A 121,590-nucleotide genomic window follows, 5' to 3' on the forward strand; every position below is an offset into this window, starting at 1 on the left:
GTCAGTATTTAAAATGGTTCTTAACTCCTCTTGTGATAAATATTTCAGTGATTTCAGAGGGGATGTGAAAAGTGGAATTGTACAAATGAAAAGGATATTTTTGTTTTCATGTTTAGTATTTATTTTGGTAAAATGAGTATTTTGTTTTGTTTTTGTTAAATTAAGGGGAAAAAAGACAACTACTGTTTAACAAAGTTAAAGTAAAAATGTCTTATTTCCCTAAAAGGGCTATTTCTATTATTAAGCAGACACAACTTAACAAAATAAAGGAGTTCCTGTGCCTCAACACAATACCTCTCATTATTTGCTGTGTACTGGCAAAGTGAATAATTGTTATTTTCATGCACCCCATTATTGGTTGGTTGTGAGGAGTGTTGATTTGTATAAGCTTGGCTTGACCATACTAAATGGGCATATAGCCCTGCTCCCCATGACCGCCGTGCATGTGACCAGACCTTGGTCTTATTAAAAAAAAAAAAAAAAGTGGACCTACAGCATTTCTAGTTGAGGACCACTGATTTAAAGTTTCATCACGTTTCATCACATTTATTCACCCCATAATATGCCTCTATATGTCTTCACATATATATATATATATATATATATATATATATATATATATATATACATATATATATATATATATATATATATGGTTGACAGAACAGTCGCACAAGACTGCAGGTCCCGACGTACCAACCTGTGCACAGCCTGGATTGATTACAAGAAAGCCTATGACTCGATGCCACATACATGGATCACTGAATGCTTGGAGTTGTATAAGGTGAACAGGACCCTAAGAGCCTTCGTTGCGAACTCGATGAGGATGTGGAAAACCACACTTGAAGCCAATGGCAAGCCACTTACCCAAGTGTCCATCAAATGTGGCATATACCAAGGTGATGCACTCTCCCCACTGCTGTTCTGCATAGGACTGAACCCCCTAAGACAAGTAATCACCAAGACAGGCTATGGATACCGCCTCAGAAATGGAGCTACAATCAGTCACCTCCTCTACATGGATGACATAAAGCTGTATGCTAAGAGCGAAAGGGACATGGACTCCCTGATCCACACAACCAGGATCTACAGCAGCGACATCGGGATGTCATTCGGGCTTGAGAAATGTAGTCGGATGGTGACTAAGAGAGGAAAGGTAGTCCGCACTGAAGGGGTCTCACTCCCTGAAGGAACAATAGCAGACATTGAGGACAGCTACAAGTACCTCGGTACACCACAAGCCAATGGCAACCTCGAACTGGCAACAAGGAAAGCGGCTACGGCCAAATACCTCCAGCGAGTGAGGCAAGTCCTAAGAAGCCAGCTCAATGGCAAGAATAAGACCCGGGCAATAAACAGCTATGCCCTGCCAGTGATCAGATACCCTGCAGGAATAATAAGGTGGCCAAAGGAAGAGATTCAGACCACGGACGTTAAGACCCGAAAGCTCCTAACCATGCACGGAGGGTTCCATCCCAAATCCAGCACCCTGAGACTGTACGCAAGCCGAAAGGAAGGAGGCCGGGGACTCGTGAGTGTGAGAGCCACTGTCCAGGATGAAACATCCAAGCTCCATGAATACATCAAGGAGAAGGCTCCAACGGATGACGTACTCAGAGAATGCCTCAGACAATGGGGAACAGAAGATGAGGCGCTGGAAGAGGGACCATCATGGGAGGACAAGCCCCTACACGGGATGTACCACCGGACCATAACTGAAGTGGCCGATCTCAAGAAGTCCTATCAGTGGCTAGAGAGGGCTGGCCTGAAGGACAGCACAGAGGCACTCATCCTGGCTGCTCAGGAGCAGGCCCTGAGCACCAGAGCCATTGAGGCCCAGATATACCACACCAGACAAGACCCAAGGTGTAGGTTGTGCAAAGAGGCACCTGAGACGATCCAACACATAACTGCAGGGTGTAAGATGCTGGCACGGAAAGCCTACATGGAACGCCATAACCAGGTGGCTGGCATAGTCTACCGAAACATCTGTGCGGAGTATGGACTGGAAACCCCAAGGTCAAAATGGGAAACACCTCCGAAGGTGGTGGAGAATGACAGAGCGAAGATCCTGTGGGACTTCCAGATCCAGACTGACAAGATGGTAATGGCGAACCAACCAGATATCGTGATCATAGATAAAGGGCAGAGGAAAGCCGTTGTAGTGGATGTAGCGGTCCCAAGTGATGGAAACATCAGAAAGAAGGAACACGAGAAACACGAGAAATACCAAGGGCTCAGAGAGGAGCTGGAGAGAGACTGGAAGGTAAAGGTGACAGTCGTGCCTGTGGTGGTCGGAGCACTTGGGGCAGTGACCCCCAAACTAGATGAGTGGTTGCAACAGATCCCGGGAACAACATCAGACATCTCAGTCCAGAAATGTGCAGTGCTGGGAACAGCAAGGATACTGCGCAGAACCCTCAAGCTTCCTGGCCTCTGGTAGAGGACCCGAGCTGAATGAGGGACGGACACCACCCGAGGGGGGGTGAGACGAGGAATTTTATTTTAATATATATATATATATATATATATATATATATATATATATATATATATATATATATATATATATATATATATATATATGTCTTCAAATAGTGTCATCTATAGCAGTGGTTCATAATCAGTGTGCCATGCATTTATAGAATCTTCTTCTTTTCCTTTTGGCTTGTCCCTTTTCAGGGGTTGCCACAGCGAGTCAATAATTTCCATCTTTCCCTGTTCTCTGCATCCTCTACTCTGACTCCAACTACCTGCATGTCTCCCCCCCCCCCCCCCCATAGAATACTACAAATAATATAGGTTTGTTCATCTATCTTTGCCACCAACTTATAGTGACAGGCAGATGAAGTCAATATACTTCCAGTGCATGGCAGAAAATACATAATTAACCATTGTATCCACTTTTTGAGACATTTTCGTTTGGTTGGTGTGCAGTGAGATTTTTTTTCTAATGTAAATGATGTGCTTTGGCTCAATAAAGAATGGGAAACACAGCTTTCAATGACTTAAAACACACCTCTCGGTTTCTGTCTCATCTGTGTTTTGCTTTTTCATGTTTTTTTTTGTGATGTCACACAGTGACGTACAATGAGGTTGCTGACTGGTGAAGCACTGACTCCTCGGGCAGGCGGATATTAAAATTTAAATCCAAAATAGAAGATTTTGACCTTAACTGAACAATTTGTTTTCAAAGATTTGAATTGTTTCAATCAATTCCACACTGCACACCAATCTGGATAGCATGAAAAACAAAAGAAGGTTTAATATAAGGTGACTGTACTTCCTCAGAAGAGCATCAAACAACTGCAGCTCATCCAGAATGCTGCAGCTTACCAGAACAAAGCAATCAAAATATATTACTTCAATCCTAAAGACTTTACACTGGCTCCCAGTCAGCTGTAGAAGAGATTTTACAATTATGCTTCTGGACTATAAATCATTGAATGGCTTAGGTCCTGAATACATTAAAGAAATGCTCATGGGCAATAAAGATAGGAGGGTTCTGAGGTCAGTAGACTCGGGTCAAATGGTGGAGCCAAGTGTTCAAAGCAGACATGGTGCAGCAGCATTCAACTGTTATGCTGCACGCAAATGGAATAAACTGTCAACAGAAATAAAGTTAGCCCCCCAAGCGTAAATGCTTTTAAATCCAGGTGAAAAAGGATGCTTTCCCCACCCCATACCAATGACTAACATTTTTAAAGCAATTCTATAATCATTTTTTTCTCATGCTGTACATTCCTTCACTTATTTTAGTAAAGTGCTTTTTATTTTGCTACTTTACTTTTAAATGTCTTACTTCTTTTTTTGTTTTAATGTATCACATTTTCTTTACCTTTAAATGTTGTATTTTGTCTTTCAAAATTGTTTTGCAACTATGTGAAGCACATGAAATGCACTTTATCAATAAACCTGCCTTGCCTTGCCTTTTTAGATTTTTAAGAAATCACCGCACCAGAGGAAAAACAACCAATCAGAAACAGAATGAAGTGGGAGCTATTTAGTAAAGTGAGGCCACATTCAAATCTTGCTAGCAGTTTTAACACTGCAAACTCCTCCTTTTTAAATACTTATTACAAACAAAGGTGTCATTTTTCACAAGCAATATGTGTTGAAGATAAAATTCTGTGCCCAGTTTATAGCAATGATGTAATTACAAATCTCAAGGCGTGTTGTGTTTGGTACCTGTTGACTGTAAGAACCACAACACTGTTCGCAGAACCAATAAAGCAAAATTCTAAAAGGCTCCGCATCATGCACTGGATTTTATCTGACTCAGGGGTTTCCATGTTATATTTGGTGAAATTCAAATATTCATTTCAAACGCATGAATGACACAGCACCAATAAAAAGAATCGAAAGAAGTCTTTCTGGTGAAAATGACACCTCATCAGAAGAACAACACACGGTGATGGACTTTTGCTGTCAGCAAAAATAATGACACCTTGCAAAATAGATGGAGGATTACCTTCATTTGCATAAATAGGTAACTGTAAGAGACAACAACTGATTCTATGAAGTGGTATTGGCACCATGACAGCGGGATCCTTGCTGAAAGAAAAACAAACAATTGCTGACCATTGCAGTGACCATTTGAGGGAATAGGGGGACATTTAAAAGTTGACCCAAAGTGTGAAACGTGAGATCTCATGACCTCAACAATGTCAGATGTTGAATGGTGATATGTCATCAGATTTCACACTGCGACCTTGCCCTTGGAAGGACAAGATCCTCATGAAATAGAGATTTAGGAAGAGACGTTAGTAATCATTGACATAGCTCAGTCAATCATCAACTATTTCAGCCTCCTCTATTTTCAGCGGATTTGCACATTATGTTTGATTTCTCAGTGAAGCAAAACCTACCTGCCATTATAACAAATGAGATTTTTCATTAGAACAAAAAGGAGCTACTGCTTGAAATGAATATAAACTCATTTGTAGTAAAGATTAAAGGAATCCAGTGCGCTCTTTTTATCCTTCAACAAAAACCCACTGACAGGAGGTTTTTGTATGATTATGGATGGATTTCACCATTGGACAATTGAAATCACGAACAAAAAAAATCAATTATCCAAAACACGTCAATCAAAACCCCCAATACCCATTGCACGACTGACGTACAAAACTGCATCAGCTGTCATCAGTGGGCATTTGTGTTGTCCAATCAAAACACTTATAATGAGTCAACGCAGTTCGAAACTGTGCCGGTGTATCATGGACAGGCAAAGGGAGCACAAACTAAGAGGAATGCTTTTATGTAAAAATAAACTTCAATGCTGTATATTGGTATAAAATCGACTTATAACATGCTATGCTAGTGAACTAAATTATGTTAAAAATGTAATTTCTCAATCGTTTTAACAATTTAGTATGTTTTGGTGGCTTCATAGCACAATTACTTAAATAAGAAAGCAACAAACTCAAGACTAGGTGACCTATTTCCATGCCCAAAGCAAGTCTAGCACAAAGTCCGGTCTTAACTGAGTTCATGGGTGGAGTTTTCTTTCTTTTGGTATTTTCATAGAGGGGCACAGTTAGAAATGGGTGTTTGCGCCGTAATGGGAATGAACAGAGTCGACTTGATCCCCGGTCAATCAAAGCGGCTCTCCTCATTCACTTGCAGACGTGCGGTCTGCATAGCAGAGGCATAAGGAATTCGTTGGAGTCTGTGCAGCAGATCGGGACCAACAAAGTAGGTCATTTGTGGATGATACAAAGTTGACCACTACAGGGCAGGCATCTGCCGCCTTCCACTTCGGATCCATTTATCTGAGTGTGACAAATTTGCACAGATATTTATGCAGCTTTTTATTCTATTTCTGTTGTCCGTTGTTGTCTGAGTAGTCCCTTTTCTAATTTGCACACTAATTTGTCTGAAGTGCTTTGTTCGACCAAATAGACCTCTGATTGCTCAATTTATATTTCACAGTTTGTGAGGGTGTTTATGCTTGTTTTGACATACATCTGATGTAAAATAAGCTTTTCTTATACTGCTCTTTGTGTTTGGATTATAATGCTAGTCATGACTGTAATTGGTGAAAATTGTCTCATCAGAATTTCGGATGAGGTAACAACTTCTCTGTATGTTATGGTATGTTACACATAATCTGGTAACGGTAGCCAACATTGGTGAGAATCTGATGATCACTTTCTTTCGTTCACTACCAACACATTCACTTCAGTACCCTGGTTTCTTTCTCTCATTTGTACTCACTTTCACCTGTTTGTGTTCGGCCACACGCCTCAGGTGTCATTTGTTGTTGTTCTGTGTCATTGGTTTGTGTGAGGCTGCTCACTTGAGGTGTCATTTTGTGTTTTCCTCTGTGACCTTTGGGCTCACATCAATGTTTGGTGTGTCTTGGTTTGCCCTGTTCTGTACCAGGTTATCATCACCACTCGTGAGTGATTGTTTGTATTTCCTGCTCTGCTCATGCTTTAATCAAACTTCACCGACCTGTGTTTCTGCACTTTTTCAATATTTGGCACAAACATCAAATAGACAGGGCTAATTTTTTCAAACCGAACAAAGACTTTCTCCTCACATTGGTGTCTAGTTTCCTATTTTCCTTTGAGATAAGCAAAAAAATTGGAAATACAATTCCTGCATTTCATGGGGTTAGGTCGTTTCACTGTCAGCATTTGGTATGCTGTCTGTTTTCTTTGATTGTTGAACCATGCGTTTCTCAACACTGCTGCTGTCTGCACTGTATCGATCCATACTTTCTTTGATAAACAACTCAATTAGCATGCACTTCGGCTTGTCACACACTTTGCACCAATTGCATCCAGCTGGACCTTTTTGATGTGATTTTTGATTTTTATTTTTGGTAAGCAATTTTTGGTAGTTTGAACGCATAAACTCTGATTTGTGTCAGATCTGATAAATAAGATCTTCCCATGTGGGGCTGTATCTACCAAGGAATTTGCACACAGAAGTTGCAGGTGTAGGGCACCCCTTCATCAATGATTTGTGAAGAAGATGCCCCGGAACTTATCATCAATTGGGGGAGAGGTAGCATTATGGTAGTTCTGTGGATGCGCCGTCCAGCAGCTAGGCATTTCAGTTGACCGGTGACTCAAAGTTTTAGCCATTGGTTTAGTTGGATTTATCCTCATCAGATTTGCGGTATGTTGTGCCTTCTTGCTGGTAGTTAAATCCTGGAATTACAGTTGGGGTATGGGCTTCATTTAGTTCCTTGGCTAATAACCTGTTGGAAGAGAGGCACTGCGCAGCAGTATTATTGCATCAGACTATTTCCAGGATCAACAAACTAACAATCTGATAATACTGTATATTGCTATAATGATGGAGGAATCACAACCGACCAATCTTGTCTGCCATTATGGAAGGAATACATTTATTACACAGTCACAAAGCAAAAAAAACAACAACAAAAAAAACACTGTTTATGTTACAAACCAACGAACCAGCAACACACTGTATGTGAGACTTGAGCACATGTTATATTTACATGAACTTGCCGCAGAACTACTGTACATAACAGAGTAAGTATTAGTCTAAACACAAGATATAGCCAGGTTAGCAAGCAGCTAAAGCCAGGGCGACGAAGCCAGCCGTTAGCTTGTACGATGACTTGACCTAGTGGCCGGGTGGCAGGTAGCTTCCAGTGAGCACAGTGTGAGTGACTTCACTTCGGTGGAGGGCGGCCGCTCGCTCTGGAGCGTCATTGAAAGTTTTTGCGGTGGGTGTTGCCTTTTACGTGTCAAGCTAGCCGCCTTGCAGTTTACATTTATGAGTTAAGCGGCGGTAATGCCTACTTAGCGTTAACGCTGATCTTTTGGAAGGAGGTGGGAGCGTGACTTTTGCGACTTTGACAACGCTGCCTTACTCGATTGCAAGTGCTGCCCCGTTGCTCCCCCGATGACTTCCTCGTTCTCAGCCTGGTTTTGGAGCGAGAGATTTTGGCTTCCCGAAAATGTTTCGTGGGCGGATCTGGAGCATCCACCACCTGGCGTGGAGTACCCTCGAATGGGAGACATACTGTACGCCTTTCCGCTGTCTGTCGGGATTTTTGTGCTGAGGATCTTGTTCGAAAGGTAAAACTCGAGGCGTGTTTGGCTGCTTTTCTGTCACTCTTTGGTTCTTCTATCGAGGGCTTCATATGTTGCTCATTAAACAACACTCAACCTCTCTCGCGAACCCACGGAGCGCAACACACGTTTGTACACGCAGAGCTATATTACAAGTCTATAATTAGATTCACCAGTGAGATGATCCAGTTCAGGTCAACGTTGTTAACAGAAAATGGAATCAAGCAACGTTTCAATCACGTGGTTCACTTGGGGTTCTCAAATGAGAATGTTTTACACGAGTAAAATGTTATGATTCAGATTTCCACAGCCTGTTGAACGTTAACAAGGGGCGTTTTCTTTTTGACTGCACGTCTTTCTTGGGCAAAATTGAGTTAAATGTCTTGTTTGCTTCAGAGGGAAGCAACCAGCAAATTTTCAGGCCTAAACCATGACTGTACTTCTCCAAATTCGTCGTTTTTGACTTGTTGGGGAAACCTATTTCAGATGACTGGGGTGGGTTTTAAAATGGAGGACGAACACTGGCCAGTCGAAGCAGATTATCTTGTGACATCCATTAGCACTTTGGTCTGGGGAGACCCTCCCGTCTCTGTCTCATATGCTCACATGACAGGTCATCAGGAACTATTTGGACTAGGTGCCAGATTCCCTGGGATTCCTTGTTTCCCATGTCTCCCCGAAAGCCTCTGTTATGTTCTGCCTCTAACACAAAACTTTGTAGGCTAACGTGCGAAACTGAACAGTTTGTATCAATGACTCGGCTCAAAGTTAATCTATTCCCATATTAAGTAGTGAACTCCTCTCTGACTCCTGCCCTGTATGAATGTCTTGCTTAACTACATAATTTCTGTGTCCCTTCCCCCACTCTGTCATTTTTTTTGCCTGTCTGTGTGTGTATAGGCTAGTGGCCAAGCCCTGTGCCCACATACTTCAGATTCAGGCGGGAGTGCATCGCCAAGCCCAGCCCAATGCTGTCCTGGAGAGGGTGTATCTGTCCAAAATGGTACATATTTTGTCCACTCTTTACCCCGTTGACCGTCAAATTATGTCACTGTTACCCCATGACAGATCTAATGATCTTATCTTGTGGCACTCCAAGCTTGCATACTGGAATTTGGGAGTTTTACAAGATGTAGCGATGTCCAAAAGCAGGTACGGTAATTTCTATTTTCGTTGTCCTCACTAGTGTCCAGATGCAAAGCAACTGGAGGGACTTTCCAAACAACTGGATTGGGATGTACGGAAAATACAGAGATGGTTTCGCATCCGTCGCAACCAAGACAAGCCCAGCATGCAGACAAAGTTCTGTGAGAGCATGTAGGTTTTGAAAAATGTCTGTTTAATCTGTACTGGACAACATTTGAACCATTCGTGTAAAAAAAAAAAGATCTTCCCCTTTATTTTGCTGACATCAGGTGGCGGTTCACATTTTACTTGGGGATTTTTATTTATGCCATTCATCATTTATGGGGGGTAAGTGGAGCTGAAATTTTTGTCAAGCACTCTGTATGTTTTTCAATTAAACCGTGATTAATGTGTTTCTCTCAGTCGCCCTGGATGTGGAATACCAGACGATGCTGGGACAACTATCCCTTTCAGGTTCATATACAGTATTCCACATTCACAATCTGATATTATGAGGTCATTCAGGGTTTCCCCAACACCATACTCGTAGTGTTAAAGGTATTTTTGTTTCACCCTCTACCAGCACCAGAGTCATCAACAATTCAGTCACTATGTGGCTGAGCTGGCCTTCTACTGGTCTCTGATGTTTTCCCAGTTCACAGACATAAAACGTAAGGTGAGTAAGTACAGGTACTAAAAACGTTTTGTCTGTCACAATTTCAGCCGTGTTACATCATAAGTCCGTGTCACCTTTGTGTTGGTATTCGTTATTGTTGGAGTGTATTTGAATTAGCTGATGACTGATATTCTGGTAAAACAGGTTAGGCAATGAGATGCTCCAACTACCACAAAGTACCTTCACATTTTCCTTTCATTGGTCCTTAAGCAGAGGTGGTTAGTAACGAGCTACATTTAATCAGCTATGTTTACTCAGTTACTTGTGGGATAAATTATACTTGTCACAGAAGGCAATTTACTTTTTTTACTTTTACTTGAGCATCTTTCCTAAGAAGTAACACTATTTTTAGTCTGTTACATTGAGCAGCATTCATCTTGCTCCTTGTATTTTTATGTGCACTACATGTATTTATAATATACAGGTGTGCGTGTGCGTGTGTGTGTATATATATATATATATATTGGTTTGTCAGAGACTTGTCATGTGAATCAGTTTCACCAATCCAACTTAACCACGAGTGATGTTTTTTGACTCCATTTCACCAATCAAAGGGAGCCAGGCAATCACATGACAGCACGGCAGTCTCCGCAGGGCCCTACACAGAAAACAATTTGATGTTAAACATGGCGGAAATATATATTTACTTTACACATAGGCTCCGGCTTACCTGCAACACAAGTATAATTGGTAGAGATAATAGATGGACAGACAATGAAAAAGAACAGCCGTGCAATGCACTGAAATCTGTGTATACCTACAAATTTGTCATTCAAGCGTATTAAAATCTTTGCTTGTAACTTGAGAAATGCACAAGAGGGTGTCTAGCGGCATGCACACATACACAAGGAGCAAGGAGAAAAAGTTTAAGTTGGCAGAACTCACTTTGTTTTTGAGAGACGAAACGGCCTGTCTGCATTGCTGATACATGTGGATAAATCCCCACTTGTCCAAGTTCAGGATCATTACATTTCATTTCATGATATGGAAAAAGTATGTTTGCCTGCTGAATCTATTGTGCTGTTTCTCGTGTGTAAACAAAGAAAGTTAATTTACTGTAGCTGAATTTGCCTAGTTTTGTTATTTTATTAAAACAGTGATTGTTTCAAAGTGATATCATTGTGCAATTTTTTAATTTGCATATTCCTAATTCATCATTTTGTCCATTTGACATTCACGCCCTATTTAAAAAAATAAATCAGAAGTTACTCCCCTATTCCCCACTGCTTGAGTAGGTTTTTTTCACTGAATACATACTCAAGTAGTTTTTGGGATGACTACTTTTTACATTTACTTGAACATTTATTCTGGAGTACCCGGTACCTGTACTTTTACCTGAGTACATTTTTGGCTTTTCTCTACCCACCTCTGCTGCTAAACCATGCCTGATATCACACTTGTTTTATTTTAAGTGTGCATATTTAGATATAATGATTGTAATTTTAACATAATGCAAAATGATTCACCTCTTTTCTGTTCATTTAATCAATGTCAGGATTTCTTTATCATGCTTGTGCACCATCTGGCCACCATTTTCCTCATCACGTTCTCCTACGCCAACAACATGTTAAGAGCTGGCACTCTGGTCATGTGTGTGCATGATGCATCAGACATCTTCCTTGAGGTAAAGGAATGATTTTTTTGGCACCTCATTGCACTTTTGATGTTTATTTTTGTCCAAATTTTGGGTCTGTTTCCAGATTTACTACAACATTATTGGTATTCCCATTCTGACCAAAAAAAATAAAAAAATCAACATCATAACAAAGTAAAAAAATCCAAAACGATAAGAATGGGGAGAAATACCTGTAGAATACAATTGGATGTGTGGATAGTTAATTGTGGGGAATTAAAGTAGTGGTTGTTGATTGTGGTGAACACATTTTAACTTTGTTGAAGCAGCACTAGCACACTAGAATCCAGGTCTGGTCGAATCATCAAGGTTTCTCCTTGTTTCGTTAACATAAGGATACCCCCCCCCCCCCCCCATTTTCACTCATGAATCAAGATTAAATCAAGATACAGTACACTGAAAAAAATCCTTTGGATTCACTTAATTTGAACATGTACTGTACGTAGCCACATTATTTTAGTTTAAGTTAATCCTATTTTAATCCTATCCTATTTTTTTCACCTAGAACTGATGATTTTATTTTACTGCTCGGCCTCCTTTTAAATATACCTGGTGTTGAGTTAACAAGACATGGGTCATTTACCTTCACAGTTAGCCTACCCTCAGGCAGCTGTGGCTACATATGTAGTTTATGGACACCGTGAAGGTGTGAGTGCATGAATAATGTATCCACTGTGAGCGCTCTGAGTGTCCAGAAAGGGACCATATAAATCTGATTTTATTATTATTATTATTATTGTTCACAGGCAGCCAAGCTTGCTAACTATGCCAAATACCAGCGGCTGTGTGATGGCCTGTTTGTGGTGTTCAGCATCAGCTTCTTCATTGCTCGGCTTGTCATATTTCCTTTCTGGTGAGACAAACCGTTTATTTTTGTGAGTTTTGACGACCCCCCCCCCCCACACACACACACATGCACACACTCGATAAATGATATTTGTACGCATTTGTTGCAGGATTATTCACAGCGTTCTGATTGAGAGCTGGGAGATAGTAGGCCCATACCAGGCCTGGTGGCTGTTGAACGGGTTACTTTTGGTGCTGCAGACTCTTCATATTATCTGGTTCTACCTCATTGCGCGCATTGCAATTAAAGCCATATTTAAGGGAAAGGTAAGTTGGGCTCATGGTTCCAACCAAATATTTTAAATACTGTAATATGATGTCAATTAAATGAGGTTAATACAATACATCTTTATTTATATAGGTTTGTACACTGTAAGAATCCAAACAACGCATGTATGTACGGTTTGATTACATAAAGCAGGGGTGTTAGACTAAATTTTGTTGCAGGCCACTTTGGATTTACATCTTCCCTCAGAGGGCCGTTACGACAGTGAAACCGAGTAAATGTTTAATCATCTTATCGTAGTATTTCTTGTATACAAGAAATGATGGATTACTAGTTCTAAAATCACCCAAGTGAACCGTTTGTTGTTTGTTCGATTATTATTCAAGTGAGTATAAACACAGTAATAAAATTATTGCCAAATCTGAAGAATATTTATTAGACATGACATTTCCGTACAGATTTTAGCGGGGATCATGGAAGTTGAACACAATTTGCTTTCGCAGGCCACATAAAATAACATAGCAAGCCGGAACCTTGACCCTGAGCCATGGCACATGGGTCATACATATTGTGACTTCATTAAATAGAGTGACAGTATGTCTTATATTTGAATAATGAAGTAGCCTGCTCTTAGATGTCAATAAGTAACTTTTCTTTTATGGGAGCATATAATCCTTTCGCAGCCGAATAGGGTCATATGTCCATAAATTACCGATGTACTAGATTGCTGTTTTGTAAGTTTTCGTGCAGTCATTGACCATTCTCACAGGTTTATTGAATGAATAATGGAAATGCTCAGCAGAGAAAGTATCTTTGAGCTTTTTGGGTCCCTTAAATAGTTTTCCATCACCACCAGAGAACTCTGATTCAATTTGAGATTAATGTGCCTCAACATTAGGAGTGATTTGCGATGTCATTTGTGGGTAAACATTTTTATTGAGTTCAAGTGAAATGTGTTGCATGTTCTTTATATTTTAATGAACATTGTCCAGTACTTTGCTCATATAGCCACATAAGCAAGCAAATACTGACCTCCGCTGACCCTTTCCTTTGTTTTTGTTTTTGTTGTTTTCTAGGTGGCAAAAGACGACCGCAGTGACATTGAGAGCAGCTCAGACGAGGAGATTCATTCCAGCAGTGGTAAACACCCCAATCAGACAGGTGGCCCCACCAGGAACCTCAATGGAGAAAAGCATGACCACTAAGGACAGAGTGTGGAAATTTAGTTGTGTGGATTTGTTCAATTCCATTGTGCCTTTGCAACTCACCAGGTCACTTTGACCATCATGGAATATCACCAAAGAAAGGACTGTGTGCGGGATACAGCTGATCCTATTTACATTTTGTGATGTTTACACCTGCTTCATGCTTGTAAGAGTGACCAGAAAAATTGTTTGAGCAAACAAGATGGGTTTGCCTTTTTGATGTGTGTGTGTGTGTGTGTGTGTGTGTGTGTGTGTGTGTGTGTGTGTGTGTGTGTGTGTGTGTGTGTGTGTGTGTGTGCGTGCGCGTGTGTGTTAATGTCAGAAATTGCAAAACAGATCAATACAACTGTCAATACCATTTCATATAATGAATAACATTTTATTACAGATTGTACCATTTTTTTACAGCTAGAAAAATATCCCACGCTGAAATCACTTCAAAGTTTTTCCAAAAAAAAAAAATTCCAAATACAAAATATATTTTCTTTATAAACATTCTTGTAGCAAACCAAACAAGTAGTAGATATTCTGTTGTAATTATTGTGAATGTTCAGATGAACTTGATTTTCCAATTTCACCGAAACATTAAATACACCTTGTGGTCCACAAGCCATCTTTTTGTTTGGTATCATACACATTGCCCTTTGAGGTTTGAATGGCTTTAAAATATTATCACAAGACTGCCAGAGCCATCCATCAAATCTGTCGTTAGTAAGGCCAAAAGGGTGACAAAGTATGTTGTTCTGCACTGAGATTATTTAAATCATTCTTCTACTCCCTCCATTTCCATCCATTCATCAATTTTGTAATTGGCTAATCCTCACAATGGTCACAAGAGAGCTCGAGCCTATCCCAGCTGTCTCTGGGCAGTAGACGGGGGACACGGACACCCTTAACTGCTTGGCAGCCAATGGCAGGGCACAAATAGACAAAACAGCCATTTGCGTTAACAATCACAGCTAGGGATAAATTGGAGTGCCCAATCAACCTGCAATGCATGTTTTTGGAATGTGGGAGGAAAGCAGAGTATCCAGAGACAATCCACGCAAGCACGGGGAAAACATGCAAACTCCACACAGATAGGCCCTGCACCTCTGCACTGTGAGGCTGACTTTCTAACCAGTGCCACCCCCTCTATTTCCAATTGTGTAAATACAGTACAGTATATTCGCATTTCAAAGTCTGTATTTTTTTTTAAACTTTTACTAAACACAACACTTGAATCGCCTCCACTTTTACCTTGAGGTTATTATTATTTGTTTTAAACATCTATGTGTTCTTTTACAAAAGTACTGTTGTGATTATTTCAGCCATGTCTGTATTTCAACTTCCTCGGTTTAGATTTAAGATCATGTTCTGTGCTTGGCAGAGCAGCGGAGCCTCCTGCTGGCCCAAATTATTTTACAGCTTCAGCCGTTTCAGAAGGCGTCAAATAACAAGGCCTCAATCGAATGAGCACAACACACTTCTATAGACCTTTTCAGAAGGTTTCCAAACAATATTGGTTTGCACCAGGGTACTTCCGGATGGCAGAAATTTGTTGCAGTCCATCTTACAACTAAATGAGGAGCTTTCTATGAATCAAACAAAATCAGGGAGGCCTCAATGGGAGTAGATTGTCATTGTTGATGTTTGTTCTGTTTGTGTTTAGTCCAGTGCATGTGCATGACGATGCTGTTGTTTAAATGCAAAGCAAATTTGGGGGTTTGTGTCTGACAAAATGTCTCCCTGTCTGTCCGTCCACAGTATCTATCTACTTATCATTTGAAGCATTTTTACATATATCATGCTTTATTTTTGTCAAAACAAAACTTCAGCGATAGAACCGTTTTAAAAGAATACCTGTTGGTGGGCTTTCTTGTTACTGAATGAAGACCTCTGCCTTGTGCTGGTACCTTAAATGTCATGAGCCTCACACATCAACATTACATTGCTTGGAAGCTTTGTAGTTGACTGCATCGGAAGATATGCAAAGAACAGTTCCTCTTTCTCTACAGCCAAAGATGTACAGTACTCAAATGTAAAGAGAATATTCTATTAAGTCTTGTCTGTCAATGTGGAAGCAATGACTCAAAAATGAGATAATGCTGTGATTTTCTTATTGTAGGTTTGTATGACATCTGACTGTTAACACCAAACCTCCCTCTGCTTTCTCAGCCCACCCTCCTCGTTTTACTCATTTGAATCATTGCTGATGATTACGTTGTTGTGCCTGCTAGCAAGCTGACTGTCAATATTGAATTAATTGCAGTCAGAAGGTAAATTAAAAGTAAAGAAGCACATCAGTCAGTAAGAAAAATCTAATTATTTTCATGCAATACTGTGTGTGCGTGTATATACCTGTAGATTAACGTTTCCCCCTTTAAATCACGGACACAACATTCTTTTTGTGTCATCGTCTTGTGCTCTTGCAAAAAACATACAACTATGAAAAATCATCACTCTAACCACAACCCACAAGTAACAAAATGATTTAAATCCTTTGATGTCATTAGTTATCAATGATTGTCATTTTGAATGTCACAAACTTAACATTAACTTGTGGTGCCCATGGCATTATCCTTAGATAATAATTATAAAATGCCCCATTAAAATACCGGTATGTTGTTTTCAACTAACAGTGATTTACCTTTTGTGTAGTTTTCATGATGGGGGGCAGATTTGCGCATGCGCAGAAGCGGTGTTTGGTTTCGCCGTCCCCTGTGAACCTGACAGCTCGTTGGCTTAGCTTAGCTTAGCTGCCGCTGCTCACCGGCAATGATACAGCAAACAAGAACTCGTTAGCACACAGGAGTTGGACATGAGTCCGCTTTTTGACAACCAAAATACAGTCGTCATTTAGACATCATTGTCAGTTGTTGGTGGAGTGTCAAAATCGCCAAGTTTTTTTTTTCCGGGGAGGAAGAGGAGGACGTCCGCGAGAGAAATGGACTCGGTCACCGATTTCATGCGACATAGGTTGGATAGCTCGAAAGCGTCGTGGACCACCTGACTGCAGCCCAACTATTTACAGCTAAATCTTCGTGCTTTCTTTTGGCTCTGTCTGTGTGATGTAAAACGCTTTAAGGTCCAATAACTGTGTATAGTGAAGGTAATCGTTCCTGCTTGACCTAACGGGGTTTTAAGGCTAACCAGTGGCTAATAGAATTCAAATCAATTATATCAGTTATTCGAATCCGTGCTTTGTGAGGAGGCTTATTTTGTGTAGTAGCTTCTGAGTTTGGACATCGTGACTTTTACCAATGGGGTTTGAGCATCACAATCGAGCAAGCACGATAGCCGTGCGTTAGCTACCAGTTTAGAGTCAAAAGTCCACCGGCCGATTTTTCAGGATCCCCAAAACTTGAACCCTCCCGGTGGCAGGGATGCACCATCAGGACTTTTGCGGAGACCCACCCAGTGCTGGAAGCCGAAAAACTGTGTTACATTACCGCAGGGGCAGTGGTGGCGGGGCACCTGCTTCCTCCGCTGGTTCTGGAGTTAATGCACTTGAAGACAGTCCGGCCCCTGCTGGAGCCTCCTCTCTGGGACCCCATCAACAGCCCGGATCCCAAGTTCCTGGATCTCAGGTCAAGAAGAAGAGTGGCTTCCAAATAACAAGTGTCACATCTGCTCAGATCAACGTAAGTGGCAGTAACAGTTTGGCTGATGACACTGAGAGCTATGACGACTTGGACGAGTCCCACACCGAGGACCTCTCCTCCTCTGAGATGCTGGATGCGTCAGTGTCCCGAGCCACAGACACTGGCGTACCGGAGAGAAGTTCATCGCATGAGACATTAAACAGTCTTCATGGGGTTGACACGCCTGGCCTTGTGTCACCCAATGAGCTTCCGTATCCACATTCCAGCCAGGGAACCCAGAAGCATACCACAATGGTAAATGGGACAGTACACCATCATTATTATCCGCAGCAGCACAGCGTATCCCATCATCATTACTCTGACAATTTGGGAGGAGGTGAATCGTCATCATCAGCCCTTCCCCAAACATCGTTGGCTACCTCCAGCCAGCCACTTTCTAAAACGGGGGCTAACCAATCCCAGAGACCACCATTGTTGGACAGCCCCAAACCCATAGCAGGAACAGCACAACCATCAGCCCCTATTGTTGCTCGGACAGCTGGTGAAGCACCTCTACAGGGCACTGTACATTTTCAGACTGTCTCTTCTGTCATTCCAGTTCCCCCATCTGGCCAGCCAGCTTTTGATAACGCTGGCGTGAGTGGACCAACAGCTACCATTGGTGGAGGTACAGGCCAGTCTGTAACCGCCTCAAGCACTCAAACACAGACTACTACCAGCTCTCGTTTCAGAGTGGTCAAACTGGACACCAACTCTGAGCCCTTCCGTAAAGGAAGATGGACATGTACCGAATATTACGAGAAGGAGATTCCACCTGCAGCAATCTCCGAGGCACCTAAAGCTGCAGAGTCTTCTGCGGAGACTGAGCCCGCTAATGCGGGAGTAAGTCCAATTCTTCCAGCTGTCCAGCCACCTCACACTCTGCAGCCTTATCAGCTGCAGAGCCAGGAGTACACCAGTCTTCATGCAATGCAGAGCCCACTGCAAGCTTCGGCACAAACCCTTACCTATGTGTCACCCCAGGAAGTAGTTGGTGGAGCTCACTCTAAGATGCTAGGGGCTCCTGGTACTCTCCCCACAACTGCACCACAAGTTGGTATAAAGCAGCCCCCCTCCCTCATGTCTCAACAGTTAGCCTATGCTGTGGACCAGCACCAAGCTCAAGCCACGGGAGGTTGTGCTGCACCTCAGCTCGGTGGTCTGCAGCCAGACTTTATCCAACCCACCGCTCCGTTCCAAACCCAGGTCCAGCCTCCACTAGCGCACGTGAGTGCATCCATTTCACCAGGGTCAGCAGTCACAGCAAAGCCACTGGGCAGCCTGGCACAGCAGTCAACCCATCAAGGTCATGTGGCTCCATCTGCTATCGAAACCTCCACCATGGACCAGTCGCCATCTCATCCACTACAACTAGCCTCCACTGCTACAGGTCCACCAGCGCAGGAGGCCACTTACATGCCTTTGACTGCACTTCAAGCTGACCTACAACCCCTTCTCACCCCAGGGACAGCGCTCTACCCAGCACCTCTGGCAGGAGGGAGCTCCCTAAAAGCATCCCAACTGAAAGATGCACAAAAGCTTCTGTTTCAGCACCAGGGCCTGCTAGGACTGCCCACGCTGGGTGTCGCTGGTGGTGGAGTGATGGCTGCGGACGCCGGCGTCACTGCCAGAAGCCTGGCCCACATAGGGATGTCTGTGGAGGCCAGCGCCCTTGCAGCTGCTGCTGCTGCTGCTGCTGGTTTGCGGACTCAGCATGCTGAAGGAGAGGAGGACAGGTGAGATGATCCCACCTTGTTCATATTCTGTCTCACATGAATCAAAGAGGTCAAACAACATTTCAATTGAAATTCGGACCCGCAGCAAACAAGATAAACACAACACATTGGTTACCAATTTCAGAGCAAACGAACAACAGCCATTGAGTGTGCAAATGAGTTCAGTTCAAGTAACTAAAAAAACTGCAATGTAATACAATAATCGAAAAGAGCAGTGATAATCCCCCAAATATACTGTTCTTCTGGTACAGAATTTAAATACTGAGTTATAATGGTCGTTCGCACGAATCGTCATTGCGACTTCGGGATTGTCCCAAGTGTAGCTCGCTACTTGATTGATGCTCTGAGACTTTTTGCAGACATTAAACATCCAGTGCCTCGAGAGCGAATGGCTCAATGTCTCCCCATACCTGTACTCACTGTCATATGACTGAAATCCTGAGCAAACAGCAAAGTGGCTACATCATCGACATGTCTCCATGGTTATGTTTTCTATTGTTCTACCACTTGAAATATTCCTTCCTTCGTCAACCTTCTCATCTATCCTTCCCCGGTGTCAAACACCTCCATTGGCTACAGATGTTGGTTTCCTCTCGAGGATGAGCAGTTTGGATGTCACTTGTACAGTTGTGTTTTTTGCTGTTTATGGGTTATTATGTCATGGTCAGAGACTTGTGTTCGCGCGCAGACAAACGGCTAGTCTGTTTTCCACGCGGCCTGTACATAGACTGCTTCTTTGGAGCGGACTGATGTCTTGTGCTTTGCTACCGAAAATCATTGTCATTTTTCTCCCCCTCCATATTTGTGTGAGCAAGAGACGAGAAACAGATAGGCGGTAACGCTTTGATACTATTGCTATGTTCTACTTGCTTCTATTGATAAGCATTTTTTTCCGTTAGGATCCAGGTGCCTTGAGTGAAATATCCCTGTGATTCCTGCTTATTAGTTGAAGACCTGATGTGAACATTTCGGATTGCTTTGAGCAGCAGGCATGTTGCGTTCAGTTGTTCCCCCTATTTACTTCACAATGTACTTGTTGGGGCTTCACAGACAACTCTGTTTAAAACCGGCAAGCAAGGGTGTGCCTTGTACTTGGAAGTTTCTATGACAGAGTTGTTTGATTGTGCTTTGCTTTCAAAAGCTGTCACCAGGAATTTGACCCTGCGGGTGCTGATATTCTTCACCTTTTGAAAAACTGCAGCATCGTGTGAATGAACAGCTTGCTAGGCACGTGCATACCCTCGTGCAACACTTTCATTCCAAAAACAACTGAGCATTTCTGCACGAGAGGTGTTTCACAGAAGGTCACAGATGTATCAAGTGTCAAAGTCTGCCTGGGCGTTTTTATTAGCAGCCATCAGCCATAAAAGTTGCATGTGCCATAGAAGATTCAGGCAGGCACCTCAACATTCGCCCTAGCTCCATTTCAAACAAGTTTCTTTCTATCACGACGTTATCATTTTTTACAACCTTCTTGATAGAGTTGCACTCAGCCCATTCATTTGGGCGACACAGTTAACAGTGAGTCATTGCACAAGCCGCTGTGTTCAAACACTGTCATCAATACTGAAAGTTTACACTGGCTGAAAAAATGAGCTCAAAAGGATTCTCTGCAGTACTACAAACCAAAAACATTTGAGAAGTGTATGTCTTACAGCTCATGCTGAACATCTTTCTTTGGTTGATTGACTCTTTGGTTTTGGTGAGAGTTTGGTGGTGCTTCTTGGCAGGAATCACTTGGATGTGAGGTGCTCAAGTCATGTTGGTCCGGTAATGAGGAGGGACACAATCACCCCTGTGTTCAGCTTTCTGACAGGCTGCGTTGGGAATCATTTACTCATTTGCTGCGCTGTAATCATCGTATTGGGATTTATATATATGGAACTATATAATTGACGCAACAGTCATAGTTTTGGAACACTATTCGAGCACCATGAATTCTGTTATTACTGTGCCATTATTGCAGCGTACTGGATCAGTGTCAGCTGTTGTCTTCCATAGCAAATATTGAACAAATAAACCAATTCCAATAAGATATTGTTTTAAGACGGGTATGTTGTACAAAATTAATCGCGATACGTTGTGTTTGCATATTTTGGTGCCGCAAATCACAAAGTTAAACTAATAGGCGCAGTGCATCATGGGATACATTGCTTTTCTTATGACCATGAGTTGTTCAGTTCTTTCAAGATGCATTGTGAGACCCATGAAGGGTACTCTAGATAACTGATACCCACGACGCATTCGAACAAAACTAAAAATGGTGAACTTAGTGGAAAGGGAGCGATTCCCTTCACAGCCATCATGTTCCAGGATTCACCATAGGAGGGCAGTGTCCACCCTTGAATGCTTCCAATGTGAACTTCAAGGGCTTTCTATAATCCGAACGTGTTTTCAGAGTCACTGACCTAAATGTTCTTTTCTCACCAGCGGGGGGCGGGAAGACCTTGCTTGCACGCAATGTGTGAACGAATGAAATGAGACTCGGCCAGTTTTGATTTACTGTCAGAGTAGTGCTGATTCATTTTAAAATTCTGCTTGTGCTTAAGAGAAATGCCTCCTTAAATGTGGCTTTTAGTAAATTAAATCCACCAAGAAAATCCTGCATCCTACCTTTTTGTTGGAATTGTGGTGGTACTGTATCGGGTTTGAACAGATTAGGCGGAAGCCTCCCAAGAAAATCTTGCAAACAAGATGACGTTGGTGTTTGCCTGATTCTCCTTCCTGCTGCTCCTCCCTTCTGCATGTCTGTCTGGTCCTTCATGTTGCCAGACAGGAAGTAATCAACTTCTGGTGTTTTTAGATGCTGTAGAATTTTGAAGGGAAAAGCATTATTTAATGACACAGACAGTCATTCACTCTTAACCACTTTTCTGCATACTCTTTGTTGTTTCAAGCCAGTTATAGATGAAAGAGGAGAGGATCAAAGTGTCATAAATTCTTGGCATGACACACAACACTCCTTTGTTGGTCTCTCTACAGATGAGACATCTGCGCTTGTTTAAAGCCGAAATCCTTATGTTTTGTCACCAAATGAGCAAAAATATTTTACTTTATCTTTCTGTCTCTTCTCGTTGAGCATATGGCAACGGGCTGGTTATGTAAGGCATTGCGTGCCCTCACTGGCGGCCTGAGGACGATTGGCTTACACCCCAGAGACTCCCATGAGAGATGTTTGAGTTGTGGAGTATTGCTTATCTCTGTTTAGTCTGTGTCTTGGCAAGGGATGTGGCTCTTGATCCTCGATTGCAAACAGAAGTTTCTTCTTTCTTGCCGCATTTGGCCTTCATCTTTGGCCTTAAATGTGGTCTCTGTTGCTGGTTGGAACAACAGTTTCAATCAAAGTTGTGTTTTTTCTTCTGCGTGCATCTTTGCTACTTCAAAAGCATCCGACTTCGGCTCATCATCATACAAACTGGATTCATCATATACATTTTGTACACTGACCAGTCACAACATTATGACCACGTGCCCGATATGATCATATCCAGTGTAAGAGCCGTGCACATAGTAACAAGTTTTGTTGAATAATTTAACAATATGTTTACTACTGTGGTTGCAACTTGCAATGGTACAAAACTGTAATGCATTATACTGACTTGTTACAAATATTTTTGACTCTTTAATGTAACTGAGGCAATTTAAATAACATTAAATATTATTGCAAAGACAACATTTTAAATGTAATGATATCACTCCAAGTGGTCATCACCTTGTGGCTTGTCACCGTACGTCATCCTGAAGTCACAGTATCACCGCCTCACAATATTGGTTCAGCCAAAGCCTCAGTGCCATCAGTGATTGGCTGAAAGTGGATCCATCTCCACATCAATAAGATCTTCCTGAAACCGGTTCACAGCCTTTTGTTCTGACAACAGTGTATTCACCCTCTTTAAAATACAAAACAAAAGGAGAACAAACTTGTACAGTTAGCCCCCACTGATTTGCAGGGATATGGACTGAGTCCTGCTGTAAAGAGCAACAAAATGTGAATTTCAGGTTCACTGCCATTTCACTCTTTTTCTGAACCACGCTCACCTAATCGCCACATGTTGAGGCAAGCAGGGTAAACTCTTGCCGTTGTCCTGTTCACAAATATTTTCAAACATTCGGCATGTCCTTGTCTTTGTTCAGTAAACTGTACCTTGCCCTGTGTGAGTGTCTGCTCGCATGGAGATGCACGTGAGGCCAGTGGAGCCCCATATCGTGCATGTGCAATGGCCAGTGTGCGTGCAGTGATGCGTAGTGACAGCGCAGCCAGCGCTGTGCCTGCTATAACTTCAATATTCCCTTAAGTGTGCACATAGTCCTTCCCGTTTTGGAAGACGCAGGGGGAAACGGGGCGATTGTTAAAATGTTTCGGGGTGAGAATCTGGAAAGCCCACACTCAATGTGCTTTCCACCAAAAACTGCTCAGAGCATTGAGGGGACGTGGTGTCGCTTCTTGAGAGGATTTTGTAGGTATCCGGCAAGCGTTGGGCGTGGCCTGGTGATGATGATGCGCGTGCTAACTGGGTATGTGGTCAAAAGGGCTCATCCCATTGGATGGATTGCTCTAATCTCTACTGACAGTTTACATAACAACAGAAGGGGAGGTGATGTGAGTCCTACAGGAGTAACGTCACAGTCCACCCTTTTAGAGCTACTCATCATGCTACCACCCTTGGATTCAGGCACACGGGCGCCGTAGGGGGCACCGCTGCGCTTTCGTCCACACGCACTCCCGCTCCCTTCCCCGACTTCCTCAGCTCCATTCCGGGTCTACGTTGTTGGTCAGACTTTCCCAATGTGAAGCACTGAGGGGGTTACGGGGTCGGGTTTGGAGGACGGAGGAGGCGCAGTGGTGGTGGTGCTCGTTTTGGGTTAGGGTGGCGGGTGGGGGCCCACCGCATGGACATAGTGTTTGTTTTTACTCTGAGCATCAATGAGAGAAAAGGGGCTTGCCGGGGTCGGAGGAGCGCAGGGTCGCGACGCCATGGCCATGAAGCTTCTTTTCTGGGAACTGGAGAAGCATCTGAAGAGGTAACGGTGGAGTTCTTTTGTTGTGCGGTGGTGGTGTTCAACTGGAATTATGCCGGGTGGGCTTTCAAATTCAACTCCTTGCCAGAATGTGTCAACACAAACTCCTGAGTACCCTGTCCTGTCTGCTGTTCACTCTTTTGCATTTGCAAGCTTGGATCACCATCTTAGTTCACTTACCGGCACAGTTGAACATTGTGTTCTAGCTTCCATGTTTGCACCGCTGTTGCTCTGCCCACTAGTGTCTCAACAAAGCATTAAGATACAATATACAGTACCCGCCATCCCCCAATCTATTCATGGTTTGCTATTTATGATTGTCATGTTTTTTTTTCCCCTGTGGAAATTATCACCAATGATTTGCACATTTTTTGTTGTTTTTTTTTCACACTTTCAGTTTAATGCCCTAAAGATACCACAAGATGGCACCAACAATCTGGTGAATAGAGAAGTAGTAATTGGTGACAAGTGTGTTTCAGTGATACAGTTCAGCTTCAGTTATTTAGTGGCTTGGGGAGGAGCGAATTATGGCCTGGGTTGTTGGCAGAAGTTACAGAGTCTATAGGGGTGTTCACACGGCAAGATTTGGTCCGGTGCTACGCCGGGGCTGCCCCAGTAGAGCGTTCACACGTGCAAATTAGCTCCGGCGTAGCCCCGGAAAACAGCTTACACCGGACCAAATTTGATCCACCTCAGGGAGGTGGTTTAAAAATTTGCTCCGGAGCAAATGCTTGTTTGCGAAGCAGCACCGGTGTAAATTTGCACGTGTGAACGCAACTGGGTTAAATTAGCTCCAGAGCGAATGCTTGTGAAGAGTTTACGTACGGCGAGAATGCGTTGCTTTCGCGCTCTGTCGGACTTCCGTCATGTGTTTGTTTAATAACGACACAAGACTTGGCTGGTAACATCTTTTCTTTTGTAGGAGACTGGACTGTCTCGGAGTTGTTTGTGTAGTTTGTTCCTTTGTTGTGTGTTCACAACCCCCCGCCCTCCATATAATTTATTTTGTGATTTCCTCTCTTGATTTTCTGTTTGGCGCATTACATATTTGCTTTTCTGAGTGTCATTGAAGTCATCGTTGATTTACGTTTTCGGGGGCGGTCACTCTCGAGCAGGAGACGGCACGGAGACCGAGAAGGAGAAGGACGTGCCTGTCCAGTAGTCGCTTGAGTTGTGTATACGTTTTAAAAAGAACCAACACGACAGCTCATTTGTTTTCTGTCGTTTTGCTCTGCTGCAGAAACTGCCGTGTGAACGCAAGTGGGGCTGCACCGACGCTGTGCCGGTGCAGACACGCTCAGCGGCTTTGTACGTGTGAACGCTCCACACAATTTGCTGCGGTGCAAAATATATCGCAACAAAATACATCGGTGCAGCGCCGCAGCAAATGTGTGCCGTGTGAACACTCCTTATGAGTGGAGAGTTGGTTTGATGCAAAATTTGTTTTTTTATTAAATAAAATTATCGTTGACACTTATTTTTCAGGGAAATTAAGATGGTTTTCAAATAATATTGAAGTGTTTTGGAACCATAGTTTGTGATATAGTTACCATTTTAATTATTACTATTGACAATTATTAAAAACTTCAATAAAAATACTGGCAGTGTCAATTGTGGGTTTTTTGTTGTTGTTATTCATGGCAGAATACGGGTCAATTGTATATGGTAATAAGCACATTTTTGCCCTCAACTTTCTATGTCGCTACAAAGATCAAATTGTCCTTCTCTCGAACCTGTGCGAGATTTTAAAAAATGCAATTTCAATGAAAAAAATGGTTTTGGAGAGTTTGATGGGAGTGTGTGTGAGAAGTGGCACATGTTCAAATCTTAAGGCAAAAAGCTTTGTCTTTGTTCTTCTGTCAGCCAATCCAAGGTACGGTTGAGCAGCAGCAGTGCCAGGTCACATATTAGCCTGGCCAGATTCAAATTTATCGATTGGTCAGATGTGCAGATGAAATCCATTTCTTGTAATGCAACATGGGTTGACATTGGTCCTTGTTTTTGTTTTGTTTTGTGATCTGATCAGCTCCTTGGGAAGTTGATTGTGCAAATCAGTCACAGCCTGTTTGGCATCAAGTCCCTTATTTCTGCTGTTTTACTGTTTCCTCTGTCATGTTAAGATTCTGTTGCTGTTAATTAGCTTACAAATTGTTTTGGTGGTCAGCATTCTTAATAAAGTGGTTTTGAATGGCAGAAAATTAGTCCATGACTCAGCAATTTGCATCAGGTCTTTACACTTGAGTATTTCATTAAATTCAGTTTGCATGTGGTATTATGTGCCAATTAAGTTCTGCTTTAACTTTTTATGCTAAATACCGCCTGAAAAATGCAAAGTAAAGTCCATTAGCCCAAGAATCAGCATCATGACCAACATTAAAATTCAGTGATAAAAGTGGACTTGAAAACTGTACTTGAAAAGTAGAAAGAGCACTGTATTAAAATGATTTTTTTTTTAAAAATGATGAAAAATGAGTCCAGACAAGCTGCATACAAAGTTTCTTTCTCATATAATTTATCTTTCTCCGTATGTTAAATATTGTACATTTTAGTTATATCCATCCATCCATTTTCCGAACTGCTTAATCCTCACTAGGGTCGCGGGGGGTGCCTGAGCCTATCCCAGCTGTCTTCGGGCAGTAGGCGGGGGACACCCTGAATCGGTTGCCAGCCAATCGCAGGGCACACAGAGACAAACAACCATCCATGCTCACATTCATACCTAGGGACAATTTTAGAGAGTTCAATCAGCCTGCCATGCATGTTTTTGGAATGTGGGAGGAAACCGGAGTACCCGGAGAAAACCCACGCAGGCCCGGGGAGAACATGCAAACTCCACACAGGGAGGCCGGAGCTGGAATTGAACCCGGTACCTCTGCACTGTGAAGTCGACGTGCTAACCACTGGACTACCGGGCCACCCCATTTTAGTTATATTAATTCAATTATTCTTTCGTGTACCCCTAAATCGGAGGTCGGCAACACGCGGCTATCGACCCGCACGCGGCTCTCTAGCGCCCCCCCCCCCCCAGTGGCTCCCTAGAGCTTTTTCAAAAATGTTTGAAAATGGAAAAAGATGGGGGGGGGAATATATTTTTTTGTTTTAATATGGTTTCTGTCAGAGGACAAACATGACACAAACATTATTAACGTTTTCCGATGCTGTAAAAATGTGTCGAATAAATATTAAATGTCAACATTTCGTCAACAAATATTTGCGTCATAGCCTGCGACATGCGTTTCTATTAGCAGGGTGGGATGTCAGTCAGGGGGCTGTTGTTTAGAAAAAACAAAAAAAACCAGCTGCCTTTCATGTACAATTCACTGAGGGTACTTGCTAAGAATGGGAATCTGGGCGGCCAAGAAAAGCATTTTTAAACGGTACACGTGAGCTACGATAGTTAGCACGCTGCGAAAGTGCGTCCCGTGCCTCGTTCATCTTAGCAGCCGTTATGGCTGTTGCTCATTACGCAATGTGTGTGTAAGTGTGCATATGCGCACATGTGCGGTAATGGGTCGATCGCGGGAGGTTGGTTGTTCGTAAAGTAGATCTTCCATCAAAAAGGTTTGGACACCCCTCCTCTACAGGATGAACTGCAGGGGGAAAAAAAAACCTTTTAATCATGAATGCTCGTTGTGTATTTGTAGCCAACTTAGTCATGTTGATAGCAGGCTCATATAGCTCATATAGATACATACAGCATGCGTTGCCTTCATTATCAGGCTTTTTATTTTTTGTAGCTACAGACATATTTGTTTTTTGTTTATTTTGGTCCTCTTTCAACATTTTGGGTTGCCGACCCCTGCCCTAAAGAGAGCCTGCATACCTCACTTTGAGTCTGTTGTTCTGTTAGGTCACTGCTTTCTGCTCACTGCTGCCAACTATTAATCACACAAGGTCCAAAACTCAAGGTGATAGAGCCCAAATTCTCAAATGGAATTCCATTTGAGCGAAGAGCTTCCACCTCTGCGGACATTTTTTAAACAGCTTTTGTTTAGGTAGGCATTCTGGTCAGACTTATTTTGGTTAACTGTAAAACATTTGTGACTGTATTTTAACTATGCAGATCATGTGCTATACAGTTTAAATAAAATGAACTTACATTGGTAATTTGACTTTAGAGTGGCCCCGTTTTTTAAAAAAAATGAAGCCATTCTTAGTCGATTTAAAAATATATAAATAAATCAATTGTTTAGTGTTGAGTTGTGAGCCAGAGTTTAGATATGCCACCTCAGTCTTTGAATGACTTTCAACTGTTTATTGAACAGGACAATCAAACGAACACAAATACAACAAGAAACGTTCACAACCAACTGTGTAATGTCCAACCAGACTAGACCAGGCTCCCTATGTCATTCATGAGACTACGCTGCTTAAAAATTAGACATCAACACACAAATCTAATCTGGAGTTTTGGGTTTAATTACAATTTATGAAACCAGTTAATTTCTTTACAATCTATTCCTTTGTTCATAGTTACAACGCAGCGCTATTTTCTCTTTATCAACATGTGGAACAAAATATTGTGGTGGTTTTTATTTGGGGGGGTAAGAACCGATTGATGGATTTTCACATTATTTCAATGGGGAAAATTGATTTGCTTTATTCGATTGTTATGAGCATAAATGAACAGCAGGTGGCGGCATTTTCCTTAAATGACTCTTGTTTCCTCCCATCACCTGCGTTCATGTTTTTGCATTTAAAAAAAAAGCAGAATGCCTCACACTGGTATATTGTAGACTGTTATAGGTGTGCTCGGTATATTTATCAGATGGACTACATCAAATGAAGCATTTAGGATCCTTCTTTCCTCCAAACCCGGATTTTGTTATGCAAATGAGCCTAGCTTCCAGCCAATCAGGTGGCTGCTTGGCTGTTTCTCCCCTCATGCATCTTGCAGCGAGGCAGCTCCCTCCCCTTGCTGCACCTCAGTCTTTGTGCTCAGTCTAGGCGGCCGCGGAGGTACAGAATGTGCTCCGGTTCAACATTTGCACCGCCGGACGTCCTATGAGTCGGGCCGAGCCGCGGTGACGCGTTGATGGACGGGCTAGCATGAATTCACAGTGTTACACGGTGGCGATGGACCTTGGCGTTTGCCAACTGCGCAATTTCTCCATCTCGTTTCTGTCCTCTGTATTGGGCAAGGAGAGCGCGTCGGTCAGGCTTGACAGGAGGTAACTAATAATAATAATCATCATCATTATAATTTGCGTGGAAATGACCACTAAACGCTTGCTTTTGCTACGCCGGTTTTGTGCGGTTTGCTCTTTTGTCCCGTGACCTGCCGCAACAATCATCGCCTCTTGCGTCATAAGATACTGGCGCCTCTCAGACCATCCATTTGACGATGTGCTTTCAATTGTGTTTCAGCTCTTCGGGTGCAAGTGTCGTGGCCATTGACAACAAGATTGAGCAAGCGATGGTAAGTTGCCCTCATCCGCGCCATTATCTCGCTCGTGTGTGCTGCCACTGGCGTTACGTAATGCCGAGTAGGTTCGGCCATTTGATTCCTAGTCGTGTTTTGACCTTGGGGATAGTTCAGTCGAAAATTGGGGCCGATTCCTTAAAATCGTTATTTGGCCTACCTCGTCACCTTAATTAGGGACATTTTGCACTGAGCAAGGGAATCTGTGCGTCAAACCTGTAAGAACACTTGAGTAAATGCATCGTCATTGATGAAGGCTCCCACAAAAAGAGGGAAGAATCAGATTCTGGCCATGCACTGTCACGATTTGGACGGATGATGTGAGCCAAGGCTAGGTTCACACACTATTTCCCATCCTCATCCTCTCCTCTTCAGTTGCATGTTGCTAGGCAGGCAGCAGCCCCCCCCCCCCCTTCGGTATAAATAACTTGGCTAGGATTGGCTCCTCCCACTCGGCGCAGGGACATTTTGTTCCGTGGCTCCACAATGAGGAGGGGATACTCTCAGATTATAACACGTTAATCCCCCTTTGGCCATCATCGTCATGATTGACTCGGTGATGCTTGGTGGTCTGGCATCATCGGCCCATACACTTGTGTCATGCATGCGAGCAATGTGGTGAGATGTGGGCGGGGGTAAATTCTGTGAATTTTCAGAAGTTGGAAATTGTCCAAGGGAATCCATAGAAATAAAAGACATTTTCAAAATTGAAGGTCGGGTTTTAGTAGAGAACATAAATATATTTTAGCATAATCCTGACTCAAAAAATCATATTTCATGCAAGTATACTTGAATATGAAGAGCCAACATCCTGAAAAAATAATTTTATTACTATATTTTCCACACTAAAAGGCGCACTATCTTATGAGGCGCACCTTCAATGAATGGCCTATTTTATAATTTTTTCATACATCGGACGCAGAGCATTATAAGACGCAATCTATAATGCATCCACTAGATGGAGCTACGCTCAAGGAAATGCCAACAGAACAACCACATGTCATCAAAATGTATTTAATAATGCAGTCAATAACATTAGGGCGGCCCGGTAGTCCAGTGGTTAGCACGTCGGCTTCACAGTGCAGAGGTACCGGGTTCGATTCCAGCTCCGGCCTCCCTGTGTGGAGTTTGCATGTTCTCCCCGGGCCTGCATGGGTTTTCTCCGGGTGCTCCGGTTTCCTCCCACATTCCCAAAAAAAAACAAACATGCATGGCAGGTTGATTGGACGCTCTAAATTGTCCCTAGGTGTGAGTGTGGGCGTGGATGGTTGTTTGTCTCTGTGTGCCCTGCGATTGGCTGGCAACTGATTCAGGGTGTCCCCCGCCTACTGCCCGAAGACGGCTGGGATAGGCTCCAGCACCCCCCGCGACCCTAGTGAGGATCAAGCGGTTCGGAAAATGGATGGAAAATGGATCAATAACATTGACTCGTTAACGTTGAACTCTCTTGCCGCGGCTCTATTTCCGTGTTCAACTGCGTAACCAATCAACTTAAATTTGAACTCTGCGTTGTAAGCATGTCTCTAGCAAGGAATATTACTGTAATGACCATACCCAAGGCCCATTGGATTTTAAGGCGCGCTGTGAGCTTTTAAGAAAATGGAAGGCTTTTAGGTGCGCCTTTTAGTCCATAGCTATAAATTACAGCGCGTGGTAAAATCTGTATTGCACAAGCTTTTAAGGTCAAAGAAATCTCTCAAAATCTGATATGCTCCACAAAAACTAAGGACATTTTTTAAAATCACCATCAATAATATGTTCAGGGACACACAAAGTCATCTCTGATTTAAAATTTGCTGTTGACCATTGTTATTTATAGTCAAGGTCAAGTTAGGAGCCAACTTTCAATTGTATATATTCCTGGTGTAGTTCCAGAATTGACCATTAATTTTGATCCTTTGGTGTTTTGGTCATGATTTTGTCGTTCATCTCTCTGTAGCTGCTCATCTGATGCTTTGTCATGACACAATGCTGGACGAAGTTGTTTTAACGAGTACCCCTGCCTCCCTCCTTCAGGACCTGGTGAAGAGTCACCTGATGTACGCTGTGCGCGAGGAAGTGGAGGTGCTCAAAGAGCAAATCAAGGAGCTGATGGAGCGCAACACTCAACTGGAGCAAGAGAACAACCTGCTGAAGACCCTAGCCAGCCCGGAGCAGATGGCTCAGTTTCAGGCCCAGGTCCAGACGGGAAGCTCCCCAACTGGCACGGCCCTGCTGCCTCAGGTGCCGGGCTCGGTCGGAAGCGCGCAATCCCTCCCCTCTGCGCCGAACTCGGGCTCGTCGGCGTGAAGAGGAAGGATCTCCAACCTGTGGCACCCCCGCCCCCAACTATGCCACCATCTCGAGGAATCCCCTTCAATTTTTTGTTGCACATTTAATTTATTCTGCCTTGTTTTGCAACTTTTACCTGATTAGACAATCACAGTTGTCATGGTGATGGATGGGGGAGGGGGGAATGCACCAAGTTTGAATTGAAGCCTGCAAGCATTCAGTGTCGAACATGTGCCAATGTCAGCCCTCCACCGCTAACCAGCACATTCCTTTTTTTTTTCTCCACATGCACATGTCGCTGCTAACGTTGGATGAACTTTAATGGAGGACTTGCAACAAAACCTCTGCCCCCAGGTTTGAGAAGCAGTCATTTCCAGTCCTCTTGCTTCAGGTTAGGGGCAAGTCTAAGAGAAAAGATGAACTGCATTGAATTTGGCACCTCACTTTTCACTTGGAGGGCTCGTGTTCTTCTCCTGCGTCTCCACATTGCCCTTCCCACCCTCAAGGCACCCTCCCCTGTTAGAAGAGAAGTTCAATATTTATGCAGGGAATCAATGATGTTTTTATAGGGCAACCTGGAGAATGGTTCGGATTTATTTTCTGTTCGCTCTTGTTGATGTAATTTAATGTCCTAGTAATGTAAACAAGATAAATAATGGAGCGGAAAAGGATACTCTTTGTAGGTTTGTACGGATGAAAACATTTCCAATTCTGCAAAGTGCCTGGTTTCTAACCATAGATACATATATAATCTTCTGTTATTTTATTCCTGTAAATATATTTGTGTGTGTGTGTGTGTACGTGTATATCTATATACATATAGATATATAGATATATATCTATCTATGGTTTACCAGGTTGTGAAGTACCTGTGATGTCAGCACTCAGGATGGGAACCGACGAGGTTTATTTACCTCCAAGCTGAACACTGTCTCTCCTACTGTGACTGTGTCGTCACACTCAAAACGATACAGACTGTTTTTGTTTGACAATGCTTGTCACATTGTTTTGTTGAGGCGATCGAGGATATTTTTCTTTTATTTCTTTTTTTTAATTTAAGTCATTTTGTTCAGCCAAGCATCTGTGTTGCTGCACGCACACACATACACACACTTGGCAGATGGAGGAATGGCTGGTATGTCAATGTTTTCTGCATGTTCCACAGCCCATCACAAATGTGACGTTACAATTTGCACTAGACAGTTGCACCTCAAATAAAACTGAAAACAAAGAAAAATTGACTCTTGTTCTTTACTCGATATACAGTATTATCACTCATCAGAGGCAACTTAATTCTCTCTGGGTGTAGTGGGAACGAGCAGTAAAACAGGCTAAAAAAACTAAAACGGAGGTGATGATTATTGGCGCTGCTCGGCATCGGCACGTATTCAAGGACACTACTCTCAGCCGCGATAAATGTGCGATTACCCAAAGTAATTAACGCTTTTTTTCAAATGCTCATTATGAATATAAATAGAATTGCATTTTTTTTCACCTTCGCAATATCGCTACGATACATCCCATTTTATTTGCTGGTGACACAGAAACCATAATTCATGTGCTTATTAGGTCCCGACTTGATTATTGCAACAAATTGCTTTTTGGTCTTCCCATGTCCGGTGTTAAAAGTTTGCAGCTAGTACAAAATGCTCCAGCTAGACTCCTGACGAGAAGTCAAAAGTGTTGTGAGCGACTGGCTGAGACATCAGTCCAAAGATTTTTACACTGAGGGAATATGGAAGCTTGTGCACAGTGCTGAGAGACTACTGCTAAAAAAAAAGTACGCTTCTATCTGTATTAGAAGTCCTTATACAGAAAAATTCACCTTAAACAGTATATTGAATGACCCTCATACTTTATGTGCTACCTGGCGATTTTTATTGGAATATATATTTAAACCGATTATTATTAGTATTTTGTGTGTCAGTCCAACATGTCCTTGCCACAAATGTCGTAATGTGGGTAAATAAAATACAGTCGGTTTCAAGCAAGCAATAGTTTATTCTAGACTTGTCTCTAGTAGTCGTCGCACACACGTCTTCCTAGGCTTCCGAAGCTAACGACATTTCCCCCGGCATCCAAACTGTTAGGGCTTTCGAAGTAAAAGCATAACAGCTATTACCACAACAAACGCCTCAGTGATAGAACCCATTTAATGTACTGTACTGGTCTTTATTGTACGTTGGACATTGTACGTTCGTTCAGTACTGTAGTCACAATGCAGGTGCTTTGATTGACTCTAGAGGAGCAAGCCTCCCCGCCCCCACAGATAATTTGTGCTGGCCACGACCCGCTCACCCAAAGTCACGTGTACGTGCACGCTTATTTCCTGAGTGGGCGCGCGCCTCAGTACAAGATGACGACATGTTTGGATAGGTGCGCTGATTAGAGGAGCTCATTTAAATTCAAATTCATTCTTTGATTTTATTTATTTAATATGAGGCCAACCCTCTGCATTTAATAATAATGTAATTTGAATATTAAATTTATCAGTAGCACACTACAGAGGGCAGTTAATTTGCTCCATATAATTCGATATGCAGGACTGTATTTGCATAGCGCTGCTGCCCAGAGTCAAGAGTCTTGAATGGAGCCCTTTGCGACAATAGCCAATCGTGGCCACCAGAGCGCATTCCCTCGATTATAATATTCATTCATTCATTCATTCATTCATTCATTCATCTTCCGAACCGCTTTGTCCCCACTAGGGTCGCGGGGGGTGCTGGACCCTATCCCAGCCTTCTTCGGGCAGTAGGCGGGGGACACCCTGAACCGGTCGCCAGACAATCGCAGGACACACAGAAACGAACAACCATTCGCGCTCACACTCACACCTAGGGACAATTAGGAGTGTTCAATCAGCCTGCCATGCATGTTTTTGGAATCTGGGAGGAAACCGGAGTACCCAGAGAAAACCCACGCAGGCACGGGGAGAACATGCAAACTCTACACAGGAAGGCCGGAGCCGGAATTGAACCCGGTACCTCTGCACTGTGAAGTCGACGTGCTCACTACTCGACTGCCGGGCCGGCCGATTATAATAGAATAAAAGTGAAATACTAAAAATATTTTGAAATACAGAATGCGTCTTACATCTGGTTTTGGATTAGTAGGACAAGTATTATATCGTTAATGACGGCTCCAGTTGCTTCGTTCATTTGTATTGTCTGATTTGTGTCGTGTTTGTCCCTTGGGGTCCCAAAGATGTCTTCACCCACAAGAAGGCCGTTTCCTTGACGTTTGGTTGTATGTCTTCAAGGAGTCAAGACCATCACTGAATTGTCATTTTGAATTTGTTTTTGTTTTTGCCGTAGGGTGTAAGGAGGTTGGTTTTTGTTTTCACTTATATTCCAATTTTCACAATTGTCCGCGACTTCAGTTTATCTGTTATTCTGACAGAATAAGTCTTGTGAATTTTGCTATCCCAACGCCTTTTCAAACAAAAACAAAACAAAACAAACCCTCCCTCCCCCACAGTTTTGTCTTGCTCCACCCCCACCCCTCACTTTCCTGACAAGGAATACAATTTTTTGTCCATCACACCTTTAATTTTTCTATGTGTAAACTCCTGTATTGTTGGAGATTATTCCAAATTCCAAGATGTGTTAAGTATCCTGTATGAGTGCTGAATTAAGGCTACCCTGGGACAGACTGTGACCCCCTTCTTCCTAGGTTGGTCCACGGATCATGCTGAGGGGCTCATGACCTCCTCTCCAGATGGTACTTTCGCAAATCCCATTTCATTGACAAAGAGTGTTTTCTTGAAGTGTGTTACAGCCGTGAGCTGCAGGACGTACTAAAGCGTAGGGATCACATCCAGATTATCCGCTGCTAATGCCTGAGACAGAAATAACATGGAGTGGAATCATTTATTGTATATCAGCGTTTTCCAACAAAGGTTTTAAAGCACATATTTTCCAATTGAAACAAATCTCATAGCACATCACCAAACAAAAACGTCACAAAAAGTTGATGAACAAGTTAATGCCATCTAGTGGAAAAAAAGTCCGTTATTTTTTTTGTGTCAATATGTCACTACTTTAGAGAGATGAACAAAGATACACTAGTTGCAGTACTTAAGACATTTTTCATACCACTATAAAGTGACATTGAATCATTTCCACAACTGATATCTAATGACACACTTGTTGAGAATCGCTCATTTACATAATGTGTGCATATATGACCTACTGTTCACAGACACAAACATGTACCCCACAAATCTGCTTATCATCGCCTGGCCCCGACTTCCTGCTGTGCTGTTGACGATGCTGAGCAAGCAGGTGGCCTCCTGGTTCAAGCCTGGATGGACCCCAGTGTTGCCTCATACAACGGATTATCCTACCCACGGTCAGCACATCACCACCATGCTCCATATTTGCACACATCGGGATGGCTCAACATGGGCCAGCAAGAGCAATGCTGCAAAATATCCACACACTAATACTTGAATTGGAAGGTTCCGGATCCCAGTTAATAAGAGGACAACTTTATTTGTAGTTGTTTTAAACCTCACCTCTCAAAACGACGATTGTTTTTTTTTTCAACTGAATTGTACAATTTATAAATCAGTATTGGATATTTGAATCCATTTTTTCATCCATGGATTATTTCTTTTAGCAGAATATTTGAAATAAAGGATTCAATCGATCAAAATATATATAAATAAAATGTATTATTATTAAAAACACTAACGTGCACAACCCTCGGCTAATAGCAACAAAAACCCGTACAACGGTCTACCGCGCATACGCACATCATGCTTTATCAATCCGACCGTACGCAGCGATGAAAAAAAATATACGATTGAGGATTACTTTTGGGGCGGCCCGGTAGTCCAGTGGTTAGCACGTCGACTTCACAGTGCAGAGGTACCGGGTTCGATTCCAGCTCCGGCCTCCCTGTGTGGAGTTTGCATGTTCTCCCCGGGCCTGCGTGGATTTTCTCCGGGTACTCCGATTTCCTCCCACATTCCAAAAACATGCATGGCAGGCTGATTGAACACTCTAAATTGTCCCTAGGTGTGAATGTGAGCGTGGATGGTTGTTCGTCTCTGTGCCCTGCGTTTGGCTGGCAACCGATTCAGGGTGCCCGAAGACAGCTGGGATAGGCTCCAGCACCCCCCGCGACCCTAGTGAGGATCAAGCGGTTCGGAAAATGGATGGATGGATTACTTTTGCTGGTTTGCCGTGACAATAGTAGCGATCAACGACGGCATTGTCGTTGGCTACCAGCAGGTAAGACGATCTGGATTTGAGCCAAAATGGTCTTTGTGAGATCGGTTCACAATTGCTTTTTTCCCCCCGTATAAAAGTTGTAATACGCCGTACATGATTTCAAATGATAAAAAAAATGTATAAAATACGGGGAAAACGTACAAATTGGCAGGTATGCGTGCATGTTTTTGGAATGTTCCTGCAGAAAGCCAATGCAAGCAGAGGGAGAAAATGCAGTACAAAAAAAAAATTGTCCTTGACCCAAATCTCCAGCAGGCACTCTGGAAGTTTTAGTTTGCAGGGCCGTCGTCCTTTCTCACTCCGCTTGGAAAAAGAGTCGGACTACTGTGGATTAGCACCCACCATCTCATGTGTGTGACTTCTCATCTTGGTATCGTATTTCACTCAAAACTAAGTGTCTCTTCCACAGCGTAACGTAATATCATCTTGTTGACTGACACTTCACATATTGAGACAAGGGTGAGAGAGAAGAAGGCGAAAATCATTCAAGCAATTGATTCAATCACTCTGCCTTGGTCAAATAAAAAGGAAGGGTTTGTTTACTAGTGGTGCCATCGGATATCGCTCTGCCTCTTGCCATCCGGAAGTATGTGAGGCGTCATGGTGAAAAGGTCGATACTCATTGTCATGAAGGACAGGAATTGCTCAGTCACTTTAATGTCGACGTCAGACAACACAAATGTAGCCTGACTTGGAGCTGACAGACGTGTCGCATAAAAATATAATGTCTGGTAGACGATCCTAAATGAGCTTTTGAGGATGTTACAGTGTATCGAATGACTGCACTGATCCATGCAAAATTAAAATGTCAAATAAGGATATCGAGGTCAGCTTCGAACTGTGTGACAATCCCATTAGTGTGATTCAGTTCATCACGTCTGATATTTTGGGCTGAGCGCTCGAAGATAGCTGATGCGTTGGTTGTTTTCAATCCGCAGTTGCTGCCACTGCAAAAGGGAAAAGCAGACCTGTGATTGCAAATATGCCGAGTTGCCTCTGTGTCACATTGCCATCTTTAAAAAAAAAAAAAAAAGAAGTTCTTCTTGGCATCCGCACATAGAGGAGGAAAGTCTCGACCTTGCCACCTCAAAAATAGCCTGACCTCCACCCAGGCGTCAGTGGGACGTCTCGCTGGAGGACAGAATCAGGTTCAAGTAACCTGATGATGACAGGATGTAAATGTGACATTTTGAAGGCAATTTATATTTGACCCTTACATACTAATAAGCGTGTAGATCAAATTATGAACTACAGATCTTTTCAAAATGATTCCATAAGCTGTCAGACACTAATAAACTTTGAAGTCAAGATTGCGCCCGAGTAGGCAGCCCTCAGCAAGTGCTCTCATGAGCCTTGCTTTTTTTTGTTGTTTTTGTGTTTGTTTTGTCACTTTGTGTTGTTTACGTCGTGTGGACCTGATGTGGACTTTTTTCAGCATTTTTTGGCCACGACATTCATCAAGGAGGAGACTCTGTGCTTGGTGGTTGCGCCTTCTCTTCGCAACCTGATCACATGGCAGTTTTATTTGACGTAGTCTTATCGCATGCTGCTGTGAAATCTGCCGCTCCTAGTTTTAAACGCCGAATTTTTAACCCTCGCACTGCTAGTCGTTTCTCTGATGCCTTTAATAACCTTTGCGTACCCTCGTCGAACACAGAGGGACTCACCTCTTGGTTCAACTCATCATGCCGTGCCATCCTGGATTTGGTGGCTCCTTCAAAAACTGTGCTCCGAAAACCTAAACCCGAGCCATGGTTTAACGACATTACCCGCGCAGCTAGGCAGGGGTGTCGCAAAGCCGAACGCAAGTGGAAAAATGACAAATTGCATGTCTCTTATCAAATTTGGAAAGACTGCTGTCGTAACTACCAGCTCACAGTAAAAGAGGCCAAAAGAGAATATCTGTCGGACCTTATTCAAGCTAACCGTCACAACCCACGCGCACTATTTAAAACGATAGATTCTGTACTCAAACCCCCTCTGCCTACTTGCTCGGATTCTTCACCCGAGATGTGCAACAGATTCCTTCAGTTTATCATTGATAAGGTCTCTACAGCTAGGACTCCGGTCTCAAATACCGCATCTGACCCCTCTGTCCATGTTCCATGTTCAGCTGTGCTAAATTCTTTTGAAACTGTGTCCATGGCGCTTTTGGAGGATGTAGTTCGCCAGACGAAGCCATCTGGCTCCCCTTGCGACTCTCTTCCCCCGCACTTCTTTCAGGAGGTTCTCCCGAGTGTTGGCGCATCAGTCTTGGATATCATCAACAGCAGCCTCTCTTCTGGTGTAGTTCCCCAACAGTTTAAACATGCTATGGTCCAACCCTTGATCAAGAAACCTGGTCTTGATCCAGATGTGCTGTCAAGTTTCAGGCCAATTTCCGGAGAGATCGGTGCTGTTGAATGGTCTACGGCTGGATGGATGTAAGGCTTGAGGAGCCGACGATGAGAAGAAAGGAGCGTTAGCGCGGAGCGCCGATGCTGATTTGGAACTGGGAGTCGCGGCTTGGGGTTTGAAGCGGATTACGTGGGACAGGAGAAGTGAACTAATCTCTTTTCGTCAATGGACGCTACAGCTTCGTGTTTGCTTTCAAAACTTAGCTTGTAGCAGACGTGTGCACATTTTCAGCATGACGTCTCTGACCCACTGGTGAAAGGACACTTTGATCCTCTCCTCTTTCATCTATAACTGCTTCAGACAACAAAGCGTATGCAGAAAAGTGGTGAAGATTGCACGACTGTCCTATGTGTCGTGTTGTGTTATTTTTGTTATTTTGACTTCAAAATGGCGCCGCGAGAGTGGCTGGCTTTCCAGCAGCTCCTATAGTTTGTTGTTCTACTTCTTCATTTCATAACTTTGCTGCTGTGAATTGGGAATTTCTCCATTGCGAGACTAATAAAGGTTTTCTTAAACAATTTTTATTTGCTCCATTGCAGGTACTTTTTTGTCTCGCACCTGAGCAATGCACTCTCTTGCCTCTGCGTGACTTCTTCTCTTCATGTTAAGTATGTCAGATCATTCATCATGTGAAAGCGCTATACAAATCAAGATGTATTGTATTGCATTAATATCAGTGATGAATAACAAAGGCTTAATGGTAATGTCTGCTCGGAAAGCAGCGGAGGGGCTGACATTCATATATTTAAAAGATTTAACATTGTGTGTTAAGCCTCACCCTATTAGTAATTAAAGAATCAGAAACAGTTATCGTAGAAATTCGCATTTATTCTTTCACTACTTTTGTTTTTTTTAAAAAAACGTCCGTGTATACAGGAGTCCGCTTCAGTTGAACCTCAGATCGAATTTTATGACTCACTGCTGCCTCCTATTTGTTTCTGGATGCAAGTAAGGAAGAAATGGAACACAAAGCATCTTTAAATGCCTCGCCATAATCGAACGCTGTCCTTTTCATCTGGATGGCATCTGCCTGCCTGCACTTTGTGACAGACACATCCACAGGAACCTGCAATGCCCTTCAGAGAATCTCTCAAAGCAACCGGCGACTTGTTTGCCAGGTGAGAGAGTTCATGTGCTCTGTGGACAGATGATTCAACCCAAACAAGTAAAACAAACGCCGACTTTCCCCGAAAGTATATTTGTTCTGTAATCATGTATGAACTACATAAACGAACTCTAGACTACACAGCCTCCTCTCAGTATTTAGCATTACTCTTTTGTCATTTGACGCACACTAAGCGCGGATCATTTTCAAGGCTTCCAAAAAAGCTTTTTGTCTTTGAGTTTTTCCTGTTCTGTGACTTCCACCACAAAGGCACGTGAATGTAAACATTGGCTTCATGAGGTCACCTTTCACTGCTTCCTCTATTTTTGTGTCAGTAGGATATCTTTGTGCAGGTATAATATCAAGTATAAGATCAAAATGATGCTTGTAAAGTCTTGTGTGCAAGATAGGATATGAAATTCTTCTCACAATGGGGAAATTCACAATTTACAGCAGCAAAATTTGGAGGGAAGAAAGTAGAAAAACATGAAGTATTTGCATACACAAAATAAATGTTAAAAATGAACTGCACACAGTACAGGATGCAATATAAAATATAAGCACATATTGAACTGCATATATGCTGCATAAGGTGGCTGTGTTATTTCAAATGCGTGAGTGAGTGTGAGTCCAGGTTTTCAGGTGCATCTATTCAGTAGCCTGACAGCAGTCGGCAGGAACGAGCGGCGGTACCTCTCCTTCTTGCAGCGCGGGTGTGTCACTCTCTGGTTGAGGGAGCTGCCCAGTGCTGTCAGGGTAGCCTGGAGGGGGTGGGAGGGTCTGTCCATCATAGCTTTTAGCTTAGCTAGCATCCTCCTGTTGCCCACCTCCTCCAGAGTCCTTAGGGAGCAGCCCAGGACAGAGCTGGCCCTCTTGACCAATCGGTCCAGTCTCTCTCTCTCTCCCGGGCTTAGATGCTGGTTGACCAGCAAGCTAATGGCTGAAGCCACCACAGAGTCATAGAAGGTCTTAAGGAGTGACCCCTGAACTCCAAATGACCTCAGTTTTCTGAGTAGGAAGAGTGGCTCTGTCCCATCGTGATCAGAGTGTCCGTGTTGGTCGACCAGTTTAGTTTCTTGTTGAGATGAAAACCCAGGTACTTGTAGGAGACACTATTCCCTGAAAAGTAGACCAAAGTAAAGAAAAAAACCCTAATGGTCATCTAAATACTTCCTTGACCCTGTGGAGGTTATAAAGCCTTGAGTGGTCAGTCTTTCAATCTTAATCCGCACAATGGAGATGTCAATCTCATTTTTGTCGTTACCGTTTGCCTTGGTTATTACTGAAACTATATAAAGAAACCAAGAATCACGGTGTACAGTATTCAACTATTGTTTGAGTAACCGTAATGAGGGGTTTAGTAACAAGAAAATGCTTACAAAATATCTCTTACTCATTACATATGAGAATTAGAAATCTTGATACCAATTGTAGCAAGCATCATGGAAGTTGACATGTTTGATTTACTTTAGCAGTTCACATAAAAAGAAGTGGCGGGCCAGATCTGATCTTGTGTTTGACACCTGTGATGTAGATCAACACATGCTGAGTTGATATATAGGTCATCTTCACTGGAGGCAATACAAAATGACAAAGCACACCCAATCCACCCACTCCCACCACCACCACTCTTCAAACTGTGAGAAGTCCAGGATGTTCCAGCACAATCTGAACATAAAGTGCTGGTTTTGACAAACACATGCTCATCCGGCTTGTGCTCGCTATCAGAACATCTGCAGGCCCGGATTAAACATGAGCCATGAAACACACAGACAGTTGTACCTTTACAATGAGATCATAGTACAGTAATCCCTCATTTATCCCCCGGTTAATGGGGACCAAAACCACCCGCGATAAACGAAAATCCGCGAAGTAGCAACCAATTAACATATACAGGTAAAAAACAAAAAAACAAACATTTTTTTTAAGTCCGCAAAAAGTCCACGAGAAGCTGCAAAACAACAGCGAGTCACATAGAGCAACATATACAGTACTGTACTCCATGTATATGAATTTTTAAAAATTTTTATATGTTTGGAAAAATCCGCGATGCACCGAATCCGCAATAAACGAACCGCGAAATGGCGAGGGATCACTGTATAGACTTGTTTTTCTGGTTATGACACTTCGCTTGATTGATTGTTATTGCTTTGTGTAGCAGGCCCAAATTTGAATAACACATCATTTTTAGATACACTGCCATGAGAAGTTTCCCCCCCCAAAAAAGTATGCTTTTCAAAAAAGAGAGCCGTAGTTGTCGATGCACTTTCAGTCATTTAGTGACTGGGACAGTCAAACACACAAATGCAAAATGAGAACATTCGGATGGAATGTGGAGGAAAAGCTAAACTGCATGGTAAAAGGCCAACCAGACTGACTCCGAGTTTGTGAGGTCACTCACAAGGCTACACCCCTTAAAGGCACACATCATCTCTATACAAAAATGATCATGCTTTTGATTTAAATGTGATCCATTAAAACTTCTCCGAAATTAACAATTAGAATTACGAAAATAAACAAACAAAAACTGGAGCATTTTCATCATCGCTCCATGTTTATGTCCCTTCTCAACACTGGAATACCATGAAATATAGGAATACAATGTTCATGAGTAGAGTAGCACTGAAACTTTATTGTACGTTTACTCCAGAAAACCAGAGTACAAAGAAACCATACTTCAAAATATACAATAGTTATGATGAGTAGAGCACACTGTAGTGTGCAGCAATGCTGCGTCCTTCTACCAATTATTGTTATTTCGTTTTGAGATATGGTCGACGAGGCTCAGTCTCGCCTTGTGAGCCTGCAGTGGGAATGTCACTTCAGCGAGCATCAGGCGAGCCAGTGACACGGAAGCCGGAACAGTGTGTACCAAAACATATCGACAGTTGAAGCTTTTGTTCGGATTGTTGTGGCCAGGATGAACTAACGCGGAGGAGGTGGTGGCCTGGTGGTGGGCCGAAAAACATCCTGCTGACTGTCTCTTCGTCTCTCGTCCAAATGCAAATCATATTCCCGAAATATTAATGTAAAACAGTATGCTACATGAACGGTTCAAAACACTATATTTAGACACTTCGCGCTAGTAGCTGTTTGAACAAGGAATATTGTACATTCCCATTGGGGTTGGGGGCTGTACAGCTATACATTTATTTGACACTGCTGTCCTCTGCTGGCTTGTTGTAGCGACAACTCATGACTTGTCAGTGTGGCATGCCGCGATGTCCTGTATCTCTTGTTGCTTTAACACTGATCAGAGTCATTTGATGATCCCAGCTGCCTTTGAAGCTCAACTTTCTGTCTCTCCATGTGGTAGATGTCTTTGGACATTAGCCTGCATAGATCAGGGACAGATGTATTTCCATGGGGCCAACCATAAAACAATTTATCACCACATAGGCAAAGACAATGCAGCGGACTGTGGATATTCACAGGAAATATGGAGCAGAACCTCCAATATACGTTTTCAACGAAAAATGAGAAGAAATGGGGCTGTGGTGGGGTGGTTGTTAAAAAACCCAAATAGAACCCAAAAATAAAAGTTTAGGTCATCCCTTTTCTGCCACCCAGATGTCCCGCTGCCTTTCACTTCAAAAAATTATGAAATGGCCCTTTTAGTCTCTACCTGTGGGCGGCCTGGGCCTTGCTGATTTGACAGTGAAGGTGCTTGATGATGGCATTAAACCGCTTGGTTTGCCCCTAAGACAGTGCAAACACATCATTAAATACATTCAGCAGCTTTGAAAGTTTCTTTTGCCATACCTCGATGTCTTGCTTTAACTGGACATGGCTCTCCAACTCTTTCTGAAGGCTCTCCCTCCTCTCTGCTATATTTTCCATCAACTCTCCAATCTCCGCTGTCAGGGCCTCAATCTCTCTCTGTCGAGATAAAATCCAGGCTTTCGTACAGCTGTGTGGAAGTAAACATGGTGGTCAGAAACCCATAGTTACAAATGTACCTTTTCTGACTGCACTTTGATTCCATGTGGATTTTCTAAATCCTCCTTCAGCTCCTCCTTAAACTTCCTCAATTTTTCGACAAGGGTTCTCTTCTCCTCTTTGCAAGCATCAGTATGGTCCATCTTGCGCAAAACTGCCTGCCTGTGGCTCACCATATTTCTTCGATAAATGTCAAACTGAGCCCGTGCCATGCAGGCCTTCTCCTCTTCCTCACTTATTTGCTCCAGGAGTTTTGCCTTGTCCACTGTGATGGAGGCACAGTGGTCACGTCTTGCCTGCATTTCCTGCTCTAAATGCATCATATCATCCTCCACAATAAGGAGGTCTCTCGCTTTATGTCTGAATTTCTTCTCAGCCTCGTCGCTTTTCTTCTGCACATCCGATAGAGTCACCTGTCAAACGCATTCAACATTTATGCACATATACGTATATTCTTTCATTGGAAGTAAAATTTACTAAGATTGGGTGAAAATCCATCTATCCATCCATCCATTTTCTAATCATCTTATCCTCACGAGAGTCGCTGATGTGCTGGAGCCTATCCCAGCTGTCTTTGCGCAGTTGGCGGGGTACATCCTGAACTGGTTGCTAGCCAATCGCAGGGCACACAGAGACGAACAACCATTCGCACTCACACTCACACCTAGGGACAATCTGGAGTGTTCAATCAGCCTGCCATGCATGTTTTTGGAATGTGGGAGGAAACCAGAGTACCCGGAGAAAACCCACGCAGGCATGGGGAAAACATGCAAAATCCACACAGGAAGGCAGCAGCCGGAATCGAACCCTGCACCTCTGTACTGTGACGTGCAGTCAACCTCTGTGTCGCCTGGGTGGAAATAGTAAGGGGGAAAAAATCCAAACTATCCTTAAATGTTTTGTTAAAATTAAAGGTGAACCTGTAGGGAGCTGAGAGACTCCTGGTCTTTTTGCTGAGTTTCAAACTCAGTGGTGTCACGTTGGCTGATATTTTCCAGAGCTTGGCTTACGGTTAATTGACTCTGAGATCCTGAAGGTCAGATAGGAACAAAGTATCATTTTTTTTTAAGTAAAAACATATAATTGTGGATAAAAGGTACAACCCTAATCTCATATTTGGCCAAACAGCAATTACAATTAGAGGTTAAAAACGAGAGCTAGAGCTGGATAGCGATGTTAGCATTGAAAACCGTTCTCTTTTTTAAAAGGAATATATTGATTACATTTGCTAAATATGTGTGTTCAATTGGCCATTGTTCACCCACCTGTACAAGTGGCGGGATTTGACATTTTAACATCAGCCAGGTGAGTTTTTTCTTTCTCTAAATGAACTAAGAGCCAAGGATTACCATGAGAGTTAACCTGTGTCCGCAGTAAAACTACAACTCCCAGCGTGCTTTGTAGTACCCTTGACCCGTCATTTCGCAAACTACTTCCGGGTTTCATTCACATGTTTGTTTTGAAATTCTATTCAAACCGACCTCAACGCTGTTTTTTTTTTACTCATCGATTTCATGTGCGCAAAAAAATACACTGTCAAATGTTTTCTCGTAGTTTGTGTCGCTTGCGTGCAGTTTTTTCCTGCGTAGTTTACAACAATCTAAACAGAGGATGGTGGAGAACAAGCTCAGGACACATTGGTGAAAAGCATGCGATTGCTCTGGCACAGCGCTGTATTGCATTGACGACAAGAAGCCTCCTTCACAATGATGTCGGGTGCTTGTACGAAAACGATTCCGTTCAAATGTATCTTCGGCAGCTCATGGACAACCACAAAGCTCTTGAGCACAAGTTGCAGCGTTCAAACCTGAGCGAAGCTCACAGGAAAGTAATGGTTAAGAAATACACTGAGCTGCTACCTTTGGCACATGTCTATTACAAAGTTGAACAGGCCCTGAAAGATCTTGACGAAATTAATACCATATTGCATTGTAAGTAGCCCGTTTTATAAATTTGGGAAATGCAATAGTATGTTTGCTCGTAGTATCAGTGCATTTTATCTAATCTGTGGAGAATGTCATAGTTATCATTTATTTCATACTATATGTTTGATATCATGATGACATTACTTTTGCTCTACTCTTGACTGTTGCCCCAGCTGGTTCCAAAGATGAAGATGAACAGTTTGATCAGCTGCTGAAAGAAGAGGAAGTGCTTATTGCAGACAGGATTTCAGGCTTAAAGAAAGAGGTAACGACACAAGAGCACGTGCATGATCAAAGTTTTTGTAGAATATTCAGTGGTGTGGTTGAGTATATTCCCCCTCTCTCTCTGACTCTTGCTCTCTAGTTAATAAAAGCTCTCTTGCCAATTGACCCTCTGGACTCGAGTAACATTCTGCTGGAGGTTGTTTCAGGACGAACAACGGGAGGTTTGTGACTTTCACTTCAATTACAGTTACAGCTGTATTAAACATTTACATACATGCAACAGAAAAAGTTAGGAGCATTGGGCTTTTGGGTGCAATTTTAGTATAACCTAAAATGTACTGATCTTTACAGATACTCTCAATTTTACGCTCACTAAACTTTTCAATGCTCATGTCATCACTACTTTTTGAACAACTTAACATAAATATAAAGGCTAAATTGCAAAATTCACAACAGTTGTTTGAGCCTTGAATATTTCCAAGCGTGTCCCCTTCTGTGCCTTTATGTGAGACTTTATTTCTCTGCTACAACCTGCTCTTGGCACTCTGTGACAGTTCAGTGGCCATTTACAGGTCTTGTTAATCAAATGCTAGTTGCCATCTTGATCTCATGGTGTCCAAATGTGAATAGCATGATGAAGAGGGCCATTTACATTACAATTCTAATTGAACCAGGACATTTATTGGTCGATTTACAAATTTGTGAATGTTGCTGTTAAGCTCCTGTAGTGAAACATTAAACAGTTGGATGAGCATTCAAAAATTTGGGGAAGAGCTGATTACATTCCCACATAAAGGTTATGAGGCATTTTACGTTGATCCTGAAATTTCACCCGAAACCTGAATACTCGTAACATTTTTTCGCAGTGCTGTCTATCAGAGGTTTATTTAAATTACGGTATGTATTTTTTTTAGGTGATATATGCCAGCAATTCACGAGAGAAATGTTTGATATGTACCAGGGTTTTGCCGCTTATAAGAACTGGGATTTTGAGATCTTTAACTACACTCCTGCAGAGTTTGGTCTGTATACGGTATATATTCTGCTTGCTTTGCGCGATACACTGGAGCCTTGAGTTTTTTCTCATGTCTTTCTCAGGTGGTTTGCATCACGCGGCTGTACGTATAGCTGGGGAGAATGTGTACAGACATCTGAAGCATGAGGGTGGAACCCACCGTGTGCAGAGGATTCCTGAGGTGGGCCTTTCCTCCAGGATGCAGCGAATCCACACTGGAACCATGACTGTGGTCGTTCTGCCTCAGCCTGTTGAGGTACAGTAACTCCTCAATAGCTCTCGATTTTAATAACTTGAGTTTAAAGCTAACACCTGCGCTCCAGGTGGATGTCAGCATCGACCCCAAAGAGCTCCGAGTTGATACGTTCAGATCTCGAGGTGCTGGGGGTCAAAGTGTCAACACAACTGATAGCGCAGTGCGCATTGTTCATCTCCCCTCGGGTATGACAATCCAACAGCTGTCAAACTTGTCCAGAGTTTTCTTGACGACTGTTGTAAAATTTCCCTTTCAGGAATCACAGCAGAGTGTCAACAGACCCGCTCTCAACTGCAGAACAGAGAAACTGCCATGCGCATGCTGAAGGCCCGCCTCTACCAGAGCATGATGGGTAAAGAGACTGAGCAGAAGAATTTGGCACGGAAGCAGCAGGTAACCCCCCTCCCGAAGCCAATACTATCACAATTAGCAAGCAAAGAAAGCAAAAATACACAAACCTGTGTCGTCTTCAAAATGGCAGAACCGCCCCTTCCAAGTTTGTACTACCAAATTTAAAATTGTTATTGTATAATATTATTTTTCTCTCAACAGAATATGTACAGTATACAAACCAAACTCTCCAGGAGTGTAGTTCAACATCTCAAAATCCCATTTCCTGCATTATTCCCAACAATTCCTTTGGAAAAGTTTCCGACATTGAAATTGAATTAAACATTGAATTAAACCAACTTATTTTATAGGTAGATTGTACATTTTGATTAACACCCAGCTGTGTGTCTTCACACCAGGTGGGAACGCGCTCGCAGTCAGAGAGGATTCGCACCTACAACTTCAGCCAGGATCGCGTCACAGACCACCGGATTGGCTACATTTGCAGAGACATTAAGGTTAGCTGCAGAAACGGTGACCCAAGGTCCGACATCGATCACATTTGTGCATGTTCTTCTAAACCACGCCAGGAGTTCATGCGAGGAGGGGAGGCGCTTGATGATGTCATCACTGTCGTACTTGAACACGCAGAAAGGGAGGCGCTTCTGGACCTGGTGGAGAACAGCAGAAGCAGTGTGCACTCTTCTGCAGACTGACTCACGCCAAAGCTTGCTGTCAAGTTTGGGGTTTGATAGTTCAACCTCAATATCGAAACACCGGACATGAGGTGTAGTCACACTGCAAATATTTATTTTCACATTGCAGTTGCAGATTTTGCTCGTGGAACTATATTTTTTGTTATTTGCAATTTACTGTACATTCATTATGCCTGTGATTAAATTATTTATCCTAAAATAATGAAAATAAGAACTTTTTCTTGGTGACAAACTGAAAATTGCTATTTGGGAACCATTTTAAAGACATTTTGTGTCAAAAGTGTCATCTTTATTAGACTCCGGCATCCTTGAAGTTGTCATTATGACACTGCGAGGCCACTTATCAGCTTTATGCACTCACATACCATCAGCTGCTCACATACTGCCAGCTGATTGATTCACCTGTACATGTTCAAGAGCAACATTAAAATGAACTTGAACAACAAAAGCAAATTCATTGACAATTCAGAAAATGGAAAAAAAAATGTGTCTAGTCATCATTGTCTCTTTGTCGAAAGCTTCTGGATTTTCCATTCTGTGATTTGCTTTTCTTGAATGAAGTGGGTCCGCCTTCCACTCCGAGTGATGTGATGATGCGCTCCTTGAACTTGGGTTTTGGTTCCGGTGGCAACTCCTTCGGAGCACTGTCTTCGTCTACTACTTTGGGCAACTGCAAGTCCACAATTGTGCTGGGAATAAAAAGAGAACAGAGACGAGTTACTGAAACGAATGATCTAAAGGGTGAACAGCTCCAGCAAGTATGAAGGGCACACATACTATGGATCCTTCTCCTCCTTGATCTGTTCCCAAGCCCCATACGGGTTCAGTGATTTTGGTTTCTTAGCTTTTGCCAACTCTTCCTGTTTTTTCACTCCAGGTTCACTGGTTGTATTTTGGACCTCCTCTTTCTTTTCCTCCTTAACGTCCTCTTGAGGAATATTGTTGCTTGTTTGATCTTCTTCATCCTTTCCTGAAGGTTCCCCCTCTGCTTTTCTTTTCTGAAATAGCGCAGAAGGAAGTTTGAATACAGGTAAATTAATGTTCTCCATCTCAATTGTTCTTACCCTAAAGCTATTTTCTGGGACAACGGACGACAGGGTCGGTTGTTCTGTTACTTCTGCGTCTTGGGATAACTGAGCCTCATGACAGCCGTTGTCTCCTGAAGTCAGCTCCTCCTGAAGTGCTTTCTCACTGCCAGATGCCAAGCTGGATTTAGGGGTTTCATCGGTGGGGGGTAAGTCATTTGGCTTTTCCCATCTAGACTCTGAGAGGTGAGACAAATGTAACTTGAGATACAGATTAACAGACTGCTTGCAATGACAGCAAATGTACAATAGAAAGCTAGGTAGATAGATTTCAAACCTCCTGTTTCTGTGTGGTACCAATATGTATATCCTTCAGGGCTGACACCTTCCATCCAAGCACTACCTGAAGAGTTCTAGGAAATAAGAAAGCAGTAAAATAGAACTGCACTCTTAAAAGGGTACCGGTAATCTAGAATCAAAATATATATGGTATTTATATAACCTTGTGCTGTCCGTGCTGCACAAAGTATGAGCCAGTCATGAAGCCTTCAGGCCTGTCCCACTGAGAGTCTGCAGCAAAAAACAAAAACAAAACACAGGTCAAAGTAGTCATTCGGACAGAGAACCAATGTTCCAGTGATACGCCTTAAAAAAAGCCTTTTACCTCCAGTTATGGTGTTATAGTAGTACACGTGTCCGTCATCTGTCCGTCCTTCAACCCAACACATACTCTGTGTTCTTTTTTGCTCCCCTGATGACTTCTTTGGTTTCTCAGTTTTCTTTTGATATTTTTTATGTGGTGGTGGCTCACACAGTACCACAGGTGGTGCCTTAGGTTGTGGCAGTACTGTGGTTTGGACACAAGGACCAGTTCCTGATACAAAAAAACAATTACAGTCAAGAAAAGAGAGATGTTTTATGACCAGTCTGTATTTTTAACATAGTGCCACACACTGTTACCAGAGTCCATTTCCATCCTTTTCAGGTCTTCCTGATATGCCTTCAGCGCAGCCTCCTCCATTGCTGCAAACTGTTTTGACATACGGTCCTCTTGCTTTGCTTTTTGGACGCTCTTCTTTTTGATCTACAGAGACAGATCGATAATGTGACAAATGACAGCTGAGGGTAGCCAATACAAAGTGAAGCTTCTCAGTCTGGCCAGTAATGGGGGTGATGCCAAACTGAAGTACTATATTTTTCTTAGCTGTTAATATGCCAACAAAGTTCACAAACGTTTCGCTTATTGAAACAGTAACCATCAAAATGCAAGACAAATGTGATACAGGTACCTCAGAAATTTTGGCTGCCACATTTTCTTTGTGATTCTTTCCTCTTTCGTGAAATTCGATGCTCTACAATGCAACATAAAAAGAAATACTTGTGACCATCACATGAACACTGCCGTCGGCAATTAACAAACAAAATGGGGCTCACTTACGGGTTTATTATCCGCAATCCAACACTTGCAGTATTGGCAGAATTTCCTCGGTTGTGACTTCCAATAATCAGCCCTGAACAGAATAGGAAAAGGATTAGCAGCCTACGCATTGTAGCCTTGACAGCTATGTAGCTAAATAAAATATAGATCGATATGCTTCCCTGAAAATTACCCGTAGCACAAGGTGAATTTACGATACATGTTAAGTATTTGAGAGCGGGTTCTTACATTTATAGTATTATGGTGTGATTGTAAGGTAGGTTTGAGTTAAAACAAAGAAAACGACACTCAGTCTGTACACATTTCAGGAACTATTCTGTCCATTGCTGATGACGTCACAACAAAGACGCTGGTTTCCTCGGCCGACCATTCACGGTATTTAATATATATATATATATAATACCCGTATCGGGTATTACACGACCATGGGTAAAAGCAAACATTTAAATCAGAAATGAATCTCATAAACCATGTATGCATATTTATAAAGGATTTAGAGTGCCTTCTTGAGCAACTCCCATATGGTCTAGCGGTTAGGATTCCTGGTTTTCACCCAGGCGGCCCGGGTTCGACTCCCGGTATGGGAACACCTTTTCTGTCTCCAAACAAAATTGTTGCCTACTGTTTAACAATGTACTGTCTAGTTAAAATCAGCACACGAACTCTACGTTTTCTCACATATATGTGAGTAGAGATTTGTATAGACACAAAGTGTGTAAATGTATTATATCACTGTCGGTAAAATAACCCGTCTTGCGTGACTCAAGAGCTCTCAACAAATCCGTGAGCAAAAAAAAAATAAATCCGTGAAGGCTGAGACGTCATCACTAAGCGCCCACGAGAACATATCTACGCAAAATGTAAGAGCCTCGCTACACGCCCGATTTCTCTCCTTTTGAATTTCCCTGCAGCCGGATTATAGCAACTGGCTGCGGGGTTTCGGTGTTGTGGGGCTCCACATGATCAGCGCCATGGCTGGGTCCTCACACCACGTAACGCTGGGACCGCTGGTGGCTGCCATCGACCAGGGCACCAGCTCCACACGGTTCTTGGTAAGTGCGGGCACGAGTGGGTCATCTTGTGCTCAGTCGCTCGTTTTTTTCTTCATATTTCTTGTCTGTACGTTTCTCAACTCAACTCAACTGTATTTATAGAGCACTTTCAAACAGCCGTCGCTGCACACAAAGTGCTGTACATGGAGCAACTAACATATACAACAGTAAAGCAACAAATCAGTAACAAAGACGGTATAACTAAGATCATAATTTGGGTCATGCTGAGTCAAATGCCAAAGAATACAAGTGGGTTTTGAGGCGGGTTTTAAAGATGGGCAGCGAGGAGGCTTGCGTCATTCCAGAGAGGGACCAGCAACGGAAAAGGCTCGATCCCCTCTGAGCCTCCGTTTAGTTCTTGGTACTTCTAATAATGTCTGGTCCGCAGACCTGAGGCGCCTGGCAGGTGTGTAGGGGCGGATGAGCTCAGAGAGGTAAGGTGGTGCGAGGTCATTTGAAAACAAATCCAGTAATAGGATCTTGAAAATAACTCTAAAATGTATAGGGAGCCAGTGAAGGGATGCCAGAGTAGGAGTTATGTGCTCCCTCTTATCGTTTCACATGAAGGGCATGAAAATCCATTCTTAGATTTATTCATACCACAGATGCCAAAGTGAACTCAGCCCTCCACATTGATATTCGCTTGACTGAGGTTAAAAGCCATACCAATATGGTAAATTTCAGTTTCTGTCAGTCGCCATGGTAAATTTCTCAGATCAGAATTTAATTTCTCAAACCTTTTTCTCAGATGCTTTGGTAAATTTTTCAGATCAGAATTGAATTTCTCAAAATTTCTTGTCCAATTTTCACATTATTTCTGCAATTACAGAGCATGCGCACTGCTTAGTGATCCAAATATTTGCCAGTGGAGCAGTAAATAGTAGTGTACTGTATAGCATGTAACTTTCATGTGCTCTTTTGGCAGGTGTTCAATTCCAAAACGGCTGAACTCCTCAGCCATCACCAGGTGGAAATAAAACAGAGCTTCCCCAAAGAAGGGTCAGTGTGTGGTTAAATAATCCATGAATGCATCACTCTGAAGACCTGAATTGTGTTTGTGCCTCTCAGATGGGTGGAGGAGGACCCCAAAGAAATCTTGCAGTCTGTGTACGAGTGCATGGAGCGCACATGTGAAAAACTCACACAACTCAATATAGACATTGCTAATATTAAAGGTATGTGGGATTGGGTCTTTTGCAGTTACTGTAAAATCCCATTAATAGTACTCAGTTATTTGTTTCTTTCCAGCGATTGGAGTTACCAACCAAAGGGAAACCACACTTGTTTGGGACAAAGAAACTGGGGAGCCGCTGTACAATGCAATAGGTAACATTTATTTAATTATTGTAAAGTGTATCCTGAGCAAGAAAACGTATTTGTCTCTTATTTCTCAGTTTGGCTTGACCTCCGAACTCAATCTACAGTTGAGAGTCTGATCAACAAAACACCAGGGAGAAATAAAAACCACCTGAAGGTGAAAACCAAACCAGTCATGCAACATTTCTCTCTCTGTTTCATTTCAGTGATCAGGAAGCATTTGAGTTTGCTGCAGTAACAAATCAAAATACTTGTTTGAAGTATTTTAGCTGTGTTAAAGCAAATGTCATGAAATTTATAAAGGCGTTACATTTTGTCTGATGTTTCAAGTTCCAATTTCTGCTCTTTAAATTTATCAATGACGTACCTGTAACATCAAATTGTTCCTTTTGCTAAATCATGGCCACTCTTGGCCAATTGAAAAGCATGATTTAATTATTATTTTGTTAATCAAGCACTAAATTGACCCAAGATAAACAAAAAGGAAAATATTGTTATATGTGTCAAACTGCTGCAGTATAGTGGCAACTACTGCTGAGGATTGTCTTACTCAAATTAAAAAAGAACTATCAGTGGCTGGTATCGGCAGCCTCTCTGACTATTCAATACCATAAAATAAAAAGCCAGTGTTGGCCTGACACTGATACCTGTATCGGTACTGGCCACATCCGTGATTATTATGATGATAATTTTGCTCCTGAAAATTTGACCCAGAACATGCACGTGTGCATGGTAAACTAACATTTAGGCCATTTATATCCAGTAAATTGATACAACCCCTCACAATTTGTTACCCTTTTACATCATCTAGCATAAAACAGGTCTCCCCATCAGCACTTACTTCAGTGCGGTGAAACTTCGCTGGTTGATGGACAATGTCGACGAAGTCCACAAAGCTGTACTTTCTCACCGTGCCATGTTTGGCACCGTGGACTCTTGGCTCATCTGGGTGAGACATTTGTTGCCGCTTATCTTTTTTTTTTTTTTTTTTTCGGGTTACAAGAAGTTGAGCATGACTGGGTGAAAATATCCTCCAGTGTTTAACCGGAGGAAAGTCTGGAGGGGTTCACTGCACAGATGTGACTAATGCCAGTCGGACCATGTTGTTCAACATTCACACCATGGACTGGGACCCGGAGCTCTGCAAGTAAGACACATACTCGTTGCCCCTGTGCATGACATATTGGGTACATACTCCCATCAGGCTAATGGTTTTTCTTGATCCCCATCAGATACTTTGGTATTCCAATGGAGATTTTGCCTCGAGTGAGAAGCTCTTCTGAAATCTATGGCCTCATGGTGAGCCATCATCACAGATTAATTTTTTTATTTTTTTGTGCCGCTTGAAAAATAACCAGAGCTGTTCTGAGTGCATGAACATTGACCAAGAAACTCTTTTAGGCATTATTTTGTGTGCCATTGTCTCCCCTCTCTCGCTGGTAGAAAATAAGTTCGAGCTGGGTAAGTCATATTATAACTCGCCACTTTCCTTATCACGCTAAACCCTGCTTCTTCTGTGTGGTTGCTTATACTCTGTCTCACAAGATCATTTCCAACTTCGAGCAGATAGTTTAGTGGCTAAGGCAGTTTTCTATCAAAATTTTGTGACGCAAAAAGACAAAATATGTCCTGTTAATTGGATACAAACATTGTTTGGTTCTACAAATATCTACAAATGAGGTGTTGCCGTTTGGAAATGGGCTGTTCAGCTTTGCTTCTCTTGTGACGTGGCACTCACCAGCTTCTGCTCCACCCATCGCCTGAACATTCCTAAATCTGTTCACTCCGTGATCACACCCCGAGTACCCTGTGCATACAAAGGAGTATATTGACGATATTGAGGCCATGTCCACACGAACATTGGTGTCTTGAAAAACAGATGTTTATTGATGTACTATGGCTTTTTGTTAACGAAAATGGTTTTGCAAGAATTTTGTTTTCCGTTCCCTGTGCTGTTTTAGTCAATAAGGTGCTTTTGAGATGTCCCGTTTCACCTGAAAATAAATAAATAAATAAATACATTGAACTTAATATTCATTCTATAAAGTAGACTTATACTGTTAGAAATGCATATTGGTCACATCACACACACAATATAATAATAACTGCAAACAAACAATGTACACACAAACAGTGTAATATGTGAGCTAGCTGACAGGGTGGACATTTTTGGCTAATGCTAGCATTTCATGAGAAAATGCACCTTCCATTTAGAAATGTGTCAGTTAGCATCATGGCTGCGCACTGCTAACATTTGTTTAATTTCTGAAAAGTTTATACCAATTTCTATTTGACTTTGACAGTCAATATGCTAAGCTTCACAACATCAAACTACACCTGATGACAATTACAAAACGGTATAGAAGAAAATTTCTCTGCAGCAATCCACAGTGTCAGACTCCATTGAAGAAAGACAAAATGCTGGTGGTAATGTCATTGAAAACGAGGGGCAGTTACTGTACTGCCTAATGACAGGGCGGATAGCAATTTTGGGGATACATGGAAAATGTTCAGTGTGATTATGAAAATAGATAAATGTCCCATTTGATCAAATAACTTGTTGTGGACAACAAAACCACGTAAAAACAAATGATTTTGTTTCTTTTATCCCCTTATTACACACTGTAGTTAGCGGAGCCAAATGAAGAAAACTGCTATAAGATGACGAACATTTAAAACTGCATATCATTGTGTTGGTATGAGTGACCTCAGAGTTTGGTTATTCTGCTATACTTTCATGATGACTGAAGAATTCTGATGAGAACGCCAAAGGCACCTTATAGCGATATCTGTTATTTGACGATATGGTCATATAATGTGGTTGGTGGTGACATAATTTGGGCAGCGTGGTTTCACATGGAGCGCTTTAGTCTTATGTTTTAGCATTTTAGCAATAGAAGTTTTGGATGTACCTGGATGTCTCATCCACTATCACCTTGAATTGTGGTTTATTGTCTTATCACAAGTGACAAAAAAACTTAAATAAATGGCAGTTCACTTAATAAATACATGTGATTGCTTGGCAGAAATCAGGAGCACTTTCTGGTATCCCCATTTCAGGGGTAAGTATTAATCAATTCTATTGGCCGATGCAAATTGCTCCATATCTGATGCTCGTGCATTTGCTCGTAATTCAGTGTCTTGGGGATCAGTCGGCAGCGTTGGTTGGACAGATGTGCTTTCAGGACGGGCAAGCTAAAAACACGTAAGTCCACACGCCGTGCGGCTGGGAGAAAAAGAAAAGGTATTTTGGCAAAGTGCACCGTTCCCAATGCTTTTTGTGATGTATTCCAGCTATGGAACAGGCTGCTTTTTGCTGCGCAACACCGGACCCAAGGTGCTGCCACTGCCCTGCGAATGTCTGGAAGTTGGACTGTACCCCCGATGGTTAACTGCTGTTGTCTTTTGCAGCCAGTCATCTCTGACCATGGACTTCTCACCACTGTGGCCTACAAACTGGGTCGAGACAAACCCGCCTGCTATGCATTAGAGGTGAAGCACCAGGAATCGTGTTTTTTTTACATTTGCATCCTTGTCCAACATGGTGTTCTCGCCAGGGTTCTGTGGCTATCGCCGGAGCTGTGGTCCGTTGGCTGCAGGACAATCTTGGCATCATCGGATCTTCCGAGGAGCTTGGTATGTCATATGAACTCTCAGTCTCTTCGATTATTTGCCCTACGACCTGTGCATTCTTTTTCTGTGCAGAGAAGTTGGCTGCATCAGTTGGGACATCCTATGGTTGTTATTTTGTTCCTGCCTTTTCGGGGCTTTATGCGCCTTACTGGGAGCCCAGTGCGAGAGGGTAGGACCCAGTTTGGAACACAAGTTGGCCTGACAACTGCATTTGATGGACGTTTTCGTTGTGTCACAGGGTTATTTGCGGGTTGACACAGTTTACCAACAAGAGTCATCTTGCATTCGCTGCATTGGAAGCAGTCTGCTTCCAGACACGAGAGGTGCCAACACACACGCGTTCACTCAGACTCACTTCTACTCTTTCGCTCACATACACAGACACAGACCATCCCCTTCGTATGGTGTGAAGTTGAAGCTTGAAATTTGTGCTTTTCCATTTGTTTGCAGATTTTGGACGCCATGAATCAAGACAGCGGCATCCCGCTCACTCAGCTGCAGGTGGACGGAGGGATGACATCCAACAGGTTGCTGATGCAGCTGCAGGCGGACATACTCTGCATCCCTGTTGGTAGGCCTTCCCTTTGCCCTCTATGTTTCCATCGTCATTTTTTTGATGACAACTGCATTCGTGTTTTTTTTCCAGCAGAAATTTTTAAAAAGCATTTTACACGGAAGCATGAAAACACATCACAAACGAATGTTATTAGACGCACTCGGGGTCTTTTTTTTGTTGTCATCAATCAATGTACCGGTATGTTAAATGATAAAGTGGCATGTTAATCCTTTAAAAGATTTTTTTTTTAAATGTACTAATTTATTTTTTGAGCAGTAGACAAAATAATTTGTGGTGCCATAGGAGAGCATTAGTTTTAAGTTGTAAATGATCCCGTTTCCTTATTTTCCTCAGTGAAACCATCCATGCCAGAGACCACTGCTCTGGGCGCAGCGATGGCGGCCGGTGCAGCGGAGGGGGTGAGCGTGTGGAGCCTGAACCCGGACGACTTGAGTGAAGTGACGTCGGAGAAGTTTGAGCCTCAGATCAACCCTGAAGGTATATTTGAAGAAGTCCACTCCACTGTGCATCGTGTGATATTTTTCTCGTGTTTGCGTGTGTCTGACAGAGAGTGAGTTCCGGTATGCCCGCTGGAAGAAAGCCGTTCAGAAGTCCATGAACTGGGAGACCACAGAGCTGCCGTCTAATGGGAATGGTTGCGTGGTTCAATTTGCTTATTGATTTTAAATGTCCTTTCTGTGACTTGAACGGTTGTAATCTTGTGCGCAGGTGAAAGCAGCATCTTCTGCAGTGTCCCCCTGGGCTTCTACATCATGGGCAGCATGCTAATGCTGATCGGAGCCAATTACATTGCAGGTTGGTGTCCGCCTAGCTGATCATGAGGGCGCTAAAATAATCTGTTAAGTTTACGAAGACCTCTTTTGTGTCCCCTCCAGGACACAATTAATTGTCCTGGCGGACAGCAAGGAGAAAGACCCACCATTGGATACCGTATGTCTTGTTTTCCCCAAAATGTCACTCCACAAAGAGGAAAGACTGTTTGAACTGACACTGAATGGGACCTTCCCCCTATTGAATTTCTCTTGTTGTGCATGAACTATAGTAGGAGTATGCATGCAGTGTCTGTTTTTCTTACTGTTTTATGAGCTTATTTGGCAGGTCATTGTGATCCTTAAGTCATATTTTGTACAAAATGAATTGTGCTGCTGCTTCATTGTTCCCAAAACCCTTCCCCAACACTCTGAGTACTTTTAGAGCACTTTATATGGTCTTTTAATTTGTGGGCACTAGGCTAATGTATATATATTTTACTATTAGAAAAAAAAATCTCTATGTATTTGTGTGGAATCTACACACACTGATACTCGTCAAAAATTTGAATATCATGACAAAGTTTCCATTTCCGTAATACCATTCAAAAAGTGTAACTTGTGTAATGCGTACATTCATTCCACACGAATGGATACATTTCAAGTGTTCATTCATTTTCATTAAGATGACTGTGTGAAAACTAATTTTAAAAAAATAATTGAAAATCCCAATTCACGATCTCAGAAAATTAGAATATTGTCAAAACTGTATGCGAGACATGGGTTTCATCTGTCGCATTCCTTGTGTCAAGCCACTCTTGAACAACAAACAGTGTCAGAAGCGTCTCGCCTGGGCTAAAGACAAAAAGGACTGGACTGCTGCTGAATGGACCAAAGTTCTCTGATGAAAGCAAATGTTGCGTTTCCTTTGGAAACCAGGGTCCCAGATTCTGGAGGAAGCGAGGGGATTCGCAGAATCCGCGTTGCTTGAGATCCAGTGTCAAATTCCCCCAGTCAATCATAGTTTGGGGTGCCACGTCATCTGCTGGTGTTGGCCCTTTGTGTTTCCTGATTTTCCAAGGTCAACGCAGCCGTCTACCAGGAAATTTGAGAGCACTTCATGGTTAGTGCTGCTGACCAGTTTTATGGAGATGCAGATTTCATTTTCCAACAGGATTAGACGCCTGGACACATTGCCAAAGCTGGTGTAAGGACCATGCTATTCCTGTTCTTGAGTGGCCAGCCAACTCGCCTGACCTTAACCCCATAGATTTTCTCTGGGGTATTGTGACGAGGAGTACGCGATACGCCAAACCCAGCAATGTGGAAGAGTTGAAGGACACCATCTGTGCAACCTGGGGCTCTCATAACACCTGAGCAGTGCCACGCACCGATCGACTCCATGCCACGTCGCATTGCTGCAGTAATTCCGACAAAAGGAACCCCAACTAAGTATTGAGTGCTGTACATGTACATATGTTTCATGGTCATACTTTTCGGTTGGCCAACATTTCTAAAACTAATTTCTTTGTATAGTCTTATGTATTATCCTAACTTTCTGAGATAGTGAATTGTTTTTAAATTTTCATATAATCATTTAAATTAAAACGAATTAAAACTTGTTCAGTAATGTATCAGTATGTGTGGAATGAATGTATGCAGTTTCACTTTTTGAATAGTATTACTGAAATAAATCCACTTTTTCCATGATATACAACTTTTTTGACGAGTACCCCTGTCCACATTGGCTTTAGTGATGGTAATCCAGGCATGGGCACAGGTGAATTCCTTTGTTAACTATCAATCCTGTTGCTCCACTAAATCACGTTGCTCCAAAGTGTGAAACACTCCACACTGCGTATGTCGTATGAATTTAGGTCAATATTTATTGTGTGTTCCTGAAAGCAAAGGTAAACATTGTCGACGGGCCCCAAAATGGTCAAATTTCAGATGGAAACAACATGTTAGGTGTCCAGAATACAGGTCTGTCCTCACTATGATCATAAACCATAAATACTTGAAACTTGGCTCTGAAATATCTTTCCTTTGAATTTTTATTTGTGCTGACGGCAAATAGGCTTCTTTCCCCATGGTTTTGGCAACACTGGGCTGCCCAGACAGATAGTAGGCTACTGAGAGCAAGGATAGTTAGGCAAGGGAGGCAGTGCTGCCACCCCCCCCCCCCCCCCCCGCCTCCCATATAAGTATTACATTAAATTATTTCCGTTTTAGTTGTCTGGTCAGTGCTTTACACTGATTTTGTTTTTCAGATATCTGGACGATTCTGGTTGGTGTCATGCTGATTGGGGCAATTCCACATCTCAGTAAATGAGCAAAAACATTTTTGGCACTGAATTTTATCACTCTCACCATATAGTGGGGTGTTGAACAATATGAGGTGTCATGTGTGCCTTTGCACAAACGAGATCGCTTCCATCCTATCACACGCCCAAATAATATGAATCTAGCACTGGACGTGAACGCACACGCTGGTATGTAGCATAATGTTCATACAGTTTTTGCAAATGTTAAAATTGTAAATACAGACTTGAAAATACATGATTTGCCACCAATATTTTCATTTTTCCGGAATTGTGTTGTCTTTTGTTGTTTTTTTTGAAGAAAGGTACTGTTTATGTGATTGAGCTGTCATAAAAGCAGCAAATATTGATGTCAAAGGTGAAGTTTTACTTGAAATATGTCTCTTCACAAAATTCTCCATTTCTTAGTGTGGGCACCCCCAGCAGGATTTTCAATTCAACTTGCTTATATGATCTGTGAATTACAACAAAAATAATAATAATTTGAGTAATTCTTTTAAAGAACAGAGTCTAAAATTCCTTTTGGTCGGTTCCTTCATGTTTATATACCCACAGTACACAATATTCTATTGGTCTTCGAAGATTGGTCAAAATTCTCAAATGGCTGGCAATGAATGAGTTAAAGAATGAACATGATTTTTTTTCATAATGGCTAAAGAATTATTTAAATTTACAGACAGATCAACTTTTTTTTAACGTCCTCTCCAATTGACCAGGCTCATCTGTCACTTTAAAACCCCAAAATAAAATAAAATCTGGCCCTTGAAAACAATAGAGTACTTGGTCCAACCCTGTCATGTGTCTGGGCCCTTGCACGTTTAATAGTGGCTGGCAAACAAGGAAGTGTAGTCTGGTGTGGCACACTTTGGTGTTAGTTCCTCATTTCTCGTCTTGTGACGAGAATGGACAAAAGGGACAGCTTGACAGCAAAGGTAGGCAAAGAAGAAATGCTCAATTTTGAGCCTTATGTTTATATTGATTATATGTACTTTTGTTTTGGTTGGTCAGGAATCATCCAGGTTAATCACTGCAAGAGAGCTGCAGATGAGTAACCAGCTCAGTCAGGTATTTCATTACAATTTGATCATGCAACCCTAAAATGTTTCATAGGGAGCCCATATATGTTTTTTCTTATTGTTGCCATAGATATAGATATAATGTGTTCACAAATTGCTAATTTGGGGAATGAAACATGCACTTGAATTTATAATTTGTGGCCATGAAATAAGCATAATTTGCACATGAAACACTTATGTGTGTGTCTTTGAAGAGGTGTGTCAAACGAGCTTTCGCGGGTGACATTGTGATTATAGTTTCCCTCAGAAGACGTGATGTGACGTGCAATTTGTCAAGCATAAAACCAGTGGCAACGTTTTGTCACCTTTAACTACAATTTCTTGCGGAAATCAGGCTGAGATATGATCATATCCTCCTAATGGGGGATTTTAATATCCATGTGTGCTGTCCAGAAAAAACGCTAGCAAAGGACCTCTTAAGACTTATCGACTCTTTTAATTTCGTGCAGTATGTGAGCAGCCCGACACATGAACAAGGTCATATTTTAGACCTTGTCCTTGCTTATGGTCTACCGGTGTCAAATCTGGAAGTCCTTGAAAATGAGATTTCTGATCACATGGCAGTTTTATTTGACGTAGTCTTATCGCATGCTGCTGTGAAATCTGCCGCTCCTAGTTTTAAACGCCGAATTTTTAACCCTCGCACTGCTAGTCGTTTCTCTGATGCCTTTAATAACCTTTGCGTACCCTCGTCGAACACAGAGGGACTCACCTCTTGGTTCAACTCATCATGCCGTGCCATCCTGGATTTGGTGGCTCCTTCAAAAACTGTGCTCCGAAAACCTAAACCCGAGCCATGGTTTAACGACATTACCCGCGCAGCTAGGCAGGGGTGTCGCAAAGCCGAACGCAAGTGGAAAAATGACAAATTGCATGTCTCTTATCAAATTTGGAAAGACTGCTGTCGTAACTACCAGCTCACAGTAAAAGAGGCCAAAAGAGAATATCTGTCGGACCTTATTCAAGCTAACCGTCACAACCCACGCGCACTATTTAAAACGATAGATTCTGTACTCAAACCCCCTCTGCCTACTTGCTCGGATTCTTCACCCGAGATGTGCAACAGATTCCTTCAGTTCTTCATTGATAAGGTCTCTACAGCTAGGACTCCGGTCTCAAATACCGCATCTGACCCCTCTGTCCATGTTCCATGTTCAGCTGTGCTAAATTCTTTTGAAACTGTGTCCTTGGCGCTTTTGGAGGATGTAGTTCGCCAGACGAAGCCATCTGGCTCCCCTTGCGACTCTCTTCCCCCGCACTTCTTTCAGGAGGTTCTCCCGAGTGTTGGCGCATCAGTCTTGGATATCATCAACAGCAGCCTCTCTTCTGGTGTAGTTCCCCAACAGTTTAAACATGCTGTGGTCCAACCCTTGATCAAGAAACCTGGTCTTGATCCAGATGTGCTGTCAAGTTTCAGGCCCATTTCCAAACTGCCTTTCATTTCCAAAATTCTGGAAAAAGTGGTGCACATGCAGTTGAAATTTTTCTTGGATGAACATAACATCTTGGAGGTCTTCCAGTCAGGTTTCAAGACGATGCATAGCACGGAGTCAGCCCTGTTACGCGTTTCTAATGACATCCTCCTGGCAAATGACTCTGGAGACCACGTGTGTCTAGTTTTATTGGACTTAACTGCAGCATTTGATACCGTGGATCACAGTATTCTGCTGACTCGTTTGCAGCACTTGGTGGGCATTGGCGGCAGTGCTCTTGAGTGGTTTAGGTCCTATTTAGCTGACAGAACCTTCTGTGTCAGCCTTGGCTGCTCTGAGTCACGCACTGCTCCCCTATCATGTGGTGTTCCACAGGGCTCAATTCTGGGGCCTCTGCTGTTCTCGCTGTATCTGCTCCCATTGGGTTCCATCTTAAGGAAACATGGTATTCCCTTCCACTGCTATGCAGATGACTGCCAGATCTATGTCCCACTGAGCAAGAAAGACGCCTTCTCATTAAGACCACTCCTATCCTGTCTGGAAGAAATCAAAACCTGGATGGCACAAAATTTCTTGAGATTCAATGAAAAGAAGACAGAGGTGATATTGTTTGGTCCCAGTGGCTCTTGTACATTCCATCCTGTAGACTTGGGACCCCTGTCTCCTTATCTTAAGTCAACAGTCTCAAACTTGGGCCTTAAACTGGACAGTGATTTCAAACTCGATCGGCAAATTGGTGCCGTTGTTAAATCCAGCTTCTTTCACCTTAGACAGCTGGCCAAAATAAAACCTCTCCTCTCACATGAACACTTTGAGACAGTAATTCATGCCTTTGTCACATCCCGGCTCGATTACTGCAATGCCCTTTACTTTGGAGTCAGCCAGTCCTCCATTAAGCGCCTTCAGCTGGTCCAGAATGCCGCTGCTCGCCTCTTGACTGGTACTCGTAAGAGGGAGCACATAACTCCTACTCTGGCATCCCTTCACTGGCTCCCCGTTCATTTTAGAGTTATTTTCAAGATCCTTTTATTTGTTTTCAAATCTCTGAATAATCTCGCGCCACCTTACCTCTCTGAGCTCATCCGCCCCTACACACCTGCCCGGCGCCTCAGGTCTGTGGACCAGACTTTATTAGAAGTACCAAGAACTAAACTGAGGCTCAGAGGGGATCGAGCCTTTTCTGTTGCTGGTCCCTCTCTCTGGAACGACCTCCCACTGAACATTCGGCAAGCCTCCTCGCTGCCCATCTTCAAAACCCTCCTCAAAACTCACTTGTATTCTTTGGCATTCGACTCAGCATGACTTAGATTTGTTCTTGTTTTTACTGTTTGGTGCTTTCTACCGCCTTTATTACCGATTTGTCTTACTGTTTATTGTGCATGTTAAATTGCTCCATGTACAGCACTTTGTATGCAGCCATGGCTGTTTGAAAGTGCTCTATAAATACTGTTGACTTGACTTGTTGACTTGACAATCAACTTACCGGTAATTTTAAGTCCCTTTCTTCATATTTACAACAATATTTTTCAAGAGAAGCAGTTGTATGCACATTGTAATGGGAATTTGACATATAACAGCGCTAAATAATAATAATAATAAGAAGAAGAAGAAGAAAACCTTTATTAGTCTCGCAATGGAGAAATTCCAGATTCACAGCAGCAAAGTTATGAAAGGAAGAAGTAGAACAACAAAATATAGGAGCTGCTGGAAAGGCAGCCAATGGAAGTAACTGTTCGTATTATAGAATGCTGACCAGTTATTTTGCGGATAAGCAAAGTTGCCTGCACATGCACTACAGTCTGTACTCTGTGTAGCTGCTCAAAATGCTGATTGCGCTGACCTTCACCATCTCCCAACAAGATAAAATGAGAGCCCACGGAGCGGGAGAAGGTTCCCTTGACAGATACGTAAACGGTGGCCCTCCATGTTTTTTTCCTTTTCTTTTTCTTTCTTAAATAAATCTCATCATTTTTTATAAATACAGTACTTTCGTTGTCTTGGTTTACCTGGACAAGACAACATGTTAAAAGGTACACCTAAACGTTAAATCTAAATATAAATGTTAAACCGCATATTAAATCCGCCATTTAAAATCTATATCTTTGGGCCCTAATAAAATATGTAATGCAAATTCGAAATGCTAGAAACCGGAAGCACCAAAATAAAAACCCGAGGAGCGTTGACTGTACATCGAAACATAAAACATCTAATCCAGAGAAAGTGACTCTTGGCAACAAAGACCATCATGGTGATAATTAGAACCTTAAATAACAATAATGATCACATTTAATTTTAAGTGTCATTTTTACCAAAGTTGCGAGATTCATGACATTTCTCCAAACATGTTTGTAATTTGATGCCTGAGACTCACCTCCAGAAGAGGAAACGCTTGCTGGTTGAAAACCCAGAAAGTACACCTGAGATGCTTCCTTATGCGTACCCGCCTGATCCTGAGACACACCCAGCTCCGGAGTGTACGCTGTCATTATTTCAGTGGCAAATCGAACAGGAATCACGTAGATATGAAGATGTCCCTCCCGAGTTGCTGAACTTGCAAGATGGGGATGGCGACACGTAAGTATCACGGACATGTTTCCACACGTCATTTTTATTATTTATTTTTATTTTTTTTTGGGGGGGGGGGGGGGGGTGAAGACGCATAGTTGATATCAGCAACGTCACCAAACATAAATGTCATAAAAGATATATACAGTACAAACTCTTTCCTTCTACTGTATTTATACCACCCTCCCCCTCACACAGATGCTTGTAACAAACTTATTAAAGCAAAGACGCCTGACTAACACATAAAATGTTTAGAAAATACGTATTGTAGTGTCTGTACATGCCTGTGCCTCTTCAAGGCACAGAGGCCTCTTTTGCCATTTTTGCAATTTTTGTTACGTACTGAAGTTGAATTGAAATGGACGTAATATTCTTCCAAAGTGTTGGTGGTGGCTTGATGACTCAGTGGGTAATACTGCTGACTGCCAAACAAACCATGTGAGTGCCTTTCAGTGGTGATGCTGGCAGGTGAAAGTTGCATGTTGTCAGAAAGGGTTGCAAGTAAAATTTGAATTATTTCAAACCACAGCTATATTGATAACTCATTTCTTGGTACATTTAACTGATCTGCATGAGTAGTTTTCATTTAGTTTTTGAATCATCAGTGAGCTGCGTCAAATCCTCAAGTCAAGTGTGCACTGTGTAAATAACTCAGCATTGGCTCAGTCCCTTTTGGCGAAACATTGGGGTAGCTAATTCACCCTATTCGGGTTGCTTTTGACCAAGCAGACCAAGATATATGTGACTGATATAGACAGAAAAACAAAAATACACAATTTGTTGTGAATAAATGTTAATATTGGGACCAATTCTATGAAAATGACACACTTGTTGTTAAACACCTCCTCATTGGTTGTGAATGTCTCAACCTTGTCACATTTATCTCTCTTACAGATGTCTTCACATAGCTGTGGCCCAAGGCCGAAGAGCTCTGGCTTACATGCTCGCTTCCAAGATGGCCAATTATGGCACTTTAGAGGTGAAGGAGTGCAATGGGCAGGTATCGGAGCTCCCCCTTTGTTTACAGGGTGTCTATTAAGTCTTTTTACAATTCAGCAAGCATGGAGCAGTCCCTTGGAACAAATGAACAAATGAGTCTCGGCCTTGCGTGTCCAGACGCCGCTTCAGGTCGCGGTGGCGGCCAATCAGCACCTAATCGTTGGCGACCTGCTGCTGCACGGCGCGGACATCAACACCAGAGACTCGTGGGGCCGCTCGCCTCTACATGTGTGTGCTGAAAAAGGATTCTACCTCTGTTTACAGGTTAGGAGTTGACTATTTTGCAAAGTTAGTTTTGATATGCATCCGATCTAGGAAAACACTTTTTTATTCACAAAAAAAACCCTCACCAGGCCCAAAGAGTTGCCTAATATAAAAATCATACTTTGGTGCCATGTTTTGGGATTTTGATACTAAGGAAGTACAGTGCCATATGTTGAATTAGTTGAAGACCTTCATGTATTGATTTGCCACCATCTTGTGGCATCTAAAAGCAATTACAGTTGTGTCTTGATATTGATACGTATACGAGTGACCTGACTGATGAGTTTTTCCAAATGCGATCTGTCATTTTCTTGCTTTGTCTTGCCAGCGAATTCTGTATAGTATTTGAGATATGGACACTGTATGGGTGAACTCAACTTCAAGTCTAACTTGCAATAAGCAGCAGTTTGGCAGATAGTGAACAATTGTTGAAAAAAGGGTCTCTAAGCGTTATAATACCACTTCCAGTTCATGTTTTGTATATTAACCAAGTCTAAAACGTTGCCTTAAGAATGTCCCTGCTAGCTTAATGCTAACTCATAATGGAAGACGCCATTGCCAGGCTGCCAGACACCATTGATAGTGGCAGTGGCAGTGGCAGTGTTATAACCATTTAAGCCACGAATGGACAACTGCTGGCCCAAGGGCTGCAAGCAGCCCTAATCTGACTGTCCCCTTAATTACTTGATTAATGAAAAAAAAAAGGTTTTAGTTTTTTTTTTTAAGGTGGGCAATTGTAAACATGTTTCCTTTACTACATTGGAACCCTGAATACTTGTGGCTCAGCGCCATTTCCCCCAATATTTAAAAACTGTTTTGGTTTTCTTTATTTTGCTTTTTTCTGGATGTAGAAACCCCCGTTTTATTTTTGTGAAAATGTGTATTAGATCTTTAGATTTTTTTTAAATAATAATAAAATTCTTTAAAAAAAAGATTCCATATACATTTTCTATGAAAAATGGGGAGAGCACAATATAATGACAATATAACAACACTGACATATTTTCTTTATTCTTATCTAAAATATAACCCCTGCAAGTTAATAATTGTTAAGCGCTTTGTTACAGCTGCCGCTGTTGTGAAAGCGCTATATAAATCAGCATGTATTGTATTGTATAAATCAGCTCTTCCTCCTTTGTGCTTGCATGACCATATTATACTGCCACCCGGTGGCCAAGTCATGCACACCAGAGGGAGCTGCAATAAATTAATCATGATGCACAAATTCTTTACATGGAAGGCAATGTGCCATAAGTCGCTGGTACACTCGCCTGACTTGTGTGTGGGCAGTGGAAATGCTTTGCTTCTTTGGGCAGGCTGTAACAGATTTAGAATGCTTTTAGTCATATTTGGGGCTGTGTTGAGGAATGTGAGCGGTCAAATTGCTCTTGGTCCTCCTTGGACACAGGTTCTTTTATCTCTCTATAATGTGGAAGAAGACCCACAGGGGGGCCCTAAAGTGGTGGGGTTCGAGGGCACTAAAGGTGATTGTAAACACAGCGAGCAGGAAATACCTTTAACAGCATTCTACATTGTTTCTCTCAAGTGTCTGAACAAACACAACTAGCAGAGAGGAATAACACCATAACCATTAAACCTAACTAAGCAAAAAGTAGAGACAAAGAAGGTCAAGCAAAGTTCGACCTTGATATGATGACAAAGTATAGACCACTGCTGCTGGTCACAGATCTTGAGATTAGGGTTCCTCTTCGAAGGCACTTGACAGCATTCAGGGACTTTTATGCGGTGGTGGAGGCAAGAAAACCCTCGGGGGGCTGTTAATTAACCAAGTGAAAATAGGATCTTACGTTCTTTGTTTTAAGTACTTCAGCAGATGTTCAGGACAGAGACTAGTATCAATAGTTCTCATAGCAAGGTGAAATTCCTCAACAATGTTCTACTACTACTTCTAGCGGAACAATTCCTTAACAGCTGTCACTGTAGTTCCAGAGTCAGGAGAGTGAAGAAGTTGCCTAAACAGGTCTGCATATGTGCTACTCCGTGTCTCCACAGAGAATCTGGAAGACTTTCTCCGGATGTTTACAGATGATTGACACAGAAATGCTCAATTTTGACGGTAGGTGTTTTTGTTTTCACCATTTGTCCATAACAGCGCAAGGGCACACTTGAAACACAGCATTATTCCCCTTGGAGGTCAAACGCCACTTCATGTCGCAGTGTTGTCTCACAATGCGGTTGAAAATGAGTGGAGGAGACTGGCTCACACTCATACTACCCTGGACAAGCATCAGTGCCAGTACCAGCAAAGGGAGCTGCTGCAACGGAAACACGTTTATGTTAAATGTGTGAAGGCTCTGTTGCACATGGGCGCCTCCTGTGGGACGAAGGTGCACAAACACACTTACTCGTCTCACAAATTTGAGCGCACCCCTCACTTGACTCCGGGAGGGAAAATGGCTAATTTGAACAGTTTCACCGAGGGGCGTACTCACTTTTGTTGCCAGTGACTTTGGCATTATTCGCTGAGTTGTTTTGAAGGGACAGTAAATGCAAAGCGTTATACAAGCAGAGTGTCATTTATTCAGTGCTATCCCATGAAAAGATAACACTGACCAAAATGAGAGGGGTGTGCTCACTTTTGTGATCTCATGTTCATGAAACACACAGCCCAGTTGAAACCACGACACAGGTCATTTGTCTTCCTGCAGGATTTAAAAAGTGGACTGACGTGTTGGCACATGGCAGCCGAAGAGGCCAATTGTCAACTGTTGCGCGTCTTCCTCAAGTGGCCATCTGCCTTGAGCAGCCTCAACCACAAGGTTACATCAGAGCAACATGAGAGAGTGACTGCCCCCCACCCCCCACATAGTGTGATGAGGTGGCAAGATTCTCTCTCACACTTACCACTGAAATACTCTCAGAGATACAACTGCATTTTTTTTGGGCCCAAAAACACCATTGAACGCTCCCTATCATGACTGAAACAATTTCACACATATGCACACAACTAGTGTTGGGGAAAATGAAGCTTCATGAAGCGCCCGTGGTATTTTTGACTGCCAAGATGGCGGTCTTGGTTGAAAGATAAAGGCTAGACTTTAAACCAAGACTACCATCTAGTAGAATCAAACATTATTGAAAGTGCTTCATGAATCTTCATTTGTTGAAGATGATGCACTCTCAGGCACAATAGTGTGAAACCCGAACCCCACTTTAAAACCCTGCTTTGAAACCTCAACCGTATTTTGAAATTCTTCTTTGAAACCCTAATCCTACTCTAAAACCCTACTCTGAAATTCTAAATCCCACTTCAAAATCCTAATTTGAACCCCTAATCTAACTTTGAAACCTAACCTTGAAAACACTTCAAAAACCTAGACCTACTTTCATTTCATTCATTAATTCATTTTCCGATTCGCTTATCCTCACAAGGGTCGCGGGAGGTGCTGGAGCCTATCCCAGCCGTCTTCGGGCAGTAGGCGGGGGCCACCCTTGAACCGGTTGCCAGCCAATCGCAGGGCACACACAGACGAACAACCATCCGTGCTCACAATCACACCTAAAGACAATTTGGAGTGTTCAATCAGCCTGCCATGCATGTTTTTGGAATGTGGGAGGAAACCGGGGTACCTGGAGAAAACCCACGCAGGCCCGGGGAGAACATGCAGACTCCACACAGGGAGGCCAGAGCCGGAATTGAACCTCTGCACTGTCAAGTCCACGCGCTAACCCCTCGACTACGGGGCCCCCTAGACCCACTTCAAAACCCTTCTTTGAAACCCCATCGCTAGTTTGAAACTTAACTATCAAACCCTAACCGTGTGGAAAAAACATAAGCACACACTACTGAAAATGCTTTTGCTGACCCGCATGCACACACACACCGAGACGCTCTCACGAAAATCGACTAAATGCTGTCACATTGTGTGTGTGTGTGATAGAGTAAGGGTGAATGATCTCTCACATTGTGCTTTGTTGCAGAGCTTCAGTGAAAACACGGCCCTGCACGTGGCCAGCTCCTTGCAAAACCATCCCGCTCAGCCGGAGGCGCTGAAGATGCTGATGAGAGGCGGAGCCGACCCTACGGCCAGAAACTTGGAGAACGAGCTCCCCTGGCAACTGGCGCCAGGAGGACCCATTGGTGAGACGGTAAGCTTGAAAGAATTATTCAGGCACAGGCCCCAGCAGAAGTGACAACACATATTTGAAGTCAAACTCCCAGCCAGTTTCTGACATGTTTGGAATCAAATACAGTACTGACCTTGTCATTCCCAAACTAGGCTCTGCTCCTTGCTTTCATTTCATTCTGACTGAATGTAATTCTTTTTTTTTTTAAATTCTTCAGGTGCATCAGATCCTCAGGGGCCAACATCTTGATGCTTAAAAGTACTCCAGAACAGAACACTGTCAGTCAGACAGTCTATCATGTAAATATTTGCCTCGCAAAGGCAGATGGTGGTTGTTTCAATGAAACAAATCATTTTGATGTAATACTCAATGAGCAAACATACACATCATCCATCCATTTGGGGCACCAACAGTCGAACAACCATCCACACCTAGGGACAATTTTGAGTGTATGTATTTGGAATGTGGGAGGAAACCGGAGTACCCGGAGGAAACCCACTCAGGGACAAGGAGAACTTCATTCCAAGAGTACACATTGACAACATTTTTGTGTGGGATTCTTACTTTAAAAAAAAATTCAATTAAATGCATGAAATTGAGCATTCACAACTAATCAAATAACTCTCGGAGCACCTGAATGTAAAATAAGTAAATGTTTCTCAGAATCGGGACTCAAACCATCCATTTTGACAATGTACTTATTTTTTATGCGGATATAAATACAGCACTGGGTACCTTATGTACCATACGTGCATGTGTATAATGGACTGCTTAAGATGACCAAATTCCTTGTGAATTTTAACATCAATAATATATACAGGTATACCGTAATAATAAAGGGGACTCTAAATGGCAACTGAGAGTCATGGAATAAAGAGTGTGCATTCGCCTTCCATATATTTATTTACTTTTTTTTGTTTGTTTTTGTTTTAAACTTCATGTCCTCACCACTTTCCGCTTCAATGTTTTCAATCATTGCCAGTCTAATCACGATAGAAAAGTGTTCAAGTCCCGAAGGAGTGAACAGGAGGCATTTGCCATGTCATTATTTTTATATTTATGTTTCATATTTGTCTCACAAACATTAAACTTACACATTAATGGCACAAATATTGCTCGGTCTTCAAAGATCAGAACAAGAACACATGAACAATTGTGACAATAAACCTGTGAGGTTACAGAAAGAAAGCAGACGATGACAAGCAATGTATTGGTTGGTTGGCACATTGTAATATTTCATATTTCAGAGGTATTTTACTGTACTCCAGAAAATAATCTAGTCTATCCCTATGTAGACAGTGGCAGTTTTTTTCCCCTTAAGGCGTGAAATGATAAACGAGAGACTACTGCATTGCAACAGACAACAGTAGAATGAACACATTACATATTGTCAGACATATATTCAATATTAGAATACTTTTAAATATTTCAAAAATAAAATTGTATATGTAGCATATATTTAATCATAAATGAAGAATAACACGCTGTTGCATACAACAGCCTCTTTCTTTAAACGTACCCTAACAGTTATTTCCCGCAATTTGATCGTTTCTATTAATTATATTTAATGATAGAATTTGTGAATGCAGTAGCAATAGCTAGACTAAAATATACATTCAGTTAGAGAATAGAATAGAATATAACTTTAATGTCACGATCACAGTGTTCTCTACTTGTATGTTTTTTTAACTTTAAAGAGTTGCTGCTGTCATCATGGGGCGACTACTGCCGAAGATGCGGCTGTTGTTGTGCCCATTGTTCTCTCGTCCCTCTGCTGGTCGCTCAACCCCTCTGTGGGATTCGTTTGCTCTTCTTTAATGTCTGAGAAGTGCGGTTCTTCACCTGCGCAATGTGCGAAGTGGCTTGTGATAACGTGTTGAGAATCGAGGATCAAGAAATGGAACCCACTTTACACATGTGACTCATCCAAGTCCACCTCAACGGGGGAAAGGGGCAGACGGCGAGGTGAGCGCCGAGGCGACGGTGCAGACAGAAGTGGGGCGAGGAGGGGGTTTTCTGTGCTCTCGTCCTCGCTGAGTTGCAGCAGCGTGTTGCTTTGCGGCAGGAGCGCGGCGGTGTCCACGTCCTCCGGACTCTCTCGGATGCGGGGCGCTATTGGCGGAGGAACAAATGGAGTGGGCTGGAGGGGCAGTGGCAGAGGCGGGCCAGGAGCCGGTGTTGTGCCCAGCACGGGGAGTGGCGGGGGGAGAGGCGAGGAAGTGCGGGACAAAGGGAAGCAGGGATGGGGAGGGGGTGTTGGGGTGGAGGTGCGGGAGATGGAGGGGGGAGGGGAAAGGCTGCTGCGGAGGCCCCACTGCTCTCGTTTCTCCTTGGTAGTCATGGGAGGAGCAACCTACAGAGAATAAATACCAGAGGGGGTGGGGGGCGGGGGGTCTAATGAGCCTCATTAATAAAAATAATGACTTGCTGCCATCTTGTGGCATCTTGGTGCCAAGGAACTACACTGAAGAGCGCTCAAAAAAAAATCACTGAATACAAACAATGTTCACACAAGTGAGCATACACCTCACAATTTTGGTGAATAATTGATCTTTTCATGGAACAGTGCTGTAGAAATAACAGTCTGCTATAACACAGTTTTTAATGTATAAACAACAACAAAATCGCATACACCTCTTTTTTTTCTAATGGCCCAAAAGTCGAAGATTTGTGTGGCCACCGTCATTCAAGAATGAATAGCTGAGTCTTGAACTATTTTGTGGAGACAGTTTTTCAAGCTGGACATTTCTTACTTTACATTGGAAAGTGTCATTACTTTTTTGCTGTCCGATGAAGAGATTAACAAAAGGGGTGTTAACACGGCAAGATTTGGTCCGGTGCTACGCCGGGGCTGCCCCAGTAGAGCGTTCACACGTGCAAATTAGCTCCGGCGTAGCCCCGGAAAACAGCTTACACCGGACCAAATTTGATCCACCTCAGGGAGGTGGTTTAAAAATTTGCTCCGGAGCAAATGCTTGTTAGCGAAGCAGCACCGGTGTAAATTTGCACGTGTGAACGCAACTGGGTTAAATTTGCTCCAGAGCGAATGCTTGTGAAGAGTTTACGTACGGCGAGAATGCGTTGCTTTCGCGCTCTGTCGGACTTCCGTCATGTGTTTGTTTAATAACGACACAAGATTTGGCTGGTAACATCTTTCCTTTTGTAGGAGACTGGACTGTCTCTGAGTTGTTTGTGTAGTTTGTTCCTTTGTTGTGTGTTCACAACCCCCCGCCCCCCATATAATTTATTTTGTGATTTCCTCTCTTGATTTTCTGTTTGGCGCATTACGTGTTTGCTTTTCTGAGTGTCATTGAAGTCATCGTTGATTTGCGTTTTCGGGGGCGGTCACTCTCGAGCAGGAGACGGCACGGAGACCGAGAAGGAGAAGGACGTGCCTGTCCAGTAGTCGCTTGAGTTGTGTATACGTTTTAAAAAGAACCAACACGACAGCTCATTTGTTTTCTGTCGTTTTGCTCCGCTGCAGAAACTGCCATGTGAACGCAAGTGGGGCTGCGCCGACGCTGTGCCGGTGGAGACACGCTCAGCGGCTTTGTACGTGTGAACGCTCCACACAATTTGCTGCGGTGCAAAATATATCGCAACAAAATACATCGGTGCAGCGCCGCAGCAAATGTGTGCCGTGTGAACACCCCTAAAGTGTTTGCAAAAATGTGTGCCCTCACACTCTCTGTCTATTCATAGCCGTGTTGTTAGCAGTGGAAAATCAGCTATTTGGAGTTAATTTGATTAAATTTGAAGTTGCTAAACACGCCATGAACAGTGAGTCGAAATGTTAAAAACAAGAAAAAGCCCCCCAAAAGAAAACAACAAAAACCCCACTAACTGCCATGGATTTCAGCGGTGAGCTTGGTCGTTATGTCGAATTGACGCTCAGATTATCGGAGGCCCTTGGAAAAAGTTCCCCCTGGGCCCACAAAGTTTGCGATCCCCATCAAAAATGACATACATTCAGAGATTGGCACCTGTGTTTTTGCAGGGCTGTGCAGATCGGCAATGACGGTGGCTGATGAGGCGGAGGGCACTTCCAGTGTGGGGGGCTTGGATACGGCGTGATTGGCCTTCCTGCCCTCGATCGGAACATCTGCGCCGCTGGGGCTCAAAGGCGTGCTGCCCCCCACACACGTTTGCTGCCTTTGTGTTTCCGTAAAGGTGACCGACCTCTTTTGGTCTCCTTGAGCTGCTGAGGGACACACGCGCATGTTGTCGTCGTCAAAGACAAGGCCATCGCAGCACATCTTGAAACTCTTCAAGTGTCAAGAACACCAGCACCACTAAAGGAGGCAAGGGCGGTAGGCGAGGGGGTAGGAGGGGGTGCAAGACAGACATGCAGAGCGCCCTACTGGGTGAGGTTGCGGACAGAGGGGTGGGCCATTGCACAGTGGAGAGGAAAGGTTACGGGGCGCGTCTCACCTTCGCAGTCCAATAAAGTTTCTTTATTTTGAAACAAAAGGCATGAGACAGAACAGAGTGAGAAATGTCAGTTTGGTGTCCGGGGATACAACAAACACTGGAACGGACACGGGGTGTGAAAGGGCAGACGGGTGAGCTCACGATGACATCTTTGTGTGCATCCGTTCTAATTTGATCAATAACTTGAGCTAATTAGTCGACTGTATACAGTACATCGTGTGCTTCTGAAGACAGGTGCTGTTACCCAGAGGTTTGGTTTTGGGTTGGATGCTCCTTCGAGTTGTGGAGAGACGAGCTCCAGAACGACCACGGGGCTCATTTTTTGGAATGGACAACAGGGGGCGCCGCAGCTGCAAGAAGAAAAAGGAAAAGGCTTTATCGAAGAGAAAACTTGAATTGTGCATCACATCAGAATGGCATCCAGGGCCCCGAAGGATTCATTGGTCAGTCAAGACAATCGCCTTTTTCTAAATACTCTTACTTGGCTGGAGTTTTGAAACACTGATACATTTTCTTCATTTCTCATGAAACAGTTTATGTTGTGAAACATCAGAGTCGCGCAGAATGATGTCCTAGTTGCAACATTTGTCCGCTACGTGTAGCTCTGAATTCACTCAATCCAATACACACATTTCCTGAGATGATGATGTGGGCTGACCTTGCACGAACACAACCAACATTTACAACAACAATGCTGGATCGTAGTGGGAGGCTTGTGCTGCGCCTCGGCGCGACATTGCTTTGACATCAAAATCTTCTGCTCCTCTGCTATCACCAACAGCAACCAGTGGAATCTCCATAAAGATTCATAAAACGCTTTACCTGTCTCAGGCCTCTCTTCCTCCCAAGCGGAGGCTGGATGAGTAGGTTTTGCTGACCGGGCTCGCTCTGTACACTGGCAACCCTAGGAACAAATGCAAATACACATACATCGAACTGAGGGAGGAGTAAGAAGAGCAGGAAAAATACAAATAAAATAAAAACAGCGCCGGCCACCTTTGCACCAACTCTCTGACCACAACAACTATTCTACTCACTCACGACACGACACACATAGTTTGCTATGATTCATACACAACAGGGGATGGAGGGGCTGGGGGGCGGGGGCTGGAATAGCAACCGTGTTTGGACTTCTACCTGGTGGATATAGTCGAATCAAATTTCTTACCGAACAGAAAAGGGCCAACATGCGTTGCAGTTGCTACCACAGCTCACCCCCTTGCCCCGACAGATTGGTATCCACAGTTGGACGGCCAATTTGATCAGCGAGAAGCCTGATAGACATGTAAACAATGTGACACACCATGGCGCCGATGATGGCTAGAAAGACCCACGGCTAACAGAAAAAGGAACTGAACACCTGGATCACAGGACCCCCAAAGTTATGTTGGTATTTAGTTGGGCGGGGAAAGCCTGGTTAGGATAGCGCAGCTGATGAGCTGAAAAGATGAGGGTCAGTGCGGAGCTCGGGGGAAGGGCACACAGACAAACTCACATTTTACCCACAGCGAAGGGAGAGAGAGAGAGGTGGGGGGAGGGACAGGTAAGGAGAGGGAGGAGTGTGACAGGCCGAGGTGACTTGACCGGATGTGGATGAGTGATCGAACGGAGAGGCAGCCAATAGAGAAGGGCTGTCTGGAGGCCAAGCCCCTCCCACTGTTGGACAGATGCACTGGACACACACAGACAGAGGGTGGGGGGCACTGTACCTAGAGAGGTTACCCTCCTGCAGAAGGCCCTGGGACTCATCTAGCACATTGGGTTCACTGTAAAAAGGGCGGGAGGCGGAGTGGGAGGGGAGAGCGGGAATTTACGCTGTTAAGTCCACATCCATCAGCACTCGCGTCACCTCCTGGTGGCTAGGGAGAGCTGCGGCTTTTCAAACGTTCCTACCAACAGCTGCCAAGTCGATACAAAACACATTGTCATACACGCCAAAGCCAATGGAGGCAAGTAGGGTTGGGCATCGATAACCAAGCGGAACATTCCGGTTCTCCCAGAATCGTTCAGGTTTTAAAATGACGCAAAACTTTGATTTCTAGTTAGCTGCGCTCAAGAAGCATGAACAAAGAAGGGTCAATGGAACATGGGTGTGTGCGGCGCACAGCCCCATCCCAGCCAATCGAGCGGGCGCGTGGCAGCTCATCAAGGACCCGGAGGGTGGCAAAGGTCGGTCGGTGCCGTTGCGCATGTGTGGGGCCGCGTCGGAAGCTGTCGAACATGAACGAAGAACTACAAGAAATGTAGCACGCAACAATACACACCTTCGAAAGCTAAGCAGGAAATGAGTGGCTCAGCGGGGATCAAAAGTGAACAAAAATGACCATTCTTCTCCTCAGTGCGACACGTCATAAAACTCTATCATGCAAAGGAGGTTAAAACACTTTCAGATTCACTGAAAAGAGTTGACTGCGTGTGGGGCGTCTGAGACCTTTCTCTTCTTCAGCTCTGAACTTCGGCTCCGACCCCTCAGCCTGGTACCACGCTGGTCAGAATTGGATAAGAAATCCAGCAAAATAACTAACTCTTGGGCAACGTTGTTAAAATGTTAAAATGAAACTAAAACAACAAATGCAAATGGCAGCTAATATTTAGCTTAGCATTCGCCGCATATACAAAGTACATGTACATGCAGATACGTATGGCATATGTTTTCAAAGACTTTTTAGATGAGATACATTTTTATTGCGACTCCCTCAATGCATTTTTTGTGTGTGTCGTAGGTTTTTTTGATCGTCTATAGAAAAACAACACAAGGTTACCCCATAAATGGGTGTTCAGTGGCATGATTTAAGTACCTGCTGCAATATTGGATTTTCTTTAGCCTGTAAAAAAATGAAGCCCTATTGTGAACAGTTCAATTTCACAGGGTCGATATTAACATACTGGTTAAAAATAGGCCTTTGAGAAATTCCGAGTGGATTCCATAAACTGTAAAAAGCTCATAAAATGTAAAAAACAAGAGAAGGTCAAAATGATTTCATCTCCCCAAATTAACTGGTTAGTGCCCTCATTTAAATCATGCCTTCATTTATTTATTTATTTTTAAAAACAAATCGAAATTGAGAATCATTCGGAATCGAGGAACCGGAATTGGAATTGTCTAAATTCCAACGATGCCCAACCCTCGTGGGGTACCCATGTCCAAAGACTTGATATTGTTTAAGCAATCTGTACTTTCCTGGAGCATTGATTTTTCGAACGACTTTTTACTTTTACTCTCTACATTTGTAAACTGATAGCCGTCCTTTCTACTCCTTGGTGAAAATGTTACTTTTTTTTTTTTGGATGACAACGTAACCCAAAAAAGAAGTCAATCGAGGTTAAGTCAACTGCGGGTGAGATCTGGATTGACATCATGGGCATCCAAAACAGGGACAACAGCAACATGGAGCAACGTGAACAAGGGAGCGGATACGACTGAACCAGATTCATATCAATCAATTATTCAATATATCAATTATTCCCCATCTATGGTCTTATTTTAGAGAATTGTTTGATGTTGATGGCTAAAAGAATGATTTGTGGCAAAGGTATTGTAATGAGTCAAACTAAAAATGACCAGATTCTGCTGTTCAATAAATCCATGTCTAGAGAAAAAAATAGTGTGATGTATTCTTAAAAAATAAATAATTAATTAAAAAAAAATTAAGCATTTTTTGTGACCCAACATGAGTAAATATATGGAAGAGGGCATGAAACCTCTGAAAGAACTATTTTATTTTGTTTTTAAAGCCCCCTTTGTATATAACTGACAGTAAAAAAATATATTTTTGCTTTGTAATTACCGTAAGTACATTTCATAGTACTTCTTTATTTTTACTTAAGTACGTGTCAGGGGTTGAATCAGTACTTCTAGTTTTAACTTTTTTTTTTTTTAAAAACACAATATTGTTAAATAGAAAGTGTGTGACTGACTTGGCCTCTCCCACAGATATTAAATTGTTTACCTGTGACTGGGCAGCATGGTGCTGCGGGGGGCTTCTGGTTGCAGAGTGGCCGAGCTGGTGGCATGGCTGGAGAATCGGCGCTCTGATATAAGCCTGGGCAAGAACGTCTCATGCTCGCTCACGACACTGGGAATACTGATAGAGTCGTCTGGAAGGAGAGAGCACCAGAAGTCACGTCATACAAACATGTCGTAAGACAAGTGAAAGAACAACGCAACGCAATATGTCGCTGACTCTCTTCATCGTCCTCATCAGTGCGACTGAGCGTGTCCTGGGAAGGTTGGCGGGATGGCTGGCTGTCCTGTTCCCAAACAGTGCCAGTGCCTGTGTTGGAGCGCGACATTGTGGCCAAACTCAGGCGGTAGGCCGACGTGGAGGTGCCCACTGTGCTGATAGATGTCTTGCCTTGGTACGCTACAGGGAAACCGCATTGTTCAGAACGCGCTCAGAGGATACGCAGAAAACTGTTGCGGTGAGGGATGCTGACCAGAGCCGCTGTGGACAGCCTCCTTGAGGATCTTGAGTTCATTGTTGAATTCGGCAAACAGCGAGCTCTTGCACAGAGGTCGCGGGATGAAGCGGCGCTCAAGCTGGTCGGCGATATGGTGACGTGCTGTGATCTCCTCCTGAGAGTCAGCTGGCTGTGTCAATAACTAGACAAAGTGATGAAAGAGGGTGAGCACATGAGAGCGCTCGAAACAAATGAAGGAAGTCTGGCACTGGTGCCTCACCTTGCACTGTATGAAGGGCCTCAATAGGACAAAGATGGGGATGCGGGCTCGCACAATGAAGTCAATGAAGTCCCAGAAGGCAAGACCACCCACCTTCCTGAGAGCCATTTCTTTCACCTGCAGACTCAGGCGATACCACTGGTTCCCCAGGGAGCGCTCAAAGCACACCAACACCACTTTCAGAGCTGTGGATGAAAGAAAGCGGAGTGACAATGACAGGAAGGAGGAGCAAATGACACATTACACCAGAGGTTCTCAAATGTGTAAATAAATGATGTTGCATCATTTAATGTGGATACTTACAAATCGTTAGCATAATAGCACAAGTGCCCAAGTCATTTTTAACTTATTGTCACAACAGCAATGCAAAATAGCAATGTCTTTGTGCTTTGGAGATGCTCAGAACATCCAGGTGATGCCAATCTAGAAAGTTTGATTCACGACAGCTTGAATTTGTTGTTTTTTTTAATTCTTGCTTTCCAAAAAAGTTGAAATAAACTAAAGTGACCATGCTAAGAGGCTAATGAATGGGGGACTGGCGCACCAATGACACATAATAAAAGTAATGACTCCTTAGCTTTGGGCCAATCAAAAGTTCGGGTATTACAGTAACATATTGTCACATAAATGTGATACAACGGCACGAACACAGTTTTTCTTTTTGAGAATAAAAAGGGATAAAGTCCAAAAGGAAGGTCTTTTCCAAAATTAAAGGCATAACATTATGAGAATAAAGGTATACTCTGGAAATTCACAAGTTAACAGATGACTTTCCCCCCTCCGTAAACAAAATTTTTAATACCATCACAACACATTTTTGGAAAGACTTTTTCTCTTGAATATATGAATATTTGTCATCATAACTTTCTGACTTTTTTCCCCCTTGAAAACATGTAACTTTTTCTTTTTTAATTCCGATGACTTCTTAGGCGAGTTATTTTTAATTGCCATTAGGATTATTGGAGGTCCCTATAAAAAGATCCCCTTTGGAAAATCTTAAGAACCCCCTGGACTACAGTATCAGATAGTACCCAGATACGCCGCTTGGCTGGTGGACTCGGCCAAACCCTCTCTGCGCAGGTCCTTCCCCGTGTCACCGGGGGTGGAGCAGTGAGCCGGCGAAGCGTCCAGCACGAAGTTCTTGGTGCGGGACGTGGAGATGATGCGTGGCGGCAACAGAATGTTGATGACCGTCTGCAGCAGCAGGAATATTTCCGGCTGCTCAAGGTGGGGGCTGTCTATGAGGAACACATTTATACACTGCAAGTAAAGACTCAGTATTTTTTTTTGTTCTTTTCAGAAATTAAGAGACTAAAAAAAAAAAAAAAAAAAAAAAAACCTAATGAAATATGTGTAAGGTTATACCTTTGCTTCCAGACCCAACAGTGAGCACAAAGGGGATTAGCAAGTTCAGTAGCATCCCTTCTCGCCTCTCCTGATTGGTGAAAGGGGAGATCACGTGGCTGAGGGGGAAGTCTTCCTTCAAAGCCTGTTCGAAATAAAATATTTTAACAAACACAAGAAAAATCCTGACATCTCTAGTTTGAAGCCACATGAATCAGAACTATACACTCCTCCAAACATCAACAATTGAGAAGAGTGAGGCTTTTAATTTGAATTGTATGTTGCAATGAAGACTTTCAGTTCACAGTCGCGATTGAAAAACAACAACACATCAACTCAATGACTTCAAATCTGGTGTGTTGAAAGGAAAAAGACCACCAGCTAGATTTGAACCCACAGACGACAAAGTCTCCGAAAGTCTTTTGGGTGCTTATAAGACCAGTCTGTCGCTAGTTCTCCCGACTCTTTGACAATAAATCAATTTCCTGTGTGGTCTGAAGAACCCAACCTGGATTTGTAAGGCGACCAACCGCACCACAGCTGTACTGAAAGGGAGCGGTGGGGAGAGGTAAGGGCTGAGGTGGAGCAGAGGTAAGCCGTCTGCAACGCTGGATGGGCCCACCACCCCCATCACCTGAACGCAAAACAAGAACAGATCAGAGACAGTCATTGTAGTTTACGATGACGAAATGAAGCTTCATGAAACACTGAAGCTTTCCTACCAATTAGTTTGCACATGGTTCAAAGCTTCATTTGCTCCATGGTGCAAGAAGTGGACAAGAAGCTGTTTGTCATGGATCACGCGGTTTCTTGCAAACGACACACGCTCAAATCTGGGTTTTATTAGGTACGCATATTCTTGCTCAAGATACGCTCCGAAAAACAGGGTGAAGACCCGTCAAATCATAACACAATTCCCGGTAATATAAATAACAATATGTTGCCATCTTTTCCCCACTCCCTTGCTGATCAGTGATTGTATATTAAGGAACAAAAGTGGAAGTCACAGGTATTTAGAAGTGAAAATTATAGTCTTGCAATGTCAAAAAAAATTCCCACAAAACCTAAAAAAACAAGTGATCAACTGCCGTGTAAATGTAGTAAAAGTTAAACATAAAAAGTACAGATACTGTAAGTACGTGGTGTCAGCCTATAGAAAGACATTTAGAAATGGTTGAGACAATAACTTGTCCCTTTCAAAGTCACCCTGCGAGCCAGATCTAATGCCCTATTGACTCCATTTCTTAGAAGCAAACGACGACGGGGACAAGAGCCTCCTTGTGATTTCCATACCAGATTGACGCAGACGTTGATGAGCGAACGAAGGTGAGGGAGGAAAGAGATGATTGGCTGCCGCTGGAGAGTCAGACAGATGCCTTCAATCAGGTTGCTGGCTGCTTCCCACTCGACCTGTCTCCTAGAAACCACAGAAGCAAGCAGCATAGGTTGCCACGCACGCACACGCACGCACGCACGCGCACACGCACACACACACACACACACACACACACACACACACACACACACACACACACACACACACACACACACACACACACACACACACAGTCACGCCACGCGGATGCTGAAAGATGTTGTTTTCCATAATCCCCTTCCATAATCAGTCCAACTCACATTGGCGGCCAAGACTGAAAAGCTCACAAGTGTAGCAAACAGTGCAGCAACGGGCCCTGATGTGATGCACACAACATCTGAGTCTAGTCTCAGTCATGGAACTGCACTTTTATCTGTGTGCTTGTGCAGCTGCCAAGGATGTTATGTCACAGATTTGAACTACTGGACCAGTGGTTCTTAACCTGGGTTCGATCGAACCCTGCGGGTTCGGTGAGTCGGTCTCAGGGGTTCGACAGAGCCTCTGCCATGGAGGGTAAGACACACGCGACTCAACATTAGTTATGACACGCCCGCTTGGCCATCACTGGCTGCAGATGATCACATGACATTGCTTGCCCAATCAGTGCTGTGGGAAATTTAGTTCGCTTCGTGGTCAACGTGTGACTGGTGTGATAGTACGTCGTGCAATTAAAAAAAAAAAAAGAGTATACTTATCTCTTGAAATTTTGTTTATTTTTTTCTGTTTTTTAAAAAAAAGTGTTTTTTTAAATATTTTGTTTTTGTTAAAAAAAATATATATTTTTTTTCACTCATGAAGGGTTCGGTGAATGTGCAGATTAATTACTTGGGTTCGGTACCTCTAAAAAGGTTAAGTACCACTGTACTGGACCAAGACACCAGAAGTGCTTTTGTTGGGATTACATACAGGTATAAATCCCAACTTTTTTAGATGAATTTGTTTGAATGTTTGTTATTTAAATCATTATACTCAATTGCTTTAATTGATTCTGCACAAATTATCATGCATAAAGGCCGAGGCTACTTGGATGATACTTTTTCTGAAAGTAATGGATGGATGGATAGGCGGACTGAGCTTTCAGGCATATTAGTAGACAGCTCACACAACAAGCACAGTCATTTTTTGTCGGTTAGCCAGTTTGCTAACCGCCCGCTGGCACTACTGTGGGAAATGCAGATCCCCATCACATTTTAATGCTTCAAATGTAAACTACCAGCGTAACTGAAGATTTCACTTAGTGAAAGCAAAAACACGGCTGTGTTGCCAAGGTTACTTTGAGTGACTGCATTTGAAGTTAATCTGAACCTGAAAATAACGGCGAGAAAACTGTTGAATAGAGGAAAGAAAATAATAATTAGCCATGTCAAGCTATGATGGGACGTAGCGTACAAACCAATCAGCAATGCATATTACTGAAAGCAATTGTAAATGGTGGAACTCGTCATGGTAGTAAATCAGGTGACCAAAATATTAAAAAAGCTTTTGTGTAGCTTTTGCGAGGACATGGGCAGGCTTTTGGAGAGCTCCTGATGTGTGCCAAGTTAGCCACCCCCAATTTAGTCCATGTAGTGTACCTTTGCACATCATAAATGGTACTCCGGTCTACACGCTTGCCTTTTTTTGGGCTAAAATGCAATAAAATCGAATTCGTTTCATGGCAGAAGACTTGACCCTGCTGGCTACCCACATGTGGCTGCACAAAAACACAACACAGCAACACATACGGAGGCAGTGCGACAGGGCAGTGCCAAGAAGCCGCATATTTACTGTACACACCACGGCACTGGCACAGCACGATACACTCACGTGGAGACAGAAAAAGTTAAAGTGGGATTGAACAGACCTGGTGCATAATGCCTGTGGGCGAGCGCACCTGAGCGTGGGCATTTTGTGGATCTTGTTGAACATGCGGTCGAGCCTCTTCAGGATAAGAATGAGAGCGGGACGCACGGCTTCAGAAGACCAGTCGGTGATGGGCAGCATCTCCATGATGTAGCGGCGCAGGCCACGGCTCTCCATGGTCAGGGTGTCGTATGGGGCTAGTTTCAGTAGGGCGTGTGCGATCTCAGCCAGCCTGGGAAGGAAGCAAACAAGCACACAAGTTTGGGTTATATAGTGCCAATTCACAACGGAAATTACCTTGGGGCACTCACACATTGAAGAGGTAAATGACCATACTCCTCATACAGTACATAAAGAAAACCAACTGAACCCCACATGGGCAAGAAACGGTGTCAAAGACAAATTCCTTCCCAGGGACTAAAACTTGGGTGATGCTAATGCTAATGTTAGTGGCCATACATTGGAAACAGAAGGAGGACTTAAAACACACACACACACACACATACACACACACACACACACACACACACACACACACACACACACACACACACACACGCGCGCACACACACACACACACACACACACATATGAACAATACACATTAAAATAGCAATGCCACTCAGCTCTCTGGACGCACACTGGAAAAGGCACAAAAAAACCTCTTCTTACAACCTGCTCGTCTAACGGGTCACTTTATCTCTCCCCTTTCACTCGACTTCAACCCAAAGAACCCCCCCACTGCCAGCCAAAAGCAGATAAACGTGAAGGTGTACGGTTACAGCTCCAGAAGCAGAGAGCACCAATCACACACAGCACACAAACACACTCTTTCGGTTGGACTAAATTCTGATGTCAGTTTCTCCTAATAATGTAAATTAGTTCAAGTTAGATAGTGTGGGGGTCCTCGTCACCTCATATGGGACTTGATATCAAGCAGCTCCAGCGCCGTCACCCGTGGCTCGCCAGCAACATTCTGTAGGATCTTCAGACGTGGCCCGCAGTGCTTGTAGAATTCTGTGCAGATGTTTAGCAGGGACTCTCGAGGTCGGCGGAACTCCTCCCTTGCGATGCGCTCGTCCAGCTCCTCCCGTGGCATGCCCTGGCCCTCTTCCAGAAGGTGGAGATTGTCCCTGAGCGACACATGTCAAAGCACATTAAGACCTCGTTAAAAGTTACAGTGACATTAACTAGTTACGGCACCACAAAAAACAAAACATAAACAAAAAATACTTTTGGTTACTCAAGTGTTTTTTATAATGGAAAAGAACACTGTATTTCATTGCACTTTATAATGACATTCAGTAATAACAAAAATAAAATAGAACATAAAGAAACAATGCCCGAAGACAGCTGGGATAAGCTCCGGCACCCCCCCGTGACGATAAAGCGGTTCGGAAAATGAATGAATGAATAAAGAAACAAACCGTTTTTCCTTAATTGATATTTCTTTTCACAAACTTTTTACTTCTGGCCTTTGGCTGGCATTACAGCCTTTATCGATTCCTTCTGCAACACGAGCGTACAATATCACAGACAGTACTACTCTCATACTGCTTTGCCAAGTTGACAACACGGACAACTCGCTCATGTTTTCTATAATTTTACACTTGAATTAAATTCAACGTTAGTGCTTCCATTGGATTTATCCTCTCCTTCTTGATTTCAGAAGTCACTCTCTTCGGACCCATCGATAGTAAAAAGAAAACAGGTTCAAAAAATAATGGGAGCCCAAAACCCAACCGTTATCTTTACTTTTTATCATTGATGGTAGCCAAATGTTGTCAAGCTCGTTGCCACCATCTAGCGCAACACAAAGCAAAACAATCGATTGAGCGTCGCCTTACAGTATATCTCGAAAAACTCGTAGATTGGCTCACTAAAAGTCAAGCTACCACTCATCAGCAGCATCTTACCTCGTGTTGACTCCTCCTGGCATGGTATGGTTGGCAGTGGTCCCTCCTTTATGGCCTTGATCACAGCGGGACACCTGAGGTGCAGTCATGGGCCTGTGAACGCATGTACTGTTAAGCAGAGATGGGAAGAAGTCATACAAGTCATAACTCTAAACTTTTAAACGTTAAGGTTTCAAGCGAGTTCTAAGTGACTGTGGCAAAAATCACAACAGTCAAGTTGAGTCAAGACATTAGGGTGACACCTTGTAAGGGCCTCTGAGCTGTAGAGCAGCGCCTGCAGGGATGTGGCCAGAGCGGCAATAGCTGCGATCTCATCCCTGGCAGCCGATGCAGACTCCATGGTCATTGTGTTGCTCTTTAGCTTCTGGAGGTAACACGGAACCAGGGCCTCCAGTACCATTAACATTTGGAGACTGACCAAAGGTTACACATGTCAGTCAGAGAACAACTGATATAAACAAGCGTGATGTTCAACAGGGCACAATTATTTACCTTCTGAAGGATTCAGGCGCATAGGCTACCACGGTGACGCACAGCTTGATGGCTTCGCTAATAGAAAAGGCCAAGTCCTCATTGCCATAGCAGAAATCTGCGACAAAATATACACTAGTTTACAATACTGGCAATAGTCATACCCATCAATTTGCACCCTGTTCAAATCATAATATCATCAACATAAAGTTTTAGAACTAGCATCCTTATCTATCCATCCACCCATCCATCCAATAGTGTCAGAGTTTACCCAGAGAGCGCAACGGTTTCTCAGCCTTGACCAACTCTAATGCATCCAGGGCATCCTGAGTCTCGCCTTCCAGAGACACCAAAAGGTCGAACAGACATTGAGCTGACACTCCCTTGGAAAGGCCACTACTGGTGCTCGTCTGGAGTCAGGAAAGTATTCATAAGATATGCAGTACAGTAATCCCTCGTTTATTTCTTACAAACAACTGACAGTTTTTAGAAATACTGTACAGAACGTTTTGTCGACATTGTGGGTTTTCTTATGGAGAAAATTTGGCGAGCTGTACAGCGATGAGGCACATTAGTTGACAGTCCCTTAGCCAATCAGGGTGCAGAACACAATGTATTGCTTTAATTAAAAAAAAAAGCACCCCCCCAAAATAATCAGTGAAAAATGAACCAACCGGGCTATAGCGAGAGATTACTGCATTTACAAGTGTGCTGAAACATTTTCAGTTGGAAACCTGCAGCCAGTGCTCTTACTGTGAATTCAAGCAGTGGAGCCACACTGGCAAACAACTGGAGGATGAAAGGCTTGCGGTGGAGGATGTAGAATTGGCGGCAGCAGAACTCGATTCCCTGCCTCAATAAAGGGTTGCCCTCATAGTCTGCATAAACCTGCCCAATGAAGAGAAATTTCAATTCATTTCAAGGTTTTATTGCAATTTTGAAAAGATCATGAAGGGCAAGCCCTCACTTTCAATGTCGAGATTACACGGTATCGAAATGGAATCAAAGAAAAAGTTAGATTCAAAAACAAAACAGCTCTTGGTCCTAGGCAAGAATGCAATTTTTCGCTTTTGTGTGTCTATCTATGACTTTTAAAAGTATATTTTCGTATTACCAGATTGCCAGACATTTCTATTCTGTGCAGTATTGTTCTTAGATTTCAGTTTCCAGGGGCAATCACTCATTACACTCACATACCTGTAGCATGGTTGGCAGGATCCACTGATAGCCGCTGAGCGAGAACAGGTGATTGAAGTGCACCGCGGTGTTGATGGCGGTTGCCGTGTGCTGCCTGAGGAGGGCGCTGTCTTCTGGGTGCAGTAGCAATGCCCCATTAAAAACGCTGAGGAACAGCATCATCTCATCTCCCCATGGATACTCGCTTGGCATTCCCAGAAACATCTCTTCAAGGAGCTTGATCCACAGCACCTTGTGAAGGGTGTCCAATCCGAATAGCTCTTTACCTGGTGGACAAATTGGCAGATGTTAGAAACACCCTCCTATCCGTGGACAAGGGGGAAAAAAAAGACTCAACTACTTTCAGTTTTTATGTTCTTTCTCTAAGATGCCACAAGAAGGCACCAAAACCCTGGCTGAATAGGAAAGTAGTAGTTGGTTTCAACAAGGTATGTTGATGTGTTTCATTTATGTACACGAAGATCTTTGTAGTTTGGGGAGGAACTATATTAGCCTGGATTAATAGCGGAAGTTATGGAGAGTCTTTGCTTTGTTTTTGCTCTGCTCAGAATCCCGGACACCTTTTAAGTCCAAACCATTTGCAAGTGCAGTGTGATGTTCAAGCTGCATGTTACAGTGGCCCCAATACAATATTATTACATCTTGGTCAGTCCTATATTTTCATGTTCCTCTTGGAGAGGGGTTTTTTTTGTCGGTTGTTTGAAAATGTGTGAGTACCACTGCTTTAGGGAATTAAAATAATGTCACGGCAGCAATTAGACGTACCCTGTGGCTCATTAAACAGAGAGAACTCAGCATCAATGGCGGTCCTCGGGAAGGATGGCAGGCGGAGCAGGTCTTCCTGGAGCAGTGAGACATGGGACTGCTTGTGCACAGCGGGCATGTGCTGAGTGAGGGAGATGAGGAAGAGCACACGGCCGACCTCCTCCAGTTTGCGGGAAAACACCTGAAACAAAGTCAATGGAGAACGTAAAGAAGAAGAGGAAACCAGAGGGAACACTCTTCACAATGATGTCAATTCCCGGAAGGCTCACTGGACCTGTTTCTGGATTAGCTCCTGTCCTTTCTCAGGCAGCATGTGGACTAGGTTGAGCTGCGGAGAGACTGACCTCCTAAAGGGGTAAATGTCTCTCACATATGTCTGGAAGAGGTCATGTTTATATATTAGCAAAATGAAATTGATTACAATTCAAAATTATGAGCTTCCAAACAGTTGCCATGGTGTTCCTCTGGTACCTTGGAATAATGGATGAGGTTCCACCGTTTGTCCATTAGGAAGTAATGAGACGATCTGGCCTCTGGAATGTTGAAAAACTCCAAACATTCCTTGTAGGAAAGAGGAGGATGAATGTCTTTCAGAAAGTGCGGATTATCTGGCAGCTCGGGTTCGAGTTGGTACCTTCAGCAAAGCTTCAAACTGTGTGTCTTCATGGACTGGCAGCTGTGTTGGGATGTCACACTCGTTCTGTCCATGCACCACCAGGGTCTTGGTTCCTGCACCAAAAAGATGAAGAGGTCATCCCTCTCAAAGCCAGATCCACGCTCTAAGATTGGTGGTTCTCCCCCCCAAAATAACTATAGCAAATCTCAAAGCACCATCATCTTGTCCAACATTAAAATACAGAAGAGTAAGTACCCCTAAACGTGCATCAGAAATAGAGAGGCTTTATCCCAAAAAAAAAACATATTTACCGTGATATCATTGAAGGCCAATGTAACATGATGCACCCTTTCCACATTAACATTGCAGAGAGCAAAAAAACTCTATATAAACAACGATTTCATGAAAATATATTTATTACTATAAGTAAAAGTGGACTCAAATAATGTTTTGGGCTACAAGGTTGAATGCAATTGCATTGTATTTAAAAGCTGAATACTACTGAACTGCTTAATTTCAGTGATTCTTCAAGTACAACTGGGGAGCGGGGGTGATCACCACGAGCGGTACAAACTTTGTGCTCAAAGCAGGCCTAGATGATGCCTTTAATGGCACCGCGGCCTTTCCCGCCATCTCACCTGGCATGGACGCCGTGACCAACAACTTGACCTCACACTGCTCTTTCTTCATGGTCTGCTTCAGGTCTTTGAAGAACAGGCCTTCTACATAGCCCACCACCTCCCACAAGAAGGTGAGCGTCGCTGAGATAGCATCCATCCCCCACTCGCATGGGGTCCGCACAAAATACATGATCAGGCCCACCTGGGAGGAAAGGACTCAGCTGGAGAAAAGTCCAAGATCAATGCTAATCGTGTTCACACACTCACCAGGTAGTTGAAAAGGATGTGGGAAGTCTGCGCCGGAAGGTCTCCAATATTAAGTAGTAGCTTCCTCAACATGTACATCAAATCATCCTGGCGAAAGGCAAAGTGCGGTCATCCGCGACAGCTGTCACACTTTTTGACTTTTGTCAAATTTTTGACTGTGAGCCTGCTGCCATACCTGCCGGTTGCTCACAGTGAGCTTCTCGAGGAAATGGCGCAGGACAAGGGCAGGATCCTCAATCAGGCAGTTCCACAAGATTTGCTGGGCCACTGCACTCACTGAGGATACAAAGAGAGATCCATGGATATATGGATACACTTGCATACTTTCTGTTCGGCACGCACGGAATTGCATCTTAGCAGTTTTTCTCCCAATGTGTTTTCCGCATTGTTAAAAGAGAAATCTTTTTTGTTTATTACAAAGAAGATGGCTCACCAGCGACACCGTCCTCTCGAACTTCGCCGTCCTCCATGAGGTGCACGATGGGGAGCACGGCAGCACAGATGCATGCTGGGAAGACTGCTTGTGGCGGCTGCAACATGTGGTGTGTGGGCGTGTGTTCTGTCGTGTTCTCTTCATCTGGGAATGTACAGTAGACAAAGTAGACTGATTTTAGACTGTCTCAGTTTGGATTCAAGCATGACAGCATATCATGTGCAGTAAACCATTTCATATCGGCAAGAGGCATTGAGGGCGGGATGACATCCGTGTACTGCATTTTTTGCTATTCACATTTTGCTGTTACAGTCCGCTTGTGCTGATGATTTTACTCAATCAAACTAATCACACGGACATGTTTAGAATTTTTGACCGAAGAGTTTGACATCTCTACTCTGGAGTCTTCAGTGAATCTAATATAAATGTTTTTAGTATGCGGGAGGGAGCTGGAGTATGTGGAGAAAACCCATGCAAGGAGCGGGAGAATATTCCTACTTCACACTGTAACCCAAACCTCAGAAGTGTGAGGTGGAGGCGCTAACCACGAGTCCACTGCGGAAATGATCCAATTTGACTATTCTTGCTGAATTGAATTATGTATTTACTACAATACGCACTGTTCATTATTTATCTTTGTCAGGTCGAACAATTAAATACTCTACCATTTGATGACAGTAAGTAAAATTAAATAAGTAATCACCTGTTGCCATTCATAAAACAAAATTAAAGCTTTGCATTCAAAAGGCCTTGATTTTACACTATGTAAACCTGTGGGAAAACTGAGACTACATATTTTTTGTGACATTTTTGTTTGGTTGTGTGCAATGAGAGTTTTTCTAATATACTATATATGCCATATATGTATGTCGACCATTGGGCCAAAATCAGAAATGTGCTCAGACCGGCATTCCAAAACAAACTGCACTTTGAAAGTGTGCCGTACCTTCAGCACTAGCTAATGAGCGAACTGACCACACAGAGCCTCGGCGGAAAGAGTAATTCCTGTGGGAGTTACTGGAGGCGCAGGATGGACTAACAGACAGACGCCGAGACGCCAGGTTCACCACTTCTTCTGCTGGCAGCATCAAAGTCAAACATGGACAGGTGAGGAGTGAGGAAAGAAAAAAACCCATAACGCATAAATCTTGCAGTGCTGCAAGTGTGTCCACCACATGCCCCACCTTCTTCCTCTTGCTCAGACGGAGGGCTGCACGTGGGTTCATAGCATGCCTCCTGTGCCACAGGGATGGCAGTGATGATGCTGGCCTCACGGCCCAGGCGTCGTTTCTCCTCCTCCTGCTGCAGGTTCTTCAGGATGTGCTCGGCTCGCTGGTGAGAGCGCGACACTGCCCGTGCGGAGAAGGATTTCTGTAGGGGGGTGACGATCAGGATTGGGCGAATTGGATTTGCTACAAGCATACAGTATCCCTCCATTGGCTCAATAGCGTTCTGTGGGGATCCCGGGCAGAAATAGAAAACTTGCTGCATATCATGGCATTGGCACACGTGCGCGTACACATACGTGAGAACATACATGGCGAAGTCTGTCTCATCATGACCATGCATACACAGCACAACACACAATGTCTGATGCATGCTGTTGTTTTCCTAAAGACAGTGCTCGTTTCTGATCAAGATGCAACTGCCCCCCTCTTGGAAACCTCTGAAAAAAATGCAGTTGACCCCAATCCACTGAAAGAAAAAAAAATCTAGAAAATTTATATTTCCTGACATTTACGACTTTGAGATAAAAAAGATGCATCAGCACAAAAGATTTGGACAGAAAACTTACTATGGCATGGACTGACTGAATTAATGCGGGAAACTAAAAACAAAGACAGATAAAATGATAGAGGAAGGTCTTCATCAAAATCTGTAACACTTAAAATAATCATGCAAAAATAATTAACAGGAAAAAGAGAAAAGTCGAAGTGACATTTTGTGCAGTGTTTTTTTTTTTTTAGAATTTAAAGGAAAACAAAATGATGGCCATCATCTGCCGTGTTTTTTTTTCTTTTTGTGAAGAAACTGTTCTTTATCCTGAATTTTTGTTGACATGTCAACACCCTTAAATTACTTCCAAATGGTTTGCAACTCTTATACCATGTTTCGGGGGAATTTGTGACTTATGGTAAAACTTGACAACAAAACAAGCATTTTTCACAGTAGTCATTTTGGCAAGTCTGTAGAAGAGTGATTGCTTTTAGAACATTTTCATTTTCACCTTGAAATTAGCAAACAAGGCAAACATTCACCTAACACCTGAATTATTCGATCCGGCATCGAAAGAATTCCCATCACGCTTCTGATGACAAAACAAAACAAATACAGTATGCAAGCACTTACAGACTGGTCCTCATTGATTGGGTCTTGGACGCTTCCGGTGTTCTGGGGAACCCATGGGGGGTCGAAAATGGGGACACAGGGCATGCCCAGTATTGGAGACGGCAGGGTGAAGTTTATGCTGGGTGGAGGAATCTAAAACAAGTAAATGAAGTGACACACATCCTCACACTCAAAAGTGGCTTGAATTACACACTGGCCTTTTTACATCTGTAACAATAATGCATACTTTGAAGATCTGCTGGGCTCCTTCCTCCATGCGAGGCCACACCTGGTAACGGAAACGCCAAAGCGTGTAAAACTTGAAAATAGAGTTGATGCGCTGGCAGGCCTCATGGTGCTGGAACTCAGCCATCATCATCTCAGTCACGGCATCGGGGACCTTCACTGCGCACAGGAGGAACATGGCGGCTGGGGGCAAACAAGAGGACCGGAGAAGAATATTATGGCACTGTAGTGAGGTGAAAATCTAGCTGTAGCGTTATTCCAAAAATGGAAGGACAGTTTCTGTCTTGTGTCAATCATGGTCATCCTGAGGAAAAAAAAAATTTGCTAGTTCTTGATGCATGCAGCTAAAACAGCTGATATTCTCATGTACTCTTGAGCACATACTATTAACATTAGCATTAATTTAAAAATCAAGCAGTTAGAGTAATACTACAATTCAATTTGTTTTCTAATAAAATGTTTTTTACAATTTAATTGTTAAGGGTTAGGTTTATAGGTTTATTCATTATTTAAAACAATTTTAAATGTTTTTTTGTTGTTGTTGTTTAAATGTTTTTTAAATGTCCTGAGTATACGTCGCAGCGTTGTGCCAAACACAGCAATGTATAAGCTATAACAAATACCTCACAAAAACTGTACCGTTGGTTCAGCGAGTAGAACAAAATTATAGTATTTTTTAACAAGACCTGTTTTTATTTTTTTGAAAACATAACCAAAAATGTAAATAAATGTTCTATTTGAAGAAAAAAGATGGTGCCTCAACTGTCCTGTAATTTTGGAATGAGCTGCAAGTACAAAGCTTTCACCAGCAGCAGCTGCCATGTGTTCATCCACGCTGAGCAGAAGCTCCCAGGCTGCAGGCTGAATGTCTCCATACATGTCATCAGTCAAGATGGGAGCAGCTTTGATGAGCAGAGACAAGGGAGCCGGCGACAAGCTCATCACCTGCAACGGACACAGGTCCAACATGCATTTTGCAGAGTAACTACTCAAGTTAAGCACAGAAAGATCTACTTAGGTACATGCACAAAGTATTTGTACTTTGTTACTGTCAGACCCTCCACTGGTGCAAACAGTACTAAGCCAAACGACACACCTGGTTTCTGATGTACTTTAACATTCCGGTGTCTTTCTTTCCTTCTGTGTTGCTGTCAGTGGGCCTCCGCTTCATGGACGGCGTCCTCAGACATGATTTGTCAGAACACTGAGGCCAAACAGACTCTCAGAAAGGCAAACAAGAATCACGTCGTGATGGTGGGGTTATGAAATTCACCTCCTTGTTCTTCTGCGCACGAGCACTGATGATACTGGTGGTGGCGGCGACGCTGTCCTCTCTTAGGCTGTCCACCGTCTCGCCGTAGACAAGCTTGATGGCGCGGACCAGGCGGGCACAGGAGCGGTTGTGGTGCTGGTAGCAGCGCGGGTGGCAGAAGTCAATGTGAGTGCAGATGAAACTCTGCTGGTTGCACAGGAGGATCATGATCTGCGACACAGTGAGAGGGAACACTCGTGTTGGCTTGCGGACAAATATGGAAAGCCAATTCTGTCACTGACCAAATACTTCCACAGCGAACGATATATCTACTCATTCTTGTAGACATACATGAAGCCAAGACATGTTGCGGTGGTAGTTGTCCTCTGCTCCAGTTGAGCTTTGGCCTTCCGGTTCAATGCTCGGTTCACTGGTACTGCAGGGACTACCTGCATGAGGCAATAAAAGGAAATACTGTATACAGTAACTATAGATATATGGCCAGAAAATACTATGTTGTATCCCACCGGGGAATTGATTGACATCCATCGCTACAAACATGTGATATGAATAAACAGGTGAGCTGTCTTCTGTGACGGTTGTCGTTGCTATAAATCCAAAGCATATCCCGAAGGGTCCCAATGATTCAGTCATTTAAAAACAGTTTGATGACGCTTGGCATTTGACTTACCGATGTCTGTGACAGTATCTCGGCTGTTTGTTTGTGAAAGTATCCCTTCCTCATTCTCTGACTCTGAATCCTGTCGAGACAGTTTGGTGCTCTTCAGGCTGCCTGCCCTCCGTATGGAAGACAAAGAGCCCCCCTTTTTCACACGGAAACTGCGTGCTCCTTTGATCTGAAGCAGTCGCGAGCCACCGATACGAATCTTTCGCATGGGCACTGGAGAGATGTCGCGAAAGGCTAATTGAGCAAAGGCTAAAAAAGAAACTTGAGCAATGAAGCCATTCCAGCAACGGCTCACCTGTGGCCTCCTGAGCCTTTTTGTCGTCACACATGGTGTCTGACTTCAGAGTGTGGCTGCTACTGTTAAGCGAATCATGCCCGTCTTCGTCGTCGAGTATGCCCGCGAAGCTGATCTTCCTCTCGTAGCGATGTCGGCCAAGCTCAGGATCCAGACGCAGGCGGCAGCTTTCTAAATCCTACAGGTGATGAAAGAAAACACTCACAAGTCATCAGATCTGTCACTCATTTCTCTCATGCTGAAGCCAGGTTTCCACCAAGCAGTAGAGTTCAATGGAATGAACTAAGTATGGACCCAAGTAATTACAGCTATTTAGATGCAATAGAAGTCCAGTGGTTAGCGTGTCGACCTCACAGTGCAGAGGTACCGCGGTTCAATTCCAGCTCCGGCCTCCTTGTGTGGTGTTTGCATGTTCTTTGGGCAGTAGGAGGGGTACACACTGAACTGGTTGCCAGCCAATCGCAGGGCACACATAGAAGAACAAACCAGTCGGGATCACAATCACAACGAGGGACAATTTAGAGTGTTTCATGAACCTGCCACGCATGTTTTTGGAATGTTGGGGGGGGGGGGGGGAGACCACAGTAGATGGTGAGAACCCACGCAGACACGGGTAGAACATGCAAACTCCACACAGGAAGGCGGGAGCCGGAATTGAACCCTGCACCTCTGCACTCTGAGGCCAACATGCTAACCAGTCGACCACCGTGCCGAAAGCGAGAATAGTGACACAATAATAAAGTGAAAATGACGACAGAGGAGCAGCTAAAATGTTCTTTTTCCCTACCATTTGACTGCTTATTACAAGAAGAAAGATTTCAGGAAATGACACGTTTTGGGCTCAGTCAATGTGATGACCAACTTTTGAAAGCAGAAATGCAAAAGAGCAAACCTAATTGAACTGAACTGCTTAGTGAAAGTGGGAAAAAAGATCACATCCATAAAAGTACCACAAGTGGTTCTGTGCGTGGTCGCGGCAAACAAGGAAATGTCTCTCGCAGAAAGGTGGTGATTTCCAGTAACAGCTGGCAAGCAGCCATCTTGAGAGCAAACGGGCAGCCGCATTTGGTTGGATTGACGGTGTCTTGGGGTGAAAGAAAACAATAATGACTAAATGAGAACGAGATGCCAACAACCAGCATCAGCATCTGACTTACTATCATCTAAATAGTCCTCTTCCTCATCCTCTTTCCTCATTCTTCGTTTAGTCTCTTCATCGTAGATGTACCCCAGGATGTTGGCAGGACTCTCACTGTCGCAGTGGCACAGTTCACTCAGCCGCGTGCCAATCGCCTAGTTGGAGAAACACAGGACGACACACGGTGGGCAACTGGCATTTTTGGGGTTTGGAAAAATGTCCGCACCCAAAATGTTTGAGAACCCTGAATTTAATCCATCTTGAAAGCAAACATCATCCGACTCACATCTCCCCACTGGCAGAAATGTTTTGCCGCATTCCACTGGAGCTTCTGATTCCTTTTATTGCCCACTATAGGCGATCGCCCCCTGGACAGGCCTCTCTTGGTGATGTTAACATGGTGGCCCTTCATCCACTCTGGCCAATTGCCGCGGTTACAGCGATGGACAAATCGGGCACATTCAAGAAAGAGGGATGCCCGAGCCACGATGGGCGCTTCCTGGGAACAGCCGAGGACAAGGTCAAGCCAGGGAGATGAATAAAAGGGATGCATGAGGAGACGGATGACAAGTACCAGGTCCAGAGCAGCGGCGAGGATTGAAGCGTCAGGTATGGTGCCTGGCTCGCAGCAGTTGAGCAGAAACTGGAAGCGTTTCATGCCTTGTCGAATTGCACCTAAATTTACCACATTTTTGTTTTTTATGGCCTCCTGACTGGCGGCAAGACGCTCCTGGAAACCATGGGGTCCTTGACAAATGGGAAATGGATTTTCGATAGTTGAATGCAATTTTTTCCCCATTTAACAGAACACGCTTGATCGCCACTGACAAATGATGTCGAATTATAAAGTAGCCACTGGCAGTTGTCCCGGTAAATTGTCGACATTCATTGTGTGATCAAGGTTTGAAATGCTGCGAAAGCATTTTTCTTTCTATCACTTACTGAAATGACAAGTGAAATCACACAAACAATGTCATCATTTGTCATTCGAAACTGCCACCAAATTAACAGCACCGGAAGCATAGAAGGCTCTAAAAGCAACGTGTAAGGACCACACCACAGAAGAAAGATGCTTGAAAGATATAAAGTCTGTGAGAGTAAAAGGGGGAGGGTTGAGGTGTTTTTTGATGGAGGGGGACATGCATGCAACACAACACACTTTTACAGCAGAAACCTCAAAACAGCCCTTTCTAAAAAGAAACTAGGAGAAGACTGCAGGAGATATGAGATGAGACGTCAAATAAAGAGGGAGCACAGAGAGTAATGAAGGAGTGGGGGAGGGGGTGTTATGGGAGCAGTGAGTGGCCGAGGGGCTGCTGGGATTTTTGGGCGAGGTCTACCATCTTTCTCTTCTGTGTGGTGAAGCTTGGATGGATTCCTCCTGCCAGACCTCCATTTACCGAGCCGCTTGAAGAAATTCTCTTCCTCATCTCTGCCGTATTCGGGCCCGGCGGCAACCCCCTCTGACAGCTTGACTGCGCTGGTGAACTTCACCTGCTCATGGATGGCCAAACACAACGTCACATAAGAAAAAAATAAGACTTTACTGATCCCACACTTGGAAATTTGCTGGATACAGCAGTAAAAGACAAATTCAAGAGATTTAAAAGCATACAAGTTAATAAAATAGAGGCAGGGTCAACCCTCCTGACCTTTGAACTTTGCCGTATGAAAGAGAGTCGATCTACTGAGCTGATATCCAACAGATCCTCCACACCATCGGTAAGCCCAGAGAGAGAGGAACGCTTCAGCCAGTTGCCTGGAGACAGCGTGAATAACATATATTCGCACATACTACAGTGTGAGAGCATCTCAAATGCATGGGTACAAAGCACACATAGTACACAGGTGGTTGCGACACACAAGGGTGCATAAGGTGGACGGCATTCACATTCATTCACAACATGCAAGCAAATTCCAAGTGGAAAGATGAAGATGCCAGAGAAATGAAGTCAACTAGCTGAGTCCTTCTGAATTCTGGCATCACGGAAGCCATCAACACAATTCGCAAGATCTAAGCAGACCTCACGATACCTCAGTTCAGTGAAGATTCCTCACCGAGGAACAAAGCATGAACATTTCTGGCAACACTAACCCCGAAAGAAAGAAATTGCAATGCTTGGTATGGCTTTACTTTATGCCACAGTCCATGTCTGCAGCAACCTCCATCCTTCCATCTTCACATGCCACGTACGACTACAAATCACAAGTTGACCTCAATCTGGGCCTGCATGCCAGGAGGGGTGATGCAACACCATAACAGACAACATGAAGATGATAACATGAAGATGGTTCCACTTCCACATACGTAAGACAGAGAGGGTGAGTGGTAGGCGAGTGGTCCTGCGGCATGCTGAGATGTAAAAAAGGAACATATAAGGTGACAGGATGCAGTGAAGTACATTGAATGTGGAGAGACATGTGATGTGTGTGATGATTTGGTCTTTGTTAAACTGAGAAACAGAGGTGGCAGCAAATTTAAGAGATATACACATGAGGACTTGATTTAAGTTAACTTGTGCTTTTCTCATAAAAATCTCAAGGTAGGTGCACCTACCTATAGGGAGTTTCAGTTTCTTACGAAGTGAAATACGTCGGGATCTTGATCGGGAGCGACGGTCCGTGGTGGTACCAGAATGGGCGGTGGTGCATTCTGAGGTGTCCTGTTCAGACTGGCTGCTGGTGTCACTGGCAGCACTCTGCGACTTGAACATCTTCCTCCAAAAGTCTTTCCTGCCCAGCAGAGCTCCTGGGATCTGCTCCTCACTGGAGACAGACACAGAGAGGAGTAGAGGTATAGTTCAACTTGAAAAATAAATAAAACCCTTCCTCTATTGTTCCAGAACAAAGTGATGGCGGCCAGCATGACATGGATAGACACAATGGGGGAGATGTGATGAGGTCAACACTCACTGATCGGGTGTCTGGGGGGGTCTACTGGAGATGTAGCTGCGACACTCATCTGCAGCACTGGACATCTGACCCTTCTCCCCGGACACACCCGCCTCTGACCTGCACGCACACACCCCAACAAACAAACAGCACTCAGGCCACCCATCCATCTGAAAATGCTCCAAATTAGCATACGTGCAGTTGCACTCTCTGCGATGTTAGCATCCAGGGAAAATATTTGCACTCTCTTGGCTGGGTCTGTCCCCCCAGACTACAGATCATAGACTTTTGCATTTCTCAAAGAGGTGAGAAGGTGCTCAGATAAGCAAGGAAATTAATGCAAAGAGTCTGTCTGTGTCTTGTCAAGGACAAGTACCATTTCGCCACATGCAAGAGGAACAAATGCAAACAACAAGACAAGCAGTGATGAGACGGTCAAAAGTGGATGAGAATTCATCTTTTTTTTGTTGAGTACATGTCAGGGATTGGCCCCAATGAAGCATTTTTCGCAGTACCTTTTTGGACCTTGCAGTTTGCTCTCATCTTTCTCATCAGGTTTTTTGGTTGCTGTGACCTTCTCTGCACTGTCTAGGAGGGCGCTCAGAGCCACTCGACGAAAAACATTTCCGTGGGCCTCCTTGATGAACTGCACCAGCTGGCGGATGTCGCAGTACAGGCCCTGTGAAGGAGGGTGACAAGCAAGCATCAGAGAGTCACCAGTGGAGGCGGCTCAGTGGGAGGCCTGTACTGTACTGCCAAAGTGACTTACACTGGCATTGTTTTTCAATGTTTACAATGTACATTGCCGAGCCCACCCATTTCCTTAAGTAATTCATCTTTTACTATTTCAAATGGCTCTTTTTGTATTTCAGATTTTTTGTAAAAGTGAAAGAAAAGTAGCAAAGGCAGCATTTCATTCCTTATTATTGTTGTGTTTTTTTCTGTACATATGACATGGCGAATCTCGGTTCTTAATTCATTCATTCATTTTCCGAACCGCTTTACCCTCACTAGGGTCGCGGGGGCTGCTGGAGCCTATCCCAGCTGTCTTCGGGCAGTAGGCGGGGGACACCCTGAACCGGTTGCCAGCCAATCGCAGGGCACACAGAAACGAACAACCATTCACACTCACACCTAGGGACAATTTGGAGTGTTCAATCAGCCTGCCGTGAATGTTTTTGGAACGTGGGAGGAAACCAGAGGACCCGGAGAAAACCCACGCAAGCACGGGGAGAACATGCAAACTCCACACAGGCAGGCCGAAGCTGGAATTAAACCCGGTACCTCTGTCGGTTCTTAATAAATTTGAAAATTGACAGAAAAGACTAAAGTTTTGAGGGAAAAATGCATTTCATCACTTTTGGAATAAAGCACTCTAAATACCTTCTTGATGCACTGTATGTTTAAAAGTTTTTTTTTTTTTTTTTTTTACATCTGTTCCTAAGCCTTGGTGAAAAAAAAAATCTTTGATGGTACAGACCTGGTGAATAATTTTGTCATATTTTGATCATACAGAATGGCATGATTGAGTGTGTCTTTCTATATACCAAGTGTTGAATTTAGCTTTGATACAAGGCGTAAAAACCAAAACAAACAAAAAAACCCCCCCAAGGTAGACGCACAATTACAAGCACCCACCAGGTTCTCAGGGCTGTGAAGCTCATGTGTCGTGGAGGCGCAGCGGGTGATCAGCGACTTGAACATGCAACCCACCACCACCGCCTCCATGTTCTGCGCCAGGGACTTGTTATCCCCAGTGGTGAAATTGTTCCCGAATCCCGCCTTGTCTGAAAAAAAAAACAGGGTGGGGGCAAAGACCACGGATCACACGGGGGTGGTTTAGTCAGCAGAACATGACAAGGAAACATTTCTCACGTACGACAAGTTGGGGTTAAAGGGGGCAAAGAAAACAGGTCTGTACAGCATATGGGGGGAGAAGCAAACTGAAAAGGATTCTGGGTAAGGAAAAAAGGAATACATGCAAGTGACTAAGGCCTGCTTTTGAACCGCATTGAACTAATCATTCTCTTGGCTGAAAGAATACAGATTGGTAAATTTGGAGTTGCAGGCGAGATTTGTAATTTTAGGACAGAGCGAGAGGGGCAGCAATGGAAGCTGTGCCTAAGAAAGGGTCTGCTCAGGTGGGTTTATCACATCTTTAATATCAATGTTCTATTGATTATACATCATGTGTATCTACCGATGTTTCGTTTTTTCGCCCTCCTGGACCTCTCACCTGCACTGCCGTACTCTGCAAGAGAAAAGAGGCGGGGCACAGGTTGTGATTGACATCAGGCCAGCACAGACATGTACGTGGTGTCAGGAAAGGACCTCCTCAGAGAGGTCAACCCAAGAAAAAACATTGGTAAAAGTAACATCCACATATTTCAACAAAAAACTTGCAAGGCTTTCATCATCAAAACACTCATCAGTTCGGTCACTTGCCAATATATTGTTTCCAATTTTGTATGATGTCATCAAGCAGAGACAAAAACAATGTCAATGCAAAACTGAATTGGCATGTAGAGCATGGGTCAATGCTCAGCGGTCATGCCGCAGATTGAACAGAGATGTCATGGGCAAAGCTTTGGATTGGCAAGTGTACGAAAATGGATGAGCAAAGGAGGGAGGAAGGAAGGACGGAAGAAGGGGCTGAAGGAAGGATGCAGCACATTGGTGAAGGAGGAGGAAGTGAGGGATGGTGGAGAGAAGCGGGACAACTGCGACAGACAGGGACAAGCGGCGTTGGGAGGCAGACCAACAGAGATAGAAACAGCGATAGCACTGGAAGGGAAAACAATTCAGTTTTGTCAACCACACGTTTGAGTCTTAAAGACGACAGTTGTGTCTTCACGGATGCTGTATAATCCAGAGCATAATGTGTGGCAATTGTAAGTGTAAAATAAATCAATCAATAAAATTATTTTAAAATCCATTTTGATGGTGTTATTTACAGAGGAAGCAACACCAAACAAGTACCAAAAAGATTTGTTTGTTCTAGACCAGTGGTATCAAACATACGGCTCGCGAGCCGGAACCGGCCCCCAAGGAGGTTCGATCAGGCCCGCAGGATCATTTAAAAGTGAAAACATGCATAAAAGATACAGAATGAATATTTTAATAAGGTGCAATTCATGGAGTATCCGCTAGGGGACACCCTGTTTTGATCAGAGTAGAAGACAACAGTAGTCTCAGTCTGTCACTGAGACAGACCCAACACAGCAACGCTATCAAGGACGTGTGAATACTTTATTCTTTACACATTTAATAGCACTCTCCTTAGTTTGTAAGGTGTAGGCAGGGGTTAAATTTACATTTTATATGCACATGTGTAAATAGTTTTAAAATTCCTTTCTTTATAAATCTCGTTTAATCTTGAAGTGCATTACTATATTTTTCAATACCAATTACTTGTTCAAGTTTTGTGCCTTTGTACAATCAGTGGGATCAGTTGCAATGCATATATGTGAATGATAAAAGTAAATTGCACATTTGTCTAAGGAAATCGAAGGTGCTTCATGAAATGTTTTGTAAAAGAAATGTTCATTAAATTTCAACATTTACCTAATGTTCTTGTGCTTCTTTAGACCAAAACAAAGGAAAGACATATTATTTTGGTTATTTATAGCAGAGTATGGTATCATTTTAATGGTCCGGCCCACTTGACATCTACCGAGGCCGTATGTGGCCCACAATGTGAAATGAGTTTGGCATCCCTGTTCTAGTCCCACTTGTAAATCACAATTATGCATAATGTTTGAACTTTAAATCTGATCTTAAATATATTTAGAAAAACTACACTGAAATAAGGATTCAATTATAATGTGTTACACGTAAAAATTGCACCGAAATGTTTTGGAGGCAGTGATTCTTTCGCATACCACTCGAGAGAGCCTACATGCCAAATTTTGAGAATCACTTGATCTATATGACCTGTTTTTAAACTTTTTACTAGTCACCGTGATCTTGACATTTCTTTTGGAACAACCAATAAACTAATTAATAAACAATAAAAAATGACAGGCTGACTGACTGAAAGGTCCACCTCAGACACTATCCTGAGTTTATTTGTGGCTACCTCTCACAAAGGCACATACTCACTGTCGGTGATGGGCTCCATGCAGAAGCCCAGCAGAGCATGAAGGAAGTCCACAATGTTATTCAGGGAGTCTTTGTTGACGTAGTCGCGCATTGTCTGGCGAAACTGCAGTTTGTCCAGCTTGTAAAGGTTGGTCAGGCAGTTTTGAGCCTGATAGGACAGATTATTAAATATTTACCGGTATATTCAGAAAAACATGCAAGAGCACGACAAGATGCGATGAAACACCATCACAACACAAAGGCCCTGATAGTAAGAAATTAAAATGTATACATTTTGCTGGATTGTTGGAAAAGTAACCAAAGAGAAAACAATTCTGACCTGCATCCTCAGGCGATCTCCTGAGAGGCCGCGGTGTCCCTCGCCACATCCGTAAGCACAACCCAGAGACTTTACGATCTTGATGAGCATGGAAAGGGCCAGCCGATGAGTGCTGAGGCAAGAACTCTCCTCCTGTTTATTGTGAAGTTCAAAAACATGAGCAGCATATACCGTATAAACCAGTGTAAAAGAATGTATAACAATATGCAGCACGCAGCACATGGAGCCAAACAAATAGACAAAAACATTGTTGTTTTTTTAAATAAATGTACTTGTCCTGCACCTACAACAGTCGTGTAAAACCCATACATAAAAAAAAAAACATTTTACACAAAAATAAATAATTTGAACAAATCACAATTATACTGTTGCCGTGCCATTGGGATATGGAGGTTGTTTATTTTTATTTGGTTGGTTTGAATGAAAATAATATTTGGTTTATAATATTGCAGTTTTATTAAATGTGGCCTGACGGACCTAAATAAATGGGCATTTGACTAATTTAAAAAAAAAACTATTTGTACATATGCATGCATGTAAGATTGCATGTCTTGCTGGATAATTGCGCTTCGGTATCAGTGAAGGGGTTTGAACTTCACCTTTTCAGACCGGCAGTCAAGGGTATTTCAGTATGGGTCATTTCTATTTTTCAAGTCTTAGTTTTTATGTATTGCATGTTCAAAATAAAAAGTTGACTCAACAAACCAAACAGGAGAGGTTGTAACCAGGACTGGTGTCAAACTAACCTTTTTGTCATTGTCCTTGTTATTCTTCACGTCATCCTTGCTCCCTTGCCCACTTCCTCCGCCACTACCTCCCCCACCTCCGCCTCCACTGCCACCATCTCCACCACCACCACCTCCGCCGCCTCCCCCTCCTCCTAGGCTGGGGCCAACTGTCTCCTTGGCTCGCACCTCTTCATTCTCCTTGTTGTCAGGCTTGGACAGCTTTTTACCCATCCCAGGCACCACACCCAGCTGCAGCAGGCACTCGATGATGTTGAGCGCCACATCGCAGATCCTGGAACTGATGTCATGGCTGAGGACAGCGTAGAGGACACGCAGCACAGCCTGATATAAAAGAGAGGGAGAAACAGCTCATAAGTGTGCCTTTGGTAAACATTCTCTCTGTCTCTCTCTATACTGTGTGTGTGCGTGTGTATAAAAAATTCCTCGTCTCACCCCCCCCTCGGGTGGTGTCCGTCCCTCATTCAGCTCGGGTCCTCTACCAGAGGCCAGGAAGCTTGAGGGTTCTGCGCAGTATCCTTGCTGTTCCCAGCACTGCACATTTCTGGACTGAGATGTCCGATGTTGTTCCCGGGATCTGTTGCAACCACTCATCTAGTTTGGGGGTCACTGCCCCGAGTGCTCCGACCACCACAGGCACGACTGTCACCTTTACCTTCCAGGCTCTCTCCAGCTCCTCTCTGAGCCCTTGGTATTTCTCGAGTTTCTCGTGTTCCTTCTTTCTGATGTTTCCATCACTTGGGACCGCTACATCCACTACAACGGCTTTCCTCTGCCCTTTATCTATGATCACGATATCTGGTTGGTTCGCCATTACCATCTTGTCAGTCTGGATCTGGAAGTCCCACAGGATCTTCGCTCTGTCATTCTCCACCACCTTCGGAGGCGTTTCCCATTTTGACCTTGGGGTTTCCAGTCCATACTCCGCACAGATGTTTCAGTAGACTATGCCAGCCACCTGGTTATGGCATTCCATGTAGGCTTTCCCTGCCAGCATCTTACACCCTGCAGTTATGTGTTGGATCGTCTCAGGTGCCTCTTTGCACAACCTACACCTTGGGTCTTGTCTGGTGTGGTATATCTGGGCCTCAATGGCTCTGGTGCTCAGGGCCTGCTCCTGAGCAGCCAGGATGAGTGCCTCTGTGCTGTCCTTCAGGCCAGCCCTCTCTAGCCACTGATAGGACTTCTTGAGATAAGCCACTTCAGTTATGGTCCGGTGGTACATCCCGTGTAGGGGCTTGTCCTCCCATGATGGTCCCTCTTTCAGCACCTCATCCTCTGTTCCCCATTGTCTGAGACATTCTCTGAGTACGTCATCCGTTGGAGCCTTCTCCTTGATGTATTCATGGAGCTTGGATGTTTCATCCTGGACAGTGGCTCTCACACTCACTAGTCTCCGGCCTCCTTCCTTTCGGCTTGCGTACAGTCTCAGGGTGCTGGATTTGGGATGGAACCCTCCATGCATGGTTAGGAGCTTTCGGGTCTTAACGTCCGTGGTCTGAATCTCTTCCTTTGGCCACCTTATTATTCCTTCAGGGTATATGATCACTGGCAGGGCGTAGCTGTTTATTGCCCGGGTCTTATTCTTGCCATTGAGCTGGCTTCTTAGGACTTGCCTCACTCGCTGGAGGTATTTGGCCGTAGCCGCTTTATGTAGGGACCTGCAGTCTTGTGCGACTGTTCTGTCAACCAGGAGCTGATGTTTGGCTCCTCTGGTATCTGTACCACTGCCCTTCTGTGCTTCGCTCATGTATTGATCCATGTGTGCCGCAATGATGCCTGACATGAGCTTCCATGTTGTGGAGAGACAGGTTATTGGCCGATAGTTGGATGGGCCTGCACCCTTTGAGGGATCCTTCATGATCAGGATCGTTCGCCCTTCGGTTAGCCATCCTGGGTGAGTCCCATCCCTCAGCAGCTGGTTCATTTGTGCTGCTAGGCGCTCATGGAGTGCTGTGAGTTTCTTTAGCCAGTAGGTGTGGACCATGTCCGGGCCTGGTGCTGTCCAGTTCTTCATATCTGAGACTCTTTCCTGTATGTCTGCCACTGTTATGGTAACTGGGTTCTGTTCAGGGAGGTTGCTGTGCTCCTCTCTCAGGGTCACCAGCCATTGTGCACTGCTGTTATGTGCAGCCTCCTTCTCCCATATGCCTTTCCAGTACCTTTCAGTTTCCAGTCTTGGTGGGTCAGCTCTGTTGTTAGGACCCAGCCACTGAGCGTACACTTTTGCAGGTTGTGTTGCGAACAGCCTGTTTATTCGTCTGGCCTCATTCTCTTTCGTGTACCGCTTTAGGCGGCTGGACAAGGCTCGGAGCCTTTGTTTGGCAGTTTCGAGTGCTTCAGGTATGGTCATCTGGATGTACCTCTCGGGTATCGGCCTTTTCATCACACCTCTCTGGGCCTCAGTCAATTGACTCACATCTTTCCGAGCCGCCGTATATATATATGTGTGTGTGTGTGTGTGTGTGTATATATACATATATATATATATATATATATATATATATATACACCCCCCGAATAAGACCCGGGCAATAAACAGCTATGCCCTGCCAGTGATCAGATACCCTGCAGGAATAATAAGGTGGCCAAAGGAAGAGATTCAGACCACGGACGTTAAGACCCGAAAGCTCCTAACCATGCACGGAGGGTTCCATCCCAAATCCAGCACCCTGAGACTGTACGCAAGCCGAAAGGAAGGAGGCTGGGGACTAGTGAGTGTGAGAGCCACTGTCCAGGATGAAACATCCAAGCTCCATGAATACATCAAGGAGAAGGCTCCAACGGATGACGTACTCAGAGAATACCTCAGACAATGGGGAACAGAAGATGAGGCGCTGGAAGAGGGACCATCATGGGAGGACAAGCCCCTACACGGGATGTACCACCGGACCATAACTGAAGTGGCCAATCTCAAGAAGTCCTATCAGTGGCTAGAGAGGGCTGGCCTGAAGGACAGCACAGAGGCCCTCATCCTGGCTGCTCAGGAGCAGGCCCTGAGCACCAGAGCCATTGAGGCCCAGATATACCACACCAGACAAGACCCAAAGTGTAGGTTGTGCAAAGAGGCACCTGAGACGATCCAACACATAACTGCAGGGTGTAAGATGCTGGCAGGGAAAGCCTACATGGAACGCCATAACCAGGTGGCTGGCATAGTCTACCGAAACATCTGTGCGGAGTATGGACTGGAAACCCCAAGGTCAAAATGGGAAACACCTCCGAAGGTGGTGGAGAATGACAGAGCGAAGATCCTGTGGGACTTCCAGATCCAGACTGACAAGATGGTAATGGCGAACCAACCAGATATCGTGATCATAGATAAAGGGCAGAGGAAAGCCGTTGTAGTGGATGTAGTGGTCCCAAGTGATGGAAACATCAGAAAGAAGGAACACGAGAAACTCGAGAAATACCAAGGGCTCAGAGAGGAGCTGGCGAGAGCCTGGAAGGTAAAGGTGACAGTCGTGCCTGTGGTGGTCGGAGCACTCGGGGCAGTGACCCCCAAACTAGATGAGTGGTTGCAACAGATCCCGGGAACAACATCGGACATCTCAGTCCAGAAATGTGCAGTGCTGGGAACAGCAAGGATACTGCGCAGAACCCTCAAGCTTCCTGGCCTCTGGTAGAGGACCCGAGCTGAATGAGGGACGGACACCACCCGAGGGGGGGTGAGACGAGGAATTTTTTTTTTGTATGTATGTGTTTGTGCGTGTGTTTAAGTGAGAGAACTAGAGAGAGAGAGAGAGACAGAGAGAGAGAGAGAGGAGTGAGAGACTTATGTTGATTGAAATGAAGTAATTTTGAAGTAATTCAAACCCATGAATTTCAATAAATATGCATTGCCATTAATTCACAGATTGAAAAATGTCCATAAATTTGGCACATGTTTGTCACTCACTGAGAGGTCTAACATTCCATTTTTCAGCACAAAGTTATTGGTGCCCTCAATGTTGTCGCCCTCTTCTTGGCAGGAGTAGTTGATGCAGGAGTCGGTCAGGCTGCGAGGAAGGTTGGCACAGGCCAGTGTCTCCACGGGCATCTCCGGGACAACCACGGGGTTGCAGAGCCTTTTCATGTGCTCAGTGAAAAAGTCGGCATAGCCCACATTAAAGGACGCCACAGTCGTGTTGAAGGCGGCCATGGTGATGGTGGAAATCTGGGATCGAACTGAAGATACAAAAGGACAGGCGATTCATTCTCAAAACACAGTTTTCCCCATTTGCTCAGCAATGATGCCAGGACACAACAATATCATGGATATCAATAACAAATCATAATTTCTCATTAGAATCCAACAAAAAAACATTTAATAGAAAACAAAGATGCAAACAAGGCGGTAGCTCATCTGTAAGTAAGTACTTGGGCTTGAGAACTCGAATCTTTCTGAAATGCATCGAACGTCCCACAGACACATTTTTTGACAGTGTCTGTAATGACATTTCTCATGCCTGCATGATGTGGCGTGCAAAAACAAAAATCTGGGAAAGAACAACAACAAAAAAATCAACCAATTTGACCAAACCGATCACAATTTTTTTTTCCTAAGGCATTGGCAGCACCATTGTATCCACACAGACAGTTCAGGGCCATGTAAGTCCGTTGCACTCTATCTAAACCCCTCATGATCTTTTCACTATTTATTACCACCCTCTCTTGGTGCAGTCAATGAGATTTTCCCTGTTCGTGGCACGTCTCGTCAGGTGTCGCCACTGTCATGGCAAAGTTTTTACATCGCATGCCCTTCCAAATGCATCCCACTCATTTTCATCCAGGTTTGGCACTGGTCGTGGCTCGGAGTTGGGGTCTCGCAACCCGATTAGGATTTGATCCCTGGTGCTCTGGGTCAAAGACGCAATTCATTGCAAGGTGTTTCATCTACCATCACTAGTTGTTCGACCGTAGCTATTCTAGCATCGTTTGTTGGAAAGTGCTCCTTGGTGTTTGTAGACTAGATCTTAGGTTAAGATATGTGAAAGTTGAGATGCAAGATTAGTCGAAAGAAGAGTTGATAAGATAACAAATGATAAAATAATTCGATCGGCAGCCCCAAAGTAAATTGCGTTTGGGATTCAAACTAGCGTAATTATTTAAAACGACAATTTCTTGAAAAAATTGATTCAAACTGAACCCAGAAAAACTCAAACATTAAAAACGCGATAACGCAATCAGTCAATGCATACAAAGGTTATCATCGACAAAATCTCAGATTTCCGATGCTCAGTACATGGCACACAAACCTCTTACCCTCTTTGACGGTGTTCTCGCTGTGGCTGTTTGAATGGTCAGGCATGTCTCTGAGAAGCGAGTGGTGGGAATGCGAGTGCTTGGTGCTCAGGCTGTCGGCATCGGTGGCTGTGTCTGTGCTGCCCCGACGCGTAAACTTGCCTGTAACACAGGGAGGAGATTGTTGTATTCATATGTAAAAAACATTCTGGTAAATTCTTGTCAGAAGGAGAGTGAAGATGGTCAGTGATTTTTGCGGACAGGACAATTTAAATCCCTCTTTAGGCGATTGGAGATTGGGATGTTGAGGTTGAGGATTTTGGCTTCTTGGTTCTAGTCTATTGTTGATGGTAAAAGCTTTGCGCAAACCCATGATGGTGGCTTGCCAGCCCCCACGGTCCAGAGTACGCCGATCATCGCCCAGGCCAGAGAAGCTCCCGAAGGAGAATGTGCTGCGGGTGGGCGAGACATCAAGGTGGTCATCATGGAGGAGGAAGGGGATGCCCATTCGACGCTGGCGCTTCTTCCCAGTGTGATGGAAGGGGATGGAGCCCTTCCTCTCCCGGTCCTCACGCCGGTTCTTAAACTGAAAAAGACGCACTTCCCACTCAGAACCACTGTTGCTTCTATCCTGGTATCGATTAAAAATCAATATCTGGGATGCATTTGTCTCACCTTCTTAAAGATGTTCATGCCAAGATCAGATGAAAGGTCAGGCACAGCTTGCCGACGAAGGTTGGTTAGAGAAACCTTGGTGAACGTCTCAGTGCTCAGAGATTTGCCCTCCTCGTTGCATTTAAGACTCATATCCTGTCAAGGTGAAAACACATTTCAAAACGTCCTCCGGCTGGGTTTTGTCTACGTCCCATTGGTTCAGGCACAACATCCCCATTCTGTCATCCTTGCACTGGCACCCTGTTTATTTTAGTATTGCTTACTACAATCATTTTAAAAGTCACTTGCAGAGGCCTCAACGATCGGGTGCTTTGTGGAGCTGGTGACATTTTATTGTTGTGTTCGATCGGTGTGGTCTCCTGACTGCTTTTCATTTGCTTTTCCGCACACAAGATTAATAATTAAAAGGTGATAGAAGCATGTAGTTGCACCAAAATTGTCTCAGACTAGACACAGTACTGCAATTAAAAACATGTTTGTTTAGGCAGACATTTCATTTGGACTTTGAGTGCATACAGTGGTGGTGCAAAAAAGGGACCGCTGAAAAATGATTATTTTGTCCAAATTGACTTTTTATAAGTATGTTTCACTCAGAGTTAAGTAAAATGAACATTTTTGTTTTATTCCAACTATTAACGATTGACAACAAAAATCCTGATTCCAAATACAAATATTGTTATTTAGAGCATTCAGTTCCAGAAAATGGTAAAATGTCAATAAAGGTCCAGTGTTTTCTTTCTCCCCCTGAGTGTATATCTATACCTACTGGATGTATTAACTGCATAATGTTTGTGTTTGTGTAATTTTCTTTGGACTTTGTCAAGAAATTTATGCCTCCCCTCTATGAAAGGTACAGGACAAATAAAAAGTCATGGGTGTGGCGGATCTGTTCTTGGGTCAGTTACCTGTGTTTTGTGGGTATTGACCAGCGAGGGCGTGGCAGCCACCATGGAGCTGCTCCGCGGGCGCGGCAGAGGAGCAACCAGTGGTTCTGGGACACGTTCGGGCCTCTCCTCGAGAATCTGTCTCAGCCGTTGGAGGTAGTACATCAATGCCCAGTGCACCCCCTCCTCTGTCCAGTGGGGCTGCAGAAGGCAGCGCAGAACCGCGACATCAAAGTAGGTGGCATAGCGAGCACGCTGAGACAGGGATGCTGGCACACCGGCAGGGACTGACGTCCTGAAGATAAAGCAATCGGAAATGAACACACAGGTGAGATGAGTTACTTTGTCTGCAATGGGTCAATTTACAACATCAACCAATGCCGCTTGTTAAAGCCATTACCGGTGCTTTCCAGACACTAAATTATTCTATCAATATGTACTTATATGCATGTAATGAACAAAATCATTTTTGCATGAAAATGAAAAACACAATCAGTAATCGCACAAATCAGAACATATCAATAGAGGAGATCATATCCCGTCCCATGGACCATAGCATTGAGATCATATAAACTCATACCAAATATGAATCACTTAATTCCGCTGTTTTACATTCCTTTCCAAATGTAGGTCAGGCAGGATTAAGTCATCAAAGTTTTCTACATGCAGGAGACAACATGTACAAACTTATAGAGGCTGCATCAGAAAATGCAAACCAGTCAATAAAAATAACAGCCAGTTTTGAATTTAGACATAAGGTTCCAAAATTATTTTATGGATGGAAGAGACAAAGACGAACCTTTACTAGGACATTTGTCCAACAATGTAAAGAAACACTGTACATGTATGTAATTCTACCTGCTAAAGGGGAGACCCAAGGGAGAACACGCCCAAAGCAAACAACTGAAAAAGGAAACAAATCACAAAAGAAGGCAAAGGTTCGGTGCTTTAATACAAATAATGTGGAGGTCTAAGTTCTATATTAAATGCAGATGCAAATACCTGGGAATAAAAATTTGATTCTCATCAACTCATGAACCCAAATGTGTCAACAGCAGCAAAAATGAGGCAAAACAAAGTGTACATTTTCACAGAAATGCCATAAAATGTACACTAAATTGCTTTATGGACAACAGTCCAATCAGATGAAGGTGGTAAACAAAAGCCAGACTGCCTCCAGCATCATCAGTTCAGCTGACATAAGTGTGAGTTTATTATTAATAAACCGAGATGAAGGTCAGCAGTTGGTCAGCTGCAAGGCGTGAGGAGAAACATATTGATAGCATGAGAGCGATGGCGAGCCATGGAGGACAGCGTTTCATCTTGTCGGCTGCAATGAATGGAGCGGACAGAAACGCTCAATATCTTCAGTTAATCAGTTTGGGAGCGGACAGCAGGTTGCTGCGTCATGTTTCGCCGTCTCGCCTGCTGCTGGGTTGCCATAGATACAGGTTGTCAACACCCACCCAGTGGGCCCACTTGCAACACTCGCAGCCCCTGATTGGGTGCAAGTAAAAGCAGCAAGGCAGCCTGTGGTTGCCATGCAAACTGCCTCCCGCATCAGCAGGCTTTCTGCGGGTGAGATGTGTGGTGCTGCGGGATGACGATGCAGCATTAATCACAGGAGCTGAATGACGAAACCACAGAGGTGTGTCTATTAAAGAAAAAAAATCTCTCTCTCTCTATATATATATACAGGTATATATATATATTTTTTTAGAATGGCAACCAATCAGCCGTGAGCAAGTGTCACAACAACCCACATTCACACACATTTTTTTTAAATTTTTATCCTGGACTTAAATTATCCTCAGAAGAGGATAGTTCGAGCGTGTTTTTTTTCCCCCCCTCTCCCTACCTAGTGGTTTCCTTTCTGAACTCTGACTGTAAATTTCCCCATTGCGGGACAAATAAAGGATCTCTTAATTCTTAATAAACACATTTGGTGCACAGTGGCATCACACGAGTTGTTTGGCTATTCCTTTGCCCAGGATATCAAATAAACACAATGTCAGATGTCAGTTGCCAATAGATGGCCAGCAAAAACTGCCTCTCTCCACCAAAGACACACAGCCTGACCCCAAAGTCTGGCAAGGGAGCCTCCATGTTGCCAGACTTGCTGCGGGCAGTCCAAATCAAGCCAGGCAGGCAACACTGCCAGCACGTTACTTCAGCATAATTACACCGGTTATGCGGGCAAATACTCCCTCAGGCCAAAGCCATGCGACATGAGGAGACAGGGTGGCTCGGAGCGACAACATTACGGAGCTCTCCGTGTGGCCCAGTGGGCTGAGTTGGGTGCTTTGCAAACATTTCCGTGGGGCTAAATGCTTAGCCACCAGCGGGATGATGGCACCGGCTCTGTGTCGGCGCGGGTCACTGCTGCTCCCGGACGAATTGTTCATCATGACAGCATCCGCAAAGGGAAATAATAAGGAACATGCAGTAGTTTTTTATTGGATGGATGCAATGGTGGAAGCATGGAAAAAAAGCACAGATTGATGGTGGGTAATATGAGTGAGACCGAGAGATTACTGCAAGCTCAGACAATTGAACAAAAGAAAAATAAGAACTCAGTAATGGATTAGGAGGCCAATACGTAATGCTTGTGTCACCATCATTTATACATTGATAAAAAAAATGATATTAACACTTATAAATCAATGTCACTTGTCAGTGACCTTGAATTGAAATGCCTGTACTGAGTGAGGTTTGTTGGGCGTAGATGACACAGTCTTATTTGTTGATTGAAACGGCACTCACTTTTTCTTGGACGGTCCTTTGACCAGTGGGGGTTGCTGAGAGGGTCCGCCTTTCTCCACAGAATTACCGCGGCGACAGCTGTGCTCTCCTGCGGCTGGGGAGGAGGAAGAATCGGAATGGCCAGCCTCACAAACCACTTGAAAGCCCTGTGGAAGGCACAGGAAGCCCAAGATGGAGAGACAAGCAGTTGTGAATAATGTAAGGGCCGAAAGGTTCCTGCTTGGACCCTGGCTAACCACATTAATGTTCGCTGATGCTGGGGGCTAATGAATGACAACATACCCATTATGGCTGGCCAATAAAGCCCAACTGCCCTTTCCCTATATTTTAGGGCTGAATGGTGACACAATATAGAACAGGGGTCACCCACCTTTTTCCAAGACGATTAATGTGAAAGGTTACCAGTTTGAGGCACACTTCTAAATTAATGAAGTTGCTTCAATCACCTTTAATTAGAAGATTGTATGGCGAATAATAGGACACTGATCAGGTTCAACGATTGGATGCCACAATTTTCAGGAATGATGAAAACAAACAGCAATACAAATCTGCAAGTCATTTCTACAAAATTCCTTGGAAATAACTCATGACCGGGGTGATATTTTTAGAAAAGGCCCATTGGCACCATGTCGGTGACCCAAGATATACAGTATGTGCCGGTATTTTTCTCAAAGTGGGAAAATTATGATATTTACATCGAAATGTATCAAAATGCAAGACAACCACTTTTGCTGTTTTATTATTTTTTTATCATCATCATCATTATTATAACCATTTGTTTTTACAGAAAAGGGCAAGGCAAATAAAATACATATTTTAAAATATGCAGCTGCACATCAAATCTCAATGTAAAAGTTGAATAAAATAAAATTTGTCATCATGTCTGCATCATGTTTTTAGTATTTCCAAGCAGTTCGGAAATTGGATGGTTACTGGCTCACTCAGGCCAGCGTCAGTGAACTTCAGGCAGCCTGACAGAGTCACAATAGCGGCGACGGGCGACCGGGCCACGGTTAATATTGAACCCTGCTATCTCACATTGAAAAACGTGATACGCCATCCAAGCCTAATCCCTATCGCTGGAGAAAGCCGTTGTCTTTTGAAGCCTCTTCCCGGAGTACAGCCAATCAACACGGAACCAATGTACGCGTTCTGATTCAACAAAAGTGTTGAAAACACTCACCATCGAACCAGGGTTTCCAGACCCATGTGGGCTGCATTGGTTGATGACTGGAGAGTTCCGTTTTGCTGGTGAAGCAAGCAAAGTCAATTAAAAAGAAAAAATATATATCTTTCTTTCATCTCAAGAGCTGAAAAGTGGTTTCTATTCACCTGTTACGATGTTACGGACCGGTTTGATGAGGGCAGTGAAGGCGGGGATATCAGGCTGGCGGTGCTCCCACATTGGCTGCCAAATAATTAGACCGCTGACGAGACGGAAGGTCAAGTCGGACTCCTGCACAAATGTTGCATACTTGGAATCTATACTTTATTATTTACTAATTTATAGGAATATTTTATGTTATTACTAGCACAGCATCTATGACATGACAATGTTCTGTTTCACTTGTCTCTGGTAGTGCAAAAGAGCCTACTGGGGAAGAATGTATGTTCGGGTGTGAAATGACCTTGATCCGGTGAATGAGGGGTGCGAAGAGGAAGACAAACAGCTCCACGGTGGCCATGCTCTTGTGGAACAATTTGGTGCGCGCGTGCTCATCCTCCTCGAACTGGGAGCTGCCGTGCTGTGGGCCTGACCCCCCAAAGGCAGAGCTGGAGCAGGAGCCGGGTGCACCTGGAGATGAGCCTTGGTTTCCAACGGGCTGTAGGAATGCACCGCCGCCACTGCCGCCGGCAGACCAAGCGTGACCCAGGCTGGGCTCGTGGTTGCACTCCTGAGCGGCATCCAAGAGCATCCAATGCAGCGTATGGAGCAGCTTGGTCTCAGCCACGCCCAGTTTGTCCTGATGACCTGCCAGAGGTCAAAAGGCAACAGTTGATGCCACAATTTTACACTGAAGGCAGACATGGGAGACAATATGGGGACAAAATGTATCGCTTGAATCCTGTTTGCATCAAATATCCTGGGGTTATTACATTATTTTTTTAAAAACTTGCACAATACCCTTTTGTGGTATACACTGCCAATTGCTCATGAAAACCAGCCTGATTGTATGTGCATTTTGCCAGGGAACCCCTCAACTAATGGGATTTTTGTACTTTCTGGAACTTTCTGGAATACGCCATAAGATGATGCCAAAGGCCCAGTTAATAAGAAAATAATAATTGATGTCTAGGAAGTAGTGTTGAAGTGAAATATCTTGAATGGGATGCTAAAATATTTGTATGTTAGGGAGGAGCTACTGTAAATTTAGCCTGGATTTAGTAATACGCGATGAGTTAAAAATGCAAAGTGTTTTGGGATCATAGTTTGTGGCTATTTATGGTTTTAATTATGAATACAAGCAAGTAGTTCTCAAAGTGTGCTCTGATCACCAGTAAAGTTACGCTGCCTCCCTTTAGTAGGAAGCTAAATAATAACAGACAAAAAAGTTCACATATTGCAACACTGGCTTAAACATTTTAAAAATCCAGTACAGTGCATTTGTTAAACTACTGTTGAATAGTACGTATGTATCTAGTAAGGGCGCTTGCATTTCATCGTTTGTTCTTAAGCCTATCCCAGCTGACTTCAGGCAGAAGGCGGACTGCACCCTGAACTAGTCGGCAGTCAGTCGCAGGGCACACAGAGAGACAAACGACCACTCACACGCACATGATGATACGAGTGGAGCCTGTACTCCCGAAGACAAATTCCTTGTGTGTTCTACATACTTGGCCAATAAAGATGATTCTGATTCCGATTCTGATACACACCACCACTGAGTGTGAACTGATCCCTCGCTGCCCACACCCAAGTCCGGCAACTGTACCACGACACAATCAGCGACTGTAACAACTATCACGTTTTTTAATTATTCGCGCCAGCGCTTGCGGGTTTCATGAAAATGAATGCATCTAACTTTTTGTTGTTACTGCATCTATTTTATGGACGGATCCGAGATAAAGCAGGGGTATCCTCACCCAGTTTGTTCCTATTGGAGAGTAAGATGGAAGTACAGTGGAGAACGTGCGGCAGGGCGGCCTGGACCAACTCCCAGCGGGATATGCTCTGGATGGCCTCGGACAGGGCTGGTGACAACCCGTGGAGCTTATTCTCCACCAGGACTCGCTCAAAGGACTGGAGAGGCAGCCAGAGAAAAGCAGAGGAGACACTTAAGACATGAACCAAAGCCTCTTTCTTTGACTTTGTCTGCCATGGTCTCAAGTGAGGCCAGGCCCATGGGAGAGACAGTGGCAGCTTTGTCGATCCCAGGGGATCTGGCCAGGCATCATTATGGATATGAGTTCTGGCTCCTGAGTAATAGGAGGAAGCAAGCGGGCAAAACTAATTTGCTAAATGCAAAATGAAGAGTGCACTTGATTTGCAGGTGAATTAAAGCAAAAAGAGATTATGTACTTATTCGTCATATGGCAATATTACAATGACTTACCACGCAAGATGCTTCATATTGTTTTCCCAACTTAGGACGCAAAAATGCACTGAAAAGAGACAAGAAAAACGATGATTTTGATTCGCCAATATCGGCGTTGACTTCCAGCTGTGACATCACCGGCACCGTTCTCCATTAAAAACATTTCCTCATCTTGATTAAAAACCTTCCGGCTTGCTCTAATTTGACCATTTGATCTAGAACGACGACAAACACCTGTTATGAGTCGGGGCTAACCTGGTCTGCCGCCACAGGAAGGTCTGGATAGGGAACGGGATTCCTTTGCCGCACTCCGGCTCGTTGTCATCCAAGCTTTTCCTCTTCACCATGTTGGCCAGTCTTCGCCGCCTGTCTTGCCTGTTCTCCCGCCTGCGTGCGACCACCGGTTGGCGGCTGCTGGCTCAGGTGAGCGGCGAGCTTTTCTCATGACATGATTGGATTCGTGCTGCGTAAAATGGCTGCAAGTGTCCGTCACCGTGCGGAGAGAGGGAGGGAGGCAGGGAGGGAGGTGGATGGATGAAGGGAGGGAGATTGTGGAGGAAGGTGAGGAGGGGGGAGGAGGCGAAGAGAATTCAGAACCGCCCATCAACGGCGGCAGCTAAAAGGTCACTGAAGGGCGATACGTGCGTGCATCCGCGCACCCTTGTATGTGCGTTCGCTTATGTGCGTTCGTGTATGTGTGTGCGTGTGCGGCTAAGGAAGATGCTGTGCAGTGCATCTATGTCATCTGACTTTGTATTTGAACTTCCAAGTTTGAATTGTGCAAATCATATGGAGAAGTGTCAGATTCAGGGGCGTGAAGCTTTCCCCGCAGGGGCGGAGCTACAGGGTGGCCAGAGGTGGCCACCCCTTCTCACTCTGTGTCCACCTCCCTGGCCGAGGGAGAATATTTTGATATGTGTGAAAATTTCTACATCTCTTGCTACATCTCTGGCTCCCGGCCAGGCAATATAATAAATGTAAGCGTGTAATTTTATTGCACTTTCATTCCGACATTTATGAACGAGGACCAAATCACTTTTTGGTAATGGGCATCCAATCAGTTAGCTCAGTGGTGTCAAACATACGGCCCGCGGGCCGGAACCGGCCCGCAAGGAGGTTCAATCAGGCCCGCAGGATAATTTAAAAGTGAAAAAAATGCATAAAAGACACAGAATTAATATTTTTAATAAGGTGCAAGTCATTGAGTATCCGCTAAGAGATACTGTTTTGATCAGAGAAGAAGACAACAGCAGCCTCAGTCCGTCACTGAAACAGACCAATGACAGCAGACACTATCAATAGCACTCTCACATTTACACATTTAATAGCACTCTCCTTAGTTTGAAAGGTGTAGGCAGGATTACATTTAGATTTTTTATGCATGTGTAAATGGCTTAAAAATCCTTTTCTTCATAAATCTCGTTTAATCTTAAAGTGCATTACTGTATTTTTCAATACCAATTACTTGTTAAAGTTTGTACAATCAGTGGGATCAGTTGCAATGCATATATGTGAATGATAAAAGTAAATTGCACATTTGTCGAAGGAAATGTAAGGTGCTTCGTGAAATGTTTTGTAAAAGATATGTTCATTAAATTTCAACATTTTCCTAATGTTCTTGTGCTTCTTTGTACCAAAACAAAGGAAAGACATATTGTTTTGGTTATTTATAGCAAAGTATGGTTTCATTTTAATGGTCCGGCCCACTTGACATCTACCGAGGCCGTATGTGGCCCACCATGTGAAATGAGTTTGACACCCCTGAGTTAGCTTGTCAGTAGCATCTTGGCTTTTATACGAACACACGCACAGAACATACAGCTAGCTTCTTCGGTCCAATTCAAAACAGATGACAGTGGTGCTGTCTCTAACCACCTGAAATCTTTCCAAGCTAGGAAGAAACTGTCAGGTAATTTCTATCGTACATCATGAACACTGAGCAAGAATAAAATTCGGCAACAATGATTACTCAATCTCCATAGAGTGTTGGTAAGGTCCTAAGTTGTAACATGTAAGAAACGTTTTACATACTCTGGTTTACGACAGGTATTTACTACTTACACCATGATTGTACTGTCCGTATATCCCTGGAAGGCAGCATATTGATAGGTGCTGTACGCGGTTCGGAGTTTGAATTTGAAAATCTGAATTTGCATGTCCGTTAAAATTTGTTTGAATGTGAATGTCTGACATGGACATCTTTGTGTGGCCTGCGATTAACTAGCGACCACCTCGACATGTGTATGTATTAACACCTATCAAGCAAAAATGGGATGGGCTTCAGCTCACCACGATCCCAATGTGGATCAAGGGACAGATGATTTTTAAAACATTTTTTGTGACTGCTGGATGTTGAATGAATTCCGAAAGTTCAATCACTTCTCTTTAGTTTTACCCGGATGTTGAACTCTTATGGTGTATCGATGCCCGAGTTTGGATTTAAATTTAGACTTACAATTTTTAGAGGCAACTTTTTGATAGTTATAAAAAATAGTTAGAAATTCATACTTTAAAATTAAACTCGAAACCCAGACTGGGCAGATAGAAAGGTATTTTCCATAACGTTGACCTTGTGTTTGGCTCATTACTATGGCCACAAAAGCATTGTGTCAAACATGCTGCAGGTGTGATGGGAAGGATTTGGGCAACATTTGGACTTCCAGAACTTATCCAAGAATTGAGGGGAGCTTCATATGAAGGCTTTAACATCACATTAAGTCCTGAGTTTAAAAGTGAAGTGATACAAACCTTAGCTGAGAATACAAAAGAAACACTGACGTATAACATTCAGGACAAAACAATGCAAATACTGTACACCAACAAGCCACAACATTAGCACCACAAAAAAAACGAAAATAATGCTTTTTTCCCTCATTTTAACAATACTACATCACAACGGGCTGATATTTAAGTTTAATCATGTGAGCGAAAATGATATACAGCTCTCAGTATGATCCAGTCTAAACAACCACCAACATGTATATGTCAACATACTATTAATATTAATAGAGATCATAATTATAG

The 121,590-nt window shown here is 43.5% G+C and overlaps 8 protein-coding genes and 1 non-coding gene across 36 annotated transcripts; 6 read left to right on the forward strand and 3 right to left on the reverse strand.

Moving 5' to 3' along the window:
• The first annotated feature begins 7,658 nt into the window (after positions 1-7,658).
• LOC147210957 (ceramide synthase 5-like) lies at positions 7,659-14,377 on the forward strand. Its single transcript, XM_086119160.1, has 10 exons — positions 7,659-8,063; positions 8,958-9,060; positions 9,244-9,374; positions 9,473-9,530; positions 9,606-9,656; positions 9,766-9,858; positions 11,354-11,482; positions 12,238-12,344; positions 12,448-12,604; positions 13,640-14,377. The coding sequence occupies exons 1-10, from the start codon at positions 7,888-7,890 to the stop codon at positions 13,766-13,768; spliced, it is 1,134 nt and encodes a 377-aa protein (XP_085975286.1). The 5' UTR covers positions 7,659-7,887; the 3' UTR covers positions 13,769-14,377.
• Positions 14,378-16,473: 2,096 nt separating this feature from the next.
• On the forward strand, positions 16,474-33,076 carry LOC147210958 (TSC22 domain family protein 1). The gene is made up of 3 exons (XM_086119150.1): positions 16,474-19,127; positions 29,514-29,565; positions 31,585-33,076. The coding sequence occupies exons 1-3, from the start codon at positions 17,134-17,136 to the stop codon at positions 31,855-31,857; spliced, it is 2,319 nt and encodes a 772-aa protein (XP_085975276.1). The 5' UTR covers positions 16,474-17,133; the 3' UTR covers positions 31,858-33,076.
• A 10,241-nt stretch (positions 33,077-43,317) lies between these two features.
• Positions 43,318-45,807, reverse strand: ccdc122 (coiled-coil domain containing 122). Its single transcript, XM_086129513.1, has 6 exons — positions 45,783-45,807; positions 45,438-45,547; positions 44,538-44,930; positions 44,341-44,457; positions 44,204-44,277; positions 43,318-43,912 (listed from the first exon to the last, which is right to left on the reverse strand). The coding sequence occupies exons 1-6, from the start codon at positions 45,805-45,807 to the stop codon at positions 43,822-43,824; spliced, it is 810 nt and encodes a 269-aa protein (XP_085985639.1). The 3' UTR covers positions 43,318-43,821.
• A 151-nt stretch (positions 45,808-45,958) lies between these two features.
• mtrf1 (mitochondrial translational release factor 1) lies at positions 45,959-49,149 on the forward strand. Of its 2 annotated transcripts, XM_086119168.1 has the most exons (9): positions 45,959-46,448; positions 46,616-46,707; positions 46,807-46,888; positions 47,582-47,689; positions 47,766-47,938; positions 48,006-48,123; positions 48,195-48,331; positions 48,688-48,786; positions 48,859-49,149. In XM_086119168.1, exons 1-9 carry the CDS (start codon positions 45,968-45,970, stop codon positions 48,982-48,984), a joined length of 1,416 nt encoding a protein of 471 aa, XP_085975294.1. In that variant the 5' UTR covers positions 45,959-45,967; the 3' UTR covers positions 48,985-49,149. The 2 variants fall into 2 exon arrangements, with proteins under 2 accessions (XP_085975294.1, XP_085975301.1); XM_086119175.1 differs by lacking the exon at positions 47,582-47,689.
• Positions 49,150-49,251: 102 nt separating this feature from the next.
• On the reverse strand, positions 49,252-51,795 carry wbp4 (WW domain binding protein 4). Of its 2 annotated transcripts, XM_086119193.1 has the most exons (10): positions 51,676-51,794; positions 51,448-51,520; positions 51,299-51,361; positions 50,970-51,093; positions 50,674-50,883; positions 50,512-50,579; positions 50,347-50,422; positions 50,049-50,248; positions 49,762-49,982; positions 49,252-49,673 (listed from the first exon to the last, which is right to left on the reverse strand). In XM_086119193.1, coding segments are annotated over exons 1-10 (1,236 nt in total). In that variant the 5' UTR covers positions 51,678-51,794; the 3' UTR covers positions 49,252-49,474. The 2 variants fall into 2 exon arrangements, with proteins under 2 accessions (XP_085975319.1, XP_085975312.1); XM_086119186.1 differs by having other exon boundaries at positions 49,762-50,248; positions 51,676-51,795.
• A 167-nt stretch (positions 51,796-51,962) lies between these two features.
• On the forward strand, positions 51,963-52,034 carry trnae-uuc (transfer RNA glutamic acid (anticodon UUC)). The gene has a single exon. It is a non-coding gene; the product is annotated as a tRNA-Glu (tRNA).
• A 241-nt stretch (positions 52,035-52,275) lies between these two features.
• LOC147210963 (glycerol kinase-like) lies at positions 52,276-61,348 on the forward strand. 3 transcript variants are annotated; one of them, XM_086119374.1, is made up of 22 exons: positions 52,276-52,499; positions 53,425-53,498; positions 53,568-53,674; positions 53,748-53,825; positions 53,894-53,973; positions 54,628-54,765; positions 54,854-54,963; positions 55,049-55,115; positions 55,260-55,277; positions 56,843-56,878; positions 56,954-57,021; positions 57,111-57,153; positions 57,228-57,308; positions 57,374-57,452; positions 57,522-57,618; positions 57,688-57,772; positions 57,900-58,020; positions 58,360-58,503; positions 58,574-58,660; positions 58,735-58,821; positions 58,902-58,956; positions 61,046-61,348. In XM_086119374.1, the coding sequence occupies exons 1-21, from the start codon at positions 52,407-52,409 to the stop codon at positions 58,910-58,912; spliced, it is 1,704 nt and encodes a 567-aa protein (XP_085975500.1). In that variant the 5' UTR covers positions 52,276-52,406; the 3' UTR covers positions 58,913-58,956; positions 61,046-61,348. The 3 variants fall into 3 exon arrangements, with proteins under 3 accessions (XP_085975500.1, XP_085975491.1, XP_085975509.1); XM_086119365.1 differs by having other exon boundaries at positions 58,902-61,348; XM_086119383.1 differs by lacking the exon at positions 55,260-55,277 and having other exon boundaries at positions 58,902-61,348.
• Positions 61,349-61,930: 582 nt separating this feature from the next.
• nfkbiz (nuclear factor of kappa light polypeptide gene enhancer in B-cells inhibitor, zeta) lies at positions 61,931-72,397 on the forward strand. 5 transcript variants are annotated; one of them, XR_015101776.1, is made up of 10 exons: positions 61,931-62,028; positions 62,105-62,160; positions 65,961-66,179; positions 67,065-67,170; positions 67,287-67,433; positions 69,447-69,510; positions 69,588-69,781; positions 70,103-70,272; positions 71,376-71,543; positions 71,740-72,397. XR_015101776.1 is itself a non-coding variant. In XM_086119406.1 (10 exons), the coding sequence occupies exons 1-10, from the start codon at positions 61,999-62,001 to the stop codon at positions 71,776-71,778; spliced, it is 1,125 nt and encodes a 374-aa protein (XP_085975532.1). In that variant the 5' UTR covers positions 61,933-61,998; the 3' UTR covers positions 71,779-72,397. The 5 variants fall into 5 exon arrangements, 4 of the variants coding, with proteins under 4 accessions (XP_085975532.1, XP_085975539.1, XP_085975548.1 ...); XM_086119406.1 differs by having other exon boundaries at positions 61,933-62,028; positions 62,105-62,161; positions 65,971-66,179; positions 70,103-70,213; XM_086119413.1 differs by having other exon boundaries at positions 61,933-62,028; positions 67,065-67,149; positions 70,103-70,213.
• Positions 72,398-72,555: 158 nt separating this feature from the next.
• Positions 72,556-119,051, reverse strand: unc80 (unc-80 homolog (C. elegans)). 20 transcript variants are annotated; one of them, XM_086119230.1, is made up of 66 exons: positions 118,822-119,051; positions 118,585-118,633; positions 118,115-118,271; positions 116,659-117,002; positions 116,363-116,486; positions 116,214-116,278; positions 115,031-115,176; positions 112,289-112,562; positions 111,384-111,518; positions 111,078-111,294; positions 110,730-110,870; positions 109,384-109,652; positions 105,486-105,809; positions 104,740-104,871; positions 104,421-104,568; positions 102,556-102,570; positions 101,958-102,106; positions 100,835-100,998; positions 100,341-100,439; positions 99,985-100,193; positions 99,080-99,186; positions 98,768-98,921; positions 98,002-98,174; positions 97,714-97,926; positions 97,447-97,582; positions 97,240-97,373; positions 96,290-96,467; positions 95,998-96,207; positions 95,658-95,755; positions 95,328-95,537; positions 95,151-95,258; positions 94,861-94,999; positions 94,056-94,237; positions 93,830-93,961; positions 92,665-92,851; positions 92,427-92,558; positions 91,481-91,624; positions 91,223-91,323; positions 91,048-91,134; positions 90,799-90,982; positions 90,179-90,273; positions 90,016-90,105; positions 89,819-89,920; positions 89,545-89,725; positions 88,780-89,045; positions 88,336-88,470; positions 87,854-87,992; positions 87,604-87,700; positions 87,354-87,524; positions 87,112-87,219; positions 86,110-86,328; positions 85,197-85,427; positions 83,272-83,395; positions 82,487-82,612; positions 82,000-82,123; positions 81,666-81,872; positions 80,635-80,819; positions 80,391-80,556; positions 80,138-80,317; positions 79,904-80,051; positions 77,663-77,719; positions 76,776-76,857; positions 76,198-76,303; positions 75,884-75,974; positions 75,506-75,723; positions 72,556-73,875 (listed from the first exon to the last, which is right to left on the reverse strand). In XM_086119230.1, the coding sequence occupies exons 1-66, from the start codon at positions 118,911-118,913 to the stop codon at positions 73,460-73,462; spliced, it is 10,326 nt and encodes a 3,441-aa protein (XP_085975356.1). In that variant the 5' UTR covers positions 118,914-119,051; the 3' UTR covers positions 72,556-73,459. The 20 variants fall into 20 exon arrangements, with proteins under 20 accessions (XP_085975356.1, XP_085975412.1, XP_085975338.1 ...); XM_086119286.1 differs by having other exon boundaries at positions 98,828-98,921; positions 102,520-102,570; XM_086119212.1 differs by having other exon boundaries at positions 92,427-92,555; positions 102,520-102,570.
• Between the last annotated feature and the right edge of the window lie 2,539 nt (positions 119,052-121,590).

This window comes from Hippocampus guttulatus, chromosome 1 (assembly GCF_054856545.1).
Source record: "Hippocampus guttulatus isolate MCC_2025c chromosome 1, RoL_Hgut_1.0, whole genome shotgun sequence".
Taxonomy (NCBI): Eukaryota; Metazoa; Chordata; class Actinopteri; order Syngnathiformes; family Syngnathidae; genus Hippocampus; species Hippocampus guttulatus.

What these genes read in the sequence shown, in the direction of transcription:
- mtrf1 (XM_086119168.1), top strand. Translation starts at nt 45,968, where the DNA reads ATGTTTGTTTTGAAATTCTATTCAAACCGACCTCAACGCTGTTTTTTT. An exon ending in AATTAATACCATATTGCATT is followed by an intron (nt 46,449 to 46,615) that starts GTAAGTAGCCCG and finishes CTGTTGCCCCAG; the next exon opens with CTGGTTCCAAAGATGAAGAT. An exon ending in ACATTTGCAGAGACATTAAG is followed by an intron (nt 48,787 to 48,858) that starts GTTAGCTGCAGA and finishes AAACCACGCCAG; the next exon opens with GAGTTCATGCGAGGAGGGGA.
- LOC147210958 (XM_086119150.1), top strand. Translation starts at nt 17,134, where the DNA reads ATGCACCATCAGGACTTTTGCGGAGACCCACCCAGTGCTGGAAGCCGA. An exon ending in GCTGAAGGAGAGGAGGACAG is followed by an intron (nt 19,128 to 29,513) that starts GTGAGATGATCC and finishes ATTGTGTTTCAG; the next exon opens with CTCTTCGGGTGCAAGTGTCG. An exon ending in ACAAGATTGAGCAAGCGATG is followed by an intron (nt 29,566 to 31,584) that starts GTAAGTTGCCCT and finishes TCCCTCCTTCAG; the next exon opens with GACCTGGTGAAGAGTCACCT.
- wbp4 (XM_086119186.1), bottom strand. An exon ending in TGGCAGCCAAAATTTCTGAG is followed by an intron (nt 51,094 to 51,298) that starts GTACCTGTATCA and finishes CTGTCTCTGTAG; the next exon opens with ATCAAAAAGAAGAGCGTCCA. An exon ending in AAGGATGGAAATGGACTCTG is followed by an intron (nt 50,884 to 50,969) that starts GTAACAGTGTGT and finishes TTTTTGTATCAG; the next exon opens with GAACTGGTCCTTGTGTCCAA.
- ccdc122 (XM_086129513.1), bottom strand. Translation starts at nt 45,807, where the DNA reads ATGTCAAATCCCGCCACTTGTACAG. An exon ending in TCAAAGTGCAGTCAGAAAAG is followed by an intron (nt 44,458 to 44,537) that starts GTACATTTGTAA and finishes TTATCTCGACAG; the next exon opens with AGAGAGATTGAGGCCCTGAC. An exon ending in AGTTAAAGCAAGACATCGAG is followed by an intron (nt 44,278 to 44,340) that starts GTATGGCAAAAG and finishes GCACTGTCTTAG; the next exon opens with GGGCAAACCAAGCGGTTTAA.
- nfkbiz (XM_086119396.1), top strand. Translation starts at nt 61,999, where the DNA reads ATGGACAAAAGGGACAGCTTGACAGCAAAG. An exon ending in TGAAGGAGTGCAATGGGCAG is followed by an intron (nt 67,171 to 67,286) that starts GTATCGGAGCTC and finishes TTGCGTGTCCAG; the next exon opens with ACGCCGCTTCAGGTCGCGGT. An exon ending in AGAAATGCTCAATTTTGACG is followed by an intron (nt 69,511 to 69,587) that starts GTAGGTGTTTTT and finishes TTCCCCTTGGAG; the next exon opens with GTCAAACGCCACTTCATGTC.
- LOC147210963 (XM_086119365.1), top strand. Translation starts at nt 52,407, where the DNA reads ATGATCAGCGCCATGGCTGGGTCCTCACACCACGTAACGCTGGGACCG. An exon ending in TGGGACCCGGAGCTCTGCAA is followed by an intron (nt 54,964 to 55,048) that starts GTAAGACACATA and finishes GATCCCCATCAG; the next exon opens with ATACTTTGGTATTCCAATGG. An exon ending in GCTGCCGTCTAATGGGAATG is followed by an intron (nt 58,661 to 58,734) that starts GTTGCGTGGTTC and finishes TCTTGTGCGCAG; the next exon opens with GTGAAAGCAGCATCTTCTGC.
- LOC147210957 (XM_086119160.1), top strand. Translation starts at nt 7,888, where the DNA reads ATGACTTCCTCGTTCTCAGCCTGGTTTTGGAGCGAGAGATTTTGGCTT. An exon ending in CTGAGGATCTTGTTCGAAAG is followed by an intron (nt 8,064 to 8,957) that starts GTAAAACTCGAG and finishes GTGTGTGTATAG; the next exon opens with GCTAGTGGCCAAGCCCTGTG. An exon ending in CCATTCATCATTTATGGGGG is followed by an intron (nt 9,531 to 9,605) that starts GTAAGTGGAGCT and finishes TGTTTCTCTCAG; the next exon opens with TCGCCCTGGATGTGGAATAC.
- unc80 (XM_086119205.1), bottom strand. Translation starts at nt 118,913, where the DNA reads ATGGTGAAGAGGAAAAGCTTGGATGACAACGAGCCGGAGTGCGGCAAA. An exon ending in CCCTCATTCACCGGATCAAG is followed by an intron (nt 116,487 to 116,658) that starts GTCATTTCACAC and finishes ACATTTGTGCAG; the next exon opens with GAGTCCGACTTGACCTTCCG. An exon ending in GTCTGAGCAAGAGGAAGAAG is followed by an intron (nt 92,559 to 92,664) that starts GTGGGGCATGTG and finishes TGATGCTGCCAG; the next exon opens with CAGAAGAAGTGGTGAACCTG.